At 46.0% G+C, this 144,179-nt stretch overlaps 1 protein-coding gene across 1 annotated transcript; it reads right to left on the bottom strand.

Annotated features, from left to right (window-relative positions):
• Positions 1-27,280: 27,280 nt before the first annotated feature.
• On the bottom strand, positions 27,281-133,680 carry LOC138575495 (phospholipid-transporting ATPase IC-like). The gene is made up of 5 exons (XM_069649488.1): positions 133,528-133,680; positions 82,411-82,650; positions 75,517-75,646; positions 53,327-53,460; positions 27,281-31,917 (listed from the first exon to the last, which is right to left on the bottom strand). The coding sequence occupies exons 2-5, from the start codon at positions 82,510-82,512 to the stop codon at positions 31,720-31,722; spliced, it is 564 nt and encodes a 187-aa protein (XP_069505589.1). The 5' UTR covers positions 82,513-82,650; positions 133,528-133,680; the 3' UTR covers positions 27,281-31,719.
• Between the last annotated feature and the right edge of the window lie 10,499 nt (positions 133,681-144,179).

Here is a 144,179-nt window from a genome sequence, read left to right as displayed (position 1 = left end):
TAAAGTCAGTACCCAACTGAAGGCCGCTAGTATCTGGAAGATCTGCCTTCATGGTGGTTGCCCTTTCCGGTAACTGTGTTACCCTATAGTATAACATCTATTGTTAAATTTGACTAAGGCTACCCAGGGAGGAGATGAAAAATATGAAAAGATGAAAAAAAAAGAAAATGTATCTAAATGTTCTTTCTTTTGAAAATGTAACAAAAACATGATATGAAATATCAAGTTGAGGTTTTACAATAAAATAAAAAAAAATAAAAAAAATGCTCTCTGGAATTGGGGTTTGTTCTGACCTCCCTCTGGTTGAGCACCAGAGGATGCACTAGCCCTATTTGGTTTCCCATGTGGCTTACCCTGGTTATGTTTGGGGGCCTCTTCTGGATGGGAGGTATTTGAATTCTCCTTGTTATCTTTCTTTGGCTGCTTTCCCTCATCCTTCTTCTGAGTAGCCCCAGAATCCTTGTGAGTAGCCCTGTTGGCAACCCACAAGTCAGCAGCCGTAGCTAACTTCTTTGGATCTATCTCCTTAGAATCAGTAAGTGCTGTCTGAGCTCAGGAGAGCAGGCATCATAAATAGACTCCAACATAACAAGATTCCTCATACCTTAATAAGTGTTTACTCTTTAACCCTTAACCCAACCATCTAAGTTTTTCAAACATTCACAAACCCAGGTAGCCCAAGAGGTACCATCATGCTTTTTGAGGGTCCTAAACCTCTTAAGGTACTGGGAAGGGGTCTTCCCAAATCTAGCAATTAGAGCTAGCTTCACACACTCATAATCCATCCTATCCACCTGCCCCAACTCCATCACAACATCAGATGCAACAGTGGGTAACCTAGAAACAAGCCAGGGAAGCAACTGATTCCCTGTAATGTCTTGAATCCCATGGTTATATTCAAACATTGCCAACCAATCCAAAATATCAAGCTGAACCTCATACATTCCCACAATTTCTTAAGGTATACGGGGTCCCTTAGGACTGGAAGACATAGAAGACTCTGGAAGAGAAGCATTTTCAAGAGATAACTTTTTCATTTCTAGTTCATGATTCAACTCCATTTCTCTGAGCTTAAGTTCTTGGTGTTTTTGTTCAGTTTGAGCATTTAAACGTTTGAATTCCAATTCAAGCCTCATCTTTTCTAGAGCAATGAATTCAGGACTGAGTGTAGGGCCTGTGAGGATCCCAGTGGACAAGGGTTGAGGTGGGTGAGCAGGTAAGGGAGCAGTGAGGCCTACATTATGAGACACATCTGCCTCCTCCAACTCATGAATAACAGACAGATTGTCATCCTCAATACGTTCCCCATTTGCTGAAGGGTATTTCAGACCCATCCTCCAGACTTTGTTTCTATAACAATCTTTCAATCAATTCAGACGTTTTCCCTTTAAAATAGAGATTCCTATTTCTACACAGATTTTTTAGATAATCCACAGTGTAACTAAGAAGAGTCTCCTGACTGTAGATTTCAATATCAGACATGATTAATATTGCTTTTTAGTGATGTTTAGCCTTGTGGTTAGTTGATCCAAGGTAATAGCAGCACTCTAAGTGTAATCACTATACTTGATCCTCACCACTGTACACCAGTGTTAGGCAGAATCATATGCAGTACCCTTTGGGAACACCACACACAATTAAGACTACAAGTGACAGTACAAATTCACCTTTGGTACAAGCATGTACTACACAGTAAAGTGGTAGCGATGGCTGAGCAGCCAGACTTATCACAAGAATAAGTGAGCAGTATCAATAGTTACACAAAGGACAGCAATTACTATGGTTCAAGCAAACACTGACTCAAGGTTTCTGAGTAAAAGAATATACATTTATTTACATATCAGTTTTAAAACATTTCACTAAGTGAAAACAGTTGAAAAATCACGTTACCAATATACCACACCACTCCCAATAGATTCTGGACAAGTTTAAACTCAAAATGAAGTAAGAGCAAAATGGCACTCCAGCAATTTAAAAAGGGAGGGAAAAACAAAGTTAGACTAAAATTGAACAGCACCAACAGGTAGATAAGCAGGGCAATCTAGAAAGAGGAACTACAATGAAAGAATCAAATAAAAAAGGCTTAGGGCCAAAGGCAATAGGACAAAAGTCTTTTTGCTCAAGATCACACAGTTCAGGGTAGTTTGCGGTTAAGTCTTTGCCAAGAGTTCCAGATGAAGTTGGTCGGCAGAAAAGTTAGTTTAAAGAGAAGAGAAGGAAAAGCCCTCAGATTGGCGAAAGGTTTCACACACCTTCAATGCAGCTGGACGAAACAACCGGATTTGCACAGTCCCTTCAAATGAAGAAGAAGCTGTAGCTGAGGCGGACGTTCCTGGTAGTTCCTGCAGGCTCACAGTTCCTGAAGCGACGGTCGGACTGTGGGATGTTTCAACCCACGCATCCAAGCCCTGCAACATCACTGTGCATTACTGGCAGCGGAAACATCATAATGACCGCCGGAAAGCATGCTGCTCACCAGAAATCATCCCAAAATGAGCAATAAAAATCTGAAAGATAGGTTGCCATCTTCTTTTGCCTCTGTCAGTGTTAATACAGGAGACCATTGCCAGACCCCATCCTTCGGCTGCACACAGAGCAAAATCAGTGCAAAGGAATATAGAGCTGTTCAAAATCTGTTTTATTTGATGTCAAAAATTGCTAAAATCATGGCTCACCAAAACCACTAAAAAGGTCCCACCTCCTTGTTGGGGGGTCAACATCATTCTCCCGCAAGAATCTACATGAATCTGAGGTCCACAGAAGTGTATCTATATTTGAACAAAGTATATTTTGAGGATTGCTTACTGGTAAAACAGCTGTCAAAAATAGGTGCAGTACCGGTGCTCACCACTGACCAGCGCTGGTGATCTAAATTCTGACAGGAGACCTGTATTTCAGAAACTAAACAGTAACCTGAGTTAGCTGAGACTTCAAAAGGCTTGCTGTCCCCGGGAATCCTTTACACCTGGGGACTCCACACCAGAAGGCAGGATATCACATGGTCCTGTTGATTAAGATGGAGGAGATTTTCCCTGCAGTCTGGAGGAAGGAACAATGGGGGCTTTGGGATGAATGGAATATGCTGATTTGAGGTGTAACTGTCCACACTGCTCTAGGAAAAACAAGACATGTGACCTCTGAGTCAAGCCAAGCTTCTAGGGGCGGGGATAAACCAATGGGTGTACTGAAGTGAAGGCAAATACATGTTTTTATAAGAATACTGATAACTAATTGTAACCAGCTGACAGAAATGTACAATTTTGATATTCTTAAAATGACACCTTCACTCACGGTTTAAGACTAAGCTGGACGATGTGTAATGTTCTGAGGCCAAGCCCCATATTTATTAATATTGTAGACACTGTGTTTATGTTAGAAAAATGAAAACTTACTGTAATATGCCCAGAGAGGGGGTGTACCTCTGTGTAAAGATTGGCTCAAAACCCATATTGCGAAACCTACAAAATCACGAATAAGTTGTCATTTCTGAACCCAAGCTCTTAGAAAGATCAGGGTTAAACAGAGATCTGTCTTAATTAATATGTGATATGTTCATGTATTCTCAACAACTTGTGTATCTGGGAAGCATGTTTGATTATGAAAAATTGATTTTCTTGAGACACCAAAGTTGAGTGTTATTTCCTTCAGCCATAAAGATGATACCTGATGACTCATTCTGACTCACTACTCCCTTCTCCAGTCAGAGGACAGTAAATCCTTTAACCTATCAGGATCCTCAGAGGGTTGGGCATAGAAAGTCAGCCTCCACACCCCCTTTGAGAACACATAAAAAGAGACTGCTGAGACCTAGATAGGCACACTAATTTTTCTACTACTCATCGATTCCTGCGCAGCACTTTGCCGGAAGACTCCAGATCCAGACAGAGACTCCAGACTTCAGATCCAGACATATCCAGACTCAGAACCAAACTCTAGAACCTAAAATCTAGAACCTTGGAGAAAAGAGGCCTAATCCACGAGCTGAATCCTTCTCAGCAGGCCCCAGAATCCAGCAACCTAACTAAACTATTCAACAGCCGGGCAAGCTGTTTTGCTTCTGGCTAGAACCCTGTGCCAGAACCAGACCTAGAAAGCAGAGCTGTATCCAGAACCCGTCAGACCCAGACCAGACCGCTGTGCAGTGCCGATAGCAGACCAGAGGCCACCCTGTGAGCAGTACCAGTGCCTGACCATCCGGTGGCAAGAGTGCAGTCCAAACCTGACCAGATCTGTGACGAGGTCCTTCCAGTCCAAAACTAGGAGTGAGTATCCAGTCTAAGAACTGTACAGAACCAATCTCTTAGTCTAAAATAAACTTATTTAAACCATTTCTACCTGACCAGAACTGCATAGAAATCATGTGTCCATTCTGTGATTTCAAATCTGTAAAAGCGCCATCTGTCATTCTGAAATCTACCTCCACAAAACGTCTGTATCTTTTGAACCGCACGTCCTAGAAGCGAGATTTAACTGTCATTTTAAAGCTAAGATCCCCAGTTTTCCAACAAACCCAAAACAACATTCCGTAATTGCGATATACGCACGCGGAAAAAGTGCTGCGAATTGAAAATTAGCTTCATTTCACCACTTGTAAAAATAGCTGCTTCTTGCTTTCCACTGCTGAAATTTGTTTTCAACCTGATAATCATTCCTGAATCATTGCTAGTGTTGACCTGAACTAATACAAAGTAGCTATCACTTATCCTGAATCTCCTTTAGTGAATTAAAATCATTTTTAGCATATTTTCTCATCCATTGCAACCACATTTCAAAGCATTTGTTTCTCTTAGCTTGCTGGGGGGAACTGGAATTGAACTGCATTTGATTGTATTCTGGAAACCTGTGTGCCCTCCTTTCCATCTCTCCATATTGCATAAGGGGGGAGTGAGTAGTCACAGGGGAAAAAGTGATTAGATTATCTTCTAATTGAATTCATATCAAGTTTATTTCTGTGTTGCATTCTTTCCCATCTTGCATTTCCTTGAAATCATACAAAGCATTCTCTGCTACCTTATTCTTTCTACACCAACTCTTAAGTGATTAAAGAATTGTGCTATTGTAATATTATCCATTGTTGATCACTATTATATTCATAAGTGTGCTATCAAATATTAATTTATTCATAAAAGTGTGATATATATATTGTTTTATTCCTCAAATAAATCTTTTAATTTGCAAAACAAACTCAGTTCTTGGCTCAGTGAGGTCAGGGGGATTCAAAGAGAGGGGCGTTAGATAAGGGTTTATCATCCAGATTCAAAGAATTTGACATAAAAATATATTTATAAGGGCTTCCATTGGGCATCCCAGACTAGGCATTGACTTAATTGGATTGCTGGATTGAAGTCACTTACAGGACTGACACGAAGTAGGAAGACTGGAGGGTCCTGCACTACCTAGGGAAGAAACCAGCAGCAGAGCAAAGCAAAGTATAAAAGGTGCGCTCCTTAAAACCCAAGTAGGGTCCGACCTTCCTGGCTATCCGGCCCACTGTAGCTCTGTACAGTGAATTCGACCAGAGGAGGGAGTCCTGGCTTGAGGTTTGGGCGAACTGGTTGGTCCCACCAGCTCAGGGGAAGAAGATTCCTGGAGGATCTTCTCTTGTCGTTGGAGTCTGAAGATTGGATCTGCAGCAGGGCTTCACCGGGCGGTTCAGTCGTTGTAGGGGTCCTCTTCTGTCAGCTCCTCATCGGTTCTTTTGTGCCAGTGGCGACTCTGCCTTTCCAGCCCCAGAGACCTGCTTTTTATGCAGTTTTCCCCCATTCGCACAGCCTGGCTGTAAATCACACAGCAGGGTGGCTGTCCTGGCGGGGCAGTCACCGAGCCAATCAAACAGGAGTGCAACTTGGGTTAGCAAGGGAACCCATGGCATGGGTCCTAAAACCCCTCCCTCACAGCCTGCCTACTACAGACTTTCAGGTGCCTTAAGGACGGCGAACAAAGGAACCAAACCTGGTTTGGCGCGCAGAGTAAAACACAAGAAAGACATTTTCAAAAAAGAAATGGCGACTAAACCCAGCCGGAACCGTATAAAAATGTATCTGGTCTAGCAGGTTTAATTTTGAGACTACCAAGATAGCCTAAAACACTACTGTGGTTATTTAAGATAACCACAGTATGAATAATAGGGTAGCTACCACTGCCACCAGCCAAGTCTTGATGAAAAGGGAGCGAAACAGTGTTCCAAGAGAGACAGACAAAAAGGGATAAGTATTAACCCTTTCCAGTACACCATGTAAGATGGGGTGTACTGGGTCTGTGGATTAAAGAGACTAAATAAAGTTAATGGCAACTTTACCTGTTCTGGGAGACAGTAGTCAGTCCCAGAAAAGGGAGTCTGAGTGGGGAAGTCTAAAAGACAACCCTGTGTCACTGTACTGAGAGTGCTGTGTAACACACAGTAAAAAGATGATGTCTGTGGAGTAGGTGAGGCGCCACAGTCCAAGAACACACAAGAAATGTAAAACACACACAGCAAAACACATGTAAGAGTGGGGAAAAAGGTCTCACACTCTTATCAGGTGAAAAAAATAAATCCTAGAAATCCAGCAAAGATGCTGAGGGACTCAGTAGGTAAGGGAAATTAGCCATTCTGGAGAATTCTCGCTAACAACCACCTAACCACTTCCACATAAATTTGGGAATCCTGAGAAGCTGATGAGAATCAGAACACAGGTTTCTCGTTGGGCAGTATCTCTCAAGCTTCTGTTTCCGAAAATGGGGGCTTACATTATGCACAATACACATAACTTTGAACTCAATCTGATCCGCCACCGGCAACCAGTGCAAACGATGTAACAAGGCGTGGGTGGGAGGGAGACAACTGAGGTGGCTTACACGCCATACGTGCTACAGTGTTCAGTTGCTGAATCTGATATTTGGGTTGTCCCAAATAGATACCATTACAGTAATCCAGCAGTAATCCAGCGACCTAACTATGGTAGATGTCACCAAGGTTGTCTGACTTTCAGAGGGAAGCAAGCAGAGATTTTTTCTTAGGGCCTTTAGTTTTCCAAACCCAGGGCCAACCGCCAGGACCTCGGTTTTACTGCCATTCAGTTGCAGCCATTTGGCCGCCATCCAGCTTCCCATCTTCTCAAGGCAGTCACGCAGCTTCTCCGGAGGCACAGCTTGAGAGGAGTCGAACCGGAATATAAACTGCGTGTCATCTGGATAGGAGTAAAAAAGCACTCCACATTCAGTAATGAGATCCGCCAATAGCCGGACATATAAATTAAAAAGAGCGGGGAGAGAGCTGAATCCTGCGGGCATCCACAGAATAATTCTACCAGAGTGACAGGACTGAAAGGACACCGTTTGCGAACAGCCTGTCAGAAAGGACCGGAACCATATAAAAATGGAACCGGATATGCCTACTTGCTCCAGCCCAGTCAGTAGGATCTCGTGGTCCACAGTTTAAACGGTGTGGAGAGATCAAGGAGAATAAGAACTCCAGTCTCTCCACAGTCCTGAAACAAGGCAAGGTCGTCCAGTAAAGAGATCATCACTAACTCAGTCCCCATCTTTGGGCGGAAACCTGACTGAAACGGATGTAGGCAGTCATTCTCCTACAAAAACAACGAAACCTGGGGAGTAATCACTGCCTCCAGCAACTTCATCAACGTCGGGAGCAGTGAAATGGGTCTGTAATTTACTGTCAAGCTAGGGTCCAAATTAGTTTTCTTAAGGAGGGGCAGGACCAGCGCCTGTTTGAGGGCAGTGGGGACTATACCCATTGAAATGGAATGCTGGCTGCCTCAGTCAGCATGCCCATTGCTATGTGGGGCAGGGCTTTCAAAATATGCAGAGGGACTGCATCTGACGGGGAGGCCGACTTAAGGCTCAGTAGGGCCTTCCTGACCACATCCTCCGTTATGGGCTGAAGTTCAAATTTGCATGACACATATACACCGGCGGCGCTATTTCTAGCCTGAGTCTGCACAGCTGATTCATCATTTTGATGTTCTTTAATGCCCCTACGGAAGTCAACAATTTTGTCCTGGAAAAAGGCGCTAATTGCGTCACGTCTCAATTGACCATCTGCTTGTTTAATAGAGTTACGAACGGGGTGCACTGATAGCTCATTGGCTACCAGAAAGAGTTCTCTAGAGGTACAAGATGCCTCCATGATTCTAGTTGCATAATATTTAGCTTTAGTGGCGCATATTATTTGATGGTAACCGGTCATAGATTGCTTGTAGAGATTACGTGCAACTACATCATATGACCGTCACCATTTCCTCTCCAAACTTCGGCACACTTGTCTCTGGGCTCTCAAATCTGGAGTGTATCACATCTCAGAAGGCTTACTTCTGCTGAAATGGGGCAAGCTCTGGGCTACTTTATTAGCTCCTCTCTCTAGGGCATTTAATAGGGATGACAGAGGATCGTCACCCTTCTCTCTAGAGGACTGGTGCTCCTCATGAAGGGTCTCTATCAAATCCATCTGATTGACTTTGTGCCACTGTCTACGGAAGAGTAGTCCATGAGATGGTGTAGAGAAACAAGATGGAAGCCTGACCAGAAAATGGACCAGAAAATGGTCAGACCAGGTTACTGGCACCGGAGGACAACTAGAAACCTTACCAGCCTCAGCAAAAATAACATCCAGTAAATTGCCACTATCATGAGTGGGAAGATTGCTACATAGACCCAGAGAAAGATCAGACTGACAGGTCACTAGTTTTCGGCATAATGATCCGCAGGATCATTGGGATGGAAATTAAAATCTCCCAGTAACACCAAATTTGGATGTAACAGGTACAGGTTAGCCACCAATTGAGCAAAGTTGATAGCAAAGTCAGCGCGCTTTGCAGGAGGACGATATGCCAATAGAAGATGGCAAGTCATATTTGCATTAATCTGTACTCTCATGAGTAGCAATTCGCAGGGAAGCGAATGTGTCCCAGGAATAAGCATGCACGGAAAGAAATCCCCATAGATTATTGCCAGGCCCCCACCTCTATTAGGAGGGGCCCTGTCTATATGCACTACAGTATCGGATGCTGCCATTAATTGACAAAGGTCTGGGCCAGAGCATTCTGCAAACAACGTCTCAGTGATACACATAAAACCAGGCATAGTGTCCTTTAAAACAGTAAATAAGTCGTAGCTGTATGCCACTGCTGATCTGGGATTGCATGCAAGTCAGCAGGCTTGAGGTGTCACATGACTTCCTGCCTCCAAACGCCTTTCCCCTAATAGGGAACGACCCAGGTCCAGTCTCTTTAAGGACCCCAGGGGCAGAGATCCTATAGAGCACAGTGTCTTTAGGGGCTAGGTTTAACAAATACCCCCGAGTATAGCTAATAAGGGGCTCTCCCTTCCCAGCATTGACCAAATCGACATCAAAATGGTCAAAAAACAGGGCCCTCTGCCGGACGACTTCCGGACGCGCCCAGACTACATTTTCAGTGGGCCCTCCATTTCCTTTATTTTGGGGCCTTTGATTACACCCCACAAACGTGAGACCAACATTGCAAAACTCACTGAAAATTATGAACCAAACATTTATCTGGGTTCTCCAAGGAAATTGTCACTAAGAGTTGAATTGAATCTACAACACTAGGCTTAGTGCCACTGTGTCAGATATGAGTGTAAATTTACATACCACAAGACCCTTTTCCATTTTTCATACACAGCCTCATCTGTATTGATAATTGCAAAGGGCAGAAAAATAACCACTTGCTTTCCAAGGCTCAGGCGGTCTAACCTCTGTACTATATTCTCTATGATTTAAAATGTCATCTGTCCTTAAACATAGCAAATCTTTTACTTTAATATAAGTCCTGAAGTAAATACTTCCATGGATGTTTTATTCAGGTTGCATGAGCAATTATGCCTGTCCCAGAATGCCCTTTTCACTTACAACTCTTCAGGTACAGGAGGCAACTTTAATTTTCAGAATGCAATGAATAGGCCTCTCTTTCTAGGAAGGAAAACTTCAGCCCTCCCCATCCAGCTCACATTGCAGGGAGAGCAACCAAGAAGAGCCACTCCAACGTGGAGTCAACTTTTTCTCTTTTTTTTAGAATAGTTCCTTAGTCTCCTGTCAGCAGTTCTCATCGACATCTATACCTTCATCCAATCAGAGACTCCTTGCTGCTAAAATGCCAATTCACCTGTAGTAAGACATTTTCGGCCACCCACGCATTCCAGAAATCTCCATAATGTAATATTACGTGATGGACTTTTGTCAAGCCAAACAAATTACAATCTGAATGTTTTTTAAGTTTCCTTGTGGATCTGCCTGCCACTAGAACCCATCTCTAGCTTCTAGCTTCTACATTGAGCGTGTGCTGAAACAAATGTTGTCCTTAGGGCTTGCATTTTTTTCTTAACAACGATAACTGAGCTTTGTTCTTTTCCCCGTTAAATTGCTAATTTTTGGTTTTGGTTTCATTCAAAAGTAGCCCTCTATGTAGCATCATTGTATTTATTTATTTGTTGTATTTTTGCGGACATCGAGGCGCTGTTGCGTAATTGTTTTTTTTGTTTTGTTATGCATTTAAAAACCAAGCGATTTCTAAGCGCGGACCCGGGGATAGAACCTGTGTTGCTTAGCTTCCAAGCCGAACACGTTGCCGCTGAGCTATCCTCCTGGACAAGTATGGGTTTAGGATTTCAGCAATACGACTCAATGCCTTTCACAGTATTCAGAAAAATGTATCTTTTCAGCAGTTAATCCTTCCCAGCAAAGAAAAGTGATGTTAATGCTTTAGTAGGATTTTATTGGGATCAATGCATTTTCCAGTACATTTCTTTTATGTATTTAAGGATCAGAGTGTTCTTGTTACTAAATGCTGTATATCACATTCATGTGACTATAGCTCCCTTACATTTTGCACCCATATTATGGTACTCCTTTCATCTTTTATCTTTTGATCCGACATAGCTCTGTTTTTTTATTGATCTCTTCTGTGATGCCGCTCTTTGCCTTATTTCAGAGGGGCTGCAAATTACCAACTGATAGATAAAGGCCCTTTTATTAGGATTCCACCCCCGAAAGATATTATAGCATGCACGCCCACACACTACTCATATTCTCCTTCTCTCCCTCTCGGTCGCCTCGTCCACCAACCCCCTCAGTCTTTAGTGCTGGTGGCCTTACCTGTGTCCTGGCCACTGCCGACTGCCAAAAGCGTGTCTTTTTATCCTGATCATCGACTCTCGGGCCTGTTCCCGTCCACCTGAACTGCTCACATGCATGTCCTGGTTTCAAATATAGCAAGCAATCATAGTGCCATAATGTGTTTAATATGGGCACACGCAAGGGGGCGTGGCTTGGCGCCGATGGCGAGCGGTAGCTGATCTGCCGAGCTCCGGCCGAGACGCCGTTTCCTGATCCTTTCTCTCCGGCTCATGTGCGGCCCCAGCCCTTGCAGAGGAATGTGCGGCTGGGGGAAGTGGTTCTGCATCTGAATATCCATTGGGCCCGCCGGATTGGGCCCCCCAGACGCTGCTGCGGCCCTAAAACGGCTCTCCCCCCTCCCGCTCTGATCGGATCCAAGATGGCGCCTCGCATTGCACAGCGGAGCCTACGAGGGGTATCCCTCCCCTGACGGATTTCCAGGCCTGGTGGGGAGAAGCGGAAGCACAAGAAAGGAAAACGACCCCCCCGGCCGCCGTCCGTCTGACAGAGGACTGGCCTGGCTCGGGTCACTCTACCGATCCAGCCCCACAGGATATGGTGCGCGAGATCCTGCTTCGCTCGCGGGGGGGGCCTCCCTCCTACCCTTACTCTTCTGAAACTCGTCTCTGTGGGCCGCACAACCAGACAGGGGGGCAAACATAGCTCACGGCCCGAAATTCGGCTGGGAGGTGGGCCTCGCTAGCAACCCCGCAAGCGATCTATCCTTTGAGGCCTAGGACATCCGCAATCATCACCTCAAGATGGCCACCAAGAATAAGACCAGAGCCGCCACCATGGACTCCTTTGTTTCCACCAAGGTGAAGACCTCCACTCTAGCCAGGGCCGGCTCCTCTGAAGTCGCTCGGACGAGCGAAGGGATGGCCGCCGATAACCACTCTCAGATACTTGATGCCATAGCCTCACTAAAAACGCATATAGACTCTAAGATCGACGAATTCAAAGTTGATATTCAACTGATCCGCCAAGACGCTCGCAACTTGGCGGAGAGGGTCACGACCGTCGAACAGTCGACAGAGGAAACATCCACGGCCACCACAGCCATGAAGTCAGAAGTTGCCCTCCTGAAGAGGAAAGTTGCCTTCCTAGAGGAAAGGGCGGAGGAGGCCGAAGGTCGGGCCAGACGGAGCAACATCAGGATCCTGGGTGTCCCGGAGGGGAACGAGGGGGCAAATACCACATCCTTCGTTGAAACCCTTCTGCTGCAAGAAATAGGGGCCGGCAAACTGACCCAAGGATTCTCAGTCGAGAGGGCCCACAGATCCCTCCAGAGGCGCCCTCCCCCTGGATCGCACCCCAGACCTATAATCGCTAAAATATTGAACTTTCAAGACAGAGAAACTATTTTACGACGATCCAGGGAGGGGGGCCCCGTCGAAAGAGGGGACTCCAAAATCTCCATCTATCCGGACTATACACAGAAGGTTCAGAGAGAGCGGAATTCATTTGTCCCGATAAAAGCTAGGCTCCGACAACTGAACCTAAAATACAGATTGCTATATCCGTCACGCCTCAGGGTCGTCTACAAAGAGAGAGTGGTATTCCTCGATAATCCAGAGGCAGCCAACATGTGGCTAGAAGACAATAACCTGGCGGATGGCAAGGACAACTCACGGAATGAGGCCTAACCCCCCCTGATCCCACAAGCGACCCCCGAGTAACAGTAAGAACTATCGTCCATGACGCCAGAATTCAGAAGGTAATCCAACTTCAGTTTTTCACTCGGAAACGGCCTCGCTCGGCTCCGCCGCCAGGCCCTCGCCCCACCCCCAGCGTAGAATTCACCCGGTCTAGGCTCCTGCCTGACCCAGCTCGCGCCCGACTCCCGGATGGGCTCCGACGGCTTGAGAGCGCCTGAGCACCGCAACAATGTTGTAGTCGCTGGGCGCACCAGTTTGAGTTTTGTTATTAGGATTAGTTTTGTTAGTTGTACAGTCTTCATGCTTCCTTCGCCAACAAAGACCGAGATGGGTCCAGGACGCGACCCCGACGACCGGAATTCAGTGACATTCCCCCCGCAGCTCACCTACGGAGGACTAAAGCAGAGCCGGACTCCGGAGACCGGGTCCCGCATTAAATCTGAAACTCAGACCCGATGGCGGCACAGTTCACTGTGATGACATGGACTGTGAGGGGTATGGGCTCATACCTTAGACGCAATCGTATACAATCCTATCTCAAAAGGAAGAAAGTTTCGATTGCACTCCTTCAAGAGACTCACCTCACTACGGAGGCCATGTCCAAGATTGCAGACCGATGGGCTAGGACTGTGAGAGGGTCCCCCTACTCTAAATACGCTAGAGGGGTGCTAATATGGATAAGCCCGGACGTGCCCTTCCAGATGGAGGGGAGTGAACAAGATAAGGAAGGGAGATACGTAGTGATTTGGGGTACAGTGGAACAGACTCCAGTCTGCTTGGTCAACTCCTACTTCCCACATCACAGAATACCGGCGTACCTCGCCACATTGACTACTAAGCTGATTCGGCACCGGGACCGCACCTTCATATGGGGAGGGGACTTCAATTGTGTTGCTGACGCAAGCGCGGACAGATCGCTGCCCCCCCACACCCGAGCAACCTTGCATCCCGTGCCCTGAGGGAAACTCTGGAGCAGCTCAATCTAGTGGACATCTGGAGGGAACACCATCTGGCCGAAAGGATTTACTCCCACTACTCAGCCCCACACGGAGTCCATACAAGAATTGACTACCTGTTTATCAACAAGGAGCTCGCCCCACGTGCTGTAGCTACAGAGTACCTGGGGCGAACGATCTCCGACCACTCCCCACTGACCATGCTATGGCAGTTGAGGGGCCCCAGACCCCCGATCCCCATGTGGAGGATGCCGACTGCAGCACTTGATGATCTCGAGTTCAGGGAAGGCCTTGCCGAAAAACTGGAGGATTATCTGGAAATCAACGTGGGGTCGGTATCCTCCTGGGGCACATTATGGGAAGCTATGAAGGTGGTGACCAGAGGCGAAATTATATCGAGAGCCGGTGGTACTCGCAGGCAATTGCAGAGAACGCTCGAAGCACGAGAAGCTGAAATCTCCCGACTAGAGTCTGCTCACGACAACTCCACAGAGGCCGAGAATAAATTGAAGGAAGCCCGCGTAGAATGTCAACAAGCATGGGAAAGACTGGAGAAATTCGATTTCGCCACGCATACCACCCGATCCCACAAGGAATCGGATAAACCAGGGAGATTACTGGCCTGGCTCTGCAAGCGGGAACACCCCAAACACCTCCCTGTGGAGATACGGGACGCCGATGGGACATCCCACAGGACCCAGCTGGGGATCAATGAAGCCTTTGCCAAATTCTACACCGAACTGTATGCTCACAAGAAGCTAATTCCTACTGAAGACATTATAGACACACTTGAGGAGATAGAACTTCCCCGCATCTCACTCGAGCAGAGAGAGGAACTGGAGATGGAGATCACTCTTGAGGATGTGCAAGTGGCGATCAGGTCCCTCTCTAACAACAAAGCCCCTGGCAGCGACGGCCTCCCACCTGAGTTTTACAAGACGTATGAGTCCATCCTCACCCCAGTTCTCCACGAGGTCTACCAGGAGGCATACACGAATGGGATTCTCCCCAACACCATGAAAGAAACCATAATCGTCCCTATGCTCAAGCCACACAAATCGCCCATCGACTGTGAGTCCTATCGCCCTCTGGCCATGCTAAACTACGATGCCAAGATCCTCACATCCATATTAGCCCGCAAGCTGGTCAGAGTGGTGGGATCCATCGTCCATGAAGACCAGAACGGATTTGTACCTGGGCGCAACACCACTGCTAACCTCAGGAGGCTACAGCATGTAATGGCTGAAACACACGGAAGGGACGAGGACCTGGCGGCGTTGTCGCTCGATGCTATTAAGGCCTTCGACTTCATATACTGGGAATGGATCAAGGAGGTCCTGAGAAGATTTGGCTTCAGAGGGGGCTTCATCAGGTGGATCGAGGTCCTCTATAATTCCCCAATGGCGAGAGTGAAAACGGGAAGAATGGTATCAGCAGCCTGGGAAATACAAAGGGGAACGAGACAGGGGTGTCTGCTATCACCCATGCTGTACATACTGGGCCTGGAGCCGATTGCACTGTACTTTAGGCAGCAGCTTTTCGACGCTGGTATCAAGGTGGGCACTGTACACCACATAATATCTCTAAACGCAGACGATGTCCTCCTTTACCTAAGCACTCCCGAAGTTAACGCACCGATAGCACTGGAGGTACTAGATAATTACGCAAAGTACTCGGGGATCCGATTCAGCAGGAGCAAGTCCTCCGCCTTCCGCCTGGCGGGCCTACGCAACATTCCAGAATGCAATCTCCCAGTGGTAGGAATAGGTTGGCAACTGGTCAAGTTCCGTTATCTGGGGATCAACGTAAGCCATAACCCGCTACTCACGCACGAACACAACACTGAGGTCGCCATCATGAGTCTTCGACGCTCCATAAAATTCTGGTCCAGGCTCCCATTGGCCATGGTGGGCAGGGCAGCGATAGTCAAGATGATCGTACTCCCCCGATTCCTATATTTCTTCGTGAACATTTGCCATTACGTTCGACCGCCCTTCTTCAAGAAGCTGGAGGCTATTATCAGGGACTTCCTTTGGGGCCCCCACAGGCACAAACTGTCGCTATCTGTTCTCTCCCTGCCACACAAAGAGGGTGGAATAAAGCTGCCGGATCTCCAGTTATACTATCTGGCTGCCCAGCTGAGCCACATAACGAAATGGCTCTCGGACGAACCTTCGGCTGAGACGGAACTACTGAGGCAATCCTCGAACAATGTGATCCCCAAGGAAACCCTGTGGCACCCCACACGGCAATCCCTGGTCACCTCACGAGTGATTGACCTGGGTAGGAAGATATGGGCCAGGTCCTGCTACATCAGGCGAATACAACACCCATATTCTCCGGATAACCCCATCTTGGCAGACACCTCCCGAACGGATGCAGACATCTCCACGGCAAGGAGGTGGGAAGAAGCAGGCATATACACATGGGGCGACATGTACGAGGAATGGGAATTCAGGGACTTTGAATCTCTTAAGGCCGTCGAAGGAATACCCCCGGGCCAGTTCCTCTGGTACCACCGCCTTAACCCCTTAAGTGCCAAGGACGAGGTATCTCGTCCTTGGGATTACCTCCCCAGTGCCAAGGACGAGATAGCTCGTCCTTGGCACTTAAGGGGTTAATAAAGGAGAAAATGTTAGAAGACTTTGAATGGTGAAATCACCAAAAAGGCCTTGGCACTAGGGGGGAAAACCCATGGCAGTTAAAAGGTTAAACAGACTGCCAAGAAACATTGGACCGGCTGGCCGGAGGAACCCTCCCCTGACCCTCTACTTCAAGAAATGCATGACCTCTCGGATGGCTGGAGACCAGTCTCCAGGCTCTACAGCAGACTATGCGACAAACCTAACCCTAAAGGCGAAGTTCTGAGGGCGAAATGGGAGGCGGACCTTGGGACCCCGATCACGGATAAAGAATGGGAGAGATCGCTAATATTTCCCAAAAAAGTGTCCAGGAATACCAGATTCGGCCAGATTCAACTGAACGTCCTGTATAGGACATACATGACCCCACATAGGGTCGCCTCCTTCAATAAGACATCCTCCCCTGCATGCCCATGGTGTGGGAATGATAAAGCGGACATGATCCACATGTTCTGGACTTGCACTAAGGCGATGACACTATGGTCCAAAGCCAAACAGACTTGCATGGACGCCGGAATGACGAGGTACGAATGGACCCCCGGCGAGTGCCTCCTGGGGAATTACCCCAGACCCAGCAAGTCCAAGCATGCTGTCAGACTAATGGACATCTCATGCATCCTGGCTAAGAGAACAATTGCAATGGCCTGGAAGACGCCGTCCGGCCCCAGGCATGAACGATGGCTCAAAGAACTCGAGAGATGGACAGTAGCTGAAACCAGGGCCTGGCTGGAAGGAATCACGTCAAGCGGCGAAACCGAGGGCGGCACCCTGGAATCATGGAAGGCCCTCCTCAGAGACATACGTTTCAGCGCCGACCACAAACCCCCCTGAAATCTCGTAGCATCACACTGGTACTATCCCCTTACGCCAGCACTGGAAGGACGGCCCTTGTCTGCGGCCCCTCCTGCTTTCTGAAACTTTGGGTCGCAGGCCCTAACCCATCCGTCCACTGTAAGTTTGCTGCAACATGAAGACTGTTGTTGATTTGTTTGTTCCCTCCCCCTCCCCTGTCCCCCTTGCACCGTCCCCTCCCTTGTTTGAACCACTGTTTGATTTCTCGTTGTATCGCACGTTCTTTTCTTCCCACCAAAATCAATAAAATACGTTTTAAAAAAAAAATGGGCACACGCAAAAAGAAAAGGGAGGGCTTGGAGAAGAGACAAACATTTTGGGTGGATCAGCATTTTAATCTCCTTCCCATGCTTTCTCACGCACAGACTAGCAGCAGGGGGCAGCAATCTAATCCCATGAGGTACCTATGAGGCACGGGCAGCCATGGTGCCTCTTGAAACTAACAGTTGGATCTGGCTTGCGGAGCCCATGATCTGCTGCCAGCAATGCAAGTGTGCACATATGATGGGGATAGCAATGAGGGAGTCCCTCATGTCATGTCTCCTGTTCCATGCCCTTGATTGAGGCTGGACCTACTGCGCAAGCTGGAAGATGGAGGGAAACCGCACCAACCATCCTGATAGACCCTCCCATCACAGATAATTAACAGCACTGTCTTGCTATATTAACCCCCCTTTAGGGAATCACTTAGAAATTGCAGCATTGACTCATTCGATCCCATCTAGTGTGTGCCTGCAAAGGATTTACGTTGACCCATCCAGTGCAATCCCCAATCCCTGACACCTTTACTCCTTCTCTTTCTCGCTGAAAAATGCAGACAGTTCTAATGCATAGGTGAAAATGCCACTTCCTCTAACTCCGTGTGCTGATGAGGACAGGCAGGGCTTCACTCCGAGCAAGTGCTGTCAAGGAAATTGGGTTTTGCTTTTTATATGACGAATACATTCTCAAATGTCCCACGTAAACTTCACGCTACCTCCAAAGGGGGTGGGGGGGGGATTAAAGTGTTCACCAGCTCAAGAGGTCTACACCTCGAATGAAAAAACGGGAGCAAAACAAATACTAATCTCACACCCTTGGAATCTGAGGTTCTGCCCATAAAGTTGACAGCTAAGTCAAGACAGAAAAACTAAGGCACGCACAGAATGTTCATCAAAACCCAAATACAGAAACATACATAAGGCAAGAATAACGGAACCACTAGGACACATGTTTTTCATTCACTTATACCATCAACCACTATGCAGAACAATACATTTTGATAAAGCGACTCCTATGAGCCGGAACCTAAGTATCAGATGCCAAATGAAGCTGTTAGCCTCTGCCACTGTGGTCCCCTCCTTCAGGTTTATAAGAGAGCCAATGATGTCCATAGTGTGCGATGCTGGCCTCTATCACCATTATCATTCTCTAAACTCATTGGTTCTCATTTCATTGACCTCTGAAGTTTGAAAGGCTGAGTTAACCTTAATTAGTTTCAAACTTGTAGCAAGCAGGATACCCAAAGATCTCTGCAGGTGCCCCTCCACCTCAGGTCAGGGGGGCGCCTTAGTATCAAGTGTTTTTTTCTTCATCTGTAAGGACCCTGACATATTGTCCACCTTCTCTTATTTCGCTAACTAAATGACCCCCGGTCTGAAAAACTGGGGGATACCTACATTTGGGACATTGCATTCTCTGAATTGCAGCCATTCTTTGCCTTTCCCTTTGTTTTGCTACCAAATATCACAGCTATCATATACTCTTGTGTTTTGGGGCATGGGACAGAGGACCATTTTCACACCCAACAAAACAAATGAAGAGATCCACGAATCTCTTTTTGCCCTGCCCCTTTCCACCGTCCTAACCCATAACCCGATAGGCACTATTGGTAGCCATACAAGAAAACATGGACGCTCCTATGAAATCCTCATCATCCATGCTATATTCAGAATAACAAACAAGTGGCTTTTCAAGGGAAACATTAGCAGTCCAGAATGAGGGTGTGTGTGCTCTAGAATAGGTACAGGAGAAATGTTAACAATAGTAGCCCTGGTGAAGGTACACCATGTCAAGTATTTAAGCAGGGCAGAGATCAGTAGGCATATGAAAAAGGTACACATACCTCAGAATAGACACCGAACTCGTGTTGAACACTCCACAGTGTAATGTACGTACATGTACTCAGAGTCATATGTTTTGAGGTATGAGGTTAGAAGCCACAGGGAAGGTATGTGTCGTGAAGTCTGGACATAGGACAAAGATTGGGGGCCACCATACAGGGTCTAGCACAAATAGAGTAAAGGAATTAGAAGAAAAGCATAGAAAGTATGGTTCAATGTTTATGTGTTGCCCTAGTGAGGTCATTCCGAAATAAAGCTGCTTTTATCGTACCTCTCCCGTACTCGCCTTCTCCTGTGCAGCCACGTTTGTTTATCGTGCCTCTCCTGCACTCTCCTGTGCAGCCACGTTTGTTTATCGTGCCTCTCCTGCACTCTTCTGTGCAGCCAAGTTTGTTGGAGGCACAGGAAATGCAGTCTAAAGAACGCGCATGGAAAGTACACCCATCCGAGATGCAAGACACACATGCGCAGTCTCACCAAATGTACAAATGGCCCAGCAAGGAAACATGAGGCAGAGTCGAAGCAACCAAGAAGGTAGACGTACTGTCGCACACATAGAAGATACAGGTTACAAATGATCAGGAAGGTGCATGTATCTGAACATAGACTGAGATTAGAGGAGGGCCATTGTTTTCAAGTCATGTTGCCATGAGTGAGCCAGGAAAAGAGTGCCTTTGTAGTGTGCATTAGATTGATAACTATTTTTATATATGAAGCAACACTGCAGCCAATTAAAGCATGAGTAAGACTTTTTTGAAGAGCATCATTTGAGCAATAAATCAACCGTAGGCATTGGCAATTTTGTAGTATTTGGGCTAGCGATGTTGACAGATTGCGATCATGAGATTGATTAAGTTGCCCAAGATCACACATTTTCCTCAAGTGGTAAAGCAGGGTTTACCCCAAGTCTGTACATTTGGCATTCAATCACATTGATTTCCAGTTCTTCCTATTTCTCAGGCAGATGAAATTATTTGTCAATTTTCGATTTACACACTAAATAAATACACTTCTGTAGATCTAACTAAGAAAGGACACTAATCATAGGATACAGTTACATAACATTAGATAATTATATTGGAACATGCAGTGCAAATAGAAAGTGATTGAAGCTTTATTTTCTCCATCATGAATGGGAGTTTGCAAGTACTAGAATACTAATTGACGGGAGCATGAAAAATCTTCTGTGTTTTTCTATTGAATTTCAAAGATTTAAATACACCCAACACAAGAGAGTCTGAAAAGATCGTGTTTCGATACTTGTTTGACATGGGCCTGGAAAATGTTACTCATCATGTGAAGAACAACATTTGAAGTTCTAGAACATGGCGAGCCGGTTTGTGTGTCAAATTAGCAGAAATGAAACAGCTCTCCAGACGACTGATATTTTGGCGACTTTCTTCTGTCTAGGATCACTCACTGAGACGGCCTTCCTGAAATTAAAGCACAAGCAATAGACTAAACAACAGCACCAGGATATGAGTAGACAGACCTTTTTCACTGAAGGCAGCACACAGTGGGATGGGATTATCTGTCCAGGATCACAGTATTGTCAGGTGGCAATGCTGTAGTATGAGCTTCATCACTGTTTCCGTTTTGGCTACTGAGCCACATCTCTCAATACAACACTCTTTCGGTGGCACAGAACTCTAGAGCTATGCTGTTTTAGTTTTAAAACCAGCGCTTGCTATTTGGCATTTATATAGCGCTCTATAGATCATTGGTATGACTTCAAAGCACTTGTGGGTGGAATGCCCTTGGGGACCGTAGTCCAGGTGAGTCGAGAGAGTAGGGTAGCGTAGGGTGCTTGAGTGATTGCCTGATGATTTGTTGCACATAATGTGTTGCTATCATCAAAGATCATATTCTCAAGTTTAATTGAAAGGTTGTGTTTGCCTCGCTGGGATTTGAAACTACAGTTCTCTGCAAAAAGTGCTTAGCAGATGGAGCTCTCTTCATAACCAGGGTGGCACTGAACCATATTAACATACATTTCAACGACTGGTTATTGCACATAGTCAATATATTCCCCAAACAAAAGTAACAATTATACACACGTTGTGCTATAGTGAATGCACAATCTATATATAATATAGTAAACACGTAGGGACTGATTCACAGAGCATTTTTCAATGGGATTGCACCATTATAAAACACCTTTGTGAATCAGGCCCATAATGCATTCCAGGATCAGTTAACTAAATCGAAGATTATTTGACAACAAGAGTTGTCAGACAGAAGGATCAGAGCCTCATGGGTGCACTGTACTGTGCCACAATGTATGACTTGTGCTTTGTGAAAAATGTGCCATGGCTCCCTTGCATCAGGCAGACTGGTGCTGGGTCGAACATTCCATGTTGCGGGACCCAGGGCTCGTGCCTCTTTTAACCACCTTTTAAGAAGCCTCTTCATACACCTGCGTTACAGTATGACTTGTTAGCAAAGCATCTTATCTCTCTGTGCGGAGAGTGGTCTATCTGTAGGAAAGAAAACAGTGCGGGTGAAGCAATGGTGTACGGCTCATACCTTAAAATCGGGTATGGCTGCTCATGCCAATAGCAGGAGTATTGGTGGTCAGGCATCATGTTATGTTATTTGGCATTTATATAGCGCTCTATAGATCATTGGTATGACTTCAAAGCACTTGTGGGTGGAATGCCCTTGGGGACCGTAGTCCAAGTGAGTCGAGAGAGTAGGGTAGCATAGGGTGCTTGAGTGATTGCCTGATGGTAGTTGCATCCTTACATAGGTCTGGTGGTATTGAGAGATCAGTTAAATGTGTGCAGTCTGGTGGTTGGTCTCCAAGACTGCGTTTTAGCGGCATTAGGCCTGTGTAGGACGTATATGTGGGCAGCTAGGCAGATTTGTATTTTTCATGGGGTATAGCTGCGTTCCAGCAGGATGTTGAGGTGTTCATGGAGTATGGTTCGTATGTGAGCATCTAGACTGAAATTGATCAAGGGGTGTATCTGCGTTCTATTGTGTGTTGGTGTAGAGTAGAGAGTAAGCATACTGATAGGAGAGTTGAGTGTCTGGAGTGGATGTTTTATTCTTAAATGACTGCCGGGAACAAGGCAGAGAGGCACCTGACTATTCAAGCCAATCGCAAGGGGGTATGCTGGGGACTGGGAGAAAGAGACAAAGAAAGGACAACACCCCAGGGACTGCCCACTCTAGATGCAGGCCAGCTCAGAAAAACAGGGTGAAAAGCCACAGAAACACAAGAGAACCCCACCAGAATAGCACCCACTGGGCAAAAAACGATTGAAAGAAACCCTTAAACTCCTCTACAGGAGCACATGTAACTCAGGCCAAAAACAGATTACAATCAATGTACAACTACACACTGAGCATCAAACAGCCCCTAAGGCTGCTTCCCAAGTGGTTTCCTTAGGAGATCCTTCGAGATTGCACTCCAGAAGGCAAGTGGAAATGGCTGCCAGGAGCAAGGCAGAGACACACCTGACTATTCTAGCCATTTGCAAGGGGGGAGGGTGGGTACTGGGAGAAAGCAGTAGACAAACAAAGGACTACACCCCAGGAACTGCACACTCTAGATGCAGACCATCTCAGAAAAACAGGGTGAAAAGCCACAGAAACACAAGAGAACCCCACCAGAATAGCACCCACTGGGCAAAAAACGATTGAAAGAAACCCTCAAACTCCTCTACAGGAGCACATGTAACGCAGGCCAAAAACAGATTACAATCAATGTACAACTACACACTGAGCATCAAACAGCCCCTAAGGGTTCTTCCCAAGTGGTTTCCTTAGGAGATCCTTCGAGATTGCACTCCAGAAGGCTAGTGGAAATGGCTGCCAGGAGCAAGGCAGAGACACACCTGACTATTCTAGCCAGTTGCAAGGGGGGAGGGTGGGGACTGGGAGAAAGCAGTAGACAAACAAAGGACTACACCCCAGGAACTGCACACTCTAGATGCAGACCATCTCAGAAAAACAGGGTGAGAAGCCACAGAAACACAAGAGAAACCCACAAGAATAGCACACACTGGTCAAAAAACGATTGAAAAAAACACTCAAATCCCTCCACAGGAGCACATGAAACAGGCCAAAAACGGATTACAATAAATGTTCAACTACTAACTGAGCATCAAACAGCCCCAAACCCATTACCCCACGACTCCTCAGCTGGATCCCAGGAACTCTGCCCTCAAGTTCAGTATCTAATGACATCATGATTTTACTCCTTCCTCCCTCTCCAGTTTACAACACATAATGTAAAGTAACTGTGGGCAGGTCACAGTTTCCTCCTGCCCCGAGGTCATTTGTGCCCTGTGATTCTCTTGCTCGTATCCAAAGAAGTCTGATGGTCAGTTCCTCTACTCTGACCTCTCTAGCTGCCATGCATCCTTCTAAACTGTAGGGCTTGTTTAGTTGCACCAGCTCCCAACAAGGCATCTTCTGTGTCATCCTCATGCCACCCCCCACTGATCTCACCCTAAGGGTTTGATGTCTTAGAGACTTTATTATTCACTATGCTGCTGATCTAATGGACCACTCCAATGAAATTCCTTCCCATATGAAGCTTTATCAGATTTGTTTAATTACTGTTAATCTTCATTACTATAAGTCCTGCTCTTCCTCTTCACAGTACTTAGTATTAAGGCATCAAACTCCATGAGAGGATTGTATTTTATATCCATGGAGCTATATTTACCCCAGCTTCCAAAGTTTATCTTTCATGATCATGTGTCCTTCGCCATAAAGGTGAGGCAGGTTGTCGGTACTGTGATCTGGAAGATTAGGACTAGGAGTAATGAAGATATCTGGTAAGTAATCCAATCATTACATCCACATCCCAGTTCCTCATGCCGATACATACCTTTGAGGTAGAGCAAATCTGAAACTGGAAGACGCCAATGACAAACTAGGCTTACAAAGAAGTATGCTGTCACTTGACCACCACCAATTTTATTTAAAGCAACTCTCTTCGTCTCATTCTAACTCAAACTAGACATATATATATATACTGGTGCCTCTGGCATTTTGTACCTGATAGTAATGATTCAGTTTGTAGTGTTTTATGAGTGTGTTCGGATCTGCCCAGGTCACAGCCCTGCAAACCTCCTTCTCTGCTCAGAATAAAGCACCAAAAGGTTTATTGTAGACCTGATTGTCTCTGTTCATGGTAGGTATTCCAGGACTTTGATATGATATGATAGGTTATTTATAACGTGCTTAATACCCAGAGGTTTCTAAGCGCGGACCCAGGGATCGAACCTGTGTTGCTCCGTGTCATCTTGTTTCCAAGGCGAGCATGCTGCTGCTGAGATATCCTCCTTTCTGTTTAACACCTAAGCAGTGCCATGCCTAGGAAGGCAGGATTTCACATCCTGTGATCGGTGAAACCTAGAAACCAACTGGTAAGGTTGCATCATAGGGTTGCATCATACCCCCAGAGCTTCTAGAAGAATTGAGAGGTAGAGAGCCCAAAACATTAAGGCCCCAATTTCTCCTAATTCACATGTGTTGGCAATTAAAATCTTGAGTGTAAGATATTTAACAAGAGTGATCCCCCGCGGCTTAAAGGGAGGTAGCTGTAATCCCTTAAGAACTGATGGAAATCACATGGAAGACACCTCTAGTGAGCCACAATAAAGAAACTGTTTAATGACCTGTTGATCAAAGATTCCTCCTTTTCTATCTCCTTCCAGTGCAGAATTTGCCCAAGGGTTTTGGAAACATGAATACAATGGAGTAGATCCACAGATTTCAGCTCCTTCTTCAGCAATTCCCATATTGACAGATCCAGAGCCCTCCTTTTTGTCTCTCTTCCTTGGAACGGGCATCCCAAATGGACCAGATGAAATTGGAGGGATCCCAAATTCGATTTGGTATCTAAGTCTTAGTGTCCTAGTGGTCCACACGTGTGAAGATAATCCTATCCAGACCTTGTAAAACTGCTGGAGTCTCCCTCCCAATCGTCAGCACATCTGTCCTTTTTGAGGGGATTTCCCATCATGAAGATCTTCTGGAATTTCTCTCTCATGTGTGGAAATGTAGATGATAAAGACAGAGTTGTTCTGGATTTAAACCATTTTACTGGTCTAGACCTCGATGAAGGTTTCTCATTCTTCATAAGCTTGTCTGCATGCTTGTCTGCCTTGACTTTTGTATGCACCTTTTCCTCCAATGGTTCACCAAACAATATTCTTCATTCAATGGGTAACTTCAAAGCTATAGCCTTTTGAGAGCTGTCTGTGTGCCAATCCCTGTTATGCACATGGCTTCTTGCAGAAATTGAACATCCTATTGCCATCTCACTCCATAGAATGATAGATCTGTCATCATCACCCATTTGCATCCTCATTAGAGGAGCACAGTCTGTCCCCTCCTTTATGGCCCTGCGGACCTGTTTAAATCCACCCAGGATAGTCTTTGCCATGTAAGAACCATAGAAACTAGTTATCGGAGAAAGGAAGGCCTTTTGTGAAGCAGCATCCACATTCTTGTCCATGGGTTCCCTCACAGATGCCTCTTTTGCTGACATTGAGGGTCTCCCCACAACATTCTAAAGGATCTCAGCCACCTCTTTAGAATCTACTAACACCACTTCATCTCCTTTGAGAGATACAATATGGCTGTAACTCTACTCCTCACTGTCCAGGTTTTTCATTCCTTTAAGATTTTCTACCTTAAATCCAATATTAATGGCGGGCTGGATTTAGAGTCCTCTTCATTGTCTGATTTTTTTAAAATCCAAATCTGATCCCCTCCTAGCGTCCTCATTAAGTCACATAAATTGTGCTCCCTGGATCAAACCAGACTCCACTTCCTCCTTATCCAGCTCTTTACACCTAAGATCTGCATCCTCCTTAGAAATGGATAACTGAGATGAAGAAGAACAACAAATGATTTCAGATGTTGAGCGTAAAGAAGAGGAAGAAGATGAAGCGGAAAGCATCCTCTTTCATTTTATTTTTTCATGCAGGGCATCTTTAAAAAAGTTAATTTACTTCCTTGCTTGGAAGCAGCATGCCAATGTCTTGTAACCTTTTCTACTTTCTTCCTGTGTCGTTCATACAGGTCCTAAAAGAGAATTCATTAATCCCCATACTTCCTGAATTCTTGCCTCTGTCCAAGCTACATCCCACATTTATAGCAAAGATTCTGTAATGATCCTTACCCTAGCTGCTTAGCCCCATAGGTGACCAAAGAGAGAGCTCAAAATGCAAACCATTACCCACCCGGCAGACCAGTTACATTTCAGAGACAAGACCCAGTGCCCCCCCAAAAGCCCAGCATTTGGGAGATGTCTTTAAGTTGCAATCTTTTTGGTGCCTGAACAGAGGACAGAATAAAAAAAAATGAATGTTTGTGGGTAGTTTGGGCTTATATACCTCCAGGGAAGAGGGGGTGGTGTGGCGAAATTACTTCTGATCTGCCTGAGTACAAGGATGAGTAGTAGCTAAACCGTCTACTCAGCCCTCACACCTCTACAAACCAAAAGTGATCCCAATCATAAAAGTAGAACAGACACATCCAAGAGGTAAACCTCCTTTGCCTTTTCGTGGTAACATGGACTGAGGTAGGGCTAAACTCTTAAAAGCGGTGTGAACCCAAACAGCAATAGTGAAATTGGCCTGGCACCCCTGGTTTGCGCATGCCCTGATAAATCATCAGGGTATTGCCCAAATTGACCTTTTACAATTGACCTTTTGCACAATTGACCTAATTATAGTGGTCCTAATTGACCTTCTGCCCAATTGACCTTTATATTGTTTTAGTTATTTTATTTATGTATTAGGTTGGTTTTGGATTATAAATAATATAAGGGTGGGTGGAGGGTTGCAGGGGGCTTCCCCCGCATATATGTCCTAATTGAGCTTCGAAATTAGGTACATTCTCCCCAGGTCATTTCTCCCGAGGTCAATTGTGAAAAGGTCAATTAGTATACAACCATAAATCAGACCAGTCATAAATCATACATTTTTTTTATTTACTTGTGTATAATCAAACAAGATTTTTACAAGAGCTCAAGAGAAGAAGAAGAGTGGAAAGCATCACCAGGGGAAGAAGGACTAAGCTTCCGCCAATAAAGGGATGCTGAGTCAAATGGCAGTGGTCAGAGTAATTTTTTGAAATGCTAAGTTCAACAGTTTAGCTGACGCCGTATGCCATCTTGTCTTGTCCCCAGTAATTAAGCGATTCCACCAGATGTCTTCATTGCTTGCAAACGAGTTATCAGTCAGGGAGGTGAAAAAGGCCATCCTTTCTTGGTGCAGAGCAGGACAGAGCATTAGCAAGTGTCTGATGGATTCTATTTCTTCAGCGTTTTTGCAAAGTCTACAGGCTTTTGACGTGGATCCTGTCCTGATCGCCAGAATTTCCAGCGTCGGGAAAACGTTGAGACGGGCTTTTAAGAAAGTTCTCATTAAGGCTTTGTTGGGATATCGTTTGCAATATGCCATTGGTTCTTTCAATGTGTTGATGTTCATTGGAAGATGGGCTAATAATTTGTTACCAGTTGCTTTTTCAATGGTCATGATCCAATCTGTACACTGTAGTTTGGTTTTAATCCTATCAGGATTGTGCTTTAATTCTTCTTTGGTACAAGCGATTTCCTCCAGTTTCAAATTTTGATCCTGAGCCCATTTATTCATCATTTGGTTATTGCCCTTCTCGATCTCTTCAGCAATTATTCAATAGATTTCTAGGCTCCCCTTCAAAGTGCCAGTTTGCACTTGCCCATTCTGCCAGTTCTTATTCAAAGTGCCAGTTTGCACTTGCCCATTTTGCCGACATGTGTTTCGACCAATACTTGGTCTTTCTCTAGGCTGGGCAAAATAACATTCAGTGTCATGCAGTATGTAGCAATGCTTAAGTTACTGTTAAACATGAATACATCTGTAGTGTTAATACATCACACATTATATGTATTTACAGATCCAAAATTGAAAATAAAAGAAGAAAAAAAGATTGTTTATACAAATCATGTTCATCACTATATTAACAAAGATGACAGGAATAAAGAGGGTAGGAACGGAAGGGATTGAGGGATAATTGTAGAGAAAAAAAATATTAAATACAGAAAACAGAAAAAAATAACTATCAGGTTGCATTATCGATATATATTACATTGTTCTATTAGTATTAAAATTAATGTTATAATCACGTTCTGTTGTGTGTTTAAGACCAAATGTTGTCCATCAGATTTTTTTTAATCATTGGTGTGACCTGTGACCATATTACTATTGTCTACATTTGTTACACCATAGCACTAGAGGCATTAATTGCAGAGTCCCAATCATGGCTTATTGCCCTTTGAGACCGTTGTGCTAATATAACAATGCTGTCTGAGCATGCAGTTCCCACCAGAATTCCTATTGCCTTTCACCATGGTGATGGATAACATGCTTAATATTAGTGCATGGGTCCTCACCTCATAAAGATATGCTTCTTAATTAGTCTATTGCATGTTTCAATCTTGATATTGGTATCCTAAAATGAAAGTATTATGGATCAAATGCCCATTGCACAACCATTATGCAAGTGTCTGCAAAGTTTGTTATGTGAACCTTAACTTCATCGAATTCTAACGATTATAGAGTCCCAGTTTGACCGAATGACTTCAGCGGCAATCCACATGATCCAGATCGAGGGCGCCATGTTTTTTGGTTTGTTTATATTGTTACATCATGACGCGTGGCGTATTAGGTGCCGGTCGTCAACGTTTTCTTCTTTTGTTTATGTTTATCTTTTTAAAGTGTAGTTACTAGTTACCTGCACTAACCATGCACCAGCGTTTGATTTTGTATCAAAACATTTGAAATATCTTCTGTAAGTCGATTCTGTGCAAATAGACCATAAATCCTTTAATTATTATGATTACATCCATTTGCTAATTATAACTTCCTATTTGGTAATCATTCATGATAGTTATTATGTGTGGACTCTTGTCAGTCCTGGGCTGTAATTAATTAGCGATGTACTTATTCTTTTCAGTTATCTAGTTATAAAGACCATAATACCACCTGATACGGATGTATAGATAAATGAAATGTGATTATTATTATTATTATTATTATTATTATTATTATTATTATTATTATTTAGTATGCGCAACCAAATTGGCCCCGGGGGCATATGGGCACAGATCATTAGTAAGGCTCATCCATGAGAACGAAGGGGTGGGAGCCTGTTTATCTAAAAAGATGCGTCTTAAGTTTGTTTTTAAATTCCTCTATTGTCCCACAGTTTCTTATAGTGGGTGGTAATACATTCCACTTAATGGGAGCAATTGACCAGATTGCGCCCCTTCTCACTAATTCCAGGGAGGTTTTTGGTACCTGTAGGTTCCGCCGCCTGCTTGATTTTTAATCTATTGGCAATGTAAGGTGGTGCATCACCGGATAAGGCCTTAAACATGATGGTGAGAAGTCTAAACTCCACCCTTTCTTCAATTGGTAGCCAGTGCAGCTTCCTTCTTACATCTGATACGTGTGCATATTTATCTAAGCCCATGATGGCTCTTACAGCACTATTCTGTTCTACTTGACGTTTTTTCAATTCAACTTCATTTATGCCAATGAGGAGTGAACCACAGTAATCTAGTTTTGAGGATACAGTAGCTCTAGCAATGGTTTAACACCCCGCTTGCGACAGAAATGGTCTTATATGTGCTAAAAGCCTGATGTAGTACGCGGACGAAGACACCATATTATTAACATGAGCTGACATACTCAGTGATTGATCAAAAATGACTCCAAGGATTTAGATTTTTTCCTTCACTTGGATGTCATGGTTGGCGATACAAAAAGTTAGGTAATCTAATGTCAACTTGTTGAGTCTCGTCTCGGAGCCAATCAACATCAGCTCTGTTTTCCCATGATTCAGGGCCATGCCGTTTGCATCCATCCAGTTACAAATTAGATCATATATTTCAGCTACCCTTGTGACATCATAGTTCACTGACAAGGGATATAAGACACTGTGAATCGTCAGCATAGTTCGAGAAGCATATATTCTTTTTTTCTAGATCATCAAAGAAAGGGACCTTAAATAAGTTGTACAAAATCGGTGACAATGCTGCCCCCTGAGGAACTCCATAGTTCATAGTTATTGGGTCTGCCTCTGCTTTTTTGCTGCATGCCCGAATTGTTCTTGAGCCTAAAAAAGACTGGATCCTGTTTCTAGCATTAGCACATAAGTTAGCTCTATTGTCCAACCTTTCCAGGAGGAGTTGATGATCCACCAAATTGAATGCCACTGAGAGATCCAAGAACTTTAGTAGCATAGTGGATCCTTCGCTCATTTTTGACATCATATTTGATTTGAGTTCCAAGAAAGCTGACTCTGTGTAGTTTGCATTGCCCTCATTATTGCCCCCATTATTATATACTCAAAAGGCTGGTAACCCTTGAGCTTTTACTCATTGATGCATTTCCTGACATTTCCCCCAGAATTCTGAAAAATGTGTTACATACATTGTAAGTGGAGTTCGGTAAAGTATATAAGAACCTTGCTTAAACAATGCATTCTTCTTTCCTCACCCTTATCTGAGCAATTCAGGGTCGTTTTCTCCAGTTTGCAAAGTGTTTCTCTAAATGCTTCATAAGGACTGCAACATTACTTCCATCTAAAACATTTAATCAATTGAGCCTTGACACAGCCCCATGCGGATTTGGGGAGTAGACTCTGATAAGTGCCCCAAATCAAGTTACCTGACACCATTTTGGGCTAACAAAATCTTCCTTACATTCAACAAACCTAATGGTCTGTTCAGCTAATTGCCTGCAGCCCCCACAGGAGATGTCACCCCACTACTGCCACGATAGGGGCTCAGCACGACTGCTGGATCAGACCAACTCACCAAGAATGAGTTGATGTCCCCACCAGACATCACATTCAAACAGCTTATTATACCCCCATTATATTTATTTGAGTGAGTGGAGATATGCACTTCCAAATCCATTGAAATATGTACAGGCCTTCAAATAATCTTCACACATTTAAGGCATCTTTACTGTTATATTGCATCATATGAACACATATATATTAAATAACAAAACCTTTATAAAACAATGCATTTGTGTACATTTGCATAAGCATTATACTTCGTAAGTATTTCATCAAAAGAGGTTGTGCAGGGCCCTTGCAACTAAATAAGCGCAGCTACCGAGTTCCTACGAGCACTAGTCGGATCCATTTCAACCCTAATGGCGGGGGAGTCTTATAGGCTGTGAAGCACAGGCCTTGGAGAGTAGATGGCAATGCATTCCTGATACCCCTCTAGCAGCAGGTTCAGTATTACCCAGGCAGTAGTTCTGAAACTTGTACTGTAAAAGGCGGCCCTTATGTTGGGGCCGAGTTTGTATAGCTTCTACAGGTCCTCTGCTGCTGTGTTTTCCTTTCGTGTCACACGGTACTTTCTTGCGGCAAAGCATGGCGTCCCATTCTCCCCCTGCGGAAGCTTGTTTCGGTGACATGGTCAGCGTAGCCCACATTGTGGGAAAACGAGATGGTGTATTTACGTCTCCAAACCTTCCGCGTAAGGAGGGGCTCCAGTCCAACAGTGCTGTCCTCCATTGCTACTTCTGCACGAGGTCCATCCGCCTGAAAGGGAGAATACTTTTTGTTAGAGACTTTCAGTGGTAGCATTTCGAAGGTTTTCTAAACTTTGAATAGAAAAGCCAGGAAGCAAAATGTAAATCCAAGATTTTCATGAAACATTTATGGAAAAAGCATTACTTCATACACAGCTCGCCCCAATTTAATGTTTGATTAAAGCTCATCCATCCCCTCACGTTCAGCTGACCCAGTATTGCTAATTTTATCCATTTATTTATTTAAAATGTGTAGGGCACATCTTTCATTCTACAGTGTCTTGGCGATAGGAATAGAATAATAAACACTAGGTGGTGAGAAAACATGGACTTTATTGGCCATTGGTTGTGGTAAAAGAACTAAACGTTTCAGGTCTTACCCAATCGCTCATCCCCCTTAAGTTCTCCTGGTGTCTTGTTTCCTCATTTCCGCATCTCCTTGGTATCTCTCTTCTGAGCTGGTCTTGTGGGGTAATCTTGTCTGAATGTTTCTGCCAAATCTTACTTCCGACTTAGTCTTTCCTGTGGTGCTGTGAGGGGTGTTACGGTAGTCCCGTAGCAGCTGGCACAATACCTTCTCAACAGGTTCCACAGTCAGTCAGGCAATTTGTACGCTCCTTTTTATATTGCTCATGAAGCGCTCAATTGTGCCATTTGCTTGGGGCCACAGCGGTGTGATTCTGTGATGAGTGAACCCCATATATTCTGCAAATATTTTGAAGTCTTGTCCCGTAAAGGGGGGTCCGTTGTCTGACTTCAATACCTTGGGGATACCATAGGTGTTGAACATTCTATCCAGCACGGGTATGGTGTGAAACGCTGACCAGGAAAGCAATTTTTGTATGTCTGGGAAACGGGAGTATTCGTCCACGGCTACTAGTATATGCTCGCTCGCTTCAAATGGTCCGAAGAAATCTACGGCAATTTTGTCCCAAGCATTCTTTGGGAGGTTGGTCATGCGTAAAGGCTGTGGTTGCGCATGTGAATTGATGACAGCACATGTGGGGCATTGTTTGAGGAGACCTTCTACTTCCGAGTCTAGGTGAGGGAACCAAACCTTTTGCCTGAGCATTCTCTTTGTGGATACTATCCCTCTATGGCCCTCATGTGCTAGATCCAACACCTTGCCATGTAGTGTTCGAGGGAGTACTATTTTCGTCGCCTTGAGTAGTAATCCTCCATCTGTTTTGGTTAGTTCTTCCTTGACTGCTAGCAGGCAGCTGGTGTCTTGCTTTGTTTCTCCACAGGTGCTCTCTCCCGTCTGCTTTGCCTGTTTCCAGTGTCCTTTCTCTAGGCATCTGATTATCACCTGTAGGCCTTGGTAATTTTCTGTCTCCAGTGCAATTTGATGCGGTCTAGGCCTTTTGGCATGTTCTCATGTACGATATAGTGAATATACTGATCTGCAATGGAGGTAACCGGCTAGGATTCCTTGAGTGGATGACGTGACAGGAAGTCTGCCGGGTTATGCTCCTTCCCTGGCCGGTGTAATATGTTGAAGCTGTAGTCTTCTAATCTTAATGCCCATCTGGCAATTCTCTGTGGCATCTTTGGTTGAGGGTTTCCATATATGAACAGTAGTGCCTGGTGGTCTGTGACCACTGTGAACGGTTTTCCATAAAGGAAAAGGTGGACGTGCTCACAGGCTCACACCACCGCTAGTCCTTCCTTTTTGGCCTGCGAGTGGGCCTGCTGCGTCTTTGAGAAGCTCCTACTGGCATACGAGACGACATGTCTTGTGTGGTTTTCTTTTGAATCAGTTTGTGTCAGGATGGCACCCAGACCTATCGGGCTGTCATTTACTATGCGCTCTGTTTCTCTTTTGAAGTAAAAATAGGCCATGTTTATAGCCTCCGATATTCTTTGTTTAATCTTCTGGAATGCTTGCTGACACTTTTGGTCCATTCGAAATCTGTGTTTTGTCTTGTTAACTCCCTGAGTGGCTCACTGACACACACAAAGCCCTTAATGTAGCGGGTACAGTAGCTGGGGAGCCCGAAGAATGAGCGCAGATTGGAAATGTTTTGAGGCGGGTCGGCGTCTGTAAGTGCTGTGACCTTCTCTGGATCTGGGGTCATGCCCTCTGATGAAAATAGGTGCCCGAAGAAGCAGAGTGTTTGCTTTCTAAACTCGCATTTCTCTTTGTTCAGGTTGAGTCGAGCTTCTTCTAGGGCCATGCAGACTGAAGTGAGTGTGTTGTTGTGCTGCTCCTGGTCTTGTCCGAAAACTAAAATGTCATCGCTGTAATTTAAGCAATTTGGTATGTGCTTGATGACGTTGTGTATTTCGGATTGAAATATTTCCGCTGCTGAAGAGACCCCGAAGCTGAGGCGCTTGTATCTAAATAATCCTAGATGTTTGACAAACGTGGTAATATATGTGGAGTTTTTACTCAGTTCTGGTGGTACCCCTTGTTGAGGTCTAGTTTTCAGAACACAGTGGCGTTGTTTAACAAATGTACCATATTAGTGATGCAGGGTGCTTGGTGGCGTTCTCGTAATATGGCCTCATTTGGACGACGCATGTCTATGCATATGCAAATATCGGTGGATTCCCTTTTTGGCACTCGGTCGATTGGGGACACCCACGGGGTGGGCCCTACTGCAGGCTCAATGATTTCTGCTTCGATGAGCTTGTGAAGTTCTTCCTCTACCTGCTTCTGTATGTTTATGGGTATTCCTCGGTAGTGTTGCGCTACTGGAGGCACCTGGGGGTTGATGTGGAGTTCGATTTGTCTCCCTTTCAGACCCTTGAAGAGTGCAGGAATAACTGCTTGATCTTCGCAGCTGGATCGAAGTATTTGTGAGCCATGAGTCTATATAATATGTGGAGGAGGCCCATGTCAATGGCAGCTTTGTAGCTCAGGATGTACCCGTTTTCGGAGGCCGCCTTTAGGACCTGTATTGGGATCTTTATTGTCTGTCCTTTGTAGGAGCATGACGCCATCAAATACCCTTTGCACAGCAGTGGTGTTTTAGATCCGTATGGGTAGATATTGACGGCAGCCGGCTTAAGACGAGGAGCTTGCGGTAAATTGTGTTACACTTCCTCGCTTATGACATTCACCGCCGCTCCCGTGTCCAGTAGGAATTTGGCCGCCATTTTGTTCAATTGCATCAGGAGGATAGGGCTGTGTTCTTTCGCCGTCTGTTTACCTAAAACATACAGATAGCCCTGTGTCTTTGGCTCTTCCCGGTGTTTCTCTCTGCTCCTGGAGTCCTCCTTCGATGACTCAACCGATCAGCTTTCTGTCTGTGAATGTTCAACCAGGTAGCATATATACCTCCTGGGTCTTCTCCTCAATCTCGATGATATTGATTTGCTGTCTCTCCAGTCTCCGGACGCTCTCTTCTGTGGTCTTTTGTCCGTTCTTTCATTTGTGTTTCTTTGCTGAGGTGGCTCATGTCGGTGGTCCGACGTCCTGAGGGGACTTTGTGCCTGTCTTTCTCTGCCTTGGTGTGGCCTCCCTCCCGTTCCTTCCCCTCTCATTTGACTCCTGTACATGCAGAATACCGCTTTAAAATGATTGTCTCCACCACAGGCTGAGCACTGTTGGCCGATTGCGGGACATGGACCCTTGTGCGGGAATTTGTAGCTGCATCTGTAACAAAAGGGTTCACCTTTTCCTTTGGATGTCAGGTCCAGCTTGTTGATGCTTTCACCTTTGCCATGTGATATTTTGATCTCACCTAGTCCCTCCACTTGAGATGCTAGGGCGGCATCAGAGCGTGCGAGGCGTAGGATCTCTTCCAATGTGCACAGGTTTTGTAGGAGTCTCTTTCTAAAGTGGTTGCACTTGCATCCTGCAATGATTTGCGAGCATAGTGCTTCCTCATTCAAGTAGTTGTTAAAATTGCAATGCTTCATTTTTAACCGTAGTCGCATTACAAAAGTGTCCATGGATTCCAATTTGGTCTGTTTCCTCATGTGAAATATGTGCCTCTCGTAATCCACATTCGTGTGTGTGGTGAAGTAGTCTGTTAGCGGGGATTTGAGGTTTGCATATGTATCAGTTGAGCCCGCAGGGAGCTCCTCCACAATGTCTCTGACCTTTGGGCCTATGGGCAGAGTGAGGAGGCTGTGTTTCTTTTCCTCTTCAAGGGGTCCGATGGCCTTAATGTACACTTCAAAGTCTCTAACCCATCTTTTCTAGCGAGGCCCCAGACTGCTGCATTCTGTTAGGTCAACATGCTTGGGCAGTTGACTGATGAGACTGTCCTGAATTCTAGAAGGTAAAGCTGGGACCGGGTTGAGGGGAAAGATGAGTGTCTCGTCCCATGACATTTTGCTGCAGTGTTAGACTGATTTTCTGAAGGTCTTGAATGTTCTTTCCCACTGTTTAATGTTGTGTTGTTGAGTGACCTTCTTTGTGCTCCATGTTGGCACTGGTGGCGGGAGTGCAGGTAGCGTGGCGTTGGAGCCAGTGCTTGCTCCCTTATGTGCTATGGGGCCTTTGTGCTCTTCATGGGCCACGTGCTTGCCAGCTTTATTGTGCACGTGTGTCTGGAGTTCTGGGTGGGCTGAAACAAGGTTGCCTTCTGCTTCTGTACACGGCTGCCGCCACTTGCTCTTCAGAGCCACGTGGAGTTCCACTTGTAAAAGTGAAATATCCCCGGTGGGTGGAGCCTGCGCTCGCACGCCCTTGTCACAACGGGGTTCCCTGCACAGGAACTCGCCTTCTTTCCCTCGCCTACCACAAGCAGAGGCAGCTCCATGAGGCCCAGCAGCCTCGGGCTCCTTGCGCGCCATGTTTCTGGGGCAAGCCAAACGTTACTGGACCCCGACACCATCCATGCTTTCCCCTCGTCAACTTGCGCCATTGTGTGGAGGGATGCCGGCACTGCAGGTCCTTTGCCCCTTGATCACCAAATGTGCTGTCCAGGCTTCCCCCTGCCTGACAGCCTCCACGGCCCCTCCAGTGCGTATCACGGAATAAAGAGGCAGACACCAGGAGTGGAATAAAGCATGTCTTTATTCTTTAGCTGCACACTAGAACTGCCTTCCCCGCCCCTCCCCTTCCCATTGCTCCCACTCCCTCTCCACGTGACATGGGAGGTCTGAACTTAAAGTATCAACATCACAGTGGCCTAGCTGGGTGGACTCATCCAGGACAACGGTGACAGGACAAGACAAAAAAAACAACAGTTGAAAAAGAGAAAAACGCTAGACGGAATGTGGAGTGGAGTACTTCAGGCGGCAGCTGGAGGGAGGTCAGGCTTATTAGGTGGCTGACTGTGGGAAGTTACAGCCGGGATGCCTGGGGGCCATGACAGGAGGCTCCCAGCAAGGCAGGGTGGCACCCAGTGAACAATGTTTCAACATGTTGACGCCGGACCAGGGACAATGGCCGAAAGGCAGAAGCCTAGGTCACGCAAAGCCCTGAAGTAGGATGCCCTATGGTATAGTGGAGGGAGCATCCCGGTGGCACGGATAAAAGAGACAGCCACTAGTGATGGTGGACAGCAGTGCAGCAAAGTGCACCCACCCCAACCCCAAAGCAGTGATGGGTTTCAGGACCTCTATCACCTGATGAGGAATTTGGGGGCCCATCCGGTATATCTGCAGCAGCATCTTCAGCAAGCCACCATACCTTTTATCATCCTTACACTATTTCCGTTAGCACCTCCTGACCATTTCCAAGGTGAACCACAGAAATATTGTTCCTTTGTAAACCATGTGCAAATCGCACTTCCTCTATAGGCCTGCAGCATTTCCTGATGCCGTCACAAAGCCGGCCTTTGTCTTGTCTCATCTTGGAAGGGTAACAGCTGTTTGGACTAATACCCTGATGGAAGTTAATGATCCTATTTTGTACAATGTAGATGCCCCATGGGAGGCCATGGGACGTATGTTTGATGTCCAATACAAGGCTCAGGCCCGCAATTTAGAGTTATTGGCACTCACACAGAACAAGCAAGGATTACTTCACTACGCAGCTTGATTTAATCTGTTATCTGCCTAAACCAACTGGCATGAGCAGACAAAAGTAGCAGTCTTTTAAAAGGGGCTCTCTGAGGAACTTAAAGATGCCATGACCACTGTTCCGGTCTTGACAAGCGACTATCCCCTTTATTGGACATGGTCTTGCAGATAGACGTAAGATGAACCGAATGGAGAGGGGCGCATAATTGAACATTCGCTCCACAAACTGTCCATGAGGGCCATACAACTGACCCTAGTAGTTCCCCTCAGCCTATGCATACGGGGGCCTTTGACTTTAGAGGAACACGATACAACGCTGAGTATCCAACCTTTGTTTATACTGTATCCAGGTCGGACACTATATCTGTTCATGTCCCCGGCATCTGGCTAAGAAGTCGGAAACTGCCAAGACCCATCTCCAGTGAGGACCTGTGTGGAGGGTCAGTCTGAACTAAGTCCTAAAGAGGCCCCAATGGCTGTTTATGTGTATCTGAATGTGAGCCTTTTTTCTCCTAATGTGGCCAATCAGGAGGTAAGAGTCATGATTGACTCAGGGTCCAGAGTAATTACATAGATTCTGACTGGGCCAACGATATGGGCATTCCCTGTGTCCAAAAAGTCATTGCCTGAACCAGTAAGAAGAGTTTATGGTTCCAATCTGGTGTTAGGTCCGGTGGTGGAACAGACCGTTCCATTAATGAATGACAACCCAACAGGATTATCGTGAATGGATAAGCTTTAATTTGATTACGGCTCCCTATTTCCAATTGATTGTAGGCATACCCTGGGTAAGGACTCACAACCCTACCGTTGATTGAGTACGAGAGAAGGTCGTCTTCAACTCTGATTTGTGTTTTACCCAGTGTTTTCAACACCATGAAAGCCCTAAGACATTGCGCCAGGTTCTAATGTTAGGTTTTCATGATATCGGTGTGGTGCAGCAAACTATTCTGATGAAATATCAGGATTATGATACTATATTTAGTAAAGGAGCCTCAGAGAAATTGCCCCCACATCGAGCATATGATTGCTCTATTGATCTGTAGGAAGGGGCTGCTATTCCTTGTGGCAGGATTTACTCCTTAACCTGGAAGAAGGACCAGGACTTGCAGGATTATCTCGCTAGTGCCCAGAAAAATGTATTCATCAGGACGTCTCGTTCTCCGGTAGCCTCTCCTTTATTTTTTGCGCCTAAAAGTGAAGGCAACCTACGGCCATTCATCGACTACCGTGCCATAAACCAACTCACCATAATAATTGATAAGAGCAGGCAAGCCCTTCCTATCCAATACTAGTTGTCTGATCTTGGCAAGAGCCGTAATTCTCTCCCGACTCGACTATTGTAATGCCCTCTATAGTGGTGCCAAAAAAAGCCACCACCCAAAGACTCCAAACTGTACAAACCAATCCTCTCAGAGCTGCACTAGGCATAAAGAAGAGGGAGCATATCTCCTCTATTAGGCAGCAACACAAATGGCTCTCCACTGATAATAAAATCCACCTAAAAATGATCTCCTTGACCCATAAGGCTCTTAAGAATGCTGCTCCTAATTATCTGACAGACAAAATAAAAAGAAAAACATCCAATAGGCCTTTGAGACTTGCCAACTCTAACTGCCTGGTAGTACCCAGATTCAGACTTGCCAAAATCGGTGGCGCCAGCTTCCCTGTGAGAGCTGCCAACTTGTGGAACGCTCAGCCACCCAACCTAAGAGTAGACCAACCTTTCCCACACTTCAGAAGGAACTTCATTAAACACATTAACGCTACCAATGCTTAGACATCTGCTATGACCCCTCGCACGCGCAGCCCTACCCAATGTACATAGTTGCTATTAGCTACCCCTTATGTTTATAACTGCTAACACCGTATGCACACTCCTGTACATTATACAGTTTCTCCTGGTAATCTCTCTAAATAGACTGTAAATATGTAATTGTACATTCATGTAATATTGTAATATTGTAAACTTATTGTAATATAGTAATTGTACATTCATGTAATTATTGTAATTGTACATTCATGTAATATTGTAATATTGTAAACTTATTCATGCAACATTGTAAGTCTTGCATATACTTGCTGCTGCGCCCGGTAACCTATGGGTCTGGAGCGCATTATAAATAAATAAACAAACAAACAAACAAACAAACAGTAGCCACTCCCTATTATATCGGTCTTTTTTGACCAACTCTGGGATGCTGTGATATTTACCAAGATGGAACTCTGTGGGGTTTATAACCTGCTACGGGTCTGCAAGGGGGATGACTGTAAGACCACTTTTCATACTCGCTTTGGGTTGTTCGACTACCTTGTGATGCCTTTTGGGATCTGTAACGCCACTGCCAATTTTTAACACTTCATCAATGATTTGTTTAGTGATATCCTGGATCAATATGTCGTGGCATATCTGGGTGATATCCTTCTATATTCACAGGCTCTATAATCACACTTACATCATGTATGATTGGTGTTGTAACGCCTTCAGGAAAACACTTTTTCCACGCTTCCCGAATGAAGTTTTCCTAGGGTTTACATTGAACTCCCACGGCGTGCTCATGAGTAGCGCCAAGGTAAAAGCAGTTACTGAATGGCCTCAACCAACTTCGGTCAGTTACAGTCTTTTTTAGGCTTTGCACATTTCTAACTTCATTTGCTCCTTTTCTTCTGTTGTCATTACCGATTTAACCCGATCTACAGTACTGTTTTTTTGGAACGAACAAGCTCAAGCTTCCTTTGATGCCCTCAAACAGGCCCTCACAACAGCACTGTACTGCAACATCCCATTCCGCATTTGCCTTTCGTGGTCAAAGCTGATACTTCTGCCATATCAATCGAAGCAGTTTTCTCTCACAAATGCCCATCTTTCACTCATATGCAACCTGTGTTCTTCTTTTCTAGTAACCTATCACCCGTCTACTGCGCTTATATGAACGTGGATTGCCAATGAATTGCAATGATAGATTAGTGCATAGCCTCAATATCGCACCTAGAAGACAGTAGGGCAACTGGGATTTCATGCTTAGAAGATGCATTATGATAGCTTAGAAGGCTTAATATGGTAACCCGACCAGTGTGCATAGAGGACTCTCTCACATGGACAAACTGGTTAAACAGTGGCACCAGTAACAAAGCTCCATCCAAACCTCAAGGTACGTATAAACGCACAACTTCGATGGACATCTACCGCAGTCACGGCTACCCACAAACATGCATCAGAATGCAGTGACGAGCTACAACAACATTTGGTCCAATTGAACACATAAAGAGTCTCTTCGACTCACAAAGTCTCCTGACCTCCCTCATCACCCAACCACATGCCTGATCTCTCGGGCTGCTTATTGGAGCCAGGCTTGCCCACCTAATTCCTTGTCTTGGATAAATGCACACACACATTCTAAGCCTTTTCTGAGAATGTTCCCGTACTCTGGACTGCGGTCCCCAAGGGTGTTCGCAACACCAGCACGTTGAGACCATAGTTATGGGAAAAGGCGCATATAAATTACTACTACTACTGTCACTATCAAGGCAGCCTTGAAGGAGTGGTGCCATTACCTGTTGGGTGCCCAGCATATGATGACGGTCTTTACTGACCATTGTAACCTACAGGCATTATAATCCTTCCACTGTGTTTTGGTTCAACAATCTCATTGGCACCTGTTCTTTTCCATGTTTGACTTCACGATTACCTACCATCCTGCATCTTGAAACAGCAAAGCAGACCCCTCGTCCCGGTCTTACAACTCGCCCATTTCTTAATCTGTTCCTGAGACCATACTGCTATCAAACCTCTTCCTATGTGCATGCACCCCGACCCCTTCCTTATGTCAAGAGGTACGTTCCTGGGTGACTACACATCCTGACATGCTGAAACACTTACAGTTGTCTTGGTGGATGGTCTTCCTTATGCCAAAGCCAGGCTGTATATTCCAATGAGTTTTGGTCATACATTAGCCTTACACTGCTGCCATGATACTAAGTTCAGTGGACACTGAGGTGCAAAAAAGACTTAAGAGCTCTTGCCATGATGGTAAGGTAGCCTGTAATGGCTAACTCGTGAAGGAATAGGTCTTCTTGTTAAGTATGCATTCAGGGGAAGAATCACCAGGGTAAACGTGTGGGGCTGTTAGCTAACATGCCACTACTGCAGAAGATGTGGTTCATGATTTAAATGGCTTTCATAGTGGAATTACCTGAAATCCAAGGTATGAACACATTCGGGTTGTACTAGATACCTTCTTGAATATGGCTAGTTTTGTTCACGGTCGACGGTTACGTTCCTCTCGTATTCTGGCTGATTTGTTTTTTTAAGAATGTGTTTTGTCTTTGCCTCTCTGACCGAGGTGCACAATACACATCCTGTTTTTCGAGGGCCTTCATTAACCTGTTATGTGTAGATGCCTGGTTTTCCTTCGCTTACCATCCTCAAATGGATGATTCCACAGAGAGGGTGAACCAAATGCTCGAGCAGAACTTAAGGTGCCTCCGATTCCACGAATCTTGGGTCTCGCTGTTAGCTTTTGTCGAATTTGCCTATACAAATTCTATGCATTTCACTACAGGCGTTTCCCCTTTCTTTGCCCTTTTTGGGCAACACCCAGGACTATAGCCGAGGATGGTCTGTCTAGTACCATGACGCCCACTGCCACTGACAGCGTGCAGCATATACGACATATCCATTCATCAGTACGCCGGCACCTTTTAGAGGGTCAACAAAGTATTACAAAGCAGGCAGATGCTCATTGCATACCTGCTCCGGTATACCAAACGAGTGACAAGGTTTGGTTGTTAACCAAGCCCTTGCATCTCCCAAGTACACATAAACTCATGCCTCACTTAGTTGGTCCCTATGTGGTGGATATGGTTATCAATCCAGTGGGTATTGTTTTCTCTTGCCACTTAAGTGGCAAATACAACCAGTGTTACATGATTAATAGATTTGGAATTTATATTGCACATATCCCTGAGGAGCCCAGCAGCAAGCTGCATCTAGGCACGGATCTTGTCTGTCGAGAGGTAGAAATTACAATGCATCAGCTATTTAGAGTTACACAAATAGGTTTGTTTTCAATTGTTTCCTAAAGACAGCCAGGGATTCAATCTGTCGCAGATGGTGTGGGAGTGAATTTCAGGACCGGGGATCGGCCACTGAACAATGTCTATCTTACCTGCCAGTGGTTTTGGAAGGGGGGGATTACCAGTAAACCTTGATACATAGACCACAGGGAACGCTTAGGGTTGTAAGTCTAAATTTTTGATGTTAGATATTTTGGAGTCAGGCCACAAATACATCTAAAGGCAAGACACAGTAGCTTACAGTAGCATACGTCACTGCTTTGATCTTGTGTCTCTTCGTTCCACCTACCAGCACTTCCAGCTCCTATCCATGTGCGGGGTTGTGAGGAGTATTGATTGATTCTTTATTTACTATGTGCTTATACACAAGTGTTTCAAAGTGCAACCATGCAAGGGAGGAGTAGACATAGGGAAAATATGACAAACGATCTAACTAGGCATGGTACATTCAGATTTCACAGGTGAACAGGAAAGGAAGTGCATAAAGGGGAATAGGGACAAGTGCGCCCAGTGCCGTCAGAACATGGGTTAAGTGCAGAGAGATAGCACTCATGGGTCGTAACCAAAGTGCAGTAATGCTGTGGCAAGTGCAAGGCCTGGGGGCAAGTGCAAGAGACTGGCGAGGAAAGCTTGGGACCTGTGAGGCTCTGAGGTACACCAGGCAGCCAGTCAGCGAAACTGAGCAGAATTAGAAGAGGGAGAGCGAGAGAGCAGAAAGAGGTGGTTGGCAGGGGAGAGGGAGATAGAAGGAGAAGGCAAAGAGGAAAGTCTTGAGGAGTTTCTGGAATCTAAGGAGATCCAGCTGAAGATGGAGAGAGGCAGGGAGGCTGTTCCAGAGGGATGCACATGTAGAGGATAAAGATCTCCTCCCAAGTCTCTGCTTGGAGTAGCGGCTCACCTGCAGAGAGTTAGAGGAAGATGAGCGGAGGGCTCGGGAAGGCGAGTAGGAAGAGAGCGTTGCATACAGAGTGGGCCCAGTCCCCAGAAAGCGTTGTGGACAATGCAAAGGGTCTTGAATTAATCCTTGCAGCCACGGGGAGCTAGTGAAGGGATTTCAGCGCCGGAGAGATACGGTCCCTGGATTCTGTTCTGGATCAGTTGAAGAGGACAAAGGGTATAAGAGGGCAGGTTGAGAAAGAGGCTGTTGCAGTAGTCCAGCTTAGATAGGACCATGGCGCTGGAGATGGTGAGCCTCTAGGAGAAGGTGAGAAAAGGTAGAATACCTCTTAGAAGGTGCAGTTGGTAGTGGGACTTTTTAGAGATGTCTGCGATGTAAGACGAGAAGGAGAGAGTGGAGTCGAAGATGACCCTCAGGTTTTTTCCCTCGTTGGTAGGTGGAGGCGCAAGGCCAAGGGAGGCCGGCCAGAGAGAAAGATGGAAGGTGGGAGCAGGGGTCCCGATGGGGACAATCTCTGTCTTACTGGCATTGAAGCAGAGGTAGGTTGAGCACATCATCACTGAATTGTAGATAGACAGTCAGGTATGAGTGAAAAAGAGGAAGAGGTCGAGGGGAGCCTGAAGGAGAGCTGTGTGTCATCCGCATAACACTTAAAGCAGGTGAAGGTGGCTATCATATGGGCCAGGAGGGCCATGTAGCCATTGAAAAACCAGGGGGATAGGATAGATTCCTGGTGGACACTGCAAGTAGAGAGAGTGATAGGGGAGAGGAAAGACCCCAATTCCACCTGGGATGGGTGGTTGGAGAGAAAGGAAGCTAGCCATGCCAGGGCCTGATCAGTGATGCCCAGGGTATCATGGAGACATGCAATCAGGGAATTGTGGTTCACTGTATCGAACGCAGAGGAGCAGTCGAGTAGAATGAGGACAGAGGGAGAGTTAGAATCAAGATTTGCGAGCAGATCTTCACAGGTGTTGAGAAGAGCAGTTTCCATGCCTCTGGATGCTGTAAAGCCAAACTGGTGGTCATGGAAGCAGCCATCAGATTCAGTGTGGAGGGTAAACTGGGAAGTAGCCAACTTCTCCAGGAGTTTGCCCAGGAAAGGAGTGATAGCAATCGTGTGATAATTTGCCAGAATGGAAGGGTCAGCAGAAGGTTTTTTGAGAAGAGGGTGCACAAGGGAGAGCTTAAGAGCAGTAGGGAACACTCCACTGGTGAAGGAGAGGTTGCAGAGGTCGACCAAGGCTGAGACGAGAGAGTCAATGTTGTTGTTGTCCTTGATGGTTTTAGAGGGACAGTGGTCCACCTGTTTGGAGGAGGCTTTCATAGACCGGACGTGTCTAGTCACCTCCTCAGGTGTTACAGGGGCGAGAGAAGAGAGAAGAAGGGGAGGGATGGAGTGGCCAAGGGTGGTACAAAAGATGTTGGTGCATGAGGTGGTGAGGAAGATAGAGAGGATAGGATATCCTGTGCTTTTTAAGTGAAGTGTGCGGCCAGGGCCGAGCAATGGGACTGGGTGGGTGAAATGGTGGAAGAGGCTGCGGTAGGGTTTGCTAGTTCTTTGCAGACTTTGCCACTGGAGTCTTCACTTCCCCCTTGAAGCACTCCCTTGTGCACCCTCTTCTTAAGAAACCCCTGCTGACCCATCCTGCCTGGCTAACTATAGCCCAATCTCCATCACTCCTTTCCTGGGCAAACTCCTGGAAAAGCTGGCCATCTCCCAGCTTAATCCTCACACTGAATCTGCTCTTCTCCTTCTCTCATCTCTGACTGTCTGTCTGCTATCCAGGAGTGGTGTGCCAGTAAGACCAAGATTCTCGTCATCGGCACACCTGCTTCCTCCTTTCCTGTCACTCTCTGGCCGGCCTCTCTTGGCCCTCCTCCTGCTCCCACCTGTGAGGCTAAAAACCTTGGGGTCATCTTCGAATCCACACTCTCCCTCTCTCCTCACATCTCTGACGTCTCTAAGAAGTCACACTACCAGCTGCACCTCCTCAGAGGTATTCTTCCTCTTTTCCTCTCCTTCCCCCAGAAGCTCACTGTCCCCAGAGCTCTGATTCTCACTAGGCTGGGCTACTGCAACAGCCTCTTTCTAAATCTGCCTGTCTCTACTCTCCACCCTCTGCAACTCATCCAAAACAGGACTGCAAGACTTGTCTTTGGCCTCAAAGCCAGGGATCGTATCTCTCCAGGACTGAAATCTCTGCACTGGCTCCCAGTGAAGGCAAGGATTAAGTTCAAAACCCTCTGCATTGTCCTAATGGCCTTCTGGGGCCTTAATACCTTCAACTCTCTCTTCCTAAATATCTTTCCTCTCTAGCTCTTCTCTCATCCGCTTCCAACTCCCTCAGGGTCAGTCACTTCTCCAAGCAACGAGCTGGTGGTAGATCTCTTTCTTCAGCCGGGACCTCCCTCTGGAACAGCCTCCCTGCCTCTCTGAGACTTGAGGAGAACCACCTCCGGTTCAGGAAGCACCTCAAGACCTTCCTCTTTGCTTCCGCTTTCTCTCCTCCTCTCCCCTGCTGATCGCCAGGCTGAAACGGAAACCACACTTGTCACGTTGACGCTCCGTCTCTGCGCATTATTTGCTGCGCCACGCGAGAGCCGCTGGTCCACCCCACGCCTTCACATTGGCGAAGAGGCGTTCGGCCTCTCCGCATCGCAAAGAGGACACAAGGAGAAGCCTGCAGAGCAGCGGGTGCCTGCTCGGGTGCGTGGCACAGGAGCGCCATGTGCACGTGGTGATCCCCACGTGGGGGAGAGGAAGAAACCAGGCTGCAGTGAGTGATGACGCTGCAGAAGCTGTGTCCCGGGCTGCAAATGTGCTAGGAGCACAGCACAGGCACGGCAGGACAGCTGAGGAGCCTGGTGCACGTGAGGTGAGCAGAGGAAGAGCCTAGCATCTCCAAAACGCCCGTGCACACGGGAAACCCAACGGATGGTGCTCGTGACTATTAGAGGCGGCCACTTCTGCCCTCTGAGGGGCAGAGGTACACCCCAATGGGACACAATTTGGACACCAATAGTCTTTACGCCTAGGCAGACAGCCATCCCGAGGGTGGAGACCCAAAGGAAGGGGCACACCAAGCCCATCACTGCGGTCAGAGTGAACCATGTCGGGCCAAGACAATGGTCAAGGTGAGCAGGCACAGGGACAAGGACAACCGGGACAAGGCTCACAAGTGGTGGATCAAGTACCTTACAGGCTGCCAGACACGCTGGCAGCACAGATGCCAGTGGCATTCGAGGTCATGGACACAAGCAATATGGGTCCCAGATGGACCGAATGGATTAGAGACTTTGATCTCTATATGGGGGCCACAGGGGCCATAGAGGATGCTCGCCAAATATGTATCCTGAAGCTGGCAGTGGGCTCGGCCACATGCGACATCATCAACGAGATGCCACCTGATTCCATCGACTCAATCCAAAACCTGAAGGATGTGCTGGCCGCATACTTAACCCCCCACACTAACGTGGACTACGAAAGGCACCTGTTCCATAGCACCAAGCAGATCAAAGGTGAAACCATGGACGCCTATGTCATGCGACTCCGCACAAAGATGAAGCACTGCGATTTCGCCAACTACTCCAACACGGAGGCGCTCAGGTCCCACATCATAGCTGGGTGTGAATCTCAGACGTTCAGGAGGAAGCTGCTGCAGAAACAACGCACATTAGATGAAATCATGGCACTAGCTGGAGCTGAAAGGGCCATAGACTCCCAGGTGGAGAGCTTCAACAATGCCACTCCAGGTGAGAACATCCACAGGTTACAGCAGGAAAGAAGATCTGAGGAACTCTTCTGTTACAAGTGTGGCTTTGAATACCCACATGAAGGGACCTGCCCGGCAATTGGTCAGCGATGAGCCACGTGTGGCGAGGAAGGCCACTTTAAAGCGGTCTGTAGACTGTTCCACGACAAAGGTAGGGAGCGGATCAGGGAGCCGTGTTCCTGACCCAAATCAAGAACCAGCCCCTCCTCGGGGAACCACCCCGGTTCATCCATGCCAGGGCAGGCAAACCAAATGCCCCCTGACTCCAAGGAAAGAGAATCAGGGGATGACAGGCAAAGAAGTGAGAGGAGGGACCGAAGGAGATATGTGATGCGAGCAAGGCCCGAGACAAGATCAAGATGACATGTATGCTATCTGGTGGAACAATCACCATTGGACTATGATCCCAGCTAGTCAGGAAGCGATCAAAAGAAGAAGGCATACGTCTATGCCCTAGGAAACCCGACTGTCACTGCCCATAGCCCTACACTGATCATCAAATTGAATGAGCAGCCCACAGAATTTCTCATCAACACAGGGGCCACCGTTAATGTCATCAGCGAGACGATCTTCAGGGAACTGCCCACCCCGCAAAAGCTGTGCCCTGCATCGGTAGATATACATGCCTATTGTGCCAAGATGCCTCTCAAGTATCTAGGACAATTTGAGGGCACCTGCTGATATAAAGGACATGAGAGAAGAATACCTATTCACGTTGTAGCGACAGAAACAGACAGTGGGTGCTTTCTGAAATTCAAGGCAACCGCTGATATGGGACTCATCCACATTGTATACAACATCATGGTCCACAAATACATTGACCCGGTCAAAACGATCAATGACCTCTACCCACGTTTATTCAAAGGCATAGGGAAACTAAAGAACCAGCCCATGAAGCTGCATATAGATGACTCCATACGCCCCGCAGTCCAACACTACAGAGGGATCCCCGTCAATATTCAAAAGAAGGTAGAGGATGAGCTACACAAATTGCTCGAGCAGGACATTATCGAGTCAGCCACAGGCCCCACCACATGGGTCTCCCCCATAGTGCCGGTATCCAATAAAGGATCGGACGCAATTTGATTGTGCGTGGACATGAGGCGCCCAACCAAGCCATATTGAGAGAAAGACATCTGGCCCCACGTATCTCAGACATGATTCACCTCTTGAACGGAGCCAAAGTATTCTCTAAGGTAGACCTCAGAAAGGCTATCACCAACTCATGCTAAGCCCGGAGAGCAGGAACATCACCACCTTCGTCATGCATTTTGGCCTTTTCGCTATAAACGGCTCAGTTTCGGCGTGTCCTCGGCCCCGGATATATTCCAAGCTGAGGTGCACAACGTCATTAAGTATATACCAAACTGCCTCAATTAATGCAACGACATCCTGGTCTTCGGCGCAGACACCAAAAAGCACGATGACGCCCTCATGAAGGTGTGCAAAGCACTAGAGGCGGCAAATCTCACCCTCAATTGGGACAAGTGCGAGTTCCGGAAGAGCATGTTAAAGTTCTTTGGACACATCTTCTTGGAATCAGGCATGACCCCAGATCCCAACAAGGTCGCCGCACTCAACGACACCGCACCCCCAGCAAATGTATCAGAGCTGAGGTCATTTCTAGGGCTCGCCAGCTACTGTACACGCTACATCCAGGACTTTGCGACGGTAAGCAAGCCACTGAGACTCTTAACCAGACAGGATGCCACCTTCTGGTGGACGGAAGAGTGCCAAAAGGCATTCGAAACCATACAGGAAAGAGTAGTGAAGGCAGAAGACATGCCATATTATGACCCCAGCCGCCAAACTGAATTGACAGAAGATGCCGGCACCATAGGACTGGGAGCCATACTGGCGCAGGTGGACCTGAAAGACCCTTCGAGAACGCATGTTGTCGCTTGTGCAAGCCGGAGCCTCTCAGCCACCGAACAAGCATATTCGTAAGCAGACAAGGAAGGCCTTGCTGTAGTATGGGAATGCGAACATTTCCATCTTTTCCTGTATGGCAAACCTTTCAAAATCATCACAGATTATCAGGCATTGCTATTCCTGTACGGGAACCCTCAGGCAAAGATGCCACCTCGAAGAGCCAGATGGGGGCTACGACTGCAAGACTTTGCATTTGAAATCGTGCACCAGCCAGGAAAATGGGAAAATCCAGCAGACTTCTTGTCCAGAAGCCTCCGGGAGGGATGCACACCAGAACCCTTGTTAGCGGACAGCTATCTTCAGTACCTCATTCACCAGACAACCCCCGAGGGAATAGAAATCGTGACATTGGCTCGACAGACCAAAAACGATCTGGCGTGCCAAATCATCTGTTAAGGCCACAAATCAGGCATGTAGAGGAAAGCCAAAGAAAGAGGGAGCGCTGCAGGGGAGCAGGTGCACACTGAAGTGGAGCGACTGGTACAAGTGAAGGACGAACTGGCCTTGTCCGACGAACACTTACTCTTAAAGGACTGTAAGCTAGTGATCCCTCTATCCCTACGGGCCAAAGTCATCAAACTCACCCATGAGAACCACCGAGGGATGGTATCGACCAAGCGCATGCTGCGCCAAAAGGTCTGGTTCCCCAGCATGGACTCCCTAGTTTAAGAGGCCTTGAAGTCGTGCCTCATGTGTAGCCTCATCACGCCCAACCGACACCCAGAACTCCTAAGGATGTCAGAGCTTCCCCAAGGCATATGGGTAGCTGTGGCACCCAACTTCTTTGGGCCCATTGAAGGAGGTAAATACGGGATTGTCGTGATGGGCGAGTACTCAAGATATCCAGAAACACAACTCATATCCCCGTCAGCGGCTCATCATGTAATACCAGAGTTTGACCGCATATTCTCTGCCTACTGCAGCGCGAGAGTGCTCAAGACAGACAACGGTCCCCCATTCAATGGGCATCAATTCACACAATTTGCAAATTACCTCAGATTTCATCACCGGAAGAAAACACTGCTATGGTGCCAGGCAAATGGATTGATAGAACGATTCATGGCCAACCTGAAGAGGGTTCTTCAAATAGCCAAACTCACAGGGCAGCCCTATGAGCAAGTGCTAAACCAACTGATGAGAGACTATCGGGGCACTCCCGACAGCACTGCGGAGGTGATGTTCGGAAGAGACATTCAAACAAGGATGCCGCAGGCCCGACCAGAAGGTCTGCCCGAGAACCTTGACAAGGACCTAAGAGAACGAGATAAAGCCGCCAAAGAGTGCATGAAGGAATATGACGATCAACGGCGAGGGACGAGAGTACCCAAGATTGAAGTGGGCGATGTTCTAGCTGTAAAGCAGCCTCAGACCCACAAACACACCTCGATCTTCCAGGAGGAGCCCTGTTGGTCACGCAGAAGAAGGGGTCCATGATCACGGCACAAGGTACCATAGGACCCATCACTCAGAACTCTTCACATTTCAAAGGAATTCCCTCCTTCGGATTGCGCCGATTGAGCGGGCATGTGGTCAGCCCATTGACTATGCCTCGGATGATCTGTATCAAGGGGACCAGGGAGAGACGGAGGAGTCGGATCCGGGAGGATTCCCTGAGACTGAGGTTAGTGGAAATTCCCCAGAACTTGCGAGCGCTCGGCCTCAGCGAGTCTAAAACAGGCTGCGCCGCTGGATTGAAGAAATGGGTTAGCAAACCCCATCAGACATTCACCCATTGTGAAGGACCTGGTGACTGTTTAAAAAGGGGGGAGAGGTCACATTGATGTCTCCGTAGTTACGGTGGGGCGGGACATGGGAGGAGGAAAGTGACGTGCAGCGAAGGGAAGTGACGGGCAGGGGAGGCGGGGACAGGCAGAGCGAACAAAAATTTTAAAAAAGAGGACATATGCAGGAACGTTCGTCTCTGCACATTATTTGCTGTGCCACGCGAGGGCCCACTGGTCCACCCCACGACTTCACAGTACTGGTTACCTGGCTACCCTCTGATCTTGGGCTCCCTTCCCCGCCAGCTGCACACCTGAACGGTCCCCCCGCCGGAAACCCTTGCACTCTGGGGCTGATTCTGTATCCCTACAGCCCCCTACCAGCACTTTACACCTGATGTCTGCACTTACCCTTGCACTTGCCACCAGCTGGCCGCACTTTTTATTTATTGTTTAATTTGTCTTATTTATTTTTACTGTTATCCTATGTACTGCACTGGCCACCCTCTCCCCCCACACTCCACCTTCTCCTGCACTTGCACGATATCAATGTCACCTGACCTAGTAAGATCATTGTCTATGTCTACCTTCTGTTCCCCCTCCCTTGCCTCGTCGTGTCTTAAAACACTTGTGTACAGGCACGTTATAAATGCCATATCATATCATTCTGCCTAAAAGTTTGGTTGGGGGTTATATTTTTCCTCTCTCTCTACCGTAATATCAGGAGAAAGTCTCTTCTTTCTTCGGGAAGTCAGTCACAGGAGCGTACTGAGCTAAGGATGCTTGCCTTACCTGACAGGGGGACGAAATAAAGAATATTTGAAAGAAAATATAAAGTGCCAGACACGAGAATCGGAAAACAAAGACAGTGATAAAAATAGAAAGGAAACACTAAGGAACAAGACTGGGAAGGAAAAAGGGAGACTAGGGTGAGGAAAGAGTAAACAAAAAAGAAACAGAAAAGGAATTGGAAAAACTTTTAAGAGAGAATGAAGGGGAAATATAGTAGAATGAAACTAAGAGCAGTAGGAGGAGACCACGAAAAAGCAAACATTAGACAAAGCTTTACAGAAATGGAGAGAAGAAGATATCCACAATGAGGTGGACAACAGGGTTGGAAGCTGTGAAGAGACAAGATGGGAAGTGCAGAGAATAAATAATGAAGCACGAGTGGATGTAAAACGGGAATGGGGAGAGCGGGAGATGCTTATAAGAAATATGATTGGGAGTAACACAGAGATGGGGAGAGGGGTAAGAAACGCAACCAAGAAGATTGGGAGTAAAACAGATATGAGGGAGCGGTGAGAAACATTTAAGAAGACGGCTCAGAGTCAAACAGACGTGGGAGAGTGGTGAGAAACTTAATAAAGAAGTTTGGGATTAAAACAGATGGAGAAGTGGTGAGAAACTTGAAGAAGAAGGCTGGGAGTAAAACAGAAGGGAGAGCTGTGAGAAACAGTAGGAAGGTGGCATTGTAGTAAATCAGAGCTGTTGAGACTGGTAAAAAACAGAGGGAAGAAGGATGGCAGTAAAACAAATATGGGTAGAGTGGTGAGGAACATTTAAGGAAGATGGTTGGGAGTAAAACAGGAGTATAGTGGTAAGAATCACACAATGAAGAAAGGTTTGGAGTAAAATCGAGATGGGGAGAGCGGTGAAACATAAGGAAGAAGGTTGGGGTAAACAGAGATGGGTGGAGTGGTGAGAAATAAATAATGAAGAAGGTTTGGAGGAACACTGAGATGGGGAGAGTTGTGAAAAATATAGGGTCGGAAAAGTAGATTAAGCAGCAGTAATATATGCTTTTGTGACAACAACATCTCGTACAGTTCTATTCATTTAGACAAGTGACATAACCATGAGATCATGAACATTAATTTCTTTGTTGTCTTGTTTTAAGTGCTAGTTAACATTGCATTGATTTAATGATGTTGGGGAGGAATTGCAGTACAAAGCATGCTGTGTGGGAGTAAGGCTTGGGGGATTCTAGAATTTCAGCCTGGGTGGCACATTGTCTGCAAGGGGCATCCGGAGTCAGGGAGGGCCACTGGCCACCAGTGCTATGAACATGCATGCCCAAGAAGAACAACGTACCGCCTTCCTGATGACGCTGTGGGATACTATTCGTTCAAGGCACCGTACAGCCAAAGACGGGAGCACGGAAACAGCGGTGGACAGAATGATGACCAGCCAGATGTACAGCTTGGAGTAGGCATTCTTGGTGGCATCTAGAGGCAAGAGATCACATACCAGCATTTCAGTGTCATGGAATCAGAGGCAGAGGAACTCAGAGGAGGTTGCTTTGCATGGGCCGCATTTGTATCATTCACACATGCTGCCCATGCAGTGTCTACATGTATACTGGAATTCCCCTGCATGCACGTTTTGGGTGGGTGTGGGGATTTCCCCCAGTAAATTTAGTCAATTTCCAGAACTTTTGTTGTTCGAACCTTTGGTGGTAGCATTTTTCAGTCGTTTTGCACAGTCAGACCTTTTTTTCGGTCCGAACGTACAAAACCGCAGAGCCTCCTTTTGTTAAGGAAGATACATGTAAAACCTACCAGAGAAAATAACTGCGTGTCTGTGGATAAAGGTAAAAGGTCATGATTGCACACTATCACATTATAAGAGCTGTTCCATTGCATACCTTCACACTTTTTCATGCGTTACTATGTCTTCTAATGTTTTGTTATGCTTTTCTTGCCTTGCCATGTCACGTTATTTATTGGACATTTGTATGGTGCCTATACCCATGGCAAGCCCAACTTCTCCAAGAGTTTGCCCAGGAATGGGGTGGTGGAGATAGGGCGATCGCCGGGCAGGAAGGGTTAGCAGACGGCTTTTTCAGGAGAGGGTGCACAAGAGAGTGCTTGAGGGGGGATGGGAAAGAGTCAATGGCAAAGGAATGGTTACAGAAGTCAGCCACGGCAGGGGCAAGAGAGGAGATGTTGTCCTTGATAGTTCTGGATGAGCAGGCGAACACCTGTTTGGAGGAGACTTTCATATAGCGGACTACCCTACAGATCTCATCCATTGCAATGGGAGAGAAGGATGAAAACATGGGGGGTGTAAGTGGGGGACCAAGGGAGGCAAAAGCGGAAGGGGGGAGTAGAGGAGAGTGAGGACAGGATGTCCTGAGTTTTGGTGGAGAACTGCGAGGCCAGTGCAGTGCAGAGGGCCTGAGAGGGAAGAGGAGACAGCAGTAGGATTGGCAAGTCCCTTGCAGATTTTGAAAAGTTCAGCCGTGTTAGTGTCCCCGGAAATGCAGGCTTGGACATGAGCCCTCTTCTTGGAGCGGAAGGAGAGTAGATATCGCCTTTGGGGCAGGTGGCATGCCAGTTTGTCAGAGGATGTGCTTGGGGTCTGCCACTTCCGCTCAGCGACTCTGCACTTGCATTTCAGAGCAGCCAAATCAGAGCCATACTAGGAGTTGCACTTGGAGGCAGGCTTCATGCAGATCCTCATGATAGTGGCAACGATTTCCAGAGTGCTGGAGATGGAGAGATGGGGGTTAGCAAGTGCTGAGTAGGTATGAGAGTCGAGAGAAGGGGTGGAAGGAGGAATAAACATGGCGGGAAATGCAGCGACTGACACATGCTTCATCGGTTGAATGACAAAGAAGGAGACTGGTAGTGCGGGCAGAGGCATCGCTGGGGGGCCCGGGAGCTCCAGATGGGACGAGAGGAGAGAGTGGTCAGACCAGGAGAGAGGGGTAGTTAGAGGCTTAGAGAGAGGGTTGTTTGCAGAGATGACTGCATCCAAGTTGTGACCAGCAGAGCGGGTTAGGCTGGAGAGAAGAATAGTGAGGGAAAGAGAGTCACAGAGATCGCGGAAAGGTACAGAGTCGAGATGAATGTTAAATTGACCCAGCAAGAGACGTTTGGTGGAGGATGTCAGGAGAGGTCAGCCCATTCAGAGAGGAAATGGGGGGTAGGTCCAGGGGGCCTGTAGATAGTGGCGAGTGTAGGAGACGGGGGGAGAGACACCAAGTCTACAGACAGGGTATTCAAAGGAACGGTAAGATTGCGTGGAAATGATAGTTGCAGGGACCCATTCAGGCAAGATAAGGGCCACTCGGATTGATAGTTGCAGGGACCCATTCAGGGAAGATAAGGGCCACTCGGATTGATAGTTGCAGGGACCCATTCAGGGAAGATAAGGGCCACTCCACCTCCAGTCCGGTTAGCCCTGGGCCTCGAGAGGATCTTGTAGCCCTTAGGGAGGACAGTGTCAAAAGCAGTGACAGAGCTGACATTGAACCATGTCTCGGTGAGAGCGTGGACGTCAAGGTCTTCAAGAAGGTGATAGATCTCAAAGGAGTGTTTAACAGCAGAACGACAGTTGAGGGTAGCTAAGTGTAGCTTGTTGCCATATTTATCCAAGGTGGGGTACAGGGATGTGGTACATCCATCGGAGGGGGCGGGGAGGCAGACGTGGTGGCAGTTTGAGGAGTGGCAGGAGAGGGTAGGAAGTCAATGAGAGACAAGAGATCCCTATCCAGAAGGAGGAGGTTAGGCTGAAAGCCATGGGCCATGTTAGTGCCATTATGCCCAATTAACACGCTACGTTCTACATGACGCTTGAAACTCAATTCAGTTGCGCTTAAAAGCGATGCTCTGAACCCTCTGCGGCAAAGCCAGCACAGGTCAATGGCGCAGTGTTCTGCAGCGCAGGTCCACGGAGCAGGCTGCCCGATCGACATGCTACATTCTACACGACACTCGAAACTCGAATTCTCCATGCTTAAAAGCCACACTCTGGACCCTCTGCAGCAAAGCCTGTGCATGCCAAGGGCGCGTGTTATGTGCACCAGGTGTTAGGCGCTGCACAATAAAACTACAGATCCCACTGACCTCGCTTTTCGTCACGCAATCTCAGCCGACTCACCTGGAACCAAGGTGCCCGGAGTGGCTGCAGGTACCTCTAGCTCCAGGATGTAAACTAACGAATTCTCCTCATCTTCCTGCAAACTCTGATATCATGCCGAGCCCTTTTCTAGTGCCGGCTTCAGGTACTGTCTCCTTGCGTCTAGTCTTAACCAGCCCAGCCACCCTCCCTGCTGTCCTGTGCATGATAACACTGTCTCCATGCAGTCCCGCTCACCGCAACTCTTGCCTATCTGCCCGTACGATGTCTCGCACGTACTATGCAGATAAACCACTGTCTAACTTTTGTCGTAATAAGCGCTTAGAATCGAGATCCCGGTATGACCCACCCGCGCACCCTCATTTTCACTTACCCACTATGCATGGCCACTGCTCATTAAGTGTAGGCATTCGATACTACCCAGGCCTGCCTCAAGTCGCGTACAGTACCGCGCACCTAAAGTGATCCCAACCTCTACAGACACTTCTAAGCCTGTGTGTACCTTTCCCTGTCCATATGTTGCCTTACGTGTCTAGTAGGTCTAACGCTGCACCCCACAGCAATTCACTAGCACAGCCTCTGCCGTCCCAGCACACCAAAGCCAAGCTGAACTGTACTCTGAACAGTATATGGTTGATGTTTCATGAATCACATGCACACTGCCTCTACATGCCGAGCCTTCCATTGCCAATCAGAACTGTATCGACACTGCCATTTCACGCTTTGCATGCATATTACCTCTTCTTGCCCAGCCTTCCAACATCAATCTGAACTGTGTTGTTACTGCTACCTCAAATAAGGTATGTGTACTGCCTCCTCCTAATGCCAAGCAGAAATGTATTGTTGCGGCCACCTCAAACAATGTATATGTTTGTCTCCTCGTGCCCTGCCTCCCAATGCCAATCAGAAATGTCCTGTTGTCGATGCTCCAAACTACGTATGTGTACTGCCTCCTCTTGCCCAGCCTCCCAATGCCAATCAGAAATGTTTGGACGTTGCTGGTTCAAACACGGGAAGTGCCCTGCCTCCTCATGCCCAGCCTTCCGTCTTTAGAGTACAACAGAACGTAACAACAAGCCCACCTCCGTGGACTCCCCTACAATCCCCTTTCTCAACTTAGCACTGATCAACGCAAACTCTCTACCCGCACACGCCTTAGACATTCGTGATCTCTTGATTGCCAACAACCTCAACACATTAGCAGTCACAGAAACTTGGCTCAACTTGGCTTCCTGACCATCCCTCTCCCTCGCCATCCCCTCAGTCTACTCTATCTATAGGAGTGATAGAGCCAATGCCAGAGGAAGCGGCGTTGCCTTCATTGCCAAGGACCACTTGAGTGTCAGACTGATCCAATCCACTCTCCTCATTACGCGAATGGAGGTAATGAAAATAGGAAGGCGGAATGGTATCACCGGCATCGTTAACGGGTCTGGGCCATTACGACCTGACAACCCGCCAATACCGCCACCGCCCGTCCCGTTCCACTTCATACCGGGTCGCGCACGTACATGCGCCCCTTTGTGGAGTAAATACCGGGATGCCGGTAATTGGAGGACATCACAACTCACGCGGGCATGCAATTACCGGCATCCCGAATGCGGTAATTAGTGACTGCACGATGGTGGCCACACAGGCATCGCGGACCACCCGTAAACAGCAACCTGCAGTCAAGGCAACTGCCACAGGTGCACACAATCACCACAGGTGAAGTCAATGGAGCCTGTCCCGCATAAAAGGAGTAAACCCACACACCAAACCCCTTCCCACACCAAAATGATACCACTAGAAATTGCAATCATGGGGCTGGAGGACATGCCTGGACTGCTACAACTACAGCAACTACAACAACAACTACAGCAGCAACAACAGGCATGCACAGAGGAGACGCAGGAGGAGAAGGAGGGTGAGGAAGGCCCAGCAAATACCACCAGTGCAGCCAGTAGTACCTCGTAGGCAGCCACCAATCCCTCGCATCAGACTCAGTCATTTCAATCTAACCCCTGAGCAGATCCACACTCTGTACCAGTTGGACCGCCGGGCCACCATCACCACCATTGTGGACATGATACATGATGACATCCTCAGCATCATAGAAATTTGCGCTGCCATCCCCCCGCTACTAAAGGTGGTGTCTGTGCTCCACTTCCTGGCCACAGGCACCTACCTGCACACACTGGGCCAGCTGCATGGTATATTACAACCACTCTTTTCACGCATGCTGACCCAAGTGCTGGATGCCCTCCTGAAGCATGCTAGCACCCACATATCCCTACCACGGACTGCCCAGGAGATTGCCGACACCAAAGTAGGCTTCCATGCACTGGCAGGAATGCCCAATTGCGTCGGTGCCCTCGACTGCACCCATGTTGAATTGGTAGTCCCTCATGCCATAGAGGTGGTGTACCGCAATCACAAGCAATACCACTCCATCAATGTGCAGATGGTATGTGACTTCAGCAAGATCATCGCACATTGTTGTGCCCGATATCCCGGATCGACACATGATTCCATGGTGCTGCATAACTCCACGCTACCCTGTTACATGGAGCGACATGCTGGACGACGTGCCTGGCTGCTTGGTGAGTTGCCTGACTGGCCCATGGCAGTGCATCGGGGTTGTTATGTGGTGGGATGCATACTCCACCTGGGTGGGAATGGGGGGTGATGCATACTCCACCTGGGTGGGAATGGGAGGGGGGATGCATACTCCACCTGGGTGGGAATGGGCAGTGAGTGGACAGTGCACTCAGAACTAAACATTTCCTACCTGAACCTCCCAACCCGACCATGACACATCACTGCCACACATTGGACCAATGCCGTACATCAATGACAACATGTAAGATGCCCAACCAGGCCACCATGGGTCTGTCAAGCGATGCATGACTGAACATGATTACAGCTGTGCCAATGTGGCCAGTGTGATTAGGCACAGTGTAGCATACACTGCAATCATGGGAGGCAAGACATTGTTCTGCATCCACAGTACATCCCTGTCAGCATGCAAGTTAACACCCTGCATCATCTGTACAACGCTATCAAGATTAGCAGACCATATTGCAGTACACAATGCATCCAAATAATCTCAGTGCATACATACAGGGACATGGGCATGTCAACAGCAAATAGCTGCGGCATAACTGTGAATCCTGAAGGTGGCAGCTCAGAATGACTCACACAGGCCTCTCTGTACTCCCATGCAGGTGATGGAGGATATCCCTTGAAGCTGTGGCTACTTACACCCGTGCAGAACCCGCGTAACAGCCATGAAGAGGAATACAATCGGGTCCATACCCGTACCCGTGTTGTGATTGAGCAGACCTTCGGCCTGTTGAAGGCGCGATTCCGCTGCCTAAGCAGGTCTGGTGGAGCACTCCTTTATAGGCCGGAGAAGGTGGCAAAGATCACAATGGCCTGTGGCATGCTGCACAAAATGTGCATCCAGAGAAATGTAGCACTGCCACCTGACATTGGCATGCATGCACTGGGTGAGGATGATGAGGATGAAGATGGAGGAGAAGCAGCACCCCTGCCAGTATGTGATGCACAAGATGGACGTGCTGTATGCCAATCCCTGATTGACGATTACTTCTGACCCACAGGAACGTTGATGGATATGTGTCACTACTACACTGAACACTGGGTCCATGTGGACATGCACACTGGGAATGTGGGGAGGAGGGCACTGTGCACTGACATGAATGAAATGAATACACACGAAATGAACAATGTCCAGGCATTGAATATTTTGTACACAACGGGTGTATTAATAATAACTAGAGAAAAGTGCTACCCCCTCCCACCCCCCACTACACCAAAACACCACATACCCCCAATGAACACCCCATACCCACCAATGAACACCCCATACCCCCAATGAACACCCCATACCCCCAATGAACACCACCGACACCATGTAACCCACTTCCATTGTTGTCCAAAACTATTTTCGTCCTTTCTTGCTCTCCGGGGACAGCATTTCTGACTGCCTCGCACTCCGCCTTGTCTGATGCACAGGGCTGGAGGGTGCAGAGGAAGCGGCTGTGGAGGATGTGGGTGTGATGGATGGGGTGGTTGCCGCAGTGATTGCAACGGCTGGCACGGGTTGTTGCTGCTGCATGTGCAGCAGGATTGAGGTCAGGACCTGCGTGGCGGCCACCAGACCGTCTCGCATCATCCCTGCAGAGGCATTGATGGCGGCTGTGTTCGCCGCTATGGCCTGCGCTATCTGCCGCCTTGTGTCCTCACCCTCCGCTACATATTGTCGTACTAGTTCCAGCATTGAGTCCTGTCTTGCCTCCACCCATACTAGCCGTGCCTCAAGGTTGGTGGCAGCAGCAGTGGTTGAAGGCGCTGCGACCGGGCATGCATTGGCAGGACTGGCCTCGGGGTGGTGGAGAGGTCTAAGCTGTGGAGGGCAGGATCCGCAATGCTGCTGGTGGGTGTGTCCTGAGTGTGGGGTTGGTGGGTGGGCTGGGGGCTTGGGGAGTGTGGACATGCCACATGTATCAGCCCTTCCTCGTCCACATACTCCTCTGCTTCAACTTCAATGTCACTCTGTGGGGCAGTGGCAGCTGTCTCGACCACGGAACTGGTTTCTGCCGAATGGGTGCAACTGGCCTCGCCTTCTGCTGGTGTTGCCAGTTCTGTTGTTCGGGTGTCTGGCGTAGCTGTGGGGCCCTCATGTGCGGGCATGGCCTGGGCACTCGCCCTGGGTTTTGGTGTGGCCTGCGAGGTTGCCCCGGAGGCGGTTTTAGCTGTATGAGTTGTCTTGGGCCGGGACGTGGATGCCCTTGTGGTTATTTCGTCACTGGGATCCTCTCCGTCGGTGCCTGGGGGGGGGTAGAAGAGATGCAGGGCATCAATGATGGTGTTACATGCAAGATGCATTATATGGTGCTGTGGAGAATTTCATTTATCATGCATTCATATGTTACAGGTGTGTCACACAGATTAGTTTGAAGGGGGCATTTTGGCATTTGCCGTGATGTCTCAATTCAGGAATGCTGCATGGCCAGGGGCATGTCGTTGTATTGGGGTTTGTGTGATGTATTACATGGGCACGGTCCGTGTGTGTTGGCTGTCTGTTGGTAATGGGATTGGCACTCAGCATGCATTTCAGCGTGGCAGGGTTTGGGCCTCCGTCTGGACATGGATATGTTCATGTGTGTGTTGGGACATGCATTGCCTTGCCTAGACTCTAGTCCAGATCACTTGTGCAACATCATGGTTTCCCCTACTGGGGTCTGCAGGGTCACTCACCTCCATCTCCAGATGTTGCGGCACCCGTCTCCATCTCCCCAAAGCCCTCGATGGACTCCATCTGGATGAAGGTACTGCACGTCTCCTCCCAGCGCATTAGTTTTGTGGGTGAGTGGGCACCCCAGCCTGTGGCTGTGGCCTCCCTCCTATTGCTGGCCAGGATGTTCCGTACCCTAAGGCGGAGGTCGTCCCACCTTTCCTTACAGTCTTTGAATGTCCGTGGGGTGGTGCCGACCGCAGTAACCTTGCAGGCTACCTCCTCCCAAATCTCCTATTTCCTTAGCTGTACCTCCCTTTTGAGGTTGTGCGTGTTTATCTTCTCAGCATGGGCAGCGAGGGTGTCCGCCAACATGTTTAGTTCTTCATCCAAAAAACACTTTTTGCGCAGGCGGGGGTTTGATTTTCTGCATGGACATGATTTCGAAGGCCCTGGTCTCTCCTGTAAAACACTGATGGTTTGGGAGGATTGCAATGGATTGTGTTTTTAAAGATGGCCGCTGGCGCATTTCCTGTTTTGACACGATGACGTTACTTCCGGGTCCGGTATTGCGAGCCCGGTATTAGCATGGTGTTATTACCGGGTCGGTATTAAGGGGTTCCTCCTAGGGTCGGTATGAAGGGGTTCCTCCTAGGCGGAGGCAGTATCGGCGGGTCCCGTGAAGGCACTATCGGGGGGTTGGAGGGCCTTTAGCGGCATGCTGGTATGGCCATTACCGGCATGGGGGTTCGTGCGAGCTCGTGCACTCGTAATCAGCCACTATTAGCGGCGTCATACGAGCACGAACCCGCTAGTTCCTCCATGCCGGTAATGACCCCGTTTTTAGCGCACTTCTCGTAAAGAGGCCCTTAGTAACAAATGCGACAACCTCTCGGTCAAACTCTCCACATCCTATACTAAACCATCCTTATTCACATTGTCTACTGCCCTCCTGGCCCTGTCCTCTCATTTGAGGATGACCTACTCTTCATCCTAGGGGTTAACATCAAACATTCCTCACAAGTACTCCTACTGGGTGACCTTGCATCTCCCTCAACGACACGTATGACCTACCAGCTTGCTCCGTAGCCAATGCCCTTACCGCACTGGGCTTCGTAAATGTACTCAGAACCCGACCCACATCAAAGGGCGAACTCTTGACTGGATAGTTGACAAGAATTGCCATATCTCCATTAAAGCTCGCCATGTCCCTGGTCTACCATCACATCATCGCATTCTCGCTTCCCTACGGTCCACATACCAAGCCCCCCACTACATCGCTCGTCCCCTCCCTACCTCGCTTTTCTAAGAGACTCACTAAAGAAAACATCTCCCTGTGTCTCGATGAATTAAACCCTGACTGCTTGGATTCTACTGACCAGACATTCTTAGCAGACCTGTACTCCAAAACTCTGACCAATACCATTAATTCCCTCGCGTCGCTTGTACCAAAAAAAGCCAAACCCATTATTCATTCGAATTCCTGGTACACCCCTATTCTAGCCTCCCTCAGAACCGAAAATAGACACGCAGAAACCTACTGAAATAACAACCCAACAGAAGACCTCAAACAACAGTTCTCAAACCTAGCCAAATGATATAAGCAAGCCATTATCCAAGCTAAAGCCAGCACCTTCAACACCAGAATTGCTAAAGCCAACTCCAATTCAAAAGAACTCTTTGCCATCCTTAGAGAACGTGAAACCCCTATCCCCCAAACTTCCACCTTAACCAAAGATGCTGCCCGGGGCAACAACATCCAGGAAGTCCAGTTGTCAAAAATGGACACGTTGCAAAAAGAAATCTCTGCCAAACAAACTAGACTTGCCCATCTGAACAAGCTCTGTCATGCCCCTGTCTTAAATAAGCTTGGATTCCCCCTGTTCACCTGCAACATAATTACCATACAGGAAATGCTGCGCATTCTCCTATGCCTCAGCCCTCATGATGCAAAGGTGATGCCTGCCCAGTCCCCCTGATCAAAGACTGTACTGAATCACTAGCCCCCCTTCATCACGGCCTTCATTAACGCTTCCTTCACCTCAGGGCTAGTTCCAGCTTGCCTAAAGGAAGCCTGGGTCCTCCTGCTTATAAAACAAAACATCCTTGATCCAACATCTCCCAATAAACACCGGCCCATCATCACGGTTCCCTTCATCTTAATAATTCTCAACAGGGTAGCCTACACCCAAATTCAACACCACCTCGAGACTAATCAAATCCTTGGCATGCACCAATCCAGCTTCTGCCTGGGACATGGCAGCGCTCCTACACCTGAACATCCAGATGGATGAGATCAGAGATGGGGGGAAAGCTAGCCCTCCTCCTTGATCTGTCCGCTGCTTTCAACCTGGTCGATCAGAACATTCTCTGGCAACATCTTATTTCCTCAGCCTCCATCTCCACCAAAGCAGCCTCATGGATTACCTCCTTTCTTGAGGGTAGAGTTATGAAAGTCTTCGCAGAAAATTCCTGCGCATCACGCTCCCTCATCAGCTGCGGGGTGCCACAAGGGTCCTGTACATCCCCCTCATTTTACAAGATTTTCACCAAGCCCATTTTCCATCACCTAGACTCTAGATTTTCTATACAAACTATGCTGATGACACACAAATCCTCCTCCCCCTATCAGTATCCTACTATGAAGAAGCTACCATACTGAACTCCACCTATGCCACTATCCAAGCCTGGATGGCCACCCATGGACTCAATGATGGGAAGACAGAACTTCTCATCATTGGCTCCACCCCAGCAGTGAAACAACTGAACCCTCTGTACTCAGCCTTCAACATTGGTGGTTTAGTAATCTCAGTCTCTATTTCTGTGAAAGCCATTGGACTATACCTTGACTCAACCTTATATATCACCCACCAAGTCAACGACATCTCCTCAGCGGCAGCTTACTCCACTAAACTCATTAATGCTGCAAGACCCTTCCTTACTAAGGACAACTGTCTAACAATCGCCCGCTCAGTGGTGGGTGCCAGGTTAGACTATTGCAATGCCATGTTTGCCGGCACCTCATCCAGCAACCTAAAAGAATTCCAGACTATACAAAACAATGCCCTTCGTGCGGCCCTGAACATCCCCCGTTCAGAGCATATCTCAGTTGCCCGCAGAAAGGTCCATTGGCTCCCTATCAAAAAAAGAATCACTTTCAAGACTTTCACCATCACTCAGAAATGTATTTCTAAGTCTGCCCCCCTTACTTATTGCACCAAATTACCATGTCTCAACCCTCTTGGCCCCCCCAGAACCTCTTACTCTCACAGGCTTGTGCAACCCAAGTTCAGACGCGCAAAAGCAGAAGGGTCAAGCTTAGCTGTCATTGCAGCCAAACAATGGAACTCGCTCCCACCCGCCCTCAGAGCGGAAGGTTCCTTCTGGACCTTCCCCAAAGCTCTCAAAACCTGGTTGTTCAACTAATCTGTCATGCAATTTAAACTGTAACCCGCTAGACCAGTGGTCTTCAAACTTTTTTTGGCCGGGGACCCCTGAGCAAAATTTGGGCAGGTCGGGACCCCCCAGAAATGCCAAATGGACAGTATATATTGCGCACCGTCACCTGCTTCCATCACAGTCGCTGGGCTCCCTCATCCCACTCCTACCCAGTCGCTGGTCTCTCCCCACCCCATCACACACCCTGGGCTCTCCCCACTCTGCTCCCACCACTATCCCATGGTTCCCGCCCATTGTGCTCCCACCATAGTCCCTGGGTTCCCCCATCCCGTTCCCAACACATTCTGGGGGCCAGTGGCGGCTGGTGATTTTTTTTTTTAAGTGGAGGGGCATAACTATTTCCGCCAAATATGCAATAGCGACCGAGCACAGTGAGGGAGCTCGAACCAATAAGGGGTGTTTCGGGGGGGTTTCCCCCTGTGAATTATTTTTAAATAAGGGGTTAAAATGTTGCATTGTAGAGCATACTTTTAACAAAAAATGGGCAAATAGCCAAACAGTTTTCAATTGGTGCTGGGAGTCCAGGGGGCAGGCATTGATATTGATATTTATATTTTATTTCTATCGCGCTCGTACACAAGTGTTTCAGAGCGCGACAAGGTAAGGGAGGGGAACACAGGAGAAGAAAACAGCGATCTTACTAGGCCCAGTGACATTGAGAATGCGCAAATGCGAAGGGGAGGGGAAAAGTGCATTGAAGGGGGGAGAAGTGGAAAGTGTGAAGCAGAGGAGAAACAGATAAATAACAATAAATAAATAATAAAGGCAACAAACAGTGGTAGTTCAGCCAGCAATTTGCAAGTGCTACGTTTAAGGCAGCAGACAGGGTAGGTCTGATAAGTGCAGGAAGAAAGATGGTTCTCCTCAAGTTTTAGAGTGGCATGGCACTGTTCCAGAGGGAGGCCCCAGCCGAAGACAGAGATCTACCCCCAGCTCGTTTCTTTGATAAACGACTGACCCTGAGGGAGTTGGAGGTAGAGGAGTGAAGAGCTCGAGAGTGGAGGTATTTGCGGAGGGATAGCTGAAGGTATTTTGGACCCAGGCCCCAGAAAGCCTTGTGGAAAATGCAGAGGGTTTGGAATGATAGATGTCCAGTAAAAAGATACCATCCCTGTCCCCTGGGCCCCACTGATCCTAACACAATCAACATGATTATGTGTGTATGCAAGGTGCTGCACATTCATACAGCAATCACTCTATCATTCACATGAGCATCCATCACCATACACTCACTCATAACATAAGCATACACGCATCCATACACATGTTTAAATAAAAACAATGAACATAAACGTACCTTCGGCATTGGCCTGCGTGTGGGTGCTGAAATGGCCTGCTCCAGCTTCTCTGTCCGTATGTGCAAGGAGGCGCAGGAGCTCCCCCTCAGACATACAGACATGCAGTGCCCCAGCCAGCATTTCCAATGAGCTATGCAATGCTGGCAAAGCAAAACGCCCCAGCACTTGCATGGCTCAGTGAGCATGTGCGGCTGGGGAACTAAACTGAACTGTCAAAGGGAAACAGTGTTTCCCTTTGACAGTTCAGCCAGCCCAGGAGCACTCCATTAGCTGGATAAAACAGCTGAGGGAGTGCTCACTGTTTCACTGGGCTGGCTCCTTAGCTCCTCAATAATGGGTGAGGGGCCACTGAGCCGCCAGGCTCGGACAGGCCTATAGGGCAATGCCTGTACCAAAAATGTAAAATGCTGGTGTGGGCCAGTCAAAATGGGCCACCATTTTGGCCAATGTGGACCAGTTTTATGAGTTACTTAACTATGCAGTTAGTAATGTTGACCGTTGTTGCTGAATATATCACAATTTACTTACATTTTAACACAAAGCACCCCCTTGGGTACTATTGAAACAGTGGGCTTCATTACAACTCTGGCGGTAGCTGTGCTGGTAAAACCAGCACGGCTGCCGCTGGAGTTGCATCCGCGTCCGGCACCCACGAATGCGCAATTACCAGGTCATGCTGAGTTAGGCGGACATGATAATTGCCCTTTCGTGGGTGCCGGTACCGGTAGATCCCCATTCCCATTGAGCCCCATAGGGCTCAATGGGAATGGGGAGCTCGGATGCACCGGCACCGTTGATAACGGTGCCGGTGCATCCGACGAACTGTGCTCGCGGGTGCCGCACGGCCTGCCAGGTCAGACCTGGTGGGCTGTCAGGCACCCGCAAGCACAACTCTTACTATGGTGGTACGGTAGCAACGGTGCCAGTAGCTTACCGGCACCGTTGTTACCATGAAGCCATAGTTGTAATGAGTCCCAGTCTGTGACTAAAGGAATGAATATCCATTTACAACTGTGGGCCACTTTTTCATTGTTGCCTGAGACAGTTTCATGCTTCAGCCCGACCATGTGAGCCACCCCTGCCCATTTCTTCGAATGTAAAAAAAAAAAAAAAAAAAAAGATTTTTTTTTTTTATTCATGCTGAGCTCTCAGGACCCCCCAGGGATGCACCCGCGGACCCCTAGGGGGTCGCGACCCACAGTTTGAATACCGCTGCGCTAGACACTGTTAATGTTGTACAATGAAGTATACTCTGTAATCTTATAACTTTCGCCCTCGGGCCACATGTAACTGGTTTTATAGCGCACTGATGCCTGACGACTTGTGTGTGCTTTACAAGTGAAATAAATAAATAAATAAAAGGTAGACATTAATGATGCACCTAGATGATAAGTATGCCAAGAGAACTTCCATTCTGGTTCCAACGTTAATGGGAGACGAGGAAAAAGGGGAAAGGGAAGAGACCATATGAGGAGTCCATAGGTCAGGAAAGGGACAGTGAAGATGACGTCGGTAATAGTCTTTGCGCAGGAGGCATTGACGTAGGTATCGGCAATGGGGAGTCCTGGGTTGGAGGCCAGGAGCGCTTTCTTAAACTTTTTCCTTCCAGACTTCGAAAAAGAGATAGTATAGGTGATAGAGTAACAGTTAGAGTAGATAGGGGAGGCGGAAGGCACCGTGAGTACAGGGGGATGAGGGATGTGTGGGGGGGGGTCAGGAAGCGGGTCTGCACTGTGCAAGAGGAATTTACCAGGTGGCCAAGCAGCCAATAAAAGGGGTATGATACTGAAGTAGAGAAGGTCCAATCAGAGAGGGCTTATGTTACAGCAAGCAGTGGTATCACACAGATAGGGGGGGAACATGTGAAAGGCCTAAATTATAACACTGTCATATGAATTACAGAATGCACATATTTTGGATTTTATAAAATGCAGTTGAGGGGGCTAGAATGACTACAGTATTGGCGTAACAAGATTTTCCAACAGATATGCAAAATGCAGAAATTTAGATGTGGCTAGCATTGAACAGAAGCAGCTAAATTCGGTTTTCGAACAGATATGCAAAATGCAAAATTTAGGTGAGGCCAACAAAGGTCAGAATACCAAGATTTGTGAATCAACATAGATGAGAAGTGCCAGAGCAGGGCACAGGTGTAGTATATCAAGATTTGGAAATTTAAGAATGCAGGGAAAAAAGTAGCAGTTGGCCCGGGCATAGATATTCAAGCCTCTAGATTTGAAGTACACACATATTTTTCAAGCAAGGTTTTTCTAGGACCTAGTTTTTACTTTCACAACCAATAGAAAAATGCAAGTGTTTAAATGTCTAGACAGAGGCAGCAGATTAAGAACATCCCGGCGGTAGCAAGACAATGCCTGGGAGAAATAACATTGTGGAAAGCAAATGCCGGATCCGAACAGTAATAGGTTTGTTATGAAGTGGAAAAGTACAGCGTATAGACATAGAATGCATCGGGGGAGCAAGATGCAATCCTGGTGTACGTTGATGGAATGGTGCTGGAAGTGAGCAAATTGAGGCGGGCAGGTCAAGTGCCACACATGGGGTACAGTAGCAGTTTTTTTAGAACATTCTGGTTTGAAAGTAGCAAGCAACTGGAGTGTTCTGAGTCAAATTGAGGTAAAAGATATTGTGCAGGCTACAAACGTGACAGGGGGGAAAGACAGGCTTCGGATGATGGTCTGCTGCTGGTGGTAAAGGGAGCACAGGCTCAGAAAGAGCTTGATTAGGGTTGCAAATGGCAGGCGGAGGAGCCGGGCAGGGGCTCAGACAAAAGGGAATGCTGGGCTAGGGGTGTGGAGATAAAAGACAAAGTAATGCGCTTACCCACTCGAAAAGTTGAAGGAGCTAGGTGGCAGGCTCCCGCAGGCCTGGAGGAACACAGGTGGTGTGAGCAAGATACAAAACAGCCAAAGAGGATCCTGGTGGCATAGTGGCCCCAGCACCCACTGCCAGACAGCGGCCCTGGTGTGGGCCTTTGTGCTGGGGACTGACTCAAGCCTGCCGGCTCTCCAAATTGGATTAAAGCTGCTTAATCTCAAAAAAGCGGGCTCCCCGGTCTCAAACAGGAGCCACTGATGTGCGTGAGATGGCAGCGGCCATATATATACAGAGAGGCAGGCACAAATATTCCAAAGCACCCAGGGCTTACCTAACACTGGTGGTGGCATCCCTTGTGTTAACCAAGCGGCTCTGGCTGCTGGTGGGTAATGTAATGATTTATTGGACAGCCACCTTCAACTCGGGGAGTTCCTTCCTTCCCCACTCAAGGTGTTGCTCAGTAAAACACTTAACAGATTCAGACTTGGTCAGGTTTCCAATCTGTCTAATACCACTCAGCTTCCTCCCCCTGAGCCACCAATAAGCCAGGAACCAGACCAGTGTATAGGAGGTTAATATCAATTAATTTAAATTACAGAATTAATAATAGCTGCACCACAAGAACACAAGCCACCCACTCCATGGCACAACACAAAAATCACATATGATATGTCCTCGCATTAATAGACTGGCATGTATTTCATTATAAACTTTCAGTTGCAAAAATAAAACACAGGTTGAATTTTAAATCAGTTCTCACATGGGATTTCCCAGCACATTAACACATAAGAAACTTTAAAAACACAAAGTCATTAATTTATTTATCAAAATGCTCTTCTCTCTCAGCACCCCCAGTCATCAGTTATATGTGACACCCTTGGTTCAAAAGCAAAGTTTAGGGACTGGAAATATATTGGGAATTTCGCTTGGCTTTTTAATTTGAAAGGTCGGGTTTTGGAAATGAAATCAATGGGAAAATTAATTTGCGGAACACAGCAAATTTAAATGAAAAGCAGGGCTTTGAGGATTCGGAATGAATGCAAAAATGTGTTTGGTAACACACACATTTAAATGAAAGGCAGGGTTTTTGAGATTCTTGTTTTGGGACCAGGGACACCCCTCTTCTGTAAAGAAGTAGGGGTTACAGGAAAATAGGGTCAATCAATTACTTTATCGGCTATCATGACTTTAACACACTAGGAATGAGATTTATCAATTTCAAATTTTAAAAGCAAACATCAGTGATCTTTTCTATAGGGCAATTAACAATTTTCAATCAAATGGGCCAAGGGTCCACACCGTTTTGCCCCCACCATCCACAATTTAAGGGAAAGGATTAAGGCAGGTAGTTTCCCTGCACGTTTGATAGCTTTGGGATATATCTACTTACAAGGGAGATCTCTGTTCTTAGCTTCGAATGGCAGTCAGATCTTAGGAGCCTCTTTTGGGGACAGGTAGGAGTCAGCTCACACCACAGGTATGGACAGCTTAGCTATTCTCAGCAGGGCACGGTTAGGTTTCCAAGCACAAGTCTCCTTTCTTTCCTCTTTCTTTCACTCTGTGTCTCTGTCTCTTTCTGTCTCTCTCCCCCCTCTTTTTCTCTCTCTCTGTCTGTATTTTCTCTCCAACCTCTTTTTTGTCCCTGGACCTAAGGTAATGCTATTATATAGACACATCCCCATTATGAAAATTCCCACCCATTGGATCGGCCTCTGCCAGCCGATAGGGCAAGGGTTTTAGGAGGTTCAGATGATTATAATGAGGAGAGGAGAGAAATGCATCTTTTTAAAATGACATTTAAAGCTGCATTTGTCTCTCTCAGAAAGTCAGAACATGACAACTTTCTTCAATTTACAGATCACCACCACATAATATATATTTTCTGATTCAGTGATTTATGCTGGGTCTGGGCACACTACTTTGACCGCGGCATGACCTTCCTGGAGTGAGCTATCATTTTTGCAGTTTATTCATACACCCAAATAATTATAAACATCAAACTTGACAAAACACACATTAAGTTTACTTTCTATCAGCCCACCAAGTTCTGGATGTCTGTCATTTATAGGAGTGTCACAATCCCATGTTTATCTCCAGCTCAAATTACTCACATTGACAGTCTTTTTGTGATCTTTAATATGAGTCCTGGATGAGCTTACTTGGATGCACGATTCCCTTTTTATCAAGGAAATTGAGTCCATGGTAATCCATAGCAATACCTTAACATTAAAGTCTTCAGTTACACATTCAGAAAACCCAGGCAGTTTTGTTTTTCCAAAGTCACATGACCTAGACATCTGCTTGGCTCCATAATATTGCAGCTCGGCAATTTAGTCCATTAGGCCTGTTTGAAGCTGAGGTACTATTTATTGGGATTCTAAAAGTAGTCTGAAAGGTCAGGCCAGTATTCCTTTATCTGACCCCTTCCATGGATTTGATCTCAAAAAGTGTATTTCTTAGAATTTTTGCTGAACCAGGCCTGCCTCGTGGCATGCATCGCCCAAAGGTCTCTGGGGTCTGCGATACAGATACACTGTCCAGCAGTTTAATGGGGATTCTGCAAAACAAGCTACAATCACATTTGAATGCTGAAAACAGTGTCCTTTTAAACCAAAATGATGTGTTTTATATGACATACATTTCTTTTCCATACATTGCATTTGGGCCTTCTTTCAATGTGTAAGTATATTTCCTTAATCTAACAGTTGAAAAGACAGGAGTGTTTATTCTGAATTGTCCACACATGGGCCACAGTTTAACATGGAAAAATGGTGTCCACTTTAAAACAAAGTAGGCCTTTCCTTTTTAATAATGTCAGTTTGTATGTTGGAAAGTGTTTCTGTTAGTGTCAAATGAAATATGTCACTTGTATTCACTGTTAGATATAAATCACTGTTCCTTTTTAATTTCCACATGCACAACATTTAAATGTAGGGCAGTCTCATTTACCATGCTGTTGTTTGTTTTACTGAGGCAAAATGTGCCCTTTTCCATTTTACATGGTTAGCATATGCAGCAGCAGCACATGTCTTTTGGAAGCCATTGGGCACATTCAGCAGTAGTAAGTTCTAAAGCACACTTTTCTTCACCTGGGTGCATTCCCATTTTGGTAATGTTGAGTGTAGGCCCACATTTCGCATTCACCAGGCCTCAAGTTGGAAGGTAAGTAGTTTGGGCTGGCCTGCATGTTTCAATGGGTCTCATCCATCAGCCAGCTTTAATCACTCAGTAGTGGCCTTGCTTGGCCTCTCAGTTCATATCATTCAGGGGCTGAATTTATACCCCACAGTGGTGTGCAGCCCGCCTGCTGGATCGTGATTGCAGGCAGGAAAGAAATAGATGAGACCGGAGAGGAGCATGTGTGGGCCTTTGTCCTGATGGCCTGCTCATGCCTGCCAGCTCTTTGGATTGGATTAAAGCAGCTCGGCAGCCCAATCAGGAAGTAAAAGGCATGCTCCCTAGGCTCAGACTGGAGGCACTGATGTGTCTGAGATAGCTGCGGCCATCTTTGCATGTACAGAGGCAGGCACAAAGATCCCAAAGCTATGTGTGACTTCAGTAGTGTCTGCACTCATCACCAGCCTGCCATTCAAGTTCTCGACTGCTCCCTCTACTAACCTGCTGAAATTGTGCATTCCAGAACACAATTCACATACTAACTAAGCCACCCACACATGACAATTTAACAGACCACCCAACAGACATCAAAAATCAGAATGCTACACCACTACAACTAACCTACATACCCCATCCCCAGCGAAGGCATCCTACCAGCAGAGGCACATGAGGCTCCCCTTCAGATTGCTCTATGCTCTTGACACAGAACACTTAGAAATGGACCTGCACTCAGAGCTTAGGGTACTTCCAGTCTGCACACATCAACACAACAGCACTTTCCCTCTCTACCCACAAACCTACCCCTCCCCACTCTCTTTCAGATCCACCATAGTGCCTGGTGACAATGGAAATGGCTGTAGAGCACAGTAGGAATCACAGTAACATAACATAATATAACATAACTACAAACGGAGGAGAGGGTGTTGGGTGGAACAGACTGTACTCTTGGTGGTTTTACAAAGCCCAGGTGGACTGTTGGGCCACTGCATATGGTGGAAGGATCCTTGAAACATACATAGCTGCCAACTAGCTCTCTATCATTTGTCAAGTCAATCTCAATACAAAAGTGATGGATAGATGGTTTTGGATTAATCATAACTGTGGCAATGCTATGGGCAGCCTTTCATATTTAGTCAGGGCTTTAAGTGGGCCAGGGCTAGCTGGGCAGAGTCCTGGCAGTCTCTGAAAATTGTGGCTGTGAGCGGGCCCTGCCAGGGCTTGTCCCCTGGTATGCCCAGCCATCAGCCCTCTAGAATCCAAGGCCATTTTTCTAAAGCCTGAAGCTCTTGCGTATGAGCATAACTTAGAAAAAGGCCTTGGCTTCTAGCAGCCTCGCCTTTTCTTCCTGAATTGTGGCGCCGACCCCCACCAAGCACCTCTAACTAAAGATGGCTGGTGGGGTTGATGATCGATGCAAAGGGGTACCTGGCAGGGAGTCGGCTCTGTAATTAACAGAGGCAACACTTACCTGACCTGAATACCACCCGTTAGACCATGCCCCTTTCTAGCTATGCACCATAAAAAAAGCCCTAGCTCGATTTTGCATACGTACAAAGCACCATATTCAGTCCATGGGAACCATCTCAAAAAGGGTAAGCAAATCTGTCTTGTTTCTGCCGCCAATGGTAGCAGTACAGCCTGCACTGTTGATGATACCCATTGAGGCTAAAACATGTCTAGGGTTGATTGTGGTCTCTGGCAGAAGATAAACAACCTACCATTATGGGGCTTCTTTGTGGTATTACACGGGAGTGCAAATTCGGAACAAGACCATATGCTGGCAGAGTTGGATAATGAAAGAGATTTTAAGGGTGAGTGATGTTTGGAATGATGGATAAATTATTTCTTCTGGCACTTTGAGGAGGAACTTTGGCTAAGGGAAAAGGGAACAAAGGCGTCATGTAGAGTTAGAAGGCCTGCTCACGCAGAGACAGGGGATGTTACATAGTCCAATGAGAGATAGGCCAACGATTTGCAGAATCTTTTATTCCTCACCGCATATGGTCTCAACCTTTTTGAGACTGATGCCTATGGAGGACTTGTGTATTGCTTCATGGGAGAAATTACGGCAAGCATCAATAAAAGAACTAGGTAAAGATATTACTACAAAAGAGTGGAATAGTTTGACAAGAGTGGGTACTAATTCAAAGATGGACTTGAGCCAGAGGCATATTCGTCCGAGGATTTTGTGCCGCTTATATTGGACCCCGGTACGGATGGCTGATTTGTGTATGGCAGCTAAGGAGTCTTGCTGGGGTTGCGGTCAGAGAGGGGGTACCTTACTGCACATGTTGTGGGATTGTCCGTGGGAGGTGAACGTTTGAGGGGAAGTCTTGTATAGGCTGGACATAATTTTGGGAGTAGTATTTCCAAGAACTACTTATTCTGTAATTCTACTTTCAAATATGGGGAGATGTCAGATAGCTTGTGATCATGGTAGTTGGATAAATAGAGTATTGTTGGTGGCTGCCAAACAAATTCTGAGGGTCTGGAAGACAAGGAAAAAGCCTAAACTAGAGGGATGGTTGTCTGATCTGCAGACTCTATCCAAATATGAGAAGTTAATACTACAAAAACAGAGACGGTAGAGTGAGTATTTGGAAGTATGGGGACCCTTTGATCAAATGTATAATTGAGGCTAAGCTAATAAAAGTATTGAAGTTGGATGGATTGGGGTGAAAGCGTGGTTAGAAAGATGTGAACCGATAGGAAGGTAAATGTGAATTGGTGGTGTCATATTGTCTAATTACGTAGTGTGTGTATTGTCTGGTTTGCTGTTTTTTTATGCATACATAGTGATTCTGTTATGGGTTATTTATAGTTGATATTTTTGTAAAATACTTCAGGGGTCAAGTTTTAAATTTCTTTACATTATTGTTGAATAGGAACTGTAACTGATTAATTGAAGTTTAACTCATATTTGTTTCTTTACTAATCGAAGTCTGTAAACTTGAAATGACAATTAAAGAGTTTAAAACAATTTTAAAAAACAACCTAAATTTTGGGCCCGCACCACTTGGGTTGCATATGTTTTTTACGATTCTGTAATGTTAAAGTAGGTGAAAGGTGATGGAGTAGCAGACTGCTTAGAGGAATTTCCAGTGGTTATGATTCTTTCAAGTCTTTTCCATTCACTTTGTCATGCGTGACATGTGTCCCCACAAGCAGCACTTTGCATGCCAGGACTTGTAGGTCCACGCCTATAACGAGAGAAACAAAACTACAGGTATCATAAAGCAAAGTGATGCCGCCTGAACACTCAGGATGTGTTGTGCCACATTGGACACGCTGCCATAGGGCCAGTTGCATCTATGCAGGCGGCGTAGATGGCGGCGGTATCATTGCGCTGGTCACAGAGAAAAGGAAGCCTGCCCAAATTATGGGTAACAGAAACTAACTCATTGCCAAAAAATTACAGACTCTGTTTTCTTATTTGATATTGAGAGTATTTTGTTTGTTTTTACCTTCCATTGGAAACATGACGGTGTTGGCAGAAGAAAGCTGAGTTTCAAATGTTATGCCGAAAAATAGCACCACAGAGATGATGACAGACAGCGCTGAAGTACCGGTCCACTGGGAGAATTCCATGGCGGCCTGCAGGAAGCAAGTGGGGAAAAGAACCGTGAAAAAACAGTCTTCTCTGCTTTCTTCCACCTAAAATGTAAAGTTGCCCTTTTAGTTTGGCTATTAGGCCAAAAATATTGCACTCGGGTACAGGTATATTGCACTGGGGTACAGATGTATTGCACTATGGTACAGATAGGGAGAAATGGCACATGAGGGATACAACACTTCCAGGTGTTTTTTTAAATTTGCTCACCCATTGACTGCCCAGGGCCATGTTAATCTTCATGGCTAATGTCACCTTGTTCCTGCCCCTGCTGCCCAAAATACCTCCTCGTGGGAGCTCTTTGGGCTCACTTTAATCAATTCTTACCATCAAACAGTGCACTTGAAGTGACTGCCAGTGTTTTTTCAAAAGTCTTCTGAGAGTTGACGACTTAATTGGAGCAGTAAACGCGTTACTTGTGTAATAAATATGTCTTAACCAGGTGTGCTTTCAACCACTCTAATTATAAGCACTATGCATGTCCTTCACTGAAGTTATGTTATGTTATTTTGCATTTGTATAGCGCCTTATGTATCATTGGTAGAATCTCAAAGTGCTGAAAGGTTGCATGCCCTCGGGAACCGCAGTTCAAGTCAGTTGAGAGAGAGAGAGTCGTAAAGTGCGTGGGCGCACCAGGTATGTGTGCAGCTGGTGTGGTTGTTGCATGATAGCTGCTTCTTAGCGGTAGGTGTGGTGCTGAGGAGATCAGTTGAATGTGTTCAGTCTGGAGGGTGGACATCCAGACTGAGCTCTGGCTGCGTTAGGCCTGAGGAGACGCCTAAACTAGCCGGTATGTGCTAGCTAGCTGTGTTTCATTAGGATGATGGGTAGTTTGATGAGTCATGTTAGTATGAGAACAGCTTTACCGAATGTGTCATAGTACTGCTGTGTTCTAGTTGAATGGTGGTGTACAGGAGAGAGTAAGCGTAGTAGTGTGATATTGTGGTAATCCGTAAAGTGCATGTGGCCAGGCACACTCAATGATGTTGGGAATACCATCTTAATTCAACTCTAATACAGTGATGCTATTAGGGCATATTTCTAAGTTCAACTTTAACAAAGTGACGCTCTTGCAGCACACTCAATGATGTTGGGAATACCGTCTAGATTCGACATTAGCACAGTGACGCTATTAGGGCACACTTTCTAAGTTCAACTTTAAACAGTGACGCTATTAGGGCACACTTTCTAAGTTCAACTTTAACCCACTGATGCCAATGGTGCACACTTTGTAGATTCAACATTAAAACACAGTGACGCTATTAGGGCGTACTTTCTAGATTCAACATTAACACAGTGACGCTGTTAGGGCACATTTTCTAAGTTCAATTTTAACACAGTGACGCTATTAGGGCACACTTTCTAAGTTCAACTTGAACACAGCGATGCTATTCGGGCACACTCAGTGATGTTGGGAATACCCTCTAAATTCAACATTAACACTGTGACGCTATTAGGGCACACTTTTTAGATTCAACTTTAACACAGTGACGCTATTAGGGCATACTTTCTAGATTCAATTTTAACACAGTGACGCTATTAGGGCACACTTTCTAAGTTCAACTTTAAACAGTGACGCTATTAGGGCATACTTTCTAGATTCAATTTAACACAGTGACGCTATTAGGGCAAACTTTCTAAGTTCAACTTTAACACAGTGACACTATTAGGGCACACTTTCTAAGTTCAACTTTAACACAGTGACGCTAATAGGGTACACTTTCTAGTTTCAACTTTAACACAACAATGGTATTAAGGCACACTCATTGATGTTGGGAATACCCTCTAAATTCAACATTAACACAGGGACATTATTAGGGCACACTTTCTAGATTCACCTTTAACACAGTGATGGTATTAAGGCACACTCAATGATGTTGGCAAGACCCTCTAAATTCAACATTAACACAGTGACGCTATTAGGGCACATGCTATTTATCACAATTGAGTCTAAATGTGGTATGCGCTATCATTCACAATTCCAACTCAGAGTGGGACATGCTATCATTCACAATGCACCTACATGAGGGGTACGCTACCAGTCATAATTCTATCTAGGAGAGGCACATGTTATCATTCGCAGTTCCACCTAGGTGTTGCACATGCTATTTTTCACAATTCCATCTAAGTGTGATGCATGATATTATTCATAATTCAAGCTAAGAGTGGGACATGCTAACATTGTTACACCCGTCTCAATGTGAGGCTGGCTAATTTTCACTATTGTCTCTGGGAGTGGCACTAGTTAGTAATGCAGGTATGTTAGAATGTTATGCAGGACAACATTTACAGCCCAGCCTTGAATTAGGTGGGTGCTCGGATCTCTCTAGATGTGCATGTTGTAATTCTTTGGCAGTTTATGTTATGGGCAGATAAGGTAGAGTGGCAGGGGCTTTCTGGAGTAGAGTAATTGCTCTACACCCCACCCATGCCACACTTACAGTTTTGTTGATGCCTGTCCGCTGCTGGCTTCACTGGCTTCCCCTGCAGACACCTGCAGACACTTTGTGGAGCCTCTACTGTAGGAGCCACCCTTTGCCTTGGCCCTTTAGCCGAAGGGGCTGCCATGCAGAGGGCTGCCTTAGGTGTCCGGTTTTGACGCTTAGGCTCGCCAATCACGGTACGGTGGCCGGGGAGGGAGGCGGGATTGACAGGGAACCAGGAAGGCAAGCGGTGGGGAGAGGATGGCAACAGGGAGCTACACAGGGCATTGGGGCATACATTTACTGTAAGGATGGGGTCCGGTGGGACGGAGTTACTGCACACTCACCTCGGATCTCTACGGAAATGAGGGGGCAGCTGCCGAGCAGAGGGCTGCCCAGGGAGGGTCAGGTATAACCAGATGAGCTCGCCAATCAGAGGCCTTGGGGGTTGCAGCACTCACCTGCTTCAGGATGCAAATGGAAGCAGGGAGGCTACCGCGCGGTGCAAGGTCTGAGAGCAGGGACATGGATAGCCAATGGGGAGCAGTGGGCGGGATGGGAGGCGGGAGCTGGGTGGACTAGGAAGGAGTTGAGGAGACTGAGGGGAACAGGGCCTGGTGGCCTGGAAAATAACATTCACCTGGGGCACGGATGCGAAAAAGGAGGCCTGGGGGACACGCAGCACTAAAGCCAAGCACGAAGGGGCAGACTGGCCAATGGGATGGTGGGTTGAGCTCGGGAGGCGGGCTAGGTAAGAACCAGGAAGCGTGGAGCGAAGGGATGCGGGCGGGCAGGGGAAGGGGCAGCTTTCCAAAAATGTACACTAAAATGGGGGCACAGGGGAAGCACACTCACCTGGGGCACGGATGCGAAAAAGGAGGCCTGGGGGACACGCAGCACTAAAGCCAAGCACGAAAAGGCAGACTGGCCAATGGGATCGCGGGGTGGGCTCGGGAGGCGGGCTAGGTAAGAACCAGGAAACGGGGAACGAGGGGGTGCGGGCGGGCAGGGGAAGGGGCAGCTTTCCACAAATGTACACTAAAATGGGGGCACAGGGGAAGCACACTCACCTGGGGCACGGATGCGAAAAAGGAGGCCTGGGGGACACGCAGCACTAAAGCCAAGCACAAAGGGGCAGACTGGCCAATGGGATCGCGGGGCGGGCTCAGGAGGCGGGCTGAAGTCTTGTTATAAGCAAGCATTGGCCAAGCAAACAGTTTTGGCTTGAATATAAGTATTAGGCATTTGCCAGGCACTGCTATTAGATGCCAAAGTGCGCAAACCATTTTGCACCTGCTACCATCAATGGCCAATTAATACTACTACTACGGGAGTGCCTGGCGAGGGCCTTTGCCATGCCTAAACAAAAGTCCAATCAGTTGGCATTGCCAGTGCTTGTTTTCTTCAATGGTCATACTTGGGGAAATAATTCCAACCCTGAAGCAGCCGGGGGTGCTGCAGTTCAATGCTGAGATGCATTGTAGATGATCGAATGTGGAAGAACAGAGAGAGTTGCGGGAAGCATCAGATAGATGATGCATTCATTTTAGAGTTCAGGATAAGAGCCAGCAGTGAAACAAACAGGCGGCGCAGGTCTCATTGTGATCCATTGCCGAGCTGAATGGAAAACCTGGACCGGAGTCAAGGTAAAACAGAACCCTAATGTGCGGATGCACTGGAACTGCTAGTGCCTGTAGCAGTGGTGCAGATTAAGGATATGGTACATTGTAGAGCTTAATGTATGCACCGGTACAATAAGATCAGAGGATGCAGGCCATGGCTGTAGTGCGGGAAGAGCAAAGCACGCTGCGTGCCAAGGCTTAGATGCAGTGTAGCAACAGCATGGGAGCTCCAGGAGAGCGCCGAGGGGTACATGAAGAGCAGCCTTGTGAATCCACTGTTGGGCTTTGCAGGCCAGGGCTCAGATGTGTTGTATGGAGCAATACTGGAATGACGGGGGATAGAGATGGTGGCGTCAACCCAAGTCGGAGATGCTGTGTAGAGATTGAAGGGATGTACCAGAGCTTGGACCGGGTGGGGAACTGTATGTCAAGACAGGAATCCATTGTAGAGCAGACTCGAGTGGTGTCGATTGTATGTGACATGAGGGAACAGGCCCAACTCCATTGCCTTAGGGCCCAATCCATCATTCTGACCACTGCTCAGTTCTGTTCTGATTCGTTCCTGGCCGCTATTGGGCATAACATTTTGCTTGTTTGATGCATAAAAACAGGCTATACATTTTTGCAGAACTGGAAATGAGTACATTATGTGATAGTTATTTTTCACATTCTGTATTGTTTCGAGGACTTTTACTGAATTTAACTGTATTTTCCTATGTTCCCTCCCTCCTTGAAGCGCTTTGAAACACATTGTGTATAGGTGCTATATAAATAAATAAACAATCAATCAATCAATCAATACACACAACCTGCATGTCTGTGCCAAACAATTACTGCAATCCTGTGCATTCTTCGCACATGCTCTGGGTCATGCTTTAGGCCTTGATGTTAGTACAACTCATTTGACAGGATCTCGAGTTTTAACATGCCAGGTGTGAAATAATCAATCCGTTTTGACTTTTAGGCTCACATCATATTGCATTCTGCTACTTGAAGGCCTTTATTAATAAACTGCCTAGGAATGTACAGGAATTCAAAAAGGCATGTGCTCATCAAGCTGGGGTTGGCAGAGCATGATTTGAGAGCTCACTTTCAGCATTTTTTTATGAAACAAAGAGTAAAAGAAGTCGTCGGCTGAGAAAGGTGGGCAGTTGTTTACCTCCACTACAAGCGTTAGAATTTTCGAACACGCAGCAGTTATTGTACAGGTAGATTCGTGTTTTTTTTCCTTCGTAAATTTATATTTATAAAGTGCAAAACTAGCTAATAAGCAATGGAGCACCATGAAAAAAGGTGTGGGAATACACAGTATGGATGCTGGGGAAAGCTGGGGTAGGGGCCTCCTCCCGTATCCCAATACTGACAACCCTCCCTAAGAAATTACAACAAGGGGTTCTTGAATATTCAGGATTTGGCTAGTCCAAGAATCTTGTTAATGTCTGCGGTATGGAGTATGGGGCGTTGACATGGGGAAAGGAGTGATCGACCGTAAAGGAGGAAGAAGTCGAAAGGGATAGTTCTAGGGAGATATAGGGAAACCTCAAAAGAGGGAGTATTGGGACGCGGGGGGACATCATGCGTAATGGTGATTGGAATACGGAAGGCAGGCCCTCCACTCGACCACATTTCTCCGCTCTGCTGCTTCCCAGAGAGTGTTAAGCTTTCTATATACATACTGGCATATAAGCTGTAAAGCATATCATCACTTTGGTAGATTGGCAGATCCATGTCCAAGTATGACACAGGCTATAACCAAAAAAAGTGATGGATGGAAGGTTTTGAATGAATCTGAACCGCTCCCACTGCTCTGGGCAACCTTCTGCATCACCACTGTTTTTTATGCCGCCTCCACCATTCCAAAAAGAGTCCAGCCATATACAAATCAGTCAGGTTGCTGCCACCAATGGTAGCAGCCCAGCTCGAACTACTAAGCCAGGTCCCGTCTGCATGGAAACACAAGCAACCCCAGACATGATTCAGTCTTGTTGGGCCTCATCAGTGATGTGCAGCTTGATTCCCTATGGCACAGCTAGCAAGGGACCCACATCTGGGAATACCCTCTCTCACACAGTGAGGCAAAGTATAACCAAAAAAAAAGATGGGTTCCACCAGGGACAACATATTCCAGTCCTGGTCTTTGATTTGACCTTCTTCTTACTTTTGTCAATTTTATGCGACTTGACTGATCCAACAGTACCAATCCCTGATCGCAACTAATGAATAAATCAAAGCTCAAGACTGGGTTCTGATGACTCAATTAACATAGTGTTAATTTTAGACAGTCTGTCTACTAGAAGAGCAGGGGAGCTGCCAGTCTATTTTGTAGGGAACAACCTATTTTGGGGGTCGAGTTCTCAGGGATAGTAGAAGAGGTTCATGGTCGTTGGTGAGTCATATATTGTATATTAATTCCTGGAACAGCTGGAGTCTAGGTTTGGTGATAGCTTTGTTGACTGTTTTGATTTATCAGCACTAGTACTGCAGGCAAGCTGCATGTCAGCTACAGAGGTAGATTTGTGGTAATGTGCGGGTCCGGTTACTGGAAGAGCAACTCTCAAAGGTCTCAGGTAGGTCGGCACAAGCTGCAGGTCTGGGGTTCTTTGGGCAGATCTGTGTTGGGACACACATTCTGGAACCGTGGAGCTATTGCTAGCCATGCGTGAAGCAGGTTACTTGCTTCCTGATCATGAGACAGCCTCTCACCTGAATAGTAGCTGAAAACATCACTGCTGTGCTGCAGGTCATCGAGAAGGCCTGGAGGTCGCAAATCCCCTCTGGCCCGGCATGGTCCATGAAGGCCCACATTGGTATGAAGAAGTTCACCAAAGAGTTGTAGATCCCGTAGGTAATGGACTTTAGGCAGATCCTGTAGTTGAAGAGGGATTCTGTCTGGCCGACCCGGTAGAGTTCCGGAAACGGCAGGCTTGTCTGGGCATCCACATCCTGCCAACCAGGACGAAACAGACAGGAGGCATTATAAAGTGCAAGAACATATAGTGATAAGGATAGCACGCTGGCATGCAGGTTTACCCATCCATGTCACTGTCAACTAAACCCATGCCATAAGGCTCCCCTTCAGCCAGTTCATTGTTTTCTAGGCAGCATAACTTTGGATCCTAGGACATGAATGCAGTTTAATTTTCATATTCAAGGCATTAACCATAAATTACAGCATGGGGAGAATTGTTGGGTAAAAGTACAGTGGCGGTTGGCGCTGCGCTTAATGGCATGGGGGCAACTATAATGTAGATCACCCACTTCACCACCTTTCCACCTGAGTGATTACAGCAAGATGCATTATTAAAGGAGCAGTGCAAATAAATGCTTGTGATTGGCCCAGCGTATGTTTGCACCCATACAACCTAAGTGTCAACAAGCTCCATGCCATTTAGGACAAGCTCCAACAGTGCTGGTTTAACAATGGGAAAGCGGAACTGAAGTCACATGATGCAGTGAAAAGATGCATGTCTGGATTAGTATCGCCTCAGCGGCATTGTGCATATTGACATGCCTGGGTTCACTACAATATTGACATTTCCCTCTCAGGCAAACACCCATCCCTTTATTTGACAATCCATGATCTCTGTTGCACAATGGGTACACTGCATGCGAGACAGAGAGCGGTAGAGAGAAGATGAGAGAGAGAGAGAGCGAAAGAGAGAGAGAAAGAGAGTGTGTGAGAGAGAGAGAGAGAGAGAGAGAGAGAGAGAGAAAGAGAAAGGGAACACAAGAGAGATACATAACACCACTTTCTTGGTGGAAATGGATACAATGTTGTTCGTGCGCAGGGAGGACACTTTTCTTACAGGTCTATGAGTTGTAGGTGGCTGCAAACATGTGTACTTTAAATTCCCTCTGGTGTAAGAGGATTCAATTTAACACTACAGCTAAGTCAATGCCTAGTCTGGGATACTGAATGGAAACCCTTATTGATATATCTTTATGTCCGGTTCATGCGTTCTGGATGACTACCCCTATATAACACCCCTCTCTTTGAATCCCCCTGACCCCACTGAGCCAAGAAGTAGTTCTGTTTTGCAAGTTAAAAGGTTTATTTGATAATTTAAACAATAGATATATATATCACACTTTATAATAATTTAATAATTGAATATCACACCTAATCTGAGCAGTAATCAATAATGGATAGTCTGGCACTAGCACACTTGTGAATAGGAACAGAAGAATAAGGTGGTAGAGAATGCTTTATATAAGTTCAGATGGATATAATGTTCAATGAAAATGCAATACAGAAAATACTCAATATGATTTCAACAAAACAATGTAATCACTTTTCTCTGGCAATCCCCTCCCCCCTTTATGCAATGCAAGGAAATGGAAGGTAAGCACACAGTTCTCAGAAATGCAATCAAATGTAATTCAGTTCACCCCAGCAAGCTTAGACTTACAGAAGTTTGAGACACAGGCCCAAAATGCTTTTTTATGTGCTGGCAATGAAGTGAAAAATATGCTAAAATGCTTTTAATTCCCTCTAGAGGTTCAGGTTGAGGATTAGTTGGTTTAAATTAGTTCAGGCTTACTTTAGCAATGTTCTAGGAATGATTGGCAGGTTGCAAACGACTTTCTAACAGTTCTAGCAAGAAGCTGCTGTTTTCACACGTGGAGGAATTTTCAAATCGCGGTAAAATTCGCGCATGCGTTTTTCGCGGTTGCGGCAGAAGTGTATTGAATAGGAATGAGGTTCTAGCTTCGTTGAAAAGCCAAGATTCCCAGCTTTCAGAGGAAAGTTTCTGCAAGTCTCTAAGACAAACGGTCACGGAGATATGAGCGATATGGTAAATGTCGTTTTTCAGATTTGAAATTTTTAAGTTCAAAGTGACAAGTGACAGCTAGCAACTAGAAATGACAGGTGACAGCTTTGCAAATGACAGGTGACAGTTAGGAGGCAGTTCTACTTAGATTAAAATAGCTTGGATTAGATTATTTTAACTAAGAGATTGGTTCTGAACAGTTCTGCTAGGTACTCACAATATATTTAGAAATAGAATGGGCCTCGCCACGGATCTGGTCAGGTTTTAGACTGGACTCTGGTCTGGTCTGGGTCTCTTCACAGTGATCTGGGTCAGCTCTCTGTTTCTGCTAACAGTGGTCTGGGTCAGCTCTGCTCTCTCTGGGTACAGCATTGCTTCTGGATCTTTCTGCACAGCTTTCTCTGGAGATTGATGGATTTGAAGTCTGGATCTCTGGATGTGGTATGGTCCGGCAGCATGCTCCGCAGCAAATGGAATTGAATGTCCCTATCTGTCCTGACTGTCTGCTTTTATGTGTTTTGAAAATGGGTGGAAAGGCTAGCTTCCTAGGCCCTACCCCTCTCCACTTGTCATTGGCCACTTCCTCCTCTTCCCCTTGATTGGGGGAATGAAATGAAGTGTCATCATGATGAGGTCTGTTTATGATACAGAGAACCCACCCCTGTCAACTTTACACACAATCTATATTTGCTCAAAAAACATATTTGCACAGGTACACATTTGTTTAAAATTACATGCACCCATCACATATCACAGGAGGTATACCCTGTCAAAATCTGCTCTTCCTGGGAGCTTGCATTCAGAAATGGCAACATTTGTACTTTTTAATCAGGTTACCAATATCAGATTCTTACTCAAATTTACCCAAATGTGTGCAAGGCATGCAGGCATTAATTGATGAAGTATCAGACTTTTCACATGCAGACATTTTAAGTAATACCCTCTTAACTGCTAGCTTGCCCCCAGATCATGCCACCGGTTCTAAAAACCTCTTAAAATGTGGGCAGAAAAATCACAAGAATTATGGTATCATTTAAATAATTATGACAAGTCCGTACTATGAGTTATTCATCTTTTTCTAAGACCATATTCTGGCTACAGGGGTGTGTCTTTTCAGGTCACATGGTACAGAAACCAGTCTTTCCACTTTCTTCAAGCTCAGCCTCTGTCTCCAGTTTCTGCCAAGAGGAAGCCATTTTTATTACCCCTGCAATAAACCATCTGCCTGGGCCCTGGAAGGCCCATTGTTCAAGAGGAAGCCATTTATGGCCACTTCCATAAACCCTCTGCCTGGGTCCTATGTTTAGTCTCTAGCAGTCCCTTGGTAATCCAATCAGAGAAGTGTCATATCCCTTTTGGTGGGAGCAGCAAAAGGCAGGTAGGCCTGGGAATACAGCTGTTGTGCAAGTCTCAACTCCTGTCGGGGGTAGCTGGTGGGCAGAATTCAGTTCCTTAAGCCAGGCCCCAGCTAATGTCACTTTTAGTTACCCAGTTTTCTGCATTCAAATAAAACTAACCATTTTACATATGCAGCTAGAATGCTGATTCTAAGTTTAAAACTATGACATTTAAACAATTGCAACCTATGTGACACTCAAAAGTAGGTTACTCATTTCTTTTAAACATTTAGATTTTTAGTGTCTTTCAGTCCAAATGTACTTAAACTGCTGAAATCCACAGCTCAGCCAGTCTTGTTATAAACCTTCAAGTCACTTGATATATATAACTTTACATTGTATCCACCTCTCAGTAAGTCTTTCTTTGGCCTGCTTTGGGTTCATTTATTCAGTTTTACACAAAAAAGAAAAAGTCTGGTGTTGTTTTAAACCGCCGGCTTTCTGATAGTGGTGAGTACTGGTAATGCACCCATTTTTGGGATTCAAGAAAATGAATTCCCCACAATTCTAGGTTGCTTTTGGCAATCAGCATTGCCATTCCCAATGGTTTCAGACTACTGTGTGGGTAGTCCAATGGTGGTTTTAGGCAGTGCCCTTCTGTGCCCATAACATCGGCAAAATGGGTGGCAGCCTATTCTTCATGCACTTCCCTGGGCATTTTCTGGGAATCTCTGGCCATCATGATGTTTTCCATGTCAGTACTGCACAGTTTTGAGGTAGGGCTTGGATGCGTGGATAAAAACATCCCACAAGCCCCCCTCTTGCGATGGCCATTCTGTTTCACTGATGGGACTCGCAAGACCTGGGATGTTTCCTCATCTTCTTCCAATAGATGGCACAGTTCAGCATCTTTTCCTCCATCCCGTCGGATCGATCGGTTCTCCTCGCCGGTCCTGATGGGAGTATTGGGCGGTACACTGGGCCCCTTGCGTCTCTGCTCTCGGTCTCCGGATCGTCCTCCTTGGCCCGTCTCCAGGTTTTCTTTCTACTAGGACGACAAAGGAAGAGCGGCAATACCTATTCATAGACATTTTTCCCCCACCATTGATATAGTGGGGTGGCATATAAATTTATAGTCAAAACATATGGACATGCACATTTCTTTATGCATTCAAAAACCAAAACACCCACATTGAGAAACTCAGAATTTGATAGGCGATATGTAGGATATTTTAAGTTAGAACTGAATTAATCTGAGACAGTACCCTCTAGGATTCCAGAGGATTCCTCCAGTTGTTGCAGAGTGTGCCTGGGATGGCAACACTTGAACTGGTTAATGTGGACCCACTTGTCTTCCCCCTCTGCCAAACCGCCTTTGGGGATGTGGATCTTGTAGGCCACAGGGGAGATTTTGTCTATAACCTCAAAGGGTCCCTTCCATGTAGGCAAAAATGTTCGCTGTTTGGCCTGGTTCCTTTGGAAATTGTATAGATAGACCCGGTCCCCCACCTGATATTCCTTCCTGGAAGTTTTCAGGTCATAGTGGGTCTTCATGCTATCAGCTGATCTTTCTAGATTCCGCTGAGCATAAGCAAAAGCATGTTGAAGGTGTTTCCTTAAATTCCCCACATACTCATGAGTTGTGGAGGCATTTATTAGTGTCTGCTCTTGGGTCCTGTAGAGCAAATGCTCCGGAAGCACCATCTTGCGCCCAGTCATCAACTCAAATGGTGACATTTTGGTTGCAGATGAAGGGGTAGATCTGATGGCCATTAGGACCAGAGGTAATCGGATATCCCAACTTGGCCCAGAATCTGCCACAAACTTCTTTAATATGCTCACAATGGTTCGGTTATATCTCTCTACTGCCCCAGAAGAAGCTGGCCGGAAAGCAATATGCAACTTCCTTTTAACCCCCAGTATCTCCCATATCTTTGTCATCACTTCACTGGTGAAGTGGCTACCTCTGTCCGACTCAATCCTTTGAGGTAGACCAAAACGGGAAAAGATGTGGTTAATCATCAAGGCAGCAGCAGTTTCTGCCTTGCAATTTGGGGCTGGGAGACATTCCACCCACTTGGTAAACAAGCATGTCACAGTCAACATGTACTTATTCCCCCTAGCAGAGCGAATCACGGGGCCTACAAAGTCGATTTGTAAATCTGACCATGGCAGTGTCATCCCCCTCTTTTGGAGAGGCGCTCGGTGCATGAGGGATGATGGCTGAAATTGTGCACACACGAGACAACCCTTCAAATATTGGTTGAGGTCCTGGCCCATGTGTGGCCAGTATGCAACCTCTCTTAAGATTTACAATGTTGTGTGAAACCCCCTATGACCGGCGGTGGCCGCATCATGGACGTGACTTAACATCAGGCTTCGGAATGAGGTAGGAACCATCCACTGATCGTGGCCAGCTTTGGATTTCCTTACCAACAAACCGTCTTGGATCCGGAACATTTTTGGACATTTCATCAACACCCTTAGGTCCTCTTTCCCAATGTAATCGGTATCCGTCAGGGGAAAGTTCTCAGGGTCCTCAAGGTGTTGGTAAAACTTACCAATAATTGGATCCCCCTTCTGAGCTGTAATCAAATCAGCATCAGGGGTCTCCTTACTCCATTGTACAATTGAAAGGTCGTTGTGAGCATTTGTCTAGGACCTAGTGATAGCAGAGACCTGGATTTCCCCCAACAGGGACTCAATCTCAATTAGATCCCCTTGGATGGCCCCGGTTTTGGCCAGCTGATCAGCTAAATCATTTCCAGTTTTGTCTGGTCCCTCTACTTTGGAATGACCCTTGATCTTCTTCCAATAGATGGTCATCTCATTCGAGGTGACCAGATCATCAATGTTTTGGATCAACTTCCCGTGTTTCAAGGGTTTGTTGTTAGCACATAACATGCCTCTGGTTTTCCAATTAACCAGGTGCTCCACGAACCCGTTCCGTACATAATCCGAATCTGTGATTATGACCAGTTCGTGGAGTTTATGTTGGACAGCAGTGAGGATGGCTTGATGCACAGCCATCAATTCTGCCACCTGACTACTTCGGGGACCAATTTTGTATCCAGCGGAGGGTTCTGGGGACTCATTCACCCATGCATTCCCTACGCCGGCCACCAGTTCTTTCTCCCCGTTGTTGTCAACATGGCACGAGCATCCATCCACATAGACAGTGGGCATTCCCTCACACTTGTCCTCTTCAAAGACTTTGTGTGGGGAATTCCGGACAGTGTTCTATGGGGGCGGGGAGAGGGTAATCCTGTTCGTCAATCACAGATCAGTATGTTTTAATCATTATGCCCTCTGTTTTCTTGATTCGATTTAGGCACTAATCCTTCAGCCGTCTACAACATTTCCAAACGCATACTTTCTACCCAGGAAACTGAGATCCTAGAAAAGGGTTTTTCATTCATTCCTATGAGAAATCCCACTCAGATGGACTTAGAAATAGAACTCAGAAATGTTTTCCGAAAAGTTCGTCTTAAAGATTATTTCGGTTCGAGTAATCCTGAGCCAACAGATGAGGAGAATACTCCATTCCATTTGAAGTCCACATTTACACCGACTTCGCAAATGGTTTCCCCTGAAACTGTCATTTTTGAACGGTCAGTACTCCGAGATTTCCATTCTATCTTCGCTTCTCCTAGTGCTGCCAAACACAATAGGTCGTACAATTTTTCTAAATGTGAATGGGAGTGCCTTCAAAATCTCAAAGGAGATCCCTCTGTTGTCATTAAGCAGGCTGATAAAGGGGGAGGGGTTGTGGTTTGTGATTCTACGTATTATGACTCCGAGGTGATGAGACAACTTAACAACACCTCCTTTTATTTGAAACTTAGAGGAGACCCGACAGATAGTATACGGGACGAGATCCTTGCCCTGGCTACACGGGCACGTGATATCAACATCTTGAGCCCCAAAGAATTTCAATATCTTACCATTAAAGGCACTAGAGCTCCGCTCTTTTATATCCTTCCGAAAATCCATAAGGATAGATTGAATCCACCAGGAAGATCTATAGTTTCTCTATGTGGCTCTATCTTAGAGCCTTTGGGCAAGTATCTCGATTTCTTTCTCAAACCTTTGGCTGCTGAAACTTCGACCTACCTGGCAGACACAACGGATGCCATTGTTCATTTAGAGGGCTTACCTTTCGATACTGCTATCAATCTATTCATCACTCTAGATGTGGAGTCTTTATATTCTAATATTCCACAGCTGGAATCGCTCCCCATAATAAAATTCTTTTTGGACATGAGAAGCGACCCTCAGCAGGTGCCTAGCGAATTCCTCATTGACCTTCTTGAAATTGCACTTACAAAGAACTATTTTCGGTTCAAGGAGGACTTCTTTTTACAAGTCAAAGGGACTGCCATGGGAGCCTCATTTGCTCCAAACTATGCTACACTTTTTATGTGGCCTTTTGAGAAGGTCTCCATCTTTGATGAATCTAATCCTTACCTTCAATCTATTATCTTCTATCGTAGATACATAGATGATATTATAATAATTTGGGACAGAACTTCGGGTAACCATGAAACTTTTCTCACATGGATGAATTCGCTGAATGACCATCTTCGCTTCACCATGACTTCTGACAATATGTCAATACCCTTCCTGGACCCTTTATTGAAGGCTAAAGCTGGGGCTATTGTAGTGGACTTATACCGCAAACCCACGGATAGAAACATCATCCTTCACTTTGAAAGTTTCCACCCCCAATCCCTTAGAGTCAGCATTCCCTATGGCCAATTTTTACGGGCTAGGCGCAATTGTACTGACAAAAAAGATTTTGCCAAACAGGCCGACATCATTGAAGATCGACTCATGAAACGCGGTTATCCACATCATGTATTGCGTCAATCTCGTAAGAGGGCGCGACATCAGCATCGAGAGATTCTTTTGACCAAGAACCCTCGCGAGAAATCTAACCAGTCGAGAATGGTTTGTGCAATGACCTATAACACTCACCATTCGGCCATTTAGAAAGCAATTAACAAGCATTGGCATCTTTTACAGTTGAACCATTCCGATCTGGCCCTTCCCATGTTTGCGTTCAGAAAAGGTAAAAACCTTAAGAGTTGGCTTTCTAAGGCCGATAGGTCCTTGCCTCTGTCGGGTCCTAAAACTATTACTGAGATGTGGGGGATGAACAAAGTCCATGGCCATTTTCCATGTGGCTATTGTTGCCATTGCGGGTCAACCACAGCCACTACAACTGTGAACATCAACAACAGGGTATGGAACCTCAGGGACCATACAACATGTAATTCGAAGAACGTCATATATGCGATTACATGCCCCTGCGACAAGACCTACATAGGCAAGACATCGAGACCTGTGAAACTCAGAATTTCTGAACACAAGTCCAAGATTCGTACGGGCAACCTCACATCTCCCCTTGCACTCCATTTCGTAGAACACCAGCATGATTGCAATGATCTACGTTGGTGGGCGCTAGAACAAATAAGAGGTTTTGACTCTAATACCTCTGCTAATAGACTATCCACTCGAGAAAACTGGTGGATTTACAACACCCAAAGTCATATAGTGGGCCTGAATTCACAGGAAGAGTGGGCTGCCATCACCCACATATCTGTACAAACCTAGAAGACTCACTTTGGGAGCCTAGATTATTTGACTTTCGTTCAGAAGAATTGCTGTTTCTGCCTATAGCACTGAGTTTCTAATTTTGGTTGTATTATAATCCTACTGTGCTATGTTTTCATATACATTTCATAGTCCCTTCTTGAATTCACATGAAAAGTGGACTGCCACCACCCATATATTTGTACAAACCTAGAAGAACTGTTTTGGTAGTTCAGATTATTTGCGTTTATTTATTTAGAAGATTTGTCGTTTCAGCCTAAAGCATTAAGCTTTTAACTTTGTTTGCATTATATATGTATTGTGTTACATTTTTGTACACATTTCATAGCTTTTTCTTTCAGCCTGCAGGTGCTTTTCAGTTTTTTCTTCTTATTTTTAGAATTCTAGTGCCTTCTCTTATTATTTGGCGCTTTCATTATTTGAGATTACTGTCGTATTGCCCATTGGGTTCACACTTTATTTCATTGCATTCATTCATTTTATTTAACTTTTGCAACCTAGTTTGTGAGCTTCGAGCGAGCAGCGCAGTTGCCTCGGTCCATTTTGTTTATTTTGCAACTTGGGCTGTGATTTAAGACTCTGCAACACCAGACACGGCTTGCTCATTAAAGCCAGCTGGAAACTGTTTGAGCTCGGCACTGGTGTGCCTTGTGGCCCCTCCTCCCCCTCCCCTCCCTTCATTTGGCTATTTAAAGCCGTTCCATCTATGTTCTGTGGGAGAGCTATTGAGGATTCAACGAAGGCGGGTTGGTTCGCGCACAGACTGACGGTGAGTTGGGATGCTGGGCCAGTTATTTGAACATCTAGAAATCGTCTTTGAGCAGCCATTTGTTGCGAACCAGGACACAATTGGGGGGCCTTTTTGGAGTGCTAATTTATGCGCCCAATTAATATATTAGGCTTCCAGTGCGGCTGCAGCAGCCAGTAGCACTGATGTTCTGCTGGCAGCTATGTCTGCCATTAATCAGCAGGGTACACACCGATCTCGGCTATATGCTGAGAATGATGCTAATTTCCTGCATGTTCACTCTAGCTGCCAAATATGTATTATATTGGTCGCAACTCTTTAGCATCTGCTACTGTAGCGGCTATATTGTCTTTATTATTAATTTTAGCACTGCCTTTATTAGTTTCCTTAGCATTGAAGCAATCTGTTTAACATCATGGGGCGAGCGATGTATTCCATGTTGGAGGACTATTTGTCTCGTAACCCTCTATATTGACTGCTCACACAGCCTCTTTATCTATCTAATTATTTATGTTATCACAGCTATCTGCGCACGAACCATAACGCGGTGAACAATACTAGACTCCAGCAGGACAGACCTTTTCAGATGCCTTATTGTGACTGGTCGACCTTGACACAATTGTGCGATTGAACTCCTATGCTTGTGATTTGTTCCCAATTTAGGTGAGCTCTAATGTTTGGTTTTGCGTTTACCTTTTTTTATTGTCACACTAGGAAGGACTGCCGTATGGCGTGCACCCTTGGTTGTTGGTTTTTTGGAGTGGATATCAGCTACTGATGATCCCTCCTGTATTATAATATGTTCCTGTCTCTCCTTTTTGTTTTTCTGCAGTTCTACTTGACTGAGAACTTGCCCTACAGGTCCATACACATTTCCCAGGATGTACATTCGGGAACAAGTGGCCAGTTTCAAAGTTGAGATATTGGTAAATTTGATAATTTAATTATTTAACCATGTTTTCTCCCATTATTTAGTAAGGAGGTGTTTTTCCGGACAGTGTTCTATGGGGGCGGGGAGGGGGTAATCCTGTTCGTCAATCACAGATCAGTATGTTTTAATCATTATGCCCTCTGTTTTCTTGATTCGATTTAGTTTTGCAGGTCGATACATAATGTATCCTCGGTGTTGTTTTGTTTATGCATTTACTGTTTTTTATTTGTTTTTCCCTCTTTTTTGTTTGGTTCTTTTAGGCAAAATTATGGATTCAGTTTGCATAATTCTGTATTCCTGTGTGTATTATTGCCTTATTGCTACATTAAAACCTTTAAGTGGCAAATATTCCAACGGGAGTGCGCCGTCCTGAAGAAGATGGGCATCAACCGTGAAACAGCCTAGATGCTCCGCACCATCGAAACTACTTCCTGTGTATATGTCAGACCTAGTGTATATAGTAGGTCATGACAGTACAGTAGTCGACGTATGGCACCCCTTTTTCTAATTAGGAACTACTATTGCCTTGTCCATATATTTTTGGGGTTTTCTCTACATTGTTAAATGCGGCCATAGCCTCTGACCACCAGCCGGGTGACCCTCTTCAGCCGACTTGAGGTTCAGACAGCTTGGCAACATGAAGTTAATACTGACTGAATTTTCAGTCTGGTTTTATATTGGCACTTTGTTTCACTATGCACTTTATCCTACAACAATATTTTGCTATTTAGAGATGAACTCGTAACAAAATTTAATATGTATGTTTTAAGCAAATGGAATTTAAATAAAATATTCATGTTTTTCAATTATTGTTTGGTTTATATGGCCTGATCTGTGATTCCGAATCCCGGGGGCCCCCTCTCTCCCCAACCCATTGCCGGTCACCACTTTAACTTGAATTTTGTTTCCGCTGACACACTCTCTGTTCACTGAATTAAGGTATGCCTCCATGTTGTCCTTGATTTGTAGACTTTCGTCCTCGAGACAGTTTTCTCTGGCACAATCATGCAAGTCAGCCAGACCTTGCGCGAGGGGACTCTTCTTGTTTTGGCCATATCTGACCTCCACAGGAAAGCCTTGCATTGACAGAATCCAGGAAGTAATTCGGGAATTACTCACATTTCCGGCCCGGATTCTATCACTTTGGAGATATTGCAGAGGCTGGTGTGGAGTCTCCACTATGATGTGTTCCCCCTGGATAAACGGGCAGTAATTCTTCAATGCCCACACCGTTGCCAGGAGTGCCTTCTCACAATCGTTGAATTTTTCCTCCACAGAGGATAAAGTTTTGCTCGCATAGGAGATTACTTTATTGACCTTGTCATGCTTTTGGTATAATACTGCCGTCAAGCACGTATTAGAGAACCCCGTCTCCAGGAAGAACTCCTTGTTTCTGACAGGGTAAGCTAGGCAAGGCGCTTGTGAGAGGCTTCTCTTGAGTTGTTTTACCGCCTCGGCTTGTTCTGGACCCCATTCCCACTTGACCCCCCCCTTCAGGAGATGAATCAGGGGTCTGGTGATTTCTGCGTAGCCCTCAATGAACTTTCTGCTGTAATTAGTCAGTCCAAGGAGGCTCCTTAGTTCCCGCAGAGTTGTGGGGTCTTTCAGTTTCTGAAGTGCTTCCACTTTCTTTTCCTGGGGACAGAGACCCTGAGGAGTAATCTCATGCCCCAAGAAATTAACACGGGTTCTACACCACTGTGCTTTCTGAAAGGAAAGTTTTGCTCCGGCGGCCCTCAACTGCGTCAGAACATAACGGATCTCCGCTATGTGTTCCTCCACAGATGAACTTTTGATGAGGACATCATCTACATAAGCCAGGTTACCCCTCGCACCCAGGTCGGGCATGGCCTTATGTAGGAAAATATTGAACTCATTACCGGAGTTAAGGTATCCGAAGGGAGTCCTGGTCCATGTATACTGCTGGCCCCCAAAGGTAAAAGCCAGCTTGTATTGGTCCTCCCTACTGACCGGCACGGTCCAGTATCCATTGGTCAGGTCTATTGCAGTGAATACCTGTGACCCCTGGATCTGGGCCAGCCCTTGGTCAATGTAGGGCAGAGGGCATCGGGAAGTATGGACCCACCCGTTTGTTGAGCTACCTGAGGTCGGCGCAGAGTCACCACTGGCCGTTTGGCTTCAATATTCCCAGCACCGGATTATTGAAGGTGCTGTGGACTGGACGGATTATTCCCCGGGACTCAAGGTTCTTAATTATTTCAGTAAGGGACTCCATTGATGCGAGAGGCAAGCGATATTGCTTCACAAACACTGGAGTCATGCCAGGGTCCGTGGGGATTGTTGTTGTGTGGATGTCAGTGCGACCACAGTCATATGAGTCTACCGCAAAGAGATCTTGGAAATCCAAGAAAACTTGTTTCAACTTTTGCTTTTGTTCCAGAGTCACACAGGCATCAGCTAGGTTGACTCTCTCTTCCACCATCTGCCTGAAGCCTGGAAAGACTTCTGGTTTGGCTATTTCAGCGGCCTCCTCCAGCTGGGTGGAGAAGTCCCTGGTCAGAGTGCTGATTTGGACTGGAAGCTTCAGGTGGGAAAGGCAGCCCTCATGGACTTGGAAAATCACCTCATCCCTCCTGAAGTCACAAGTCACATCTTCCTTACCATAAGGGCAAGAAGTGTACACCAGGAAGTTCCCCCCATGCCGGGTAAAAATCCTGTCTGGTGTTGTATTGTCCTCACTGTCACTGTCAAAACAGTCCTTGGGGATTGGTCCTAACAGTTCATTACCTAAATCGATGGAAAAATGTCAGTCATCAACCGCCATTCCAATAATGGTGCCTGCGGCTAGAGTAATACTCTTTAAGTCGCTGTTATCCACCTCTATTAGAATGGTGTCATGTTCTATGTTGACTAATGGAGTTGGGTTTACCCCCAACCCTTGCTGTTGGAGAGAAGCGTTTAGATGTATGTAAGCATCAGGGTTTTGCAAATATTGTCCTCTTTTAACTTTCACTTCCAGGGAGAATTGTCGGGTCCTTTCTGGGATGGTGACTTCCTCTTTGATCTGAATTTCAACTGCATAAGGTAGCAATTGAGCTGAGCGAAATGCTTTTTCTGGATCATCAAAGCCCATGGGATTATCCGCTAATCGGGACCAAGCTTTGAAGTTTATTAGGTCCAAACTAATGGCAAAGCGATTGAGAATGTCACTGCCTAAGTAAAAGGCGGCAGGGACGTCTCGCACGACCCAACAATTGTGGACAATGCTCTTTTTGCCAATGGAGATTTTGAGCATACACCTGCTTGGCAGGAGATGTTTGTAATTAGGTGCTTCCAGGTCCATTTCCCATTTGTCTATCAGTTTGAAGGTGGGTATGGCTGGATCTTTTGGGAGTTGGCGAAACATGGCTTCGCTGATGAAGCTCTTACCATTGTTCACGCACACTCGAGCGAGAACAGAGTCCTTCCCCTCATTTAACAGAACAGGGATGAACAACTGCTCTCCAATTTGCTGAATATCAGCCAGGCTCTGAGCTGATTTCACATCTTTGTGGACTATAGGAGTGGGAGTTTCTGATTGTGGATTAGTATAGAATTTCAGAGTGTTTCCTTCCAGCGTGGAATACCACTTTAAACTGGAAGGGAGGTTGATTTTCAGAAATAGAGAGGACCCCCCATCACCAGTCTGTTGTCCTACTGCTATTACTGTCACGTCTGGAATTTGGCTATTCTGGAAGTGAAATTCTACTTGGTCAGATTTTTGTTCAACCATGTGGCAGGTGCCGTTTAAACTAACATGGTTGACACTCTGTTTTAATTTTATTGGTCGGCTAGTCTGGGTCCAGAGGACCTTGTTTACGCAATCTATTAGGGGTGACAACCTTCTCAGGTGGTCATTCCCTAGTAAACAAGGGGTGCCCTCTGGAGTCACCACTATGACCGGGTGTTTCAACTTGTGTCGCCCAATTTTAATGTCCAAATCTGCCGTCCCCTCGACGGGAATTTCCTTCTCGTCAAAGTTCTGGAGTTGTCCAGGAAGTGAGGTGAGAGGAATTTGGTAATTCCCTCCCCTTCCTGCATTCAGTTCATCAAAGGCACTTCTGGACAGAAGGGTAGCTTGAGATCCCGTGTCCACCAGTGCCAAAATCGTACCCTGTACTTGTACCGGGGCATAGTATCTTCCCTCCTTCTCCTCAAGAGGGCACAGATAATGCACATTTTTGGACAACTGGTGGGCTAACTTTCTGGTTTTGGACATTGCTAGAGAAGAGATTTGGGCAGAATTCTGTGGAGAGCCTTGGGAATCTGAAAGAAAAAATTGGCAACTGGAGATCAGAGCCATTGTGGGTTCCCCTGGCTCCGGTTCCGGGCCGCCCCCCCCTTTTTGGAGGCAGTCACCAGGATGGGTTTGAACCAGGGGATTTTCTTGCTGTTGGTTCTGGGATGAGATGGTGGGCGGCGGTAGCTCAGTCTCCACATCTCCCCAGTCTGGATTTGCATCCCTAGGGACCGATTTTTCTTTGGGAGGAGTTCCCCCCTCTCTGAAGGAGAAGATCCTTTTCCCAGGATCCTCTGAGGATCCCTCTCCCTCAAATTGGAAGATCTGTACCTCCTCCTCAAACTGAGTCTGTTTGGGTCTTTTGTTTCTCCTACCCCCCCTCTGCTCCTTAGGAGGCAGGCTTTCAGGGGCAAGAGATTTTGTTTCCGGTTCCTGGGTTTCCAGGGGCTGTTTACAAGTGAGGAAGGAAGCTTCCTCCAAGGCTTTACACCCCCCTTCCCTTTGTGCCTCTTCCCTGGGAACCGGTGAGTTATCGGGGTGCTGCCCCGTCATTGTTCTGGAGCACCAGGTCCAGAGTTGGGTGCGTTCTGCGCCGGCATGCCGATCTGAGGGTTCTGCTGAGCCCTCAGTATGTGACCCAGATCCCGCGCCATGTTCTGAACCTGGCGCTCTAACTGGGAAACCCGCTCAGGCTGATACGGGGCTCTATTTTCTCCCCTGGGCTGATCCCGGGAAGGGTAGCTATCCCTTCTCTGGTAGTACCCCTGGTTGGGAAGATTTGGAAACCCCTCCACCCTTGGCCTCCCCTCTCCCTGATTCGGTTATCTGGGCTCAGGGAATTGGGGAAAGAAGGGTGGAGGATTTTGGGGCTGGAAATTGGGTGGATACCTGGGGAAGAAGTTCTGCCCAGGGTTTGGTGAGTTTCTGCCCTCCTGTGAGAAGTTGGGAGGGAAGTTATCTGGGTTAGGTGCTTGGCTGGATCCCCCCCTTGGGCTGGAGGAGTCCACACATAACCCAGGATGGGTCTGTTTCCCTTGTACCGGGGGCTTACATAATCAGGAGAGCAAGGGACCCCATTTGTGGGGCTGCCTCCCTGGCTCCCTGTCTGTGACTGGCCCGAGGACCTTCTGGGCCTAGCATTATTAGGTGCAGGTAGGTTTTTAGGCCCCCCCATCTCCAACTCTAAAACGGGGGTGACCTTTACCTCTGCCACCTTGGCAGCAGCAGGGGTGTTGTTGGCTTTGGGGTTTTTGGGCGCATTATTTTTATTTTCTATTGGCTTCTGCACCTCATAGATCCGGGTCGCCTGTTCAATGACCCAGTCTAAAGATCTTTTCTCGTGAAAATCCCTCACGAGCTGGGTCATTATGTATTTGGGCAAGGCATGGAAAAACGTATTAATAAATTCTCTGCTATCCGTGCGCACCCTTCTTGTGGTCTGTGCAAAAGCACGCTTTAACTCCTGCACAAACTCTTGTGGGGCCTGATCCTCCCCACATTGTAAATTGTAGGCTGCCTTGCGAGCCTCTTGAGGATTTCTATGAGTAGAAAAATGTTTCAAGATGGCCGCCTTATAGGTGGACCATCTTAAATGATTTTGGTCCTCCAGCCCCGCAAAGAAACTGGAGTATTCCCGGGAGAAGGTCCACTTTACATATTGAATACAGCTTTGGCTGTCCTTCAAATGGAAAGTCTCCATCATTTGCTCAAACAACTCTAAGTGCTCCCAAACAGAATACTTGGCGTTCTTATGATAAGGCGTGATGACGCTCCTGATTGCCTTAATCTGCTTTAAGGGGTCCTTAAGCAAGGCCCTTTTTGTCTTATTGGCCCTTTTGGTCCGGGTAACCCTGGTCCATTCATCTTCTGACTCAGAGGCACTGCTCCCAGAGGTTCCCGTCTGTTCTTCCAGGTTTTCCCAGATTCTGCGAGCCTGGGAATGGCTGGCAGAATGTGGGGACCTGGTCTCCTGTGTCCTGTACCGCTCAGAGGAGTCTTCAGATCCCTCCTTGCTGCCAGGATTTGATGGGTACCCCCCCACTGACCTAACTGGGCAGAGGTTTTCAGGATGCCCTTAATGGGCCTACTCTCCTGGGGTTCCCCATCAAATTGCACTGTGCTTGGGTGCCCATACCCGGATGCCCGCCCCTCCATTCCTGGGTGGTACTGGCCTATGAGCCCCATGCTTCTGGCTGGATAGTAATCTGCCATCCCTGTGGCCCTGTGCTCATGTGCGCCAGGGGACATGGGGGTGGCAGAGTCCAGGGACTGAGAGAGATAAAGGCCTCTGGTACTAGGGCTCCTGGGGTTATGCTCAGGAGTTTCTCTTTCCCAGCGAACCTCATCTCTATCCGCCCCTGCTCCCTGTTGCAATGCAAGAGCCTGCGCCTTCAGTTCCTCAGTTAAGGCCTTACTAGACTCTATCAGTCTCTCCTGCATCGCTACCTGTTGTTGGAGCCTATCATTGTGCTGGCAGAGAGCCTCATTCTCTCTCTGCGTTTCCTGATTGGTCCTGGAGCACTGGGCCAGTCTTTGCTGCAGGAGGGTTACCTCCTGAGCTGTGTCCCTATTGGCCTGCTCCTTTCTTGCCAGAGCATCCGCCACCTTCCTGGTGTGCTCTAACAAGTTATGGTGTTCTTTTTGGAGGTCACCCAGCCCCTGGAGGGCCAAGTGATTTTGTTCTGTTTTTCTTTTTAAATGGCAGACTTCCTGGCCTAAGGCGTCTCTTTCCTGACTAAGAGCCTGCATTTGTGCCGCCAGGTCGTCCCTCTGCCTTTGAAAGGCACCAGCTTTCTGGCGTTCTTCATCAAACTCTGCCTGGGTATCCAGGTCTTTCAAAATCAGCTTGTTGCTCTCTGCCTTCACTCTATCTAGATGACTTTGCAGGGTGGCTACCTGCTCCGTGCATGCCCTGTTAAAGTCTAATTGTTGCTCCAGCTTTTTCTGGCTCTGCAGTAAGGAGTCCAAACTGTCTTGGTGCTCCTTCTGCAGGGCCAGAAGTCTAGTATCCTGGTCAGCCTTTTCCTGTTGCAGGATGTCCATATCCTCTTTTATTTTAATGATATACTGCCTACTATCATTTTCTGACTCCTGGCTCCTCTGCAGCCTCTGCTCAGAAGAGTCCAGATCAGATTGGGCCTTCTCTAACGCCATCTGTCGCTTATTCGCCAGATCTTGGCTTTCAGTACATTTATCCTGCATGTCTCCCATATATAGGTACAGGTATGCGGCTATCCTAACCATCTTGTCTTGTTCATCCTTAGCTTTAGGAGCCATGTATAGTTCACTCAGGGCCACATGTAGGGGACCCTGATCTCCCCATATATCTGACCCTGTTTCAGTGACCTGCTGCGTGATGGCCTGCAACCAGACCATGCGGTCCTGGTGAGTCCACTCACCTCTCACAAATAACTTATGTAAGAAGTGCTCTCTGGCTATTTTCATGTCTACTAAGGTCGTCATTCTAGAGATTGGTCTCTGTCCTGACTTACAGAAGTTTGTATTTTATTTTTGCAAAACAGACCTTTTCCTTAGAGCGTTCCTTTGAGGAGTGCTTTACAGTGTAACACAGCGTGTGATCCGACCGGATATGTGTATCTGGTCAGCTGGCACGCTGTATTAATCTGCACAAGTGATAGATCTAATCCAAACGTCCGGCACGAGCCCCCAATTTGTAAGAGGATTCAATTCAACACTACAGCTAAGTCAATGCCTAGTCTGGGATACTGAATGGAAACCCTTATTGATATATCTTTATGTCCAGTTCATGCGTTCTGGATGACTACCCCTATATAACACCCCTCTCTTGGAATCCCCCTGACCCCACTGAGCCAAGAAGTAGTTCTGTTTTGCAAGTTAAAAGGTTTATTTGATAATTTAAACAATAGATATATATATCACACTTTATAATAATTTAATAATTGAATATCACACCTAATCTGAGCAGTAATCAATAATGGATAGTCTGGCACTAGCACACTTGTGAATAGGAACAGAAGAATAAGGTGGTAACGAATGCTTTATATAAGTTCAGATGGATATAATGTTGAATGAAAATGCAATACAGAAAATACTCAATATGATTTCAACAAAACAATGTAATCACTTTTCTCTGGCAATCCCCTCCTCCCTTTATGCAATGCAAGGAAATGGAAGGTAAGCACACAGTTCTCAGAAATGCAATCAAATGTAATTCAGTTCACCCCAGCAAGCTTAGACTACAGAAGTTTGAGACACAGGCCCAAAATGCTTTTATATGTGCTGGCAATGAAGTGAAAAATATGCTAAAATGCTTTTAATTCCCTCTAGAGGTTCAGGTTGAGGATTAGTTGGTTTAAATTAGTTCAGGCTTACTTTAGCAATGTTCTAGGAATGATTGGCAGGTTGCAAATGACATTCTAACAGTTCTAGCAAGAAGCTGCTGTTTTCACACGTGGAGGAATTTTCAAATTGCGGTAAAATTCATGCGTGCGTTTTTCGCGATTGCGGCAAAAGTGTATGGAATAGGAATGCGTTTCTAGGTTCGTTGAAAAGCCAAGAGTCCCAGCTTTCAGAGGAAAGTTACTGCAAGTCTCTAAGACAAACGGTCACGGAGATATGGGCGATATGGTAAAGGTCGTTTTTCAGCTTTGAAATTTTTAAGTTCAAAGTGACAAGTGACAGCTAGCAACAAGAAATGACAGGTGACAGCTTTGCAAATGACAGGTGACAGTTAGGAGGCAGTTCTACTTAGATTAAAATAGCTTGGATTAGATTATTTTAACTAAGAGATTGGTTCTGAACAGTTCTGCTAGGTACTCACAATATATTTAGAAATAGAATGGGCCTCGCCACAGATCTGGTCAGGTTTTAGACTGGACTCTGGTCTGGTCTGGGTCTCTTCACAGTGATCTGGGTCAGCTCTCTGGTTCTGCTAACAGTGGTCTGGGTCAGCTCTGCTCTCTCTGGGTACAGCACTGCTTCTGGATCTTTCTGCACAGCTTTCTCTGGAGATTGATGGATTTGAAGTCTGGATCTCTGGATGTGGTATGGTCCGGCAGCATGCTCCGCAGCAAATGGAATTGAATGTCCCTATCTGTCCTGACTGTCTGCTTTTATGTGTTTTGAAAATGGGTGGAAAGGCTAGCTTCCTAGGCCCTACCCCTCTCCACTTGTCATTGGCCACTTCCTCCTCTTCCCCTTGATTGGGGGAATGAAATGAAGTGTCATCATGATGAGGTCTGTTTATGATACAGAGAATCCACCCCTGTCAACTTTACACACAATCTATATTTGCTCAAAAAACATATTTGCACAGGTACACATTTGTTTAAAATTACATGCACCCATCACATATCACAGGAGGTATACCCTGTCCAAATCTGCTCTTCCTGTGAGCTTGCATTCAGAAATGGTAACATTTGCACTTTTTAATCAGGTTACCAATATCAGATTCTTACTCAAATTTACCCAAATGTGTGCAAGGCATGCAGGCATTAATTGATGAAGTATCAGACTTTTCACATGCAGACATTTTAAGTAATACCCTCTTAACTGCTAGCTTGCCCCCAGATCATGCCACCGGTTCTAAAAACCTCTTAAAATGTGGGCAGAAAAATCACAAGAATTATGGTATCATTTAAATAATTATGACAAGTCCGTACTATGAGTTATTCATCTTTTTCTAAGACCATATTCTGGCTACAGGGGTGTGTCTTTTCAGGTCACATGGTACAGAAACCAGTCTTTCCACTTTCTTCAAGCTCAGCCTCTGTCTCCAGTTTCTGCCAAGAGGAAGCCATTTTTATTACCCCTGCAATAAACCATCTGCCTGGGCCCTGGAAGGCCCATTGTTCAAGAGGAAGCCATTTATGGCCACTTCCATAAACCCTCTGCCTGGGTCCTATGTTTAGTCTCTAGCAGTCCCTTGGTAATCCAATCAGAGAAGTGTCATATCCCTTTTGGTGGGAGCAGCAAAAGGCAGGTAGGCCTGGGAACACAGCTGTTGTGCAAGTCTCAACTCCTGTCGGGGGTAGCTGGTGGGCAGAATTCAGTTCCTTAAGCCAGGCCCCAGCTAATGTCACTTTTAGTTACCCAGTTTTCTGCATTCAAATAAAACTAACCATTTTACATATGCAGCTAGAATGCTGATTCTAAGTTTAAAACTATGACATTTAAACAATTGCAACCTATGTGACACTCAAAAGTAGGTCACTCATTTCTTTTAAACATTTAGATTTTTAGTGTCTTTCAGTCCAAATGTACTTAAACTGCTGAAATCCACAGCTCAGCCAGTCTTGTTATAAACCTTCAAGTCACTTGATATATATAACTTTACATTGTATCCACCTCTCAGTAAGTCTTTCTTTGGCCTGCTTTGGGTTCATTTATTCAGTTTTACAGAAAAAAGAAAAAGTCTGGTGTTGTTTTAAACCGCCGGCTTTCTGATAGTGGTGAGTACTGGTAATGCACCCATTTTTGGGATTTAAGAAAATGAATTCCCCACAATTCTAGGTTGCTTTTGGCAATCAGCATTGCCATTCCCAATGGTTTCAGACTACTGTGTGGGTAGTCCAATGGTGGTTTTAGGCAGTGCCCTTCTGTGCCCATAACATCGGCAAAATGGGTGGCAGCCTATTCTTCATGCACTTCCCTGGGCATTTTCTGGGAATCTCTGGCCATCATGATGTTTTCCATGTCAGTACTGCACAGTTTTGAGGTAGGGCTTGGATGCGTGGATAAAAACATCCCACAAGCCCCCCTCTTGCGATGGCCATTCTGTTTCACTGATGGGACTCGCAAGACCTGGGATGTTTCCTCATCTTCTTCCAATAGATGGCACAGTTCAGCATCTTTTCCTCCATCCGGTCGGATCGATCGGTTCTCCTCGCCGGTCCTGATGGGAGCATTGGGCGGTACACTGGGCCCCTTGCGTCTCTGCTCCCAGTCTCCGGATCGTCCTCCTGGGCCCGTCTCCAGGTTTTCTTTCTCCTAGGACGACAAAGGAAGAGCGGCAATACCTATTCATAGACATTTTTCCCCCACCATTGATATAGTGGGGTGGCATATAAATTTATAGTCAAAACATATGGACATGCACATTTCTTTATGCATTCAAAAACCAAAACACCCACATTGAGAAACTCAGAATTTGATAGGCGATATGTAGGATATTTTAAGTTAGAACTGAATTAATCTGAGACAGTACCCTCTAGGATTCCAGAGGATTCCTCCAGTTGTTGCAGAGTGTGCCTGGGATGGCAACACTTGAACTGGTTAATGTGGACCCACTTGTCTTCCCCCTCTGCCAAACCGCCTTTGGGGATGTGGATCTTGTAGGCCACAGGGGAGATTTTGTCTATAACCTCAAAGGGTCCCTTCCATGTAGGCAAAAATGTTCGCTGTTTGGCCTGGTTCCTTTGGAAATTGTATAGATAGACCCGGTCCCCCACCTGATATTCCTTCCTGGAAGTTTTCAGGTCATAGTGGGTCTTCATGCTATCAGCTGATCTTTCTAGATTCCGCTGAGCATAAGCAAAAGCATGTTGAAGGTGTTTCCTTAAATTCCCCACATACTCATGAGTTGTGGAGGCATTTATTAGTGTCTGCTCTTGGGTCCTGTAGAGCAAATGCTCCGGAAGCACCATCTTGCGCCCAGTCATCAACTCAAATGGTGACATTTTGGTTGCAGATGAAGGGGCAGATCTGATGGCCATTAGGACCAGAGGTAATCGGACATCCCAACTTGGCCCAGAATCTGCCACAAACTTCTTTAGTATGCTCACAATGGTTCGGTTATATCTCTCTACTGCCCCAGAAGAAGCTGGCCGGAAAGCAATATGCAACTTCCTTTTAACCCCCAGTATCTCCCCTATCTTTGTCATCACTTCACTGGTGAAGTGGCTACCTCTGTCCGACTCAATCCTTTGAGGTAGACCAAAACGGGAAAAGATGTGGTTAATCATCAAGGCAGCAGCAGTTTCTGCATTGCAATTTGGGGCTGGGAGACATTCCACCCACTTGGTAAACAAGCATGTCACAGTCAACATGTACTTATTCCCCCTAGCAGAGCGAATCACGGGGCCTACAAAGTCGATTTGTAAATCTGACCATGGCAGTGTCATCCCCCTCTTTTGGAGAGGCGCTCGGTGCATGAGGGATGATGGCTGAAATTGTGCACACACGAGACAACCCTTCATATATTGGTTGAGGTCCTGGCCCATGTGTGGCCAGTATGCAACCTCTCTTAAGATTTACAATGTTGTGTGAAACCCCCTATGACCGACGGTGGCCGCATCATGGGCGTGACTTAACATCAGGCTTCGGAATGAGGTAGGAACCACCCACTGATCGTGGCCAGCTTTGGATTTCCTTACCAACAAACCGTCTTGGAACCATTTTTGGACATTTCATCAACACCCTTAGGTCCTCTTTCCCAATGTAATCGGTATCCGTCAGGGGAAAGTTCTCAGGGTCCTCAAGGTGTTGGTAAAACTTACCAATAATTGGATCCCCCCTCTGAGCTGTAATCAAATCAGCATCAGGGGTCTCCTTACTCCATTGTACAATTGAAAGGTCGTTGTGAGCATTTGTCTAGGACCTAGTGATAGCAGTGACCTGGATTTCCCCCAACAGGGACTCAATCTCAATTAGATCCCCTTGGATGGCCCCGGTTTTGGCCAGCTGATCAGCTAAGTCATTTCCAGTTTTGTCTGGTCCCTCTACTTTGGAATGACCCTTGATCTTCTTCCAATAGATGGTCATCTCATTCGAGGTGACCAGATCATCAATGTTTTGGATCAACTTCCCATGTTTCAAGGGTTTGTTGTTAGCACATAACATGCCTCTGGTTTTCCAATTAACCAGGTGCTCCACGAACCCGTTCCGTACATAATCCGAATCTGTGATTATGACCAGTTCGTGGAGTTGATGTTGGACAGCAGTGAGGATGGCTTGATGCACAGCCATCAATTCTGCCACCTGACTACTTCGGGGACCAATTTTGTATCCAGCGGAGGGTTCTGGGGACTCATTCACCCATGCATTCCCTACGCCGGCCACCAGTTCTTTCTCCCCGTTGTTGTCAACATGGCACGAGCATCCATCCACATAGACAGTGGGCATTCCCTCACACTTGTCCTCTTCAAAGACTTTGTGTGGGGAATTCCGGACAGTGTTCTATGGGGGCGGGGAGGGGGTAATCCTGTTCGTCAATCACAGATCAGTATGTTTTAATCATTATGCCCTCTGTTTTCTTGATTCGATTTAGGCACTAATCCTTCAGCCGTCTACAACATTTCCAAACACATACTTTCTACCCAGGAAACTGAGATCCTAGAAAAGGGTTTTTCATTCATTCCTATGAGAAATCCCACTCAGATGGACTTAGAAATAGAACTCAGAAATGTTTTCCGAAAAGTTTGTCTTAAAGATTATTTCGGTTCGAGTAATCCTGAGCCAACAGATGAGGAGAATACTCCATTCCATTTGAAGTCCACATTTACACCGACTTCGCAAATGGTTTCCCCTGAAACTGTCATTTTTGAACGGTCAGTACTCCGAGATTTCCATTCTATCTTCGCTTCTCCTAGTGCTGCCAAACACAATAGGTCGTACAATTTTTCTAAATATGAATGGGAGTGCCTTCAAAATCTCAAAGGAGATCCCTCCGTTGTCATTAAGCAGGCTGATAAAGGGGGAGGGGTTGTGGTTTGTGATTCTACGTATTATGACTCCGAGGTGATGAGACAACTTAACAACACCTCCTTTTATTTGAAACTTAGAGGAGACCCGACAGATAGTATACGGGACGAGATCCTTGCCCTGGCTACACGGGCACGTGATATCAACATCTTGAGCCCCAAAGAATTTCAATATCTTACCATTAAAGGCACTAGAGCTCCGCTCTTTTATATCCTTCCGAAAATCCATAAGGATAGATTGAATCCACCAGGAAGACCTATAGTTTCTCTATGTGGCTCTATCTTAGAGCCTTTGGGCAAGTATCTCGATTTCTTTCTCAAACCTTTGGCTGCTGAAACTCCGACCTACCTGGCAGACACAACGGATGCCATTGTTCATTTAGAGGGCTTACCTTTCGATACTGCTATCAATCTATTCATCACTCTAGATGTGGAGTCTTTATATTCTAATATTCCACAGCTGGAATCGCTCCCCATAATAAAATTCTTTTTGGACATGAGAAGCGACCCTCAGCAGGTGCCTAGCGAATTCCTCATTGACCTTCTTGAAATTGCACTTACAAAGAACTATTTTCGGTTCAAGGAGGACTTCTTTTTACAAGTCAAAGGGACTGCCATGGGAGCCTCATTTGCTCCAAACTATGCTACACTTTTTATGTGGGCTTTTGAGAAGGTCTCCATCTTTGATGAATCTAATCCTTACCTTCAATCTATTATCTTCTATCGTAGATACATAGACGATATTATAATAATTTGGGACAGAACTTCGGGTAACCATGAAACTTTTCTCACATGGATGAATTCGCTGAATGACCATCTTCGCTTCACCATGACTTCTGACAATATGTCAATACCCTTCCTGGACCCTTTATTGAAGGCTAAAGCTGGGGCTATTGTAGTGGACTTATACCGCAAACCCACGGATAGAAACACCATCCTTCACTTTGAAAGTTTCCACCCCCAATCCCTTAGAGTCAGCATTCCCTATGGCCAATTTTTACGGGCTAGGCGCAATTGTACTGAAAAAAAAGATTTTGCCAAACAGGCCGACATCATTGAAGATCGACTCATGAAACGCGGTTATCCACATCATGTATTGCGTCAATCTCGTAAGAGGGCGCGACATCAGCATCGAGAGATTCTTTTGACCAAGAACCCTCGCGAGAAATCTAACCAGTCGAGAATGGTTTGTGCAATGACCTATAACACTCACCATTCGGCCATTTAGAAAGCAATTAACAAGCATTGGCATCTTTTACAGTTGAACCATTCCGATCTGGCCCTTCCCATGTTTGCGTTCAGAAAAGGTAAAAACCTTAAGAGTTGGCTTTCTAAGGCCGATAGGTCCTTGCCTCTGTCGGGTCCTAAAACTATTACTGAGATGTGGGGGATGAACAAAGTCCATGGCCACTTTCCATGTGGCTATTGTTGCCATTGCGGGTCAACCACAGCCACTACAACTGCGAACATCAACAACAGGGTATGGAACCTCAGGGATCATACAACATGTAATTCGAAGAACGTCATATATGCGATTACATGCCCCTGCGACAAGACCTACATAGGCAAGACATCGAGACCTGTGAAACTCAGAATTTCTGAACACAAGTCCAAGATTCGTACGGGCAACCTCACATCTCCCCTTGCACTCCATTTCGTAGAACACCAGCATGATTGCAATGATCTACGTTGGTGGGCGCTAGAACAAATAAGAGGTTTTGACTCTAATACCTCTGCTAATAGACTATCCACTCGAGAAAACTGGTGGATTTACAACACCCAAAGTCATATAGTGGGCCTGAATTCACAGGAAGAGTGGGCTGCCATCACCCACATATCTGTACAAACCTAGAAGACTCACTTTGGGAGCCTAGATTATTTGACTTTCGTTCAGAAGAATTGCTGTTTCTGCCTATAGCACTGAGTTTCTAATTTTGGTTGTATTATAATCCTACTGTGCTATGTTTTCATATACATTTCATAGTCCCTTCTTGAATTCACATGAAAAGTGGACTGCCACCACCCATATATTTGTACAAACCTAGAAGAACTGTTTTGGTAGTTCAGATTATTTGCGTTTATTTATTTAGAAGATTTGTCGTTTCAGCCTAAAGCATTAAGCTTTTAACTTTGTTTGCATTATATATGTATTGTGTTACGTTTTTGTACACATTTCATAGCTTTTTCTTTCAGCCTGCAGGTGCTTTTCAGTTTTTTCTTCTTATTTTTAGAATTCTAGTGCCTTCTCTTATTATTTGGCGCTTTCATTATTTGAGATTACTGTCGTATTGCCCATTGGGTTCACACTTTATTTCATTGCATTCATTCATTTTATTTAACTTTTGCAACCTAGTTTGTGAGCTTCGAGCGAGCAGCGCAGTTGCCTCGGTCCATTTTGTTTATTTTGCAACTTGGGCTGTGATTTAAGACTCTGCAACACCAGACACGGCTTGCTCATTAAAGCCAGCTGGAAACTGTTTGAGCTCGGCACTGGTGTGCCTTGTGGCCCCTCCTCCTCCTCCCCTCCCTTCATTTGGCTATTTAAAGCCGTTCCATCTATGTTCTGTGGGAGAGCTATTGAGGATTCAACGAAGGCGGGTTGGTTCGCGCACAGACTGACGGTGAGTTGGGATGCTGGGCCAGTTATTTGAACATCTAGAAATCGTCTTTGAGCAGCCATTTGTTGCGAACCAGGACACAATTGGGGGGCCTTTTTGGAGTGCTAATTTATGCGCCCAATTAATATATTAGGCTTCCAGTGCGGCTGCAGCAGCCAGTAGCACTGATGTTCTGCTGGCAGCTATGTCTGCCATTAATCAGCAGGGTACACACCGATCTCGGCTATATGCTGAGAATGATGCTAATTTCCTGCATGTTCACTCTAGCTGCCAAATATGTATTATATTGGTCGCAACTCTTTAGCATCTGCTACTGTAGCGGCTATATTGTCTTTATTATTAATTTTAGCACTTTCTTTATTAGTTTCCTTAGCATTGAAGCAATCTGTTTAACATCATGGGGCGAGCAATGTATTCCATGTTGGAGGACTATTTGTCTCGTAACCCTCTATATTGACTGCTCACACAGCCTCTTTATCTATCTAATTATTTATGTTATCACAGCTATCTGCGCACGAACCATAACGCGGTGAACAATACTAGACTCCAGCAGGACAGACCTTTTCAGATGCCTTATTGTGACTGGTCGACCGTGACACAATTGTGCGATTGAACTCCTATGCTTGTGATTTGTTCCCAATTTAGGTGAGCTCTAATGTTTGGTTTTGCGTTTACCTTTTTTTATTGTCACACTAGGAAGGACTGCCGTATGGCGTGCACCCTTGGTTGTTGGTTTTTTGGAGTGGATATCAGCTACTGATGATCCCTCCTGTATTATAATATGTTCCTGGCTCTCCTTTTTGCTTTTCTGCAGTTCTACTTGACTGAGAACTTGCCCTACAGGTCCATACACATTTCCCAGGATGTACATTCGGGAACAAGTGGCCAGTTTCAAAGTTGAGATATTGGTAAATTTGATAATTTAATTATTTAACCATGTTTTCTCCCATTATTTAGTAAGGAGGTGTTTTTCCGGACAGTGTTCTATGGGGGCGGGGAGGGGGTAATCCTGTTCGTCAATCACAGATCAGTATGTTTTAATCATTATGCTCTCTGTTTTCTTGATTCGATTTAGTTTTGCAGGTCGATACATAATGTATCCTCGGTGTTGTTTTGTTTATGCATTTACTGTTTTTTATTTGTTTTTCCCTCTTTTTTGTTTGGTTCTTTTAGGCAAAATTATGGATTCAGTTTGCATAATTCTGTATTCCTGTGTGTATTATTGCCTTATTGCTACATTAAAACCTTTAAGTGGCAAATATTCCAACGGGAGTGCGCCGTCCTGAAGAAGATGGGCATCAACCGTGAAACAGCCTAGATGCTCCGCACCATCGAAACTACTTCCTGTGTATATGTCAGACCTAGTGTATATAGTAGGTCATGACAGTACAGTAGTCGACGTATGGCACCCCTTTTTCTAATTAGGAACTACTATTGCCTTGTCCATATATTTTTGGGGTTTTCTCTACATTGTTAAATGCGGCCATAGCCTCTGACCACCAGCCGGGTGACCCTCTTCAGCCGACTTGAGGTTCAGACAGCTTGGCAACATGAAGTTAATACTGACTGAATTTTCAGTCTGGTTTTATATTGGCACTTTGTTTCACTATGCACTTTATCCTACAACAATATTTTGCTATTTAGAGATGAACTCGTAACAAAATTTAAAATTTAATATGTATATTTTAAGCAAATGGAATTTAAATAAAATATTCATGTTTTTCAATTATTGTTTGGTTTATATGGCCTGATCTGTGATTCCGAATCCCGGGGGCCCCCTCTCTCCCCAACCCATTGCCGGTCACCACTTTAACTTGAATTTTGTTTCCGCTGACACACTCTCTGTTCACTGAATTAAGGTATGCCTCCATGTTGTCCTTGATTTGTAGACTTTCGTCCTCGAGACAGTTTTCTCTGGCACAATCATGCAAGTCAGCCAGACCTTGCGCGAGGGGACTCTTCTTGTTTTGGCCATATCTGACCTCCACAGGAAAGCCTTGCATTGACAGAATCCAGGAAGTAATTCGGGAATTACTCACATTTCCGGCCCGGATTCTATCACTTTGGAGATATTGCAGAGGCTGGTTTGGAGTCTCGACTATGATGTGTTCCCCCTGGATAAACGGGCAGTAATTCTTCAATGACCACACCGTTGCCAGGAGTGCCTTCTCACAATCGTTGAATTTTTCCTCCACAGAGGATAAAGTTTTGCTCGCATAGGAGATTACTTTATTGACCTTGTCATGCTTTTGGTATAATACTGCCGTCAAGCACGTATTAGAGAACCCCGTCTCCAGGAAGAACTCCTTGTTTCTGACAGGGTAAGCTAGGCAAGGCGCTTGTGAGAGGCTTCTCTTGAGTTGTTTTACCGCCTCGGCTTGTTCTGGACCCCATTCCCACTTGACCCCCCCCTTCAGGAGATGAATCAGGGGTCTGGTGATTTCTGCGTAGCCCTCAATGAACTTTCTGCTGTAATTAGTCAGTCCAAGGAGGCTCCTTAGTTCCCGCAGAGTTGTGGGGTCTTTCAGTTTCTGAAGTGCTTCCACTTTCTTTTCCTGGGGACAGAGACCCTGAGGAGTAATCTCATGCCCCAAGAAATTAACACGGGTTCTACACCACTGTGCTTTCTGAAAGGAAAGTTTTGCTCCGGCGGCCCTCAACTGCGTCAGAACATAACGGATCTCCGCTATGTGTTCCTCCACAGATGAACTTTTGATGAGGACATCATCTACATAAGCCAGGTTACCCCTCGCACCCAGGTCGGGCATGGCCTTATGTAGGAAAATATTGAACTCATTACCGGAGTTAAGGTATCCGAAGGGAGTCCTGGTCCATGTATACTGCTGGCCCCCAAAGGTAAAAGCCAGCTTGTATTGGTCCTCCCTACTGACCGGCACGGTCCAGTATCCATTGGTCAGGTCTATTGCAGTGAATACCTGTGACCCCTGGATCTGGGCCAGCCCTTGGTCAATGTAGGGCAGAGGCCATCGGGAAGTATGGACCCGTTTGTTGAGCTCCCTGAGGGCGGCGCAGAGTCTCCACTGGCCGTTTGGCTTCAATATTCCCAGCACCGGATTATTGAAGGTGCTGTGGACTGGACGGATTATTCCCCGGGACTCAAGGTTCTTAATTATTTCAGTAAGGGACTCCATTGATGCGAGAGGCAAGCGATATTGCTTCACAAACAAGGGAGTCATGCCAGGGTCCGTGGGGATTGTTGTTGTGTGGATGTCAGTGCGACCACAGTCATATGAGTCTACCGCAAAGAGATCTTGGAAATCCAAGAAAACTTGTTTCAACTTTTGCTTTTGTTCCAGAGTCACACAGGCATCAGCTAGGTTGACTCTCTCTTCCACCATCTGCCTGAAGCCTGGAAAGACTTCTGGTTTGGCTATTTCAGCGGCCTCCTCCAGCTGGGTGGAGAAGTCCCTGGTCAGAGTGCTGATTTGGACTGGAGGCTTCAGGTGGGAAAGGCAGCCCTCATGGACTTGGAAAATCACCTCATCCCTCCTGAAGTCACAAGTCACATCTTCCTTACCATAAGGGCAAGAAGTGTACACCAGGAAGTTCCCCCCATGCCGGGTAAAAATCCTGTCTGGTGTTGTATTGTCCTCACTGTCACTGTCAAAACAGTCCTTGGGGATTGGTCGTAACAGTTCATTACCTAAATCGATGGAAAAATGTCGGTCATCAACCGCCATTCCAATAATGGTGCCTGCGGCTAGAGTAATACTCTTTAAGTCGCTGTTATCCACCTCTATTAGAATGGTGTCATGTTCTATGTTGACTAATGGAGTTGGGTTTACCCCCAACCCTTGCTGTTGGAGAGAAGCGTTTAGATGTATGTAAGCATCAGGGTTTTGCAAATATTGTCCTCTTTTAACTTTCACTTCCAGGGAGAATTGTCGGGTCCTTTCTGGGATGGTGACTTCCTCTTTGATCTGAATTTCAACTGCATAAGGTAGCAATTGAGCTGAGCGAAATGCTTTTTCTGGATCATCAAAGCCCATGGGATTATCCGCTAATCGGGACCAAGCTTTGAAGTTTATTAGGTCCAAACTAATGGCAAAGCGATTTAGAATGTCACTGCCTAAGTAAAAGGCGGCAGGGACGTCTCGCACGACCCAACAATTGTGGACAATGCTCTTTTTGCCAATGGAGATTTTGAGCATACACCTGCTTGGCAGGAGATGTTTGGAATTAGGTGCTTCCAGGTCCATTTCCCATTTGTCTATCAGTTTGAAGGTGGGTATGGCTGGATCTTTTGGGAGTTGGCGAAACATGGCTTCGCTGATGAAGCTCTTACCATTGTTCACGCACACTCGAGCGAGAACAGAGTCCTTCCCCTCATTTAACTGAACAGGGATGAACAACTGCTCTCCAATTTGCTGAATATCAGCCAGGCTCTGAGCTGATTTCACATCTTTGTGGACTATAGGAGTGGGAGTTTCTGATTGTGGATTAGTATAGAATTTCAGAGTGTTTCCTTCCAGCGTGGAATACCACTTTAAACTGGAAGGGAGGTTGATTTTCAGAAATAGAGAGGACCCCCCATCACCAGTCTGTTGTCCTACTGCTATTACTGTCACGTCTGGAATTTGGCTATTCTGGAAGTGAAATTCTACTTGGTCAGATTTTTGTTCAACCATGTGGCAGGTGCCGTTTAAACTAACATGGTTGACACTCTGTTTTAATTTTATTGGTCGGCTAGTCTGGGTCCAGAGGACCTTGTTTACGCAATCTATTAGGGGTGACAACCTTCTCAGGTGGTCATTCCCTAGTAAACAAGGGGTGCCCTCTGGAGTCACCACTATGACCGGGTGTTTCAACTTGTGTCGCCCAATTTTAATGTCCAAATCTGCCGTACCCTCGACGGGAATTTCCTTCCCGTCAAAGTTCTGGAGTTGTCCAGGAAGTGAGGTGAGAGGAATTTGGTAATTCCCTCCCCTTCCTGCATTCAGTTCATCAAAGGCACTTCTGGACAGAAGGGTAGCTTTAGATCCCGTGTCCACCAGTGCCAAAATTGTACCCTGTACTTGTACCGGGGCATAGTATCTTCCCTCCTTCTCCTCAAGGGGGCACAGATAATGCACATTTTTGGACAACTGGTGGGCTAACTTTCTGGTTTTGGACATTGCTAGAGAAGAGATTTGGGCAGAATTCTGTGGAGAGCCTTGGGAATCTGAAAGAAAAAATTGGCAACTGGAGATCAGAGCCATTGTGGGTTCCCCTGGCTCCGGTTCCGGGCCGCCCCCCCCCTTTTTGGAGGCAGTCACCAGGATGGGTTTGAACCAGGGGATTTTCTTGCTGTTGGTTCTGGGATGAGATGGTGGGCGGCGGAAGCTCAGTCTCCACATCTCCCCAGTCTGGATTTGCATCCCTAGGGACCGATTTTTCTTTGGGAGGAGTTCCCCCTCTCTGAAGGAGAAGATCCTTTTCCCAGGATCCTCTAAGGATCCCTCTCCCTCAAATTGGAAGATCTGTACCTCCTCCTCAAACTGAGTCTGTTTGGGTCTTTTGTTTCTCCTACCCCCCCTCTGCTCCTTAGGAGGCAGGCTTTCAGGGGCAAGAGATTTTGTTTCCGGTTCCTGGGTTTCCAGGGGCTGTTTACAAGTGAGGAAGGAAGCTTCCTCCAAGGCTTTACACCCCCCTTCCCTTTGTGCCTCCTCCCTGGGAACCGGTGAGTTATCGGGGTGCTGCGCCGTCATTGTTCTGGAGCACCAGGTCCAGAGTTGGGTGCGTTCTGCGCCGGCATGCCGATCTGAGGGTTCTGCTGAGCCCTCAGTATGTGACCCAGATCCCGCGCCATGTTCTGAACCTGCCGCTCTAACTGGGAAACCCGCTCAGGCTGATACGGGGCTCTATTTTCTCCCCTGGGCTGATCCCGGGAAGGGTAGCTATCCCTTCTCTGGTAGTACCCCTGGTTGGGAAGATTTGGATACCCCTCCACCCTTGGCCTCCCCTCTCCCTGATTCGGTTGCCTGGGCTCAGGGAATTGGGGAAAGAAGGGTGGAGGATTTTGGGGCTGGAAATTGGGTGGATACCTGGGGAAGAAGTTCTGCCCAGGGTTTGGTGAGTTTCTGCCCTCCTGTGAGAAGTTGGGAGGGAAGTTCTCTGGGTTAGGTGCTTGGCTGGATCCCCCCCCTTGGGCTGGAGGAGTCCACACATAACCCAGGATGGGTCTGTTTCCCTTGTACCGGGGGCTTACATAACAGGAGAGCAAGGGACCCCATTTGTGGGGCTGCCTCCCTGGCTCCCTGTCTGTGACTGGCCCGAGGACCTTCTGGGCCTAGCATTATTAGGTGCAGGTAGGTTTTTAGGCCCCCCCATCTCCAACTCTAAAACGGGGGTGACCTTTACCTCTGCCACCTTGGCAGCAGCAGGGGTGTTGTTGGCTTTGGGGTTTTTGGGCGCATTATTTTTATTTTCTATTGGCTTCTGCACCTCATAGATCCGGGTCGCCTGTTCAATGACCCAGTCTAAAGATCTTTTCTCATGAAAATCCCTCACGAGCTGGGTCATTATGTATTTGGGCAAGGCATGGAAAAACTTATTAATAAATTCTCTGCTATCCGTGCGCACCCTTCTTGTGGTCTGTGCAAAAGCACGCTTTAACTCCTGCACAAACTCTTGTGGGGCCTGATCCTCCCCACATTGTAAATTGTAGGCTGCCTTGCGAGCCTCTTGAGGATTTCTATGAGTAGAAAAATGTTTCAAGATGGCCGCCTTATAGGTGGACCATCTTAAATGATTTTGGTCCTCCAGCCCCGCAAAGAAACTGGAGTATTCCCGGGAGAAGGTCCACTTTACATATTGAATACAGCTTTGGCTGTCCTTCAAATGGAAAGTCTCCATCATTTGCTCAAACAACTCTAAGTGCTCCCAAACAGAATACTTGGCGTTCTTATGATAAGGCGTGATGACGCTCCTGATTGCCTTAATCTGCTTTAAGGGGTCCTTAAGCAAGGCCCTTTTTGTCTTATTGGCCCTTTTGGTCCGGGTAACCCTGGTCCATTCATCTTCTGACTCAGAGGCACTGCTCCCAGAGGTTCCCGTCTGTTCTTCCAGGTTTTCCCAGATTCTGCGAGCCTGGGAATGGCTGGCAGAATGTGGGGACCTGGTCTCCTGTGTCCTGTACCGCTCAGAGGAGTCTTCAGATCCCTCCTTGCTGCCAGGATTTGATGGGTACCCCCCCCCCACTGACCTAACTGGGCAGAGGTTTTCAGGATGCCCTTAATGGGCCTACTCTCCTGGGGTTCCCCATCAAATTGCACTGTGCTTGGGTGCCCATACCCGGATGCCCGCCCCTCCATTCCTGGGTGGTACTGGCCTATGAGCCCCATGCTTCTGGCTGGATAGTAATCTGCCATCCCTGTGGCCCTGTGCTCATGTGCGCCAGGGGACATGGGGGTGGCAGAGTCCAGGGACTGAGAGAGATAAAGGCCTCTGGTACTAGGGCTCCTGGGGTTATGCTCAGGAGTTTCTCTTTCCCAGCGAACCTCATCTCTATCCGCCCCTGCTCCCTGTTGCAATGCAAGAGCCTGCGCCTTCAGTTCCTCAGTTAAGGCCTTACTAGACTCTATCAGTCTCTCCTGCATCGCTACCTGTTGTTGGAGCCTATCATTGTGCTGGCAGAGAGCCTCATTCTCTCTCTGCGTTTCCTGATTGGTCCTGGAGCACTGGGCCAGTCTTTGCTGCAGGAGGGTTACCTCCTGAGCTGTGTCCCTATTGGCCTGCTCCTTTCTTGCCAGAGCATCCTCCACCTTCCTGGTGTGCTCTAACAAGTTATGGTGTTCTTTTTGGAGGTCACCCAGCCCCTGGAGGGCCAAGTGATTTTGTTCTGTTTTTCTTTTTAAATGGCAGACTTCCTGGCCTAAGGCGTCTCTTTCCTGACTAAGAGCCTGCATTTGTGCCGCCAGGTCGTCCCTCTGCCTTTGAAAGGCACCAGCTTTCTGGCGTTCTTCATCAAACTCTGCCTGGGTATCCAGGTCTTTCAAAATCAGCTTGTTGCTCTCTGCCTTCACTCTATCTAGATGACTTTGCAGGGTGGCTACCTGCTCCGTGCATGCCCTGTTAAAGTCTAATTGTTGCTCCAGCTTTTTCTGGCTCTGCAGTAAGGAGTCCAAACTGTCTTGGTGCTCCTTCTGCAGGGCCAGAAGTCTAGTATCCTGGTCAGCCTTTTTTTGTTGCAGGATGTCCATATCCTCTTTTATTTTAATGATATACTGCCTACTATCATTTTCTGACTCCTGGCTCCTCTGCAGCCTCTGCTCAGAAGAGTCCAGATCAGATTGGGCCTTCTCTAACGCCATCTGTCGCTTATTCGCCAGATCTTGGCTTTCAGTACATTTATCCTGCATGTCTCCCATATATAGGTACAGGTATGCGGCTATCCTAACCATCTTGTCTTGTTCATCCTTAGCTTTAGGAGCCATGTATAGTTCACTCAGGGCCACATGTAGGGGACCCTGATCTCCCCATATATCTGACCCTGTTTCAGTGACCTGCTGCGTGATGGCCTGCAACCAGACCATGCGGTCCTGGTGAGTCCACTCACCTCTCACAAATAACTTATGTAAGAAGTGCTCTCTGGCTATTTTCATGTCTACTAAGGTCGTCATTCTAGAGATTGGTCTCTGTCCTGACTTACAGAAGTTTGTATTTTATTTTTGCAAAACAGACCTTTTCCTTAGAGCGTTCCTTTGAGGAGTGCTTTACAGTGTAACACAGCGTGTGATCCGACCGGATATGGGTATCTGGTCAGCTGGCACGCTGTATTAATCTGCACAAGTGATAGATCTAATCCAAACGTCTGGCACGAGCCCTCAATTTGTAAGAGGATTCAATTCAACACTACAGCTAAGTCAATGCCTAGTCTGGGATACTGAATGGAAACCCTTATTGATATATCTTTATGTCCAGTTCATGCGTTCTGGATGACTACCCCTATATAACACCCCTCTCTTGGAATCCCCCTGACCCCACTGAGCCAAGAAGTAGTTCTGTTTTGCAAGTTAAAAGGTTTATTTGATAATTTAAACAATAGATATATATATCACACTTTATAATAATTTAATAATTGAATATCACACCTAATCTGAGCAGTAATCAATAATGGATAGTCTGGCACTAGCACACTTGTGAATAGGAACAGAAGAATAAGGTGGTAGCGAATGCTTTATATAAGTTCAGATGGATATAATGTTGAATGAAAATGCAATACAGAAAATACTCAATATGATTTCAACAAAACAATGTAATCACTTTTCTCTGGCAATCCCCTCCTCCCTTTATGCAATGCAAGGAAATGGAAGGTAAGCACACAGTTCTCAGAAATGCAATCAAATGTAATTCAGTTCACCCCAGCAAGCTTAGACTACAGAAGTTTGAGACACAGGCCCAAAATGCTTTTATATGTGCTGGCAATGAAGTGAAAAATATGCTAAAATGCTTTTAATTCCCTCTAGAGGTTCAGGTTGAGGATTAGTTGGTTTAAATTAGTTCAGGCTTACTTTAGCAATGTTCTAGGAATGATTGGCAGGTTGCAAATGACATTCTAACAGTTCTAGCAAGAAGCTGCTGTTTTCACACGTGGAGGAATTTTCAAATTGCGGTAAAATTCACGCGTGCGTTTTTCGCGATTGCGGCAAAAGTGTATGGAATAGGAATGTGGTTCTAGGTTCGTTGAAAAGCCAAGAGTCCCAGCTTTCAGAGGAAAGTTACTGCAAGTCTCTAAGACAAACGGTCACGGAGATATGAGCGATATGGTAAAGGTCGTTTTTCAGATTTGAAATTTTTAAGTTCAAAGTGACAAGTGACAGCTAGCAACAAGAAATGACAGGTGACAGCTTTGCAAATGACAGGTGACAGTTAGGAGGCAGTTCTACTTAGATTAAAATAGCTTGGATTAGATTATTTTAACTAAGAGATTGGTTCTGAACAGTTCTGCTAGGTACTCACAATATATTTAGAAATAGAATGGGCCTCGCCACGGATCTGGTCAGGTTTTAGACTGGACTCTGGTCTTGTCTGGGTCTCTTCACAGTGATCTGGGTCAGCTCTCTGGTTCTGCTAACAGTGGTCTGGGTCAGCTCTGCTCTCTCTGGGTACAGCACTGCTTCTGGATCTTTCTGCACAGCTTTCTCTGGAGATTGATGGATTTGAAGTCTGGATCTCTGGATGTGGTATGGTCCGGCAGCATGCTCCGCAGCAAATGGAATTGAATGTCCCTATCTGACCTGACTGTCTGCTTTTATGTGTTTTGAAAATGGGTGGAAAGGCTAGCTTCCTAGGCCCTACCCCTCTCCACTTGTCATTGGCCACTTCCTCCTCTTCCCCTTGATTGGGGGAATGAAATGAAGTGTCATCATGATGAGGTCTGTTTATGATACAGAGAATCCACCCCTGTCAACTTTACACACAATCTATATTTGCCCAAAAAACATATTTGCACAGGTACACATTTGTTTAAAATTACATGCACCCATCACATATTACAGGAGGTATACCCTGTCCAAATCTGCTCTTCCTGGGAGCTTGCATTCAGAAATGGTAACATTTGCACTTTTTAATCAGGTTACCAATATCAGATTCTTACTCAAATTTACCCAAATGTGTGCAAGGCATGCAGGCATTAATTGATGAAGTATCAGACTTTTCACATGCAGACATTTTAAGTAATACCCTCTTAACTGCTAGCTTGCCCCCAGATCATGCCACCGGTTCTAAAAACCTCTTAAAATGTGGGCAGAAAAATCACAAGAATTATGGTATCATTTAAATAATTATGACAAGTCCGTACTATGAGTTATTCATCTTTTTCTAAGACCATATTCTGGCTACAGGGGTGTGTCTTTTCAGGTCACATGGTACAGAAACCAGTCTTTCCACTTTCTTCAAGCTCAGCCTCTGTCTCCAGTTTCTGCCAAGAGGAAGCCATTTTTATTACCCCTGCAATAAACCATCTGCCTGGGCCCTGGAAGGCCCATTGTTCAAGAGGAAGCCATTTATGGCCACTTCCATAAACCCTCTGCCTGGGTCCTATGTTTAGTCTCTAGCAGTCCCTTGGTAATCCAATCAGAGAAGTGTCATATCCCTTTTGGTGGGAGCAGCAAAAGGCAGGTAGGCCTGGGAACACAGCTGTTGTGCAAGTCTCAACTCCTGTCGGGGGTAGCTGGTGGGCAGAATTCAGTTCCTTAAGCCAGGCCCCAGCTAATGTCACTTTTAGTTACCCAGTTTTCTGCATTCAAATAAAACTAACCATTTTACATATGCAGCTAGAATGCTGATTCTAAGTTTAAAACTATGACATTTAAACAATTGCAACCTATGTGACACTCAAAAGTAGGTCACTCATTTCTTTTAAACATTTAGATTTTTAGTGTCTTTCAGTCCAAATGTACTTAAACTGCTGAAATCCACAGCTCAGCCAGTCTTGTTATAAACCTTCAAGTCACTTGATATATATAACTTTACATTGTATCCACCTCTCAGTAAGTCTTTCTTTGGCCTGCTTTGGGTTCATTTATTCAGTTTTACAGAAAAAAGAAAAAGTCTGGTGTTGTTTTAAACCGCCGGCTTTCTGATAGTGGTGAGTACTGGTAATGCACCCATTTTTGGGATTTAAGAAAATGAATTCCCCACAATTCTAGGTTGCTTTTGGCAATCAGCATTGCCATTCCCAATGGTTTCAGACTACTGTGTGGGTAGTCCAATGGTGGTTTTAGGCAGTGCCCTTCTGTGCCCATAACATCGGCAAAATGGGTGGCAGCCTATTCTTCATGCACTTCCCTGGGCATTTTCTGGGAATCTCTGGCCATCATGATGTTTTCCATGTCAGTACTGCACAGTTTTGAGGTAGGGCTTGGATGCGTGGATAAAAACATCCCACAAGGGTGGGTGACCAAGCTGTGCATCCTGCTGCTGGTGAGTTCTGTTCCTTGTCTGTAAATCAATCCTTGTTTTAATCCTGGTGGCCCATGTTGATGATAGTGTGTGGCTTATCCTGATGTTAGGGGTATTTCCTCACGTTGTGAGGCCTGTCTAGAGTGTGCAACTTTGCCCACGCTATCAATTGTTTTCTACTGTATCTACCTCATTATAACACACCTATTTATTCATGCAGGACCTGTCAATCACTCAAATGCAGCTTAGTAGGAGCCTCTAAAACTATGCCTGCTAGAATGCTAACAGGCAGGAATTAGGACCTGTCTTTCACTTAAATATAGCTCAGTAGGAGCTCCCAAAAGGATGCTTGATAGCAAGCCAACGTGCAGGAAACAGGACAAGTCAATCACCCAGAGACAACTTAGAATGAAATCCAAAAATAATGCCGCATAGCATGCTAGCATGCAGGAAGCAGAGCCTGTCAATCACTCAGAGAGAGCTTAGGCGGAACTCCCAAAACGATGCCTAATAGCAGGCTAGCAATCAGAAAAAAGTGCCTGTCGAGCAACCCAGTAGGAGCTCCCAAAATGATGCCTGACAGCATGCCTGTGTGCAGGAAGCAGCGTGTGCCATTTACTCAGTGACAGCCTAAAAGGCGCTCCCAAAAGGATGCCGGATAGCACCCTAGCCTGCAGGAAGCAGGGCCTGTCAGTCACTCAGAGACAGCTAAGAAAGAGTTTCCAAAACAATGCCTGAGAGCATGCAGGAAGCAGGTCCTGTTGATTACTAAAAGGCAGCTTAGTAGGAGCTCCCAAAAGGCTGCCTGAAGCATGCTAGCATTCAGGAAGCAGGGCCTGTCATTCACTCAGAGACAGCTTAGAAGGTGGTCCCAAAACAATGCCGGAGAGCGTGCTAGCCTGAAGGAAGCAAAGCTTGTCAATCATATTTAGAGAAAGCTTAGATGGAGCTCCCAAAACGATGCCTGATAGCAGGCTAGCAAGCAGGAAGCAGGACCTTTCAAACACTTAGGGAAAGCTTAGAATGAGCTCCCAAAATGATGCCAGATAGCATGCTAGCGTCCAAGAAGTAGGGCCTGTCAATCACTCAAAGGCAGCCTAGTAGGAGCTCCTAAAATAATGCCAGACAGCATGCAGGAAGCAGGTCCTGTTGATCACTAAAAGGCAGCTTAGTAGGTAGGAGCTTACAGAAGGCTGCCTGATAGCATGCTAATGTGAAGGAAGCAGGGCCTGTCATTAACTTAAAGGCAGCTTAGTAGGAGCTCCTAAAACAATGTCTGATAGTACGCTAGCGTGAAGGAAATGCAGCCTGTCAATCACTCAGACACAGTTTAGTAGGAGCTCCCAAAAGATGCCTGATCACTTGCTGGCATGCAGGAAGCAGGGCCTGTCTTTCTATTATTGGCAGTTTAGTAGGTGCTCCCAAATGCATGCCTGATAGCATGCTAATGTGCAGGAATTAGGACTTGTCTTTCACTTAAAGATAGCTCAGTAGGAGCTCCCAGAAGGATGCTTGATGGCATGCCAATGTGCAGGAAGCAGGACATGTCAATCACCCATAGACAACTTAGAATGAAATCCAAAAATAATTCTCCATAGCATGCTAGCATGCAGGAAGCAGGGCCTGTCAATCGCTCAGAGACAGTTTAGTAAGACCTTCCAAAAGGGGGCCTGATCGTTTGCTAGCAGGCAGGAAGCATAGCCTGTTTTTCACTCAAATGCAGCTTGGTAGAAGCCTCTAAAGCTATGCCTGGTAGCATGCTAACGTGTAGGAATTAGGACCTGTCTTTCACTTAAAGATAGCTCAGTAGGAGCTCCCAAAAGGATGCTTGATAGCAAGCCATCGTGCAGGAAACAGGACATGTCAATCACCCAGAGACAACTTAGAATGAAATCCAAAAATAATGCCGCATAGCATGCTAGCATGCAGGAAGCAGGGCCTGTCAATCACTCAGAGACAGCTTATGCAGAGCTCCCACAACGATGCCTGATAGCAGGCTAGCAATCAGAAAGAAGGGCCTGTCCAGCAACCTCTTAGGAGCTCCCAAAATGATGCCTGACAGCATGCCTGTATGCAGGAAGCAGGGTGTGCCATTCACTCAGTGACAGCTTAGAAGGTGCTCCCAAAATGATGCCAGATAGCATCCTAGCCTGCAGGAAGCAGGGCCTGTCAGTCAGCGATAGCTTAGAAGGAGTTTCCATAACAATGCCTGAGAGCATGCAGGAAGCAGGTCCTGTTGATTACGAAAAGGCAGCTTAGTAGGAGCTCCCAAAAGGCTGCCTGATGCATGCTAGCGTTCAGGAAGCAGGTCCTGTCACTCGCTCAGAGACAGCTTAGAAGGAGCTCCCAAAACGATGCCGGATAGCAAGCTAGCATGAAGGAAGCATGGCTTGTCATTCACTCAGAGACAGCTTATGCAGAGCTCCCAAAACGATGCCTGATAGCATGCTAGCATGAAGGAAGCATGGCTTGTCATTCACTCAGAGACAGCTTATGCAGAGCTCCCAAAACGATGCCTGATAGCATGCTAGTAAGCATAAAGAAGGGCCTGTCGAGCACTTAAAGGCCGTTTAAAAGGAAGCATGATAGGATGCTAATGTGCAGAAAGCAGGGCCTGTCAATCACTCAAAGCAGCTTAGTAAGAGTTTCCAAAAGGGTGCCTGATCGTTTGCTAGCATGCAGAAAGCATAGCATGTTTTTCACTCAAATGCAGCTTATTAGGAGCCTCTAAAACGATGCCGATAGCATGCTAACGTGCAGGAATCAGGGCCTGTCTTTCACTTAAAGATAGCTTAGTAGGAGCCCCTAAAAGACTGCTTGATAGCGTGTCAATGTGCAGGAAGCAGAGTCTGTCAATCACTCAAAGCAGCTTAACACGCGCTACCAAATCATGACTGATAGATAGCATGTTAGCGTGCAGGATGCAGGGCCTGTCATTCACTTAAAGGCAGCTTAGTAGGAACTCCAAAAACAATGCCTGATAGCACGCTAGCGTTCAGGAAGTATGGCCTGTCATTTACTCAGAGACAGTTTAGCAGGACCTATCAAAACAATGCCAGAGAGCATGCTAGTATGCAGGAATCAGGGCCTGTCAATCACTCAAAGGCAGCCTAGTAGGCACTCCCAAAACGATGCCTGACAGCATGCTTGCATGCAGGAAGTAGGGCCGGTCATTCACTCAGAAATAGCATAGAACGAGCTCGGAAAATGATACCGGATTGCATGCTAGCCTGCAGGAAGCAGGGCCTGTCTTTCTCTTAATGGCATCTTAGTAGATGCTCCCAAAAGCATGCCTGATCGCATGCTAACATGCACGAAGCAGGACCTTTCAAACACTTGGGGACAGCTTAGAAGGAGCTCCCAAAAGGATGCCAGATACCATGCTAGCGTCCAAGAAGTAGGGCCTGTCAATCACTCAAAGGCAGCCTAGTAGGAGCTCCCAAAACGATGCCTGACACCATGCTTGCATGCAGGATGTAGGACCTGTCAATCACTCAGAGACTGCTTAGACGGAGTTCCCAAAACAATGCCTGATAACATTCAGGAAGAAGGTCATGCTGATCACTAAAAGGCAGCTTAGTAGGAGCTTCCAGAAGGATGCCTGATCGCTCGCTAGCATGCAGGAATTAGAGCCTGTCTTTCATTCAAAGGCATCTTAGTAGGAGCTCCCAAATATGCTTGAAAGCATGCAGAACGCAGAACCTGGCTGTCAGTCACTCAGAGACAGCTTAAAAAAAGAGCTCCCAAAACGATGCCTGATAGCATGCTAATGTGCAGCAAGCGGGGCCTGTCAACCACTCAGAGACAGCTTAGTAAGAGCTTCCAAAAGGATGCCTGATTGTTTGCTAGTCTGCAGGAAGTCGAGCCACTTTTTCACTCAAATGCAGCTTGGTAGGAGCCTCCAAAACGATGCCTGATAGCATGTTAACTTGAAGGAAGTAGGGCATTTCTTCCACTTAAAGAAAGCTTATTAAGAGCTCCAAAAAGAATGCTTGATAGCCTGATATGATATGATATGGCATTTATAACGCGTCTATACACAAGCGTTTCAAGGTGCGACGAGGCAAGGGAGGGGAACAAAGGGAGGACAGACAATGATCCTACTAGGCCAGGTGTCATTCAGATCGCGCAAGTGCGTGGGAGGGGGGCAGGGAAAGTGCAGTACATGGCGAGATAATAATAATTAGTAGCGGCCAGCATGTGGCAAGTGCATGGGTAAGTGTACACATCAGGTGTCAAGGGCTGAGAGGGTAACAGTAGGGATACAGAGACAGTCCCCAAGTGTGGGGGTTGCCAGGTGGGCTGTGCAGGTGTGGAACGCTGGCGGGGGAGGACCTGGTCCCGAGATCAGAGGGTGTCCAGGTAGCCAGTGCAGTGTCCAGTTACACTGCGAGGTCAGCATAGGAGGGGAGGAGAAAAAGCAGAAGCAAAGAGAAAGGTTTTAAGGAGCTTCCGGAACCGTAGATGGTTCTCCTCAAGTTTAAGGGAGGCAGGGAGGCTGTTCCAGAGGGAAGTACCAGCCGAGTAAAGAGATCTACTACCAACTCGTTGCTTGGAGAAGCGACTGAGCCTGAGGGAGTTGGAGGCGGATGAGCAATGAGCTTGAGAAGGGAGATATTTAGGAAGTGAGAGTTGAAGGTATTGAGGCCCCAGGCCCCAGAAAGCTTTGTGGATGATGCAGAGGGTTTTGAACTTAATCCTTGCAGCCACTGGTCGCCAGTACAGAGATTTCAGTCCTGGGGAGATACAATCCCTGGGTTTGAGGCCAAGGACAAGTCTTGCAGTCCTGTTCTGGATAAGTTGCAGAGGTTGGAGAGTAGAAGCAGGCAGATTTAGAAAGCGGCTGTTGGAATAGTCCAGCCTAGAGAGAACCAGAGCTCTGGAGACAGTGAGCTTCTGGGGGAAGGAGAGGAAAGGAAGAATACCTCTAAGGAGGTGCAGCTTGTAGTGTGACTTCTTAGAAACATCAGAGATGTGAGGAGAGAAGGAGAGAGTGGAGTCGAAGATGACCCCAAGGTTCTTAGCCTTGCAGGTGGGAGCATGAAGAGGGCCAAGAGAGGCCGCCCAGAGAGCTGCAGGGAAGGAGGGAGCGGGTTTGCCGATGAGGAGAAACTCAGTATTACTGTCATTAAGGCAGAGGTCATTGGCAGCACACCACTCCTGTATAGCAGACAGACAGTCATAGATGAGAGAGGGAGAGGAGGAGGCCGAGGGTAGCCTGAAAATTAGCTGTGTGTCATCTGCATAGCACTGAAAGTTGGGGCAGAGAGTGGCGATGCAGTGGGCAAGGAGTGCCAGGAATTGGTTGAACAGCCAGGGAGAGAGGTTAGACCCCTGGGGGACACCACAGGTAGAGAAAAAGATAGCGTAGAGGAAGGACCCAAGTTGGACCTGGGAGGGTCGGTCAGAGAGGAAAGAAGTCAACCAAGCCAGAGCCTGACCAGTGATACCCAGGTTATCACAGAGACAGTTGAGCAGGATGGCATGGTTGACAGTGTCAAAGGCAGAAGAGAGATCAAGCAAGATGAGGACACAGGGGGTGTTAGACTGGTAAAACAGTGGCTAAGGAAGAAAAGATGCTAACCATACTTTTAAGAATAGTGCATCACACGTTCAAGATCAGTAAGAACTGTTGTAACTGTTCACTCTTAGAATTACAGTTACCAACCAACTTAAAAAAGTAAGTAAAACTCTTGATTTCTTTTCTACGCAGAAGTCCCAATCCCTTCAAAGTCTTTCCCTTATTCTTGGAGCATGAGTGTTCTCAGTGGCAGAAGGGGGGTCACTAGGACTAGTGACCAACAGGCAGTGTTAGAATAAGTTCTTTAGTAGCAAAAGTCAGAGTCCTTAGGAAAACTGGGCAAACAGGTGAGTACTTTACTTCTAGGGTTAGTAGACGGACCAGGGGCTTCACAGAAGACACCCCAGCAGGATTCTAGCAGTGGGACTGGGTACACTGGATGAGGGACCTCCCAATCACAGAAGACACCCAAAGCTACACAGAAATCCCAACAGGCTTTAGGTAAGCATATACCCAAGCCAACACAGTACCTCAGCAATGAAGAAGAGATTGCAACAGGAGAACTTCAGGGACAGCAGCCAAATACCCGGCCAGTGGATTTGTTGTCCTGGAGACTGAACACAAGACCTCAGAAGGGACTTTGCAGCAGGGATCGATGAAGAAGGCTCTAGGCAAGATTTCCCTCATGGCTGAATGTGGTTCTGCGGATTTGGCACATTTTCAAGGAGCACATAAGAAGACAGCAAATCGCGGTTGAATTCTCGTCGTTTAAAAGGTCCAGCACTCTTGTGAGGGGACTTTTCAGACTCAATCCGTGTCTCTGGAGGAACACCAGGATTCCCATGAAGTTTCAGCAAGATTCGGAATTCAGAAGACCGTGCACCGCACAGTGGCTAGTGGTCCCATGGTATTGGGGTATTGCAAGAATACAAGGTCGCAGCAACCCGTGGAATGGCTCAAAATTTAGGTCTTCTTGAGGCTAGTGGGGTTCACTAGGCTCTGCATTCCGGTCATCGTTTTCGGAGTCCCCAGGTCGATTGGCAGGAAGGGCTGCAGCAGGCTCCAGTTACACAGCAGGCCCTCCAGTCGCTGGAAATAATTCCTGCCGCTTTTCTTTCGTCATCATCTTTGGTTGTCTGTTCCAGTGGTCGACATGACTTCAGCTTCCAGGTTTCCAGTATTTATCAGGAACTACAGCACAACCTCTGCATTCTCTCTCTGCATTTTACAAGAAAGGGGCGTCCGGTTGTCCAATCAGGACAGCCAGCCCCCCACTGGGATTTGTCCCAGTTGAAGGAAGGCGTAAGACAAAGGATGAGGGAGTTTTTGACTCCTCCCCACTTCCTGTGCTTACAGACTGACTGGAGCCTGGGTGGGGTGGGGTGTCCTGGGGACTCCCGCCAAAGACAAAACTCAGACAAAGGAATTTCCCACCCGGGATGTCAGGGAAAGGAACAAGAAACGAGAAGAAACACTAAAATGGCAGAAAAAGAAGACAGGGGCCATTTTGGTAAAATGAGCATCCTTAGGTGCCTTTACTGCAGCTGTGATTACAGCCCGCGGTAAAGGTGCATCAAATTAGTAAAAGGTATCACTGCCACCAGCCATTAAAGTTTAGCTTGTCACTGTAACAGAATTGTTACAGTTTTAATGTGAAAGGGGATACCTTGTTTCTGCCCAGCACTCCACATAAGGTGGGGTGTGCTGGTTTCACAGAATAAAATGTAAAAGGGATTCGAAGATCTTTCTACCCTTGGGAACTGTAGTTCACTCAAGGTTAGCACAAGAAAGTTAAATGGGGAGCCCCTAGGGCAACCAGCAACAATAGGCACTTATTGCGAATAAGTATTTAGACATGATAACTTTAAAAAGACACTATGGAGAGTCTTAAAAATGACACCAATAAAAAGAGTTAAAGATTAGGTGAGTGTGGAAAAAGGTTCCCACTCACTGAGGTATTAATGAAAAATATCCCACTAGAAAAGAAACAGTTCTGGAGTTGAACCAGGAAAGGAAGATTTACCAGCTCTGTGGAAATCTTGCCTAACAACACCATCATGCGATTGGCCAGAGAGAACCATCTGGCCTCTGTGGTTTATAACCTATTGCTAAGGGTCAGAAAGGGAAATTTGGTATTACTTGAACAATGGTCTGCAAAACTTACTTCTGGGATGGATGAGGCAAACTGGGAAAGGTTATGCAGAAACGTGCCTCTTGTATGGCTTAATGGTGGAGAACCGGTGAGACACGTGTAATTCTTAAATAGAACATTCTGGTCACCTGTAAGGATGCATGATAGGAATATGTCAGATTATATATATATATATATATATATATATATATATATATATATATATATATATATATATATATGAGAAAAACACACAAGCCCCTGCGCGGTTGTAACACTGCAAAAAAACACCCAGTGGGCATGCGTAGAAAGTACTCCAGCACACAAGACCTAGCTATTTAAAATATCATATTTATTGTTGCTAAATACAGCACATTACAAAAAACAGAGGTGAAATCATTCGCCCCTGTGACAGCCGTAAGGTTGAACAAAACACTCACCCCACGGGTGGAAGATAGTCACGCGTTCCGCCTGAATGCTCAGGCTTCCTCAGACCTATAAAATCCAAATGCAGCATGCACATCATAGAATTTAAAAAGAAAAGCAGTTACAGAACGTCCCCACTCGTGTCACATTACGTGCAAAAACGGTCATGTGACCGCTACATCTAAACATTAGTGAAATCTGTCACATACAGTGACCTCCATATTGGAATGGTCAAAGTCCTATAGATAAGGTATATATGATGGCAAAATGCGTAAAAGTTACGCACAAGGAAATCACTTGACACCTTTGTTAGCTGCCGCAATGTGAACTACACCATGGAGATGCTCTAAACTGCTTGTTTAAAATATTATTATCAAATAACAATCGATGTGTAACAAATGAGCACAAGTGTGCCTTTTCGTAATTAGATGACTCAAAGCAGCTCAGATGGCCGCTCTCAGACATACGCCCCCACATAGGGCCAGTGTTTACAAGCCAAGGACTACAAGCACAACGGCCGCAGCCAAATCGTAAATGGGCAAATGCCCTGTTAATGGAAAGTATAGCTATAGTAGGCAATGTTCAAACAGGCAAGTGCCCTATTGCTAAATAGATGCACGGGTGGACCTGGAGTCAAGAAAAAGGATAAAAATACTTCATAATGTAACTCCTCCCAATGTGCAAATAGCAGTTCATAAATCAGTAATACAATACAAGAGGATAGCAGCCCAATGCAATAAATACACAGAAATTGGGTCCATTACAACACTGAAATGTCCAACTGTTACTCCTCCCATTGTGCAAATAGCAGTTTGTATGTCAATAACAAAGTGCAAAAGAATAGCAGCCTCATTAAATAAATAAATCAGCAGCTCGATACATAGCAGTGTGGAGATGTCTAACTCTCACTCCTCCTAATGTGCAGATAGCAATTCCTATGTCTATAATACAGTACTGTTCATACAAATATAAAGTGATTGCCTAAGGATCATCCTGTATTTCAAATTACCCCTAACCATATGTGCAAATAGCAATTTTAGAACTCTTAATGGATATCGACAAATACTTCAATAATGCCCTCATGAGGATGGTATGTAGTGCTCTCAGCAAAATACGTATCATAATTCAAGTGTGTGGACAACCCTCATCTTATTGAAAAGCTCATGTTTGCAAGAACACATCAAGTTCTGCATCTATGTTCAAGCCTTTCGGTCTCAAGGTGTCCAACTTGCAAATGAGTGTTGCTTCTAATTGCCTCAATTTCAATTCTCGGTTGCCTAATCTTTTATTAGGTGGAATATGGGGCAACCCCGTAAAGGATAGAGATTTCACATCCCCATTATGCTTTTCTTGAAAGTGGCTAGTGAGAGGGTATGTTAGATCTCCATTTTCGATGGCTCTGTAATGTTGTAGAATCCGCATCTTTAGAGGACCTATTGTGGAGCCTATATAATGAAGGCCACAAGCACATGTAATCACATATACTACATATTTTGTGGTACAGGAAATTCTATGTTTGCATTTCCAGCATTGGCCATTCACGCTTTGAAAGGGGACCTTAGACACATGATTGCACAATTTACAGTGAGCACATTTATAGAAACCAGTTCTTCCACTCTGAATCATTCCTATGTTTTCAGCTGGTTTGGTTATTACCATCCTGGGGGACAGCATGGTTTTGAGCGTGGGAGCCTTACGATAAGTGACCTGAGGGAAGTCATCAAGCACTAGCTTGAGATGAGGGTCAGTGAGCAGAACCTTCCTATGTTTGTTCATTATCATTTTGATTTCTTTAGCTTGATGGTTAAATCCTGTGATTAGCCTGATTTTGTTATCTTTCACTTTCACACTCCTAGACAACAAGGATTCTCTAGTGGGTATTTTTGCTTTCATAAAACTTTTGGAAATAACATCCTTTTCATATCCTCGTTTTATGAATCTCTGACTGATCTTTTTGGCTTTACTCATGTAGTCATCGCTATTACTGCAGGCTCTTTTCGCTCTCAAAAATTCCCCATAGGGACTACATGATTACATGAGTGAAGCCAAAAAGATCAGTCAGAGATAATATATATATATATATGCTTTTGAGTTTGTGTGTATGCCAGTATCTTTTTTTTCTGTCTTACTGTTGTTTGATTGTTGTTAATTATCTTGTATTTTTGTATTTTGTGAATAATTGTAAATATATCAAAAAAATTGACTGACCACTATTATTCTGAGGAGTTCGATGCTACAGACCATGCTCTATATCTTGGGTCTGTGATAGGGAAACCACACTGCTGCTGCACGCACACCCCTCCAGCTTATTTACCCAAGTGTAGCTATCTTCAACCATACACATGCCAATTAGACATGTGTGGTTGTCAGGGACTCAGCCAACCCCTCATATCCCTTAAGGGCGATTATGCACACATGCATACTAGCACTTCCTAACTTTCCCATAGTTTAGACTTTGGTGCCTCCGAGAGTGTTTAACCTACAGTACATTGGGACCATACCCATGGTGAAAGGCACTGTACAAATGATGACATTAAATTAAATTATTATACTATTGAGAAACTAGTTGACAGAAAGCAACCTATCAAAAAGAGTTACACATCTCCTACCTGAGATAGGAATACAGAGAATGAGTGTTTGCTTGCATGTGTGTGTGTGTGTTTAGAGAGTGGGTACATTGGTCAGGGTTGGGATATTTATATTGATATAGTATTTGATGAGAGTGAAAGTTGGGGAAGTTCTTAATGATCAATACAGAGAGCAACACATGAGAAAACAGCTTTTTAGGTATAGTGCAAGAGAGGTTATGCTTAACCATTGCAGGAACTGTTACAGAGTTCACTAAAGGGAAAAGAGGCTTGATGAGTATTTAATGCAGGAAAGGTGCTAGCGATTGTGTCAAGTGTCATAGTGATCAGTGAATAAGAAGGCAATTATTTTTTTATTTGACTTATTGAGCATTTGTTAGGTGCTTATACAAAAGAATTGTGTTTCAAAGCACCACAAGGCTAAATGGGAAAGGAAAAGGGGAAATGATAACAATGGCAAAAACAGTAAATATACAGACGTGGTCCTACTGGGCCTTGTGGCATTTGGACATGCAAGTGCAGTGAGGAGGAGTGCAGGAGATAGGGATAGAGGGGGCGAGCATTGAAGTGGACAAGTGCTGGTAGAGGGCCCGGGAGGGAAGTGCTAAGGGGAGCCAAGGAGGAGAACATCAGGCTAAATGCTGGTGCAGGCGACTCCTAAGGGTGGGATGCAGACCCGCCAAGCAGGGACCTGCAAGGCAAGTGTTGTGGGGGGAGTGTGCTGGTATCGACTGGGAAGAAGGGCCTGCAATCCTGTGAGATTCATGAGGATCAGGCCACCGGTCACCGCGGCAGTGGCGTGATTAACAGGGAAGGGAAAGGGGGTAGGTGGTAGAGAAAAGCAGAGTTTTGAGCAGTTTTGATTTTGATAACTCAAGGAGGTCCGGCTCAAGTCTGAGAGGGGCATGGAGGCTGTTGCCAAGGGAGGCACCAGACGAGGAGAGGGACCTGCCCCCACTCTCTGCTTGGAGAAGCGTTTGACAGTCAAAGAGTTGTAGTTAGAGGAGTGTTAGGCTCTAGCAGGGGGGTATTTAGGGAGGGAAAGTTGGAGGGTGCAGGGGAGAGAGGGTTTTATTGCTCTTGGAGAGGATGCTGATACTGATTGAAAAGTGAGATGGTGCTATTTTAGGAGGTAACATGAAATGGAGAGGGACAGAGTCTACCGATGGTGGTCAGGCAATATAGAAGCTAAGCTTATCCATCAAGAGATCGAGACCTATATATCAGAATCTCAAGACACTTGTGGGTCCCTGTGCACATCCGCAAACTTACACGTTCCTGCAATACATTACCATCTGAGCCACATACCCTCTTTCTTCTCCACCATCACTGTGTGACAGAGGGCCAGCAGTCGGAAAACACCCTTGCCACTGGCTCCTCTCCACTGCGGACCACATCCACCAGCACATGGTCATGAAACTTGAATTTCTTGTCTGCATATGGATTCCAGCAGAAACTCGCCTCCTGCAAAAGGTGGAGATTCACAGTGAGGGAACTCAACTAAATATGCACAGTCCTAGTGTCTCTATCCCTGACCTTCAGGAATCACCTCTCTCCTCAAACAGGTTACTGAGGTCTAGCTGGAAGTTGGGACATTGCTTAAAAATCGACTTGGTCAACCACCAACCACATTTTCTTCTCCATTAATTTCAGGATCAGCGCATGTCCATCAGAGCTTTATGATGTACATGCAACTCCATCTGAGGCAACAACGCCCCACCAACTTCATGTATATGGAACTCTATATGGGATTATATCATCCAGTCCTTATAGTGCACATTTGAATCCATCTTGGGGTTAAACAATCCAACCCTTATGGAATCCTATGAATCTCTCTAAGGTTACAGCACCCACACCTCCTGGTGTACACAAGACAACATCTGAGGCAAAATGACTCACCCCTCACAAGGAAGTTATTATCAATCAGGGGTTTTGGCACTCTCATGGTGGAAATGAAAATCCAGCTGAAGCTTCACATACCTGCCCTCATTATGAACTCGAAACTCCATCTGAGGGTACAAAAGCACACCCTTGTAAAAAAAAAAACCTACGATACATGTAGGCTAGAATGATGTGCATGAGAGTCTATAGCCGCAACACCTAATCATCGTAATTTATATGTGCCTCCAAATTGCACTTCATTACCCAATTGCAATGATGTACAAGATCACACCAAGATGCTGAACCTTTCCACTATAGTGATTCTTGATTAATTGTTTTTTTTTATGTTGGAGGCATGTAGAATCTGTGGTGAGAGAAATATCCACAATCCTGCCCTCAACCTCTGGAAAGCTCCCCCTTCTGAAGTCATGTGGTACAACTGAGGCAAAGAGAGTGGACATAAATTAGGGATTGAGCAATTACTGATCACACAAGAGATCAAAGGGTCTCCAATTGCACAGAACCCATCCCAGGTAGCGCCCTCTGATTCACAATAATTATAGTCAACTCATTACCAATTGTTAGGTTTCATCCTACTGTTAATCACTAGCAATACTTCTTCTTTACTTTATATCCAGTGTGAATGTTAAAAAGGCGTGTGTGTATGTGTGTGCATGTGTGTGTGTATATCTCCACCAGGTGCAGGCAACTGTCTCTACATTCTGAGCGAGAGGCTGCAGGAGAGCCTCCAGTGGGCTTCCATGTATTAAAGTAAATCTCCTGGAATTCCAGAAAGCTGTGAAGAGATGTTTTTCTAATAAGACTCACTCTCCATCCCATCCAGGCTTCCTCCTCCAGTGACCTTTCTCAAAGGGAAAATTATATAGCCATGATCAAGTTACTGGTGTGCACATATTCTTCAATTACATGGGTCCATAATATCAGGTTTTATTATGGTGCTTCATGGCAAAGTTCATAGCCACCTGATTGGCTGGCTCCCCTCACCCGGGTGCTAATAGGCGTTATTATTACCCAAGTTAAATGCATTCAGCTGCTCGACTTCGTAAGGATGAATGACTGCAGGATTCAGACTTGTGGCGTCAGGTGGTACAGAGATAGCAGAGGCTAACGCTTAACTCTGTGAGCTATCCTCACTTTCTGTTCCCATTTCTACCTATCCTATTCCCTGTCCTTGTTTCATGACTTTGCTTGGAATTACAGATAAAAATCACAGTTTTCAAGGTCATAACAATCGGACAGTATTCTCTACACACCTGGATATATTCTTCAGCACCCGATCCTGCACCTGCAAACATGCATACAGACAGGACACAAACATGAGTCACAACCAAAGTAACTTGGAATCAAAACATCAGCTTTCTTCTGCATTTGGTCAATTGCATTCATCATAATTTTATGTTACACTTAAGGAAAAGGGAAGTTAGAATATAACAGAAAGTTAGGAAACTCTGCTGCCTTATAAGGTAATGGATTTGTGTTGAGCTTGTCTACGGGCTAATGGCAACAAGGTGCGTCATACCAAGTCACATTATGCTATTATTACTCAGCTGTCTAATATTTACCTTATATTCTTGTATCTTATTTTATATTTATCTATGTATATATTGTGTCTTGGTTTATATGTAATCCTTAGCCACTGCAGTCCTATAGTGAAGAAAGATTAGTTAATTTCCAATGCAAAATAAATATATAATTTCTAAAAGTTAAAAATCATTTTTAAATAACATCAGACAAGTATAGCAAATGTAAGTGGCAACCGAAAACTGTTCATGTATTGCTCACAAACGTGTAGTAATAATAAAACAGTATCCAATCTTATAAAATATTTGTAAAACAATATTATGAAGCTTTCACAATTAATGATTAGATGTTTTCAATGGCCCTCATTACGAGTTGGGCGCAAAGGGATACCGGGCACCGGTAAGGACACCGGTGCCGGTAATCCCTTTGCGCCCTATTACAAGTTCCCTTAGCGGGTCCCTTCTTTAATGCCTGGTTTTACCAGGCGTTAAGGACGGGACCCGTTAAGCCGTTAAGGGACTTTAGAGCTAATAACGGTACCGCAATTTGCGGTACCGTTATTAGCACCTTCCCCCTTCCCATTGAGCCCTATGGGGGCTCAAATGGGAATGGGGAATGGCTTTTTCAATGGGGACTTACCGGTCCCGCCAAGGTCGGAATAGACTGGTATGTCCCCATTGAACCAGGGCGGACTCGGTACCGGTATGGGAGGTAGTCATGGTACTAATAGCGCCATGATTTCCTCCATACTCGGAATGAGGCCCAATGTCTCCTTAGCCTTGTATCTACACAATCTGCAGAATTGTAGGGAAAGATTGATCACTTTATTGAATGAAGAAAGTCAAGTGGGGATTCCCTCCCTTACTGACAGCCACCCTGAGGGTGGCAAAGATACCTTTTGACACTGGAGGTTTAATTTTCAAATACAAACAGACAGGCATGCAGGAGTTTCCAAGGATATAATGCCCAATTCCAATCAAATAAGGGCTATCTTAGTAAACTGACGTAACGCAAACATTGTACTACATGGCATGGAGGCTCCTATTACGCACTCTCTTATCTTGTTTATTTAATTATCAGCAGGAACGCAACAGGAACATGAAATAACTACTTCTCCCAACATGCTTAATAATGCACTTAATAATGCACTGGAACTCCTTACCTCTCTCAATCTGATCTATTTCTACCTTCTCCTCATTCCGCACATCCCTTAAATCTCTCCTTCTCCATCCCCCGCTATGAAACCCTTCCCCCTTCTTGCTCCCCTCCTTCCTTTATCTTTTCCCCATGACCATCTCTCTCCCCTCCCCCATCGACCCCATTCTCACCCTTTTACCCCTTCCGTTTCCCTCCTCCTTCTCCTCCTCATCCCTCCCTCTCCCTCTCAGTTCTACTGCACTACTCTCCCTCTTCCCTTCAGTTTAATTGCTCTACTTACTGTTTTGTTGGTCTGATTCATAATTGTAAATTTCTTCTACTGCTATAATGTTATATGTATCTAGTTGTTAAAATGTACAGCATTTTGGAGTGAAGCGCTATATAAACATAATAAATACAATACAATACAATATCTACTTCTCCCATTTCTTCATCCTCCAATCACTTCTCATACTGCTTCATATGGACTGTTGCAGGCCAGCTGTCCTCCTCTTATGTTTTATTCATGTATTTTATTTTATGTATTTATCTATCTAGCGTGTACCTTATTAACGAGTGATTTACAGAGCACTGTACAAGATTAAAAGGTATATAATTTTACACAAAAATAAAAAACAAGCTCCGTGGGGCCTAATGTACCTCCAGCGGATAAATCAGTGACCCCCACTGTCAAATTTGTGATTTGGTGGTGCTGTAAAAGTGCCAGTAACCGATTTACTGGCACTTTTACTCACACTTTTACTGGACCGCCAAATCTATAATGACCCCATATCTTCACTCCCTATAAAAGACCAGGCTTTTGTTTCTGAAACTCAACAATTTTACTTTTGGGCATCTACTACACGAGGAGGCCATTTTCAAAGCATTGTGATCCCTAACATGAAGCATAGGGCGGCTTGTTGTAAGGTGCAATGTGGTGGTTGAGCATGCAACGCAGAGCTGCTCTGCATTGTTTTCCTTTTGTTGCAGTCTCCCAAGCCCCCCTTTGCTGTATGCTCCTACCGTACCTTCCCGTTTTTGTCATTTCTCAATTCGCACTGAGTGCCGCATGCAATCAGAAAGCTGGGCCCAATGCTGGATTATAATAAAGGTCCCGGCATTGGGCCAGCTCTATCATAGCCATAAATGAGTACTTACCTTATTTCAGAACACAGGGCCTCATTATAAGGTGGCTGTGTTTTGAGCACTCGATCCGGCTCCATTACCGCCAGATTATGCGTGCCATAGTGACAGTGTTAATCCCCATTCATGGAGTCCCATAAAACACCATGAGGCAATTTGCTATCATTACCGGCACTCGCAATACCAGTTCCAGAAATGACTGAGTTTTTGCCGGTAGGGCGCCTGCCTAAGAGCTGTAGGTTGTTGCTGTTACAACAGCCAAAACTCTCCATCTGGTTCTTTTTTGTGACATCACCTTTGTGAGTGCTGGTGCCCTGAAGAAAGTGGTATAACCACCATACCACTGAAACCGGTAGGCCTGTTTAGATCTTTTTGCAAACAAAGGACCACTTGGATGGCCCAGAGGTCTTCACAAGTGGACACTATAACACCTGTGAGAGAGATGCGATACTAGAGTAGCACCATTACATGTAGTTTCATGTCTGGGACGTTACGAAGAGTAGTTCAATGACAAAAAGGAGTCATTTCATTTTCAACTTGTTTTTAATCTGCCAACCCAGGGAAAAAGAATAAAGGAATTTCGTTTCACCTGTAAGGCTTTATGCATACACTTGGGTCAAACATCACAAGTTGTGCTTTTTATGTGTGATCAAAAGTAGTGATTGTGCCCAGATAGTTTGAGGAAAAGTCTCTTATGTATGCCCTACCCTAGATAAGCAGCTCATCAGCATTGTCTGGGGTAAATCACAACACTAGGGAACAGGTGGAATGTTGGAGGGCAAGCACTTCTAAATTACACAACAGGTAACTCAAAATAGGTAAAGAAAAAGATTCAGGGACCTGACATAGTTTGTGTGAAAACCATTGGGTGTATTGTAGGGTATGATACCCACCATTAGTCCTTACAAGTGTGTTTTAGGTTCCGTCTTGTCCCACACAGTGAATCTTTACTGATCAGTGATGTTTAATCACTATGATTTTGAGGAAGGATTTCCACTAGATGAGCTTCCATTCATTTATAGACTGTTGAAGGGGATTCATATTTTGTCACTGAATACTCTGCATTATGCCAACTTTGGGACATCGATTTGGTGCTTTCTTTTCTTGAGAAGTGTTCAACCAATAGCAAGCTGTCCCTGAAGCAGATTTCGGCTAAGCTAGTTCCATGGAAGTGCCTGGTTGCATTTCATCGAATTGCAGATGGTCATGCGTGGGATCTTAAAGTTCAAGTATTCACAAAATCTGGTGTCTCATTTTACTATATAAGCGCCCAATCGGTTCTAAAGTAATTGCTTTCCCTAATAGTCCTTGGTTGTGTGTAGTACAATGCCTACAGCAGTACTAACAGCCGACAGCGGGCTTAATAAAATACCCAGGGGCATTATTTCTCTCTTTCCACAGGCCCTTTCATCCAGTTTCATTGCCTACTCTGGCTAGATCGGTTAAGGTGATCATGAAGGAGTCTGGGATTGACACAGAATATGTTAAAAGGACTTTTCGGCAGGGACACGACTGGAGGACATCCTCAGGTCAGCCGACTAAGCTAATACTTCCCCTTTTATATGTAAGTATAATATTCATGCCTCAATGCCTCTCATGGTGCGGCTTAGAAAAGTTCATAAAAGGAGCCTACGTGCCATGCCGATGCCTTAGAATGCCGATTAGTCCGAGATAACTATAGAGAGCTGTGATTTAATTAATGGCATGGAGTCCCTCCCACAACCCTCCCATTTTGCTAAACTTTTGTATGTTCTCGTCTTTCCAGATTCAGTTTTCCGACAGGGCAGACATTCTTCTGGTATGAGAGGTGATAAAAAGAGGGAACAAAGCTGTCATTTTCCAAATTTCCCAATTGGGTATAGGATGGTTGGGTGGCAGTCGTAAGCAGGTAACACAGAGTCACCAGCAGTTTAGAGGAGGTCTGTTGGGCACAAGGGTCCTTATGAAGTAGTTGGAGCAGCGATTGGAGGAGGAAGAAAGCAGAGGGGCACAGACAACATGTTGAGATCGGTAGTTCTTTCATTTTCCTTTTGTTCTCTTGCTGCTAACTGAATAAATAACAAAAGAGATTGAAAAATACTCACCTCAGTGCCATTAACAGAATCATGACTGTCCGTCGTTAACTAACCTACACAAATTGACAGTTTTTCCGAATTGAAACTACCAACACCACATCAAAGCACTTTTCCCTCTAACTAACATGAACAAAGTTCCCCCAACCCTCCTTCTTTTTCAGATTTGCCGGAACGCCAAGAGTCCATCAGTGAGCTGTACAACCAATAAACATAACCTAACATGACCGATCAGCATTCTCCTCCAGAAAGTTACCTTTCAACATGGCAGGATCACACATGATTGGAACGCCACTTTATATGAGATTGTTGGAGCTAATATTTCCTGATAGGCCTGTCATGTTGGGCAAGAGAGGAAAACCTCTATGTTTCATGTTAAAAGACCTTAGGGCTGTCGTTGCAAGTCCAGGTAAACATAATTCGATCACGCAAGATTATGGGTGTTGTCCAACAGGATGCCAAAGTAGCTTTATCCGCTAACAACCTCTATTTATTTTCTACCAAGTTTCTGGGAAAACTTGGTAGGCTTTGTTTTGCAAGGTTTAAAACACATGATTTATTTTTTATGTCAATTTCTGGTTTATTTTTTAGGGGGCTTTTTAAATGGCATTGATGCTCTGCAGTAGACCTACTTGTTGTTAATTAAGCCCCAGAATGTATATGTCACATTTGGGTTCTCGATTTTCACTACAATCTAATTCTTTGAGGAGAAAAGAAACATTAAGCCGGCATATTAAAGTGAAAAGAAACTGAAACGCGCTCATACACCGAGCCGTTTTAGTCAACGTAAACGAACATTCTGATAAGTCAAGCCAGGGGGAAGCAGCTGTAGATAATGCAGCAAATGAATGTTACGTGCTCACGCCCAGAGCCTTAACAAGATGCCAGAGAGGGATAAAAAAACAAACCACTACACGCAAGCAAGGAAGTTACTATATGAATGCGTTTAACTATTTGAAAATAACCAAGTATCATTCTGATAAGTCAAGCCAGGGGGAAACAGCTGTAGATAATGCGGCAAATGAATATGCCGTAACAAGAAGTGAGAGAGGGATAAAAAAACGAACTGCTACACGAGAGCGAAAAAGTTACTATTTGAATGCATTTAACTATATGAAAATAACGAAGTATCTCCATGGAAGTGTTTATAATGAGAAAGAGAGGGACAGAGGGATATCACAGAGCCATAAACTACCAGTAGTTATACCTGGGCGAGACTTCACCATTAGAAATCAGCTCATTTTCTGTATGTGACTGTGCAAGACAATCCGAACTGGAGTGGGAAACCCCGGTCTACTAGACTACCACCCTGGTATCTAATAAGGAACAATAAGGGGGCAAAGATAGGAGTCATACCACTCCCTTAGACTCTGGAAGATCGTGACTGAACTTTAGAAAGACTGTGGTTAGGCCCAAGGAACCATCACTCCTTTTCCCACTCCTTCTCTGTTGAAAGGTACAAAGAATCCAACAAAATAAAGAGTTTTGTTTGAGTAAGCAACCCACAGAGAGATGTCATTATCACATCCCAGACAATCTTGTGACATTTGGTGGCAGCGGTGGGATACTGCGGATTCCATGGAGGCCTTAATTAAGACACAGAGTGAGGGACAGCACCAACTGCAGCAAGCGTGACAATTACAAAGTCAGCAAGCTCAGGCTAACAGACAAGCATTCCAACAGGCAATCCAGGTGCAGCAAGCCCAATTAATTGATGCTACTATTATGAGGAGACACTCACAGGTACCAGCTAGAGTCCTACAGAAATTTACTCCAGGCGAAGACCCTGTGCATTTTTTTGTAAATTTTGAAAGAATAGCAAGGAACACACAATGGCTGGCGGAGAGATGGTGTCGCTATATTGCACCCCTGATGACTGGAGCAATGCAGAGCGCGTATCAGAAGGCAAATCCTACCGGGGATACCACATATCTGGACATGAAAAGAGTGGTTCTAGAGAGACTGGGTCACGATGAAGAGGCTTACGGAATAAAATTTAGAGAAACAAAACTGCTTCATGATGAAACTCCTCGACAACTGTTTTATGGGGTAAAAGAATTGGGTGACAAATTTCTACAGACAGTCACCACCACGACCCAGGAGATGGTGGAAAGGATTGTTCTCGAACAGTTTGTTGAAGCACTTCCTCTACCCATAAAATGCTGGGTAAAACAACATCATTGTCCAAGCTTAATGGAGGCAGTTAACATCACCTCGGCCTATCAGAAGGCTGATCAAGGCAGGCTAGTGACATATCCTACGCCAACCAAAATAAGCAAATGACCTGTTTCACATGTAGGCAGATATACTACTACGCTGAGATGGCCTAACTCCATGATCAAACAACCAGAGTGGGAAGGTCCAAGAACCCGTCCCAGTAGCGAGGGAAATATAGTGAGTAGAAAACCCAGAATGGGTTCGAGAGGACCTCAATGCTTTGAATGCAGAGAGTGAGGCCACCTAGCTCGTTTATGTCCCAAAAGAACTAAGATGGAACCCACGGATGTCGGGACCTCCGAGGTACCTAAAGAAGGTGATGTTTCAGAAGCAGACCAGCCCACGAAATCCCCCTATGTGTATACATGTGACGCAGAGGTGGATGGACGCCAGACGCGAGCAATGATTGACTCCGGAAGCCTGCAAATGGCCATCAGCGCTGATCTGGTAGGTGCCAATTCTATGTCTGGTAGAACCATTCCAATCAGATGTGTGCATGGGGATGTTAAAAGGTATCCTACTAAGGAGATTCAGATAAAGCTTGCAGGGGAGCAAATAGATGTAAGGGCTGCCCTGATGCCTGTGTTGCCGGAGCCCCTCTTGGTCGGTTCGGATGTCCCTAACCTTCCCCACATTAGGCAAAACATAGAGAGAAGCTGGCTGAAAAGTGCTCCCTTTCATGACCAAGAAATTGCTGGCCCACCCACTAAGGAGACGAGGAGCCGAGTGAAAAAACTGAAACATCAGAGAGAGTGGTGTGAACAAAACATGTTTCTGTTGGCAGTAGCTTGGAAATTGGATGAGCAAGGAGACATTTTCCGAATGGCTTAGGAGCTGGATCCGGTGCTGAGTAATGCCCGGGCCTCGGCTGAAGTAAAACAAGGAAGAGAAAGTCCCTACTTTATAAAGGAAAAGGGCTTATACTAGGGGGAATCTTTTGGCCAGGAGTGTTTGGCCATGTGGTCAGATTTTGCCAGCAGTGTGGAGAGTGCTAGAAAAAGAATAAAGCTAACATCACAAAAGTTCCCTTACAACCTATGCCTCTAATTCTAGAACCCTTCCACCAGATCGGAATGGATATCGTAGGACCTCTTCACCACACCAGACAGGGTCACAAGTACTTGCTGGTGATAGTGGACTATGCCACCCATTACCCAGAAGCCTTTCCCCTGAGAACCATCAATGCTCAGCAAATTTGTGACGCACTGGTAACTTTATAGCCCGCGTAGGCATTCCCCGAGAAATTGTGACCGACGGGGTACTAACTTCATGTCTTCAGTACTCAAACAAGTGTGTGAGACGCTCCACATTAAACAATTGAAAACGGCAGTATATCATCCTCAAACGGATCGATTGGTGGAGAGATAAAATCAAACCACTAAGCAAATGTTGAGAAAAATGACAAACCCTGAAGACAGAAACTGGGACAGACTGATACCATGGATACTGATGACCTTGCACAATACCACCCAGTCTTCAACGGGGTTTGCGCCACTCGAACTTTTATTTGGTAGACCAGTACGATCACTACTTGACATCTTAAAGGAAGGGTGGGAAGAACAACCCAACCAAGAGCTCACCCTTACTGAATATGCTTCCCAACTAAAAGAAAGAGTAGAGAAGCTACAAGCTGTGGCTCAAGCTAGCCTACAACAAGCTCAAGGAAGACAGGAGCAGTACTATAATCAAAACACTCAGATGCAAACCTTCCAGGCGGGAGATCAGGTACTAGTACAACTACCAACCATGGAGAAAAAGATGTTGGCAACATGGAGAGGTCCTTACACCATAGAGCAAGTTCTGGGTCCTGTCACCTACAAGGTACGCCAATCGGACAGGAACGCTACCCTACAAACCTACCACATCAACTTGTTAAAAAAATTGATAGCCCTGTATCAACGGTCGCAATGATCAACAATGAAGAGATAACCGCTGAATACCTACCTCAGAGTTGGGAAAACGTTGGAA

Source organism: Ambystoma mexicanum, chromosome 1p (assembly GCF_040938575.1).
Source record: "Ambystoma mexicanum isolate Mex_15411 chromosome 1p, UKY_AmexF1_1, whole genome shotgun sequence".
Taxonomy (NCBI): domain Eukaryota; kingdom Metazoa; phylum Chordata; class Amphibia; order Caudata; family Ambystomatidae; genus Ambystoma; species Ambystoma mexicanum.
This window is presented reverse-complemented; position numbering and strand designations above follow the sequence as displayed.

Bases quoted from the DNA above. Each gene is read 5' to 3' on its own strand.
- LOC138575495 (XM_069649488.1), bottom strand. From the start codon at position 82,512: ATGTGGGCCTTCATGGACCATGCCGGGCCAGAGGGGATTTGCGACCTC. The intron at 75,647-82,410 runs GTGAGAGGCTGT...TGCTTCCTGCAG, and splicing joins TGTTTTCAGCTACTATTCAG to GCCGCCATGGAATTCTCCCA. The intron at 31,918-53,326 runs GTACGTTGTTCT...TCTCCCTTTCAG, and splicing joins ACAGCGTCATCAGGAAGGCG to GCGGATGGACCTCGTGCAGA.